A 144,179-nucleotide genomic window follows, 5' to 3' on the forward strand; every position below is an offset into this window, starting at 1 on the left:
ACCAGATGTCAACACAATACATTCATTTTTAGAATAATCTTTTTGTGTGATTATATATATATATATGTATATATATATGTGGATAATTTATGGGATCTTTTATTTCAGCTCATGAAACATGTGACCAACACTTTACATGTTGCGTTTATATTTATATTAAATATATATATACAGTTGAAGTCTGAAGTTTACATACACCTTAGCCAAATACATTTAAACTCAGTTTTTTACAATTCCTGACATTTAATCCTAGTAAAAATTCCCTGTCTTAGGTCAGTTAGGATCACCACTTTATTTTAAGAATGTGAAATGTCAGAATAATAGTAGAGAGAATTATTTATTTCAGCTTTTATTTCTTTCATCACATTCCCAGTGGGTCAGAAGTTTACATACACTCAATTAGTATTTGCCTCCTTGCTCACACACGCTTTTTCAGTTCTGCCCACACATTTTCGATGGGATTGAGGTCAGGGCTTGGTGATGGCCACTCCAATACCTTGACTTTGTTGTCCTTAAGACATTTTTCCACAACTTTGGATGTATGCCATTGTTCATTTGGAAGACCCATTTGTGACCAAGCTTTAACTTCATGACTGATGTCTTGTCAAGGCTGTAGGTAACTGGTGAAAGGAGTCAGGCGTAGGAGAACTGAGATGCATGGACAAGGTATTTAATTCAAGATAACACCAATATAAACACAATACTATGGTGCTGTAAAAATACCGGTACCACGAAATAAACGGGCGTAATAACAAAACCCGGTAACAATATACCAGCTGTCCAATACAGCCTTACAATAAAACAAACACTCACACAAACATGGGGGAAACCAGAGGGTTAAATAATGAACATGTAATGGGGGAATTGAAACGAGGTGTGTAAAAAAACAAAGACAAAACAAATGGAAAATGAAAAGTGGGTCAGTGAGGCTAGAAGGCCGGTGACGTCGACCGCCGAACGCCGCTCGAACAAGGAGAGGGAGGCGGAAGTAGTGACATGTCTTCAGATATTGCTTCAGTATATCCACAACTTTCCTGCTTCATGATGCCATCTATTTTGTAAAGTGCACCAGTCCCTCCTGCAGCAAAACACCCCCAAAACATGATGCTGCCACCCCCGTGCTTCACGGTTGGGATGGTGTTCTTCGGCTTGCAAGCGTTCCCCTTTTTCCTCCAAACATAACGATGGTCATTATGGCCAAACAGTTCTATTTTTGTTTCATCAGACCAGAGGACATTTCTCCAAAAAGTATGATCTTTGTCCCCATGTGCAGTTGCAAATCGTAGTCTGGCATTTTTATGGCGGTTTTGGAGCAGTGGCTTCTTCCTTGCTGAGCGGCCTTTCAGGTTATGTCGATATAGGACTCTTTTACTGTGGATATAGATACTTTTGTACCTGTTTCCTCCAGCATCTTCACAAGATCCTTTGCTGTTGTTCTGGGATTGATTTGCACTTTTCGCACGAAAGTACGTTCATCTCTAGGAGACAGAACGCGTCTCCTTCCTGAGTGGTATGACGGCTGTGTGGTTCCATGGTGTTTATACTTGCGTACTACTGTTTGTACAGATGAACGTGGTACCTTCAGGCATTTGGAAATTGCTCCCAAGGATGAACCAGACTTGTGGAGGTCTACAATTTTTTTTCTGAGGTCTTGGCTGATTTTTTTTGATTTTCCCATGATGTCAAGCAAAGAGGCACTGAGCTTGAAGGTAGGCCTTGAAATACTTCCACAGGTATACCTCCAATTGACTCAAATTATGTCAATTAGCCTATCATAAGCTTCTAAAGCCATGACATCATTTTCTGGAATTTTCCAAGCTGTTTAAAGGCACAGTCAACTGAGTGTATGTAAACTTCTGACCCACTGGAATTGTGATACAGTGAATTATAAGTGAAATAATCTGTCTGTAAACAATTTTTGGAAAAGTTACTTGTGTCATGCAGAAAGTAGATGTCCTGCCCGACTTGCCAAAAATGTGGAGTGGTTGAACAACGAGTTTTAATGACTCTAACCTAAGTGGATGTAAACCTCCGACTTCAACTGTACACACACACATATATATATATAGACAGAGAGAGAGAGGAGAGAGAGCGAGAGAGAGAGAGAGAGAGAGAGAGAGAGAGAGAGAGAGAGAGAGAGAGAGAGGAGAGAGAGAGGAGAGAGAGAGAGAGAGAGAGAGAGAGAGAGAGAGAGAGAGAGAGAGCGAGAGAGAGAGAGAGAGAGAGAGAGAGAGAGAGAGAGAGAGAGAGAGAGAGAGAGAGAGAGAGAGAGAGAGAGAGGGAGAGAGACAGAGAGAGAGAGAGAGAGAGAGAGAGAGAGAGAGAGAGAGAGAGAGAGAGAGAGAGAGAGAGAGAGAGAGAGATCACTGAGGCAGTGAGTTATGAATTATGTAAGCGTTTCATCTGTGTTTGGGAAAACCTCCATCTTGAGTAGCAGAAACCCGCTGGCCCTCTGTCTTTCTCAAATATTTCTCCCTTTGCTGTTCCTCTCTAAAACCATTCATTCATAATCGGGTGAACCTTTTAGAAATTACAGCTCTTTGTTTTTACGGGAGCAAAAGTGATGGGACAAATACACCTGTATGTGTATTCAAGTAGTAAAAGTGAAGTATTTGGTTCCATATTCATAGCACATGAATTATGTAAGCGTTTCTGCTGTGTTTGGGAAAACCTCCTTCCTCTCCTCTCCTCTCCTCTCCTCTCCTCTCCTCTCCTCTCCTGTCCTCTCCTCTCTACTTCATTCAGACTTTTCTCTCCTCCACTTCATTCAGCCGTTTCTCTCCTTCACTCTGCTCCTCCTCCCCCCTCCCCTCCCCCTCTCTCCTCTCCCCCTCCTCACCTCTCCTGTAACAGTCTCCAGTCCATACTCAGAGAGGAGATTCTCCTGTAACAGTCTCCAGTCCATACTCAGAGAGGAGATTCTCCTGTAACAGTCTCCAGTCCATACTCAGAGAGGAGATTCTCCTGTAACAGTCTCCAGTCCATACTCAGAGGAGATTCTCCTGTAACAGTCTCCAGTCCATACTCAGAGAGGAGATTCTCCTGTAACAGTCTCCAGTCCATACTCAGAGAGGAGATTCTCCTGTAACAGTCTCCAGTCCATACTCAGAGGAGATTCTCCTGTAACAGTCTCCAGTCCATACTCAGAGAGGAGATTCTCCTGTAACAGTCTCCAGTCCAGAGAGGAGTTTCTTCCACTGAGGAGAGACTCAGCTATAATCCATCTCAGTATTATTCTCCCCCAGGTAAACAAACCTTTATATGAAGATAATAATGATGAATGAAAAGGCTCGGGGTGCTTGGAGATTATATTGCGTACTGTGGTAATGAAGAAAATATAATTTTAAGGAAATGTCCAACAGGTGGCATATGAAACACGTTATATTTGTCTGTCTGTTTTACCATGCCATTATCTACCCATTATCTACCCATTATCTACCCGTTATCTACCCATTATCTACCCATTATCTACCCGTTATCTACCCGTTATCTACCCATTATCGTCCCATTATCGTCCCATTATCGTCCCATTATCGTCCCATTATCTACCCGTTATCTACCCGTTATCTACCCATTATCTACCCGTTATCTACCCGTTATCTACCCATTATCTACCCGTTATCTACCCATTATCTACCCGTTATCTACCCATTATCTACCCGTTATCTACCCATTATCTACCCGTTATCTACCCGTTATCTACCCGTTATCTACCCTATATCTACCCGTTATCTACCCGTTATCTACCCGTTATCTACCCGTTATCTACACGTTATCTACCCGTTATCTACCCATTATCTACCCGTTATCTACCCATTATCTACCCATTATCTACCCATTATCTACCCGTTATCTACCCATTATCTACCCATTATCTACCCGTTATCTACCCATTATCGTCCCATTTTACTACCATACTAGATCAGTACATTCTAGTTCAGTACATTCTACCATTCTAGTTCAGTACATTCTATCATTCTAGTTCAGTACATTCTACCATACTACATTCTACTATTGCAGTTCAGTACATTCTACCATTCTAGTTCAGTACATTCTACCATTCTAGTTCAGTCCATTCTATCATTCTAGTTCAGTCCATTCTACTGTTGTAGTTCAGTCCATTCTATCATTCTAGTTCAGTCCATTCTACTGTTGTAGTTCAGTACATTCTATCATTCTAGTTCAGTCCATTCTACTGTTGTAGTTCAGTACATTCTATCATTCTAGTTCAGTCCATTCTACTGTTGTAGTTCAGTACATTCTATCATTCTAGTTCAGTCCATTCTACTGTTGTAGTTCAGTACATTCTAATATTCTAGTTCAGTACGTTCTACTATTGTAGTTCAGTACATTCTACCATTCTAGTTCAGTACATTCTACCATTCTAGTTCAGTCCATTCTACTGTTGTAGTTCAGTATATTCTACCATTCTAGTTCAGTACATTCAACCATTCTAGTTCAGTACATTCTACCATTCTAGTTCAGTACATTCTACCATTCTAGTTCAGTACATTCTACTATTGTGGTTCAGTACATTCTACCATTCTAGTTCAGTACATTCTATCATTCTAGTTCAGTACATTCAACCATTCTAGTTCAGTACATTCTATCATTCTAGTTCAGTACATTCTACCATTCTAGTTCAGTACATTCTCATTCTCCATTCTAGTTCAGTACATTCTACCATTCTAGTTCAGTACATTCTACTATTCTAGTTCAGTACATTCTACCATTCTACCATTCTAGTTCAGTACATTCTAGTTCAGTCCATTCTACCATTCTAGTTCAGTACATTCTACCATTCTATTTCAGTACATTCTACCATTCTAGTTCAGTATATTCTACTATTCTAGTTCAGTACATTCTACTATTCTAGTTCAGTACATTCTACCATTCTAGTTCAGTACATTCTACCATTCTAGTTCAGTACATTCTACTATTCTAGTTCAGTACATTCTACCATTCTACCATTCTAGTTCAGTACATTCTAGTTCAGTCCATTCTACCATTCTAGTTCAGTACATTCTACCATTCTATTTCAGTACATTCTACCATTCTAGTTCAGTATATTCTACTATTCTAGTTCAGTACATTCTACTATTCTAGTTCAGTACATTCTACCATTCTAGTTCAGTACATTCTACCATTCTAGTTCAGTACATTCTACTATTCTAGTTCAGTACATTCTACTATTCTAGTTCAGTACATTCTACTATTGTAGTTCAGTACATTCTACCATTTTTGTTCAGTACATTCTACCATTCTAGTTCAGTACATTCTAGTTCAGTACATTCTACTGTTGTAGTTTTGTCCATTCTACCATTCTAGTTCATTCTGTTCTACTATTCCAATTCACTCTGACATGTTACCATGGTAACCCCATTACCACCAGACAGGAAGGTATGACCACTCTGACATGTTACCATGGTAACCCCATTACCACCAGAAAGGAAGGTATGACCACTCTGACATGTTACCATGGTAACCCCATTACCACCAGACAGGAAGGTATGACCACTCTGACATGTTACCATGGTAACCCCATTACCACCAGACAGGAAAGTATGACCACTCTGACATGTTACCATGGTAACCCCATTACCACCAGACAGGAAAGTATGACCACTCTGACATGTTACCATGGTAACCCCATTACCACCAGACAGGAAGGTATGACCACTCTGACATGTTACCATGGTAACCCCATTACCACCGGACAAAAGGCTGATAGACACAGTATCTGTATCGTCTGGTAATGACAATGAAAGGTGAAAGGTGAACATTGTTTTATTAAAGGGTTGTTTATCCTACATGGACCTGTTACTACATTTGAAAGTTATCAAAACACTTAGTTTAGAATATCTAGATAAATTCAGTGGTTGCATTCTTCTCATGTTACTCTGTAAACTACTGACCGATTGAAAGCCTCCTTCAGCATGTCACCATACACCTGCCTGTAGTTATTTAGCTCAACCTGGAGGATGTTTGGGGGGGGGCAGCTGCTGACAGGTGGGTTTAGGGGGGGGGACAGCTGGTGACAGGGGGGTTTGGGGAGGGGGGGGCAGCTGCTGACAAAATGCTGACTGGTACTGTGTGTGTGTGTGTACACACACACACACAACATATATATATATATATGGAGGATTGTAAATGATGCAGACAGTTACATTGATGGACGCTACAGTCTATGTGCTGAACTAAAGCTGATCTACCTCATGTATGAATCTGTTATTCAATGTGTTTCTATGGGATAACAGCAGTATTAAGGCCAAATTCAGTATGTCATCAAAAAACATTTTCAGATTTGTTTATATACCTACAGGGTTCCTAAAATTCAAAATCAAATAGCTGAATTAACTTTGGTATGATGATCTTTAAACAGCTCCATATGTTAGCTTAGTTGTAATCTGAATTAACTTTGGTATGATGATCTTTAAACAGCTCCATATGTTAGCTTAGTTGTAATCTGAATTAACTTTGGTATGATGATCTTTAAACAGTTCCATATGTTAGCTTAGTTGTAATCTGAATTAACTTTGGTATGATGATCTTTAAACAGTTCCATATGTTAGCTTAGTTGTAATCTGAATTAACTTTGGTATGATGATCTTTAAACAGTTCCATATGTTAGCTTAGTTGTAATCTGAATTAACTTTGGTATGGTGATCTTTAAACAGTTCCATATGTTAGCTTAGTTGTAATCTGAATTAACTTTGGTATGATGATCTTTAAACAGTTCCATATGTTAGCTTAGTTGTAATCTGAATTAACTTTGGTATGATGATCTTTAAACAGTTCCATATGTTAGCTTAGTTGTAATCTGAATTAACTTTGGTATGATGATCTTTAAACAGTTCCATATGTTAGCTTAGTTGTAATCTGAATTAACTTTGGTATGGTGATCTTTAAACAGTTCCATATGTTAGCTTAGTTGTAATCTGAATTAACTTTGGTATGATGATCTTTAAACAGTTCCATATGTTAGCTTAGTTGTAATCTGAATTAACTTTGGTATGATGATCTTTAAACAGTTCCATATGTTAGCTTAGTTGTAATCTGAATTAACTTTGGTATGATGATCTTTAAACAGTTCCATATGTTAGCTTAGTTGTAATCTGAATTAACTTTGGTATGATGATCTTTAAACAGTTCCATATGTTAGCTTAGTTGTAATCTGAATTAACTTTGGTATGGTGATCTTTAAACAGTTCCATATGTTAGCTTAGTTGTAATCTCGCGTTGCTATACTTCCAAAACCACGTCGCTGTCACGCCTCCCTTCACGGTCTGGATACGGTCTGGCGTGTCCCGTGTGGCTCAGTTGGTAGAGCATGGTGTTTGCAACGCCAGGGTTGTGGGTTCGATTCCCACAGGGGACCAGTACGGGGGGGAAAAAAATTATGAAATGTATGCATTCACTACTGTAAGTTGCTCTGGATAAGAGCGTCTGCTAAATGATTCACTACTGTAAGTCGCTCTGGATAAGAGCGCCTGCTAAATGACTCACTACTGTAAGTCGCTCTGGATAAGAGCGCCTGCTAAATGATTCACTACTGTAGTGGCTCTGGATAAGAGCGCCTGCTAAATGACTCAGTACTGTAGTGGCTCTGGATAAGAGCTTCTGCTAAATGATTCACTACTGTAGTGGCTCTGGATAAGAGCGCCTGCTAAATGACTCAGTACTGTAGTCGCTCTGGATAAGAGCGCCTGCTAAATGACTCAGTACTGTAGTCGCTCTGGATAAGAGCGCCTGCTAAATGACTCAGTACTGTAGTCGCTCTGGATAAGAGCGCCTGCTAAATGACTCAGTACTGTAGTGGCTCTGGATAAGAGCTTCTGCTAAATTGTCAAATAATTTTTTTATTGTTAAAATGGGTTGAACGGTCCGCTGGCTCTGTGGCAAGATTTTGATTGGATGTTACATTTCAAGAACCCTCCCCCCACACGCCCATTGGTGCTCCGTGTCGTCCCCTGGTTCCACACCGGGGAAGGAGAGTTGTTCCAATGTTTGCAACATTGCAGAAAATGGAAGAAAACCTGGAGAAAAGACATAATTCTGTTTTGTCAGTGTGCTCTATATAGAAAAGCAACATGATCAACATATTTTTATGGGGTAAAAAAATATATATAATAATAATAATAAATAAATATATATATATATATATATTAAATATATATATTATTCAGGGATTCCCGGCCATCCTTACCACAAACTGTAAAAATAATCGTCACACACTGTTGCACGTACGACACTAATCTAGTGAATAAATTATATTATTACGTTTCTACTATAAAACCCATAAAATAAATGGGATGGGTGGTGGGGGGGCTCAGACTGGCCTCTGCCTGGGTCCTCCAAATCACGAAGTCCGCCCCTGGTTTTGTGAGAGCAACCATTTTGTGAGGTTTTGATGAAGTGTTTGGGGTGTGATTGGATTGTGGCTAGATGGTATACAGCCTGGGTTGTACAGTAAAGATGTAAACATGTATACCTTTGCATGCTCGAGTTGCGTCAGTCAGAATTAAAGCTAACCTTAACCTAAATCTCCTAACCTTAACCTAATTCTCCTAACCTTAACCTAATTCTCCTAACCTTAACCTAATTCTCCTAACCATAACCTAATTCTCCTAACCTTAACCCAATTCTCCTAACCTTAACCCAATTCTCCTAACCTTAACCTAATTCTCCTAACCTTAACCTAATTCTCCTAACCTTAACCTAATTCTCCTAACCTTAACCTAATTCTCCTAACCTTAACCCAATTCTCCTAACCTTAACCTAATTCTCCTAACCTTAACCCAATTCTCCTAACCTTAACCTAATTCTCCTAACCTTAACCTAATTCTCCTAACCTTAACCCAATTCTCCTAACCTTAACCCAATTCTCCTAACCTTAACCTAATTCTCCTAACCTTAACCTAATTCTCCTAACCTTAACCTAATTATCCTAACCTTAACCTAATTCTCCTAACCGGCTATGAAATGTAAATTCTGTCCGTAGCAGTTTACTGTGGGCGTATCACTGTCAGACATGATGGGTGGAGTAAACACCTACTATTAAGTGTTGATACATGGCTCAGTAAGTAAGCCACTGGGCCCTATTGGCTATGCTAAAGAATGTGTAAGCAGGAAATACTGTTTCGACTTAGAAAGAGAATTAGCTGGGTTCTTTGCCTGAGAGAATATTACAGAGATTGGCCCAGCACACTGCAGGATGCAATCTGTTTCCTGCTAAAACAGATGGACTTACTGTACCTAAAGGCGGTCATAGTGATTTGGAGGCCCCAGGCAGAAGCCAGTCTGAGGGTTTTATAGTAAAGATATAATTACATTATAGAAATGATTTTACCTTGTTAATGTGCTATGAACACAACCGGTTGTGATGTTTTTCATCTGATTGTCAAACAAAATCACTTCAAAAAAATAGCTTACCTTCACACAAAATAGCTTAACTTCCAGAATTATTCCAGCATTCGAACAGTGAACTGTGAACGCGACAACTTTCCTACAATTCGGAAACGATCTCTCCAGAGAAAGCATCCGAGCGACCGAAACAGCGCCCCTCTGTGTTACTATATGTAGCCCATGTATCTGATGACGTCTGGCCAAAAAGAGTAATGACACGTCAGCATCAACACAGTACGTGTCCTCTGCTTCAACGATGATGATGATGGTGACAGTAGAATCAGCAGCACCTGTCTTATTTTTATTTTTTTACTAAAGAAATGGATATTGTATCCCCCTACAGTCTAAGGGCACTGGGCTTGGTTTCTACCGAGCTAGCCTTGTGGAGAACCAGGCTTCCCTCCTAAGGGTAAGCCTGGGGAAGTTTATGGCAGAAAAAAACTGCTAAATGGGGAGGTGACTCTGTAAATCAGTGACACCTCGCTACATGTCAAACCAATCAAATGCCTCGCTTAGTGCTCTCTAGATTAGTGGCACAGGTCCCATCAAAATGTTGACATTGATTTTGTATATTGAGCACACTGACAACACAATTATATTTTTCCTTCATTTTTTTTTTCTCCTCCATTTTCTGCAATGATGCAAACATTGGAACAATTCTCTCCCAAGATATGTCCTTCCCGGTCTAAAATCAGTGAGGACCATAACACGTAGGTTTAGATCTTGAGGTAGTCATCTCATACAAGTACTTGGGAGTATGGCTAGACGATACACTGTCCTTCTCTCAGCATATATCAAAGCTGCAGGCTAAAGTTAAATCTAGACTTGGTTTCCTCTATCGTAATCGCTCCTTTTTCACCCCAGCTACCAAACTAACCCTGATTCAGATGAACATCCTACCCATGCTAGATTACGGAGACGTAATTTATAGATCGGCAGGTAAGGGTGCTCTCGAGTGGCTAGATGTTCTTTACCATTCGGCCAACAGATTTGCCACCAATGTTCCTTATAGGACACATCACTGCACTCTATACTGCTCTGTAAACTGGTCATCTCTGTATACCCGTCGCAAGACCCACTGGTTGATGCTTATTTATAAAACCCTTAGGCCTCACTCCCCCCTATCTGAGATATCTACTGCAGCCCTCATCCTCCACATACAACACCCGTTCACTCCCCCCTATCTGAGATATCTACTGCAGCCCTCATCCTCCACATACAACACCCGTTCACTCCCCCCTATCTGAGATATCTACTGCAGCCCTCATCCTCCACATACAACACCCGTTCACTCCTCCCTATCTGAGATATCTACTGCAGCCCTCATCCTCCACATACAACACCCGTTCACTCCCCCCTATCTGAGATATCTACTGCAGCCCTCATCCTCCACATACAACACCCGTTCACTCCTCCCTATCTGAGATATCTACTGCAGCCATCATCCTCCACATACAACACCCGTTCACTCCTCCCTATCTGAGATATCTACTGCAGCCCTCATCCTCCACATACAACACCCGTTCTGCCAGTCACATTCTGTTAAAGGTCCCCAAAGCACACACATCCCTGGGTCTCTCGTCTTTTCAGTTCGCTGCAGCTAGCGACTGGAACGAGCTGCAACAAACACTCAAACTGGACAGTTTTATCTCCATCTCTTCATTCAAAGACTCAATCATGGACACTCTTACTGACAGTTGTGGCTGCTTTGTGTGATGTATTGTTGTGTCTACCTTCTTGCCCTTTGTGCTGTTGTCTGTGCCCAATAATGTTTGTACCATGTTTTGTGTTGCTACCATGTTGTGTTGCTACCATGCTGTGTTGTCATGTGTTTCTGCCTTGCTATGTTGTTGTCTTAGGTCTCTCTTTATGTAGTGTTGTGATGTGTTTTTTGTCCTATATCTATATATTTTATTTATTTTTAATCCCAGGCCCCGCAGGAGGCCTATTGGTAGGCCGTCATTGTAAATAAGAATTTGTTGCCTAGTTAAAAAAATAATAATAATAATGTAACCTTTATTTAAGTAGCATCAATGAGTGTGGGGGGGAAGAGTTCTTGAAATGAAATATCCACATCGTGTCACTGGGAACCCGCCGTTTTTGCAAAAAAATTCTCCAGACCTCCAAGAGAGGCGTGACGGCAACGTGATTTCAAACGCATGGCAACAGGAGACTATTAAATTAACACATGGAATTGTTTAAAGATGGAAACTAAGGATAACAACAAGGATAATTTAACTATTTGATTTGGAATTGTAGGACCTCTGTAGGTATTTTTATTTTTTTTTATCAAAAAAAGTTTGATGAATGAATGAGTCCTTACTGCTATTAGCCCATAGAAACACATTGAATAACAGATTACTGCTATTAGCCCATAGAAACACATTGAATAACAGAGTTCTTTCTGAAGGCACCGTATGTTTTGAGGTGTCTGTCCTATATTGGAGAGATACATAATAAATAAATATTTTACAATGTAATTACCAGTACAGCTTTTTTACACTTACATCCATTTTTCAGCCCGGTACCGGGTTACCTTCAGATGAGTCTCATATAGCAAAAACAGAGAAGACAATCGTGTTGGTGAGAATCAACATTCCATGGGGTTATATTCATTTTGTAGGCCAAATCGTTCGTAGGATACAGATGTTTTCTCAAGACAGATTTTAGAGATGCCTCCTGGTCTGAGAAATAATTGTTATATTTTTATATATATATTATTATTATTTGTTATACGCAGGTCATGAGGCCCCCTGATGTGAGGTCTAAGGTCATTTTCTAATCTGCCTGAAGGTAAGTCCGCCAGTGCACACAGCACAGACCTCTCACCGAGACAAGACTAAGTCTACATTCCAAACACTTAAAAGGACACACCCTCTCCCCTCAGCCCTCAAATTAAGTGGACGCTTCTGATGACGTATCATGATGTCTGACGAGTGTACACTTGCAGGGCGAGGGGGCGAGGGAGGAAGGAATGAATTTTAAATGGACCGCCCTTGGCCGGAAATTCATCACTCGTTCATCCCGCGATGACTGTGTTTTCAGTGCTTTCTATGCGTTAAGTCAATTATGATTGCATGTCTACTTAAATTAACTATATAATTATTATTTTTTTATTTCACCTTTATTTAACCAGGTAGGCTAGTTGAGAAAAAGTTCTCATTTACAACTGCGACCTGGCCAAGATAAATCATAGCAATTCGACACATACAACAACACAGAGTTACACATGGAATAAACAAAACATACAGTCAATAATACAGTAGAACAAAAGAAAAACAAAAAGTCTATATACAGTGAGTGCAAATGAGGTAAGTTAAGGCAATAAATAGGCCATGGTAGCGAAGTAATTACAATATAGCAATTAAACACTGGAATGGTAGATGTGCAGAAGATGAATGTGCAAGTAGAGCAGGGGCGAAAATCTGATATCAACTTTGGGGGGGACAATTACATGAAATTTTCTCAAGAGCAATTCCTGAGGGGGACACCAAAAGTAGTGCTGTAACACATAGCCTACATTGTAATATGGTAAATGTATATTGAGGAACCAAAGAAATAAGGTGTTTGCCGTACTCCTAACTACCGGTACCCAAAACTACACAACTACTCACAACAGCAATACCATTGCCTTTAACAAATCTTAGTTCAGTCACCAGTTTAAGTTGAGAGTGGGGGTATCCATGGCATTTTCCAATTATGTTCCTATTTTACAAGTAAAAAAAATGGAGAACCTTTCATAATGTTGCCAAACAAAGACTCAACAAACTTACCTGAGACTCCCTGTCTCTGGCAGTCTGTCCCTGCATATCTGTCCCCAACTCTGCTGTCTGTGTGCCATCTGTTGCCTGCTCTGCGTAATGACATCATTGTGAAACATTTCCATTAGAATTTCATTTCTTTCTTATGAACATTTCTTATGAACAGTCTTTGAGATGTTAGGCTACTAGGGTTCTTACTTTGCGTTTTGGTGTATTGAAAAATACTCTGATGTCCGTCTTTTATTTTTCTGCCATTTTTCTACCTGGCTGGCTGGCTACACACACAGTGTGTAGGTTATTTACAGTAGGAGATGGGCTTCTATCATCTTATCTTCTATCATTCTATTTGGGCTTCGATCTAAAAGGTAGCTAGCAAATGTGAAACGGATTAAAATGACAAGAGTTGACAGCTGTATGAGTTCACCATTTACACAACATATGCTGCAACCTTTTGTAATTGTAATAGTTTGTTTCATATTGGCTGGCTTCCAACAATAGCTGAATTTGCAAAGCTAGCGAGCACCAATTCAGTGGTGTTTGCTATAATCTTTGCTACCCGGGTTAAATAAAATAAATAAATAAAAGTTCCCTTGCGACAATTTAGCTTTTGCAACGAGACCATTAAATATATTTAAGACAATGGTAGAAGAGAGTGTAGTTCTGTTCAGTTTGGACTTCAGTTTATCGCTAACCTTATCACAGGGACTTTGAAGCACTAACTTACATCATCTGCATGCTGATCTCGGAATAAATTGACGATAGCAAAGATTCCATCTTTGACGACGCCACATAAATGGAATAGGTACTAGCTAGCTTAATAGTTCATATTTGCGCGCTAGCTCTGCATATTCAGCTAGTGTGTGTGCGCGATTGACTGGATTAACCTCACGTTAGTTACGTTCATTGAGTGCCTTTCAGACAGTGGCTACGACCCCTCTGTTACCTTGCCAGTGGATCAAACCATCGTGAGGAAAAGGGTGGGGGGGTCGCAATCTTTTGAAACTTAAAAACGCGCTATTAAGTGTCTATAATCAGCACAATTGCTTTCATTGCGTATTATTAATATTATTTAAATTACATAGTTATGTTTCAGTGATATATTGGGGGGGACAAATCATATTTTTCCCAGGATGGGGGGGTCGTGTCCCCCCCGCGATTTCCGCCCCTGAAGTAGAGATACTGGGGTGCAAAGGAGCAAGATAAATAAATACAGTAGGGGATGAGGTAGATAGATGGGCTATTTACAGATGGGCTATGTACAGGTGCAGTGATCTGTAACCTGATCTGACAGCTGGTGCTTAAAGCTAGTGAGGGAGATATGAGTCTCCAGCTTCAGTGATTTTTGCAGTTCGTTCCAGTCATTGGCAGCAGAGAACTGGAAGGAAAGGCAGCCAAAGGAGGAATTGGCTTTTGGGGGTGACCAGTGGAATATACCTGCTGGAGCGCATGCTACGAGTGGGTGCTGCTATGGTGACCAGTGAGCTGAGATAAGGGGGGACTTTACCTAGCAGGGTCTTGTAGATGACCTGGAGCCAGTGGGTTTGGCGACGAGTATTTAGCGGGGGCCAGAGTGATGGGTAGTATATGGGGCTTTGGTGACAAAACGGATGGCACTGTGATAGACTGCATCCAGTTTATTGAGTAGAGTGTTGGAGGCTATTTTGTAAATGACATCACCAAAGTCGAGGATCGGTAGGATGATCAGTTTTACGAGGGTATGTTTGGCAGCATGAATGAAGGATGCTTTGTTGCGAAATAGGAAGTCGATTCTAGATTTAATTTTGGATTGGAGATGCTTAATGTGAGTCTGGAAGGAGAGTTTACAGTCTAACCAGACACCCAGGTATTTGTAGTTGTCCACATATTCAAAGTTATTAATATACGCCTACTGTATAACTAGCAAATGAATTAGCTAACTAACGTTAGCCTGCCTAGCTACTTCTGAAGGAAAACGTCTTATTTCTACAATTTCCAAAAGTTAACCAAACAAAAACATAATTACTTTTATGAACCGTGTTTGTGCATTAGTAGCACAATTTCTAACTTATTTACACTCGTTTTTATTTACACTTCTATTTTGGCTCCATATTTACGTTGAGTTTTTAAGTTTAAGCGGACAATCATCGCGAATTGAATTATGTGTCGTTTCAGGCCCCGAAGTGAACCTAATTACACTCGCAAACTCCGTTAAAAACGGAGGCTCGCGTTACAAACGTCCCTTACTTGGCGAATCATTTGGACCGAGGACAAATATGGACGCGGGTATTCCCATAAGGGCATAGGGTTTAGGGCCGAAGGATGTCTACTTTGAGTTGAAACTCAGGCTAAGAAGAGGCAGAGACGTTGAGGGTATATATACATTCTACAGGTTCCCCATTAATAAATGTCCCACAGGAAACGTTGGTTCCTACCTTGTCACACTTTGCGGTGTCCGCCACGGCCTCATCAATAGGCATCCACTGTCACACAACCTACATAAATAGATCTTAAATAAACGTGTAAATATTGATTTGGAAATGTGTTTCTAAATGCCTCAGGAGGTAAAGGGAAGTGCACCAATGCGTTTCCAAATACCACAGGTATGCAGACAAACTTCTCAATCACATGTGTAGAATAAATAACTTGAGTAAAAGTATATCAATTACTTGGTTTTAAATAAACGTAAGTATCAAAAGTAAATGTAATTACTCAAATATACTTAAGTATTAAAAATAAAATTATAAATAATTTCAATTCTTATATTAAGCAAACCAGATGGCACGATTTATTTTATTTATGGATTGTCAGGGGCACACTCCAACACTCACAAATTAAGCATTTGGCAAGTCCGCCAGATCAGAGGCAGTAGGGATTACCAGGGATGTTCTCTTAATAAGTGCATAAATTAGACAATTTTCCTGTCCTGATAAGCATTACAAATGTAATGAGTACTTTTAGGTGACAGGGAAAATGTATGGAGTAAAAAGTACTGTAATGAAACAGTCAGGGAGCAGGCCTCGAACCCTCGACCTTCTAGCCCGAAGTCCAGCGCGCTAAACGCATGCAGTACATTATTATAACATTATAAGTTACAGTACATTATTTTCTTTAGGAATGTAGTGCAGTAAAAAAAAAATATATATATATAAAATACAGATACTTAAAATGTATTTACTTAATTGTACTTCACACCACTTTCTATATGAGAGCACATATGGAAATAAAAATACAAATATATCTCATGGAAAAATAAACATTTCATATCAGTGGGAATGTTGCGGTGGACCGGTTTGATTGACACTGACATCGTCCAATAAACATACGAAGTTTCCCCTTAGACAACCAATAGAAGTGGCGTATCGTGAACACAGTGTGAACATCTATGTCGTCCTGGAAACTACAAGGCTAAGCTAGCTATTTCCAAAAAAGGCATATGATAACAGCCAGCTAGCTAGGTTTTTGGTCCTATCTAGTCACCATCTATCTAAACCGGCGTTTCAAATCACCCCTTTTTTTTCAGTATAATATGGTGATTTCATCAAACAAAAACGGACAGTTACGGCATATCAGCTAAATTCACAGGTAAGAAGACCAGCGGGGGATCTGAGATGTTCATTATGCCAGCGTTTTAATTAGCTTCGCCAACTAGCCTGTTTTGTCGGCTAACGGTAGCTATGTTGGCTACACTTCTCTGACCTAAAATCTGGAATAGGGGCACGGCCTGACAATAAAATAACTCATATTTAACGTTGTAGTTAAACGTTGAGAAATGGTATATTGATTAGTTACACATTAACGCTTACTTCACAAGCTAACTAACTGGCTAACGTTAGATTACGGAATGTTAGTGTTAGCCACCTTAGCTAGCGGTCTAGCCAAAGTGCCAACTAACTTGGTTGGCTTTGATTGTTCTGTCTCACGGATTCCGTTTTATGTGATTCCCTCAATTAGAAGACAATTAAATTATTATTATTAGTCAGAACCGGTCATAATTGGGGCTGTTGTCTTACATTTTGTCAAGGCATTTTAAACTTGGAATGCTTATTAGTTATCTTAGTTAACCAGCCAAATTTACTGTATAACTAGTTGGCTAACTAGCTAGGCTACCTTTTTTGTAAGATTTCTATAGCCATTTGCCACTCAGTAACGGTTCACGGGTTCCTCTATCAAGAGCTATCTGACTGATCTTTAGTGCCCCTATGCTAGCTAACTGATCTTTAGTGCCCTTATCAAGAGCTATCTGACTGATCTTTAGTGCCCCTATGCTAGCTAACTGATCTTTAGTGCCCCTATGCTAGCTGACTGATCTTTAGTGCCCCTATGCTAGCTAACTGATCTTTAGTGCCCCTATGCTAGCTGACTGATCTTTAGTGCCCCTATGCTAGCTAACTGATCTTTAGTGCCCCTATGCTAGCTAACTGATCTTTAGTGCCCCTATGCTAGCTAACTGATCTTTAGTGCCCCTATGCTAGCTAACTGATCTTTAGTGCCCCTATGCTAGCTGACTGATCTTTAGTGCCCCTATGCTAGCTAACTGATCTTTAGTGCCCCTATGCTAGCTGACTGATCTTTAGTGCCCCTATGCTAGCTAACTGATCTTTAGTGCCCCTATGCTAGCTAACTGATCTTTAGTGCCCCTATGCTAGCTAACTGATCTTTAGTGCCCCTATGCTAGCTAACTGATCTTTAGTGCCCCTATGCTAGCTGACTGATCTTTCACTCACGACTGTGGTAAACCATTGATTGTCATCTAGGACCTTGCCATATTTTCCTAAACGACCTAGCTAGTTAACCCAACCAAGCTGGGTTAGTTTTACAGTCTGGTACGTTACCTGTGTTTTTAACTGTTTAAACTCTAGTCAACCATCATGTTATCAAACTTTTATCTTTTTGACAGAACAGGTTGGATCAAAGATGTTGTTTTTAAATGCAGAAGTTTTTAAAATAGTTCCTCTTTATCAAAAACAACTGACAGAATGAGATGTAGTCTGTTAATTAACATGATTGCCCATCACAATGCCATACATGGGTTATGTACCATGTTTGTCTTGTCAGAGGGAACTCCTAGACTAGAACAGAATGTATTACATGTTCATAGTGAATATGCATGGTGCCAATGCCAAGTAACTATTGTCCTTGCAACAGCAAGACAAATCAGAGCATCTGTGGATGCAATTGAACGTCACTAGCCGAAACCGCTATCATCTGAAGGGGTTTGATTAATACCGCCCGGGCCCCTGTATTGGCGTGTTCTGGTTCGGCTGAAAGTTGATTGTATTCGATTTGGTAGTGGGCTGCCTCCCGGTCGTGAGCTAAGTTCCCCGTTCAAAGCCCACGGCGAAGTCTGCTCGAAATAAAAGTTTTGTAATTAAGCACGTGTAGTAATTAGTAGCATTTGGTGTTTTCCCATGCAAAAAGGATTGCTTTAAAAAAAAAAAAAAACGCTTTTAATCAGAAAATTCAAACCATTTTATTTGATAGAAAACAGATTATGTATGTGTCTGGACGATGTACCATGCTACTATGTTGACAACATGACCAAAACGGCACACAATCGCCCTTTTCAAGTGACGCTTCGGTGCTTGGTGCCCCACGGTTCAGCATAATCGAATCCGCCCATTGTCCAGTCGTCCCACAGCGCTGTGAACCGCGGCACATTGAAGCATATGATTGGTCTAGTTATGTAAAGGGCTAAAGGGGATTTGATGCGCGTTTTAAAAGAAACGCCCCTCAACGTTAGAGTGGAGCTGAATGGAGAGGGAACGTTCTCCCGCTGAGTTTATACAACTGTAGAAAGAGTAGCACGGTTTTATGTACAATATTGTCAACAAAATTAGGTTGCTGTAACACTCGTTCCTATTGCAGAATGCAACCCTTTGACAGCATAACGTTAATTTAATTCACACATGTATTAGTCCCCTTGTTTGGTGATTTGTCATTTAGGCTTTGACAACGAAAAGGTAGCAGGCGGACCTGTAGTATGTTTTAGCAGGGAAGTTTTGTTAAGGTGGCCTGATTTTTAACTATGAAAATAATTTGGTCAAACATTGGAGATCCAGAAGTGGCATTTTTGACATTTTAGTATGGTGGAGATGGTAGGGGGACTCACAACTCATAAATGCATCAAATGTTTTATCTGTAAAGTAAGTTGGTGGCAGAGATCTTAAACTAATAGGCATAAACTACCTGAATAATGATATTCTTTAGATTTTTCTTTAAAGTTAGGTAATTTTTGAGAAATTAATTGTCATAACAAGAACATTTTCTAACACCCAGCACTTGGGAAACAGATAAAGAGGTGGCCAACCCTCCTGGGGAGCAAGCAGGATTTTCTTCCAGCCCTATTTTAAAGGGAGTTCAACCAAAATGCTAAATGTTTGTAGCCTTACCTTGAAAGCACTCTATGGACAAAGGGGACTGCAATCTATGATTTGGTTACTCACAACCATCAACCGTTAATATCATCTTTTTCTGTGCAGAGCCTTGGTGTAGTGGTAACATTGGTGTAGTGGTAACATTGGTGTAGTGGTAACATTGGTGTAGTGGTAACATTGGTGTAGTGGTAACATTGGTGTAGTGGTAACATTGGTGTAGTGGTAACATTGGTGTAGTGGTAACATTGGTGTAGTGGTAACATTGGTGTAGTGGTAACATTGGTGTAGTGGTAACATTGGTGTAGTGGTAACATTGGTGTAGTGGTAACATTGGTGTAGTGGTACATTGGTGTAGTGGTAACATTGGTGTAGTGGTAACATTGGTGTAGTGGTAACATTGGTGTAGTGGTAACATTGGTGTAGTGGTAACATTGGTGTAGTGGTAACATTGGTGTAGTGGTAACATTGGTGTAGTGGTAACATTGGTGTAGTGGTAACATTGGTGTAGTGGTAACATTACCCGGCACGTGTTGCAGAGAACTTTCCACCTGAGAACCTGGGATCAATCCCTGCTTCCAGCCTTCCCACTGTTCCCCTACTGTTCCCCTACTGTTCCCCTACTGTTCCCCCACTGTTCCCCTACTGTTCCCCCACTGTTCCCCCACTGTTCCCCTATGGGCCAAAATTCACCCAACTTATTGTGGGAAGCTTGTGGAAGGCTACCTGAACCGTTTGACCCAAGTTAAACAATTTAAAGGCAATGCTTCCAAATACTAATTGAGTGTATGTAAACTTCTGACCCACTGGGAATGTGATGAAAGAAATATAAGCTGAAATAAATCAATTCTCTCTACTATTATTCAGACATTTCACATCCTTAAAATAAAGTGGTGATCCTAACTGACCTAAGACAGGGAATTTTTACTAGGATTAAATGTCAGGAATTGTGAAAAAGTGAGTTTAAATGTATTTTGCCAAGGTGTATGTAAACTTCTGACTTCAACTGTATATATATCATGCAATGTTTTTTTATTTTTTATTCTTGAACGAAATTGTGTATATAGAATATAATTTATTTTACTTCTACCTGTTATCAACATGACGTAAAACATGAAGTAAATCCCGGTAGTTATTCTGTCACTAGCTAATCCACTTTATTTTTGCTAGCAATGGGTATCGAGTATCGTTTCGGCGTATCAGTTTTACTATCAAAATACTCCGAATATCGAAGTAAATTCTGGTATGATGACAACACTACATCGAGTCGCTGTCAGCCAGTACTAGGAAACAGTTGGTTGTATTTGACAAAAATGTTACTTCAAAGTATGGATATCACAAACAAAGGCCTTTACACAGGACTAACAAAGGTACACAGCAAGTTTTTAAAAAAGTATTTAACATTTTCCAAGTATCGACTGACAGCGACTCGATGTAGGTTCATTCTTCCCAGTCGTCGCCGGTCAACTCCATCGAGATATCGTGGCGTAGAGAAACGGCGCTATGCAAACTACTGCCATTTCGCTGTCTTGGTCTGAAAGTAGTTCTTACTCTCCTTTTTGAAACCTTTTTTCTTGAACAGTCATCAGTCCAAAATATAGGCCTGTGAGTTTTTAGTGTTGCGAAGATTAGCTGCCTGCAGGGTCATCTTATCTTGTTCCAGACAGTTTCCCTGGATGAGTGTCTGCTAGATGTCATGGATGGAATGGAAATGTGAACGGCTTCACTGCAGGTAGATTGTAAATAAAATCCTGTTTTTCATAGTGGGATAGGCAACCCCATGTCTGTAGTCTGCTCCGCTGCAACCCCAATTGTCTCCAGTCTGCTGCTGCAACCCAATGTCTCCAGTCTGCTCTACTGGTCAACCCATGTCCTCCAGTCTGCTCTACTGGCAACCCAATGTCCTCCAGTCTGCTCTACTGGCAACCCAATGTCTCCAGTCTGCTCTACTGGCAAACCCACATGTCTCCAGTCTGCTCTACTGGCAACCCAATGTCTCCAGTCTGCTCTACTGGCAACCCAATGTCTCCAGTCTGCTCTACTGGCAACCCAATGTCTCCAGTCTGCTCTACTGGCAACCCAATGTCTCCAGTCTGCTCTACTGGCAACCCAATGTCTCCAGTCTGCTCTATGGCAACCCAATGTCTCCAGTCTGCCTCTACTGGCAACCCCAATGTCTCCAGTCCTGCTCTACTGGCAACCCAATGTCTCCAGTCTGCTCTACTGGCAACCCAATGGTCTCCCTGCTCTACTGGCAACCCAATGTCTCCAGTCTGCTACTGGCAACCCAATGTCCTCCAGTCTGCTCTACTGGCAACCAGTGTCTCCAGTCTGCTCTACTGGCAACCCAGTGTCTCCAGTCTGCTCTACTGGCAACCCAATGTCTCCAGTCTGCTCTACTGGCATATTTCCCTTTCTGGTCCTCACTGGAAAACATTGTGTGTGTGTGTGTGTGTGGGGCAGGGGGCCTGTTGCAGCTGGTGAATATTGTACTTTCCCTCTTCAGTCTCAAATGAAGGTTCCATGGCTGGGAAGAGGGAGACTGTATCCCAGTGTGCTGAGGGAGGGGTGGGAAGCTATAGCTCACTAGGGGAAGGGGGTGGCTGGGAAGAGGGAGACTGTATCCCAGTGTGCTGAGGGAGGGGTGGGAAGCTATAGCTCACTAGGGGAAGGGGGTTGCTGGGAAGAGGGAGACTGTATCCCAGTGTGCTGAGGGAGGGGTGGGAAGCTATAGCTCACTAGGGGAAGGGGGTTGCTGGGAAGAGGGAGACTGTATCCCAGTGTGCGGAGGGAGGGGTGGGAAGCTATAGCTCACTAGGGGAAGGGGGTGGCTGGGAAGAGGGAGACTATCCCAGTGTGCCGAGGGAGGGGTGGGAAGCTATAGCTCACTAGGGGAAGGGGGTTGAGGTCAGCTAGGCTATTTATAAAGGCCCGTTTCCTTTAAGGCTAAAAGTCACCCAGTCCATTGAGTGAGAGATTTCCGAGACTGGCAAATAACTGGCCATTGGGAGCCTCTAGCCCCGTGGAGAAGTCCCCCCCTCCCGCTATGTGTCGCTCTCTCCCAGGCCTCAGCCCCTTGTCCAGGCCCTTGCCTGCTCCCTGAGGTCTACAGTGTGCAGCAATAGTTAGCAAGGGGCCCCCCTGCTCCACTTCCCAGCCCTCTTTCCAGAGCCATGCAGTGATGTGGCTTTATTTCCTGCCTCACGCTGTGCTGCACAGCTCTGCCTAGAGGGCTAGGCTAGCTAGCATTAGCCACATTGTACAGACTAGTTTTAAACTGAAATGGTATCAAGAAACAGACCCTACAAAAGTGGTGACTAGCCTAATAGGTGACAGGTAGAGTCCTGGAGCCGACAATGGGAAAAATATGTCACTGTGCCCTTGAACAAGGAACTTAACCCCAGCAGCGAAGGTGTATAAAGATGGCGGCCCCCATGCACAATCGCTTCATTGGCTAAGTTCGGCGTATCGCTATTTTTTGTTGTTGTTGGCATTAGTGCAGTATACATCTCAATTTTAGCTCCAAGATGACGGCAATTTATAAAAGCGAAAAAGTAGATTTGTGCTGATTTGTATAGGTGCGCCATAGTTTAAGAACTCTGTCGATCATGTTCGAATGATGACGTCTTATCTGAATTCCTACATCTTTATGGTCCTGGACAATGATGACCCTGGCCTTGACCCCATTGCCTGCGTGTGTCTCGGGAGATGGGATATACAAGAAACAAATGTGATAAAATACCTAACATAAGCACCCCTAAATAATAATAATAATAATAATAATAATAATAATAATTTTGTAAGAGAATACCGGAAAGTATTAAGACCCTTACATTTTTCCCCCACATGTTGTTACGTTACAGCCTTATTCTAAAATGGATTAAATTGTTTTTTTCCCCCCTCATCAAATCTACACACACTGCCCCAAAACATGTTTTTAGAAATGTTCGTAAATGTATCAAAAATAAAAACTGAAATATCATATTTACATAAGTATTCAGTCCTTTTACTCAGTACTTTGTTGAAGGACGTTCGGCAGTGATTACAGCCTTGAGTCTTCTTGGGTATGACGCTACAAGCTCGGCACACCTGCATTTGGGGAGTTTCTCCCATTCTTCTCTGCAGATCCTCTCAAGCTCTGTCAGGTTGGATAGGGAGCATCGCTGCACAGCTATTTTCAGGTCTCTCAAGAGATGTTATATCGGGTTCAAGTCCGGGCTCTGGCTGGGCCACTCAAGGACATTCAGAGACTTGTCCTGAAGCCACTCCTGCGTTGTCTTGGCTGTGTGCTAAGGGTCGTTTTCCTCAGTCTCCCAGCACCTTCCGCTGAAAAACATCCCCACAACATGATGCTGCCACCACCATGTTTCTGCGTAGGGATAGTGCCAGGTTTCCTCCAGACATGACGGTTTGCTTTCAGTCCAAGGAGTTCAATCTTTTTTGGTTTTATCAGACCAGAGAATATTGTTTCTCATGGTCTGAGTTGTTTTTAGGTGCCTTTTGGCAAACTCCAGGCGGGCTGTCATGTAACCTTTTACTGAGTAGTGCCTTCCATCTGGCTACTCAGTGCTGCAGAGATGGTTGTCCTTCTGGAAGGTTCTCCCAGCTCCACAGAGGAACTCTGGAGCTCTGTCAGAGTGACCATCGGGTTCTTGGCCACCTCCCTGACCAAGGCCCTTCTCCCCCGATTGCTCAGTTTGGCCGGGCTGCCAGCTCTAGGGAGTGTCTTGGTGGTTCCAAACTTCTTCCATTTTTAAGGATGATGGAGGCCACTCTTAGGGACCTTCAATGCCACAGACATGTTTGTGCCTCAACACAATCCTGTCTCGGAGCGCTATGGAGAATTCCTTTGACATGGCTTGGTTTTTGCTCTGACATGCATTGTCAACTGTAGGACCTTATATAGACAGGTGTGTGCCTTTCCAAATCATGTCCAATCAATTGAATTTACCACAGGTGGACTCCAATCAAGTTGTAGAAACATCTCAAGGATGATCAATGGAAACGGGAAGCACCTGAGCTCAATTTCTAGTCTCATAGCGAAGGGTCTGCTTGCTAATGTAAATAAACTTTTTAGTTTTTAGATTAGAAAGTTTTTCAAATGTATTAAAGCCCTTTTTTCTCTTTGTCATTATGGGGTATTGTGTGTAGATTGAAAATAATTAGGGACCTATAAAATCTTATTATTAGACCTCTGTTCGGTTAGGGATGCTTCTGGAGCGTTCATGTGATGGCAGATTTCGCAAAACAAAATGGCCACTGGATTGACGCAAATAATCCTGATCTCCTTCTGCCAGGTAGACAAGCTAATTTGTAGTCTTTTTATCTCTATAAGAAGAAGGTTATCATTGGCATCATCGCCAACGGCTAAACCATGTATACACGAGGGTGGGAAAATGCCAATTACTGATTCATGTTGTTCATGTCTTGTGATTTAACTTGGGCAAATTAATTCATTTTCTAATAAGTTCAATACATTTAGTTGATTTCCTACTGAGTTCAACATTGTTGAATTCAGTTTTAATGTCTGGATTTCGTCATTGTTCTCCACAACACCGAATTAGTTTTTTTTAAATGTATTTTTGTTTCAAACTATTAGTAATTAGTCCAATTGTTTATTGTTTCTGCTTTAGCTCCCCATCCTGTAAACTCCTTGTACCAGTCTGTTTTTAAAGCTCTGGTTGCTTGTAGGCTCCAGTTCCACAACAACTGCCGTTCGAGAGAACTGTTCTCTGTCGGGTAATAAGTGTCTGAAAACCCCCTCTAGTCAAATGACAACTCTGCTGTATTAGGCAGGTTCACGTTTTAGGAGTAAATTGAGCAATGGAGGGAAAAAGACTCTCACCACCATCTTACCTCACTTCTCTAATGCTCTTGCCAGTCTCAATATGCATAAACTGAGCTTCATTTCACTTCCTCATTTCTGGTTCATGATATCTCTCTTCTGGCTGACTGGTTTTACTATGGCTGCTCATGCATGTGGACACATGTCTGAACGCTCATTAATAACCAGGGTTGGAACAAAAATTATTTTCCCAATTTTTTTGTTGTTCTGAACAGAACCCTAATTTTTGTTTTGGTTTCATGCTACTTGTTCCGACCAGAAAATAAAGTTCTGAACTGGTTCGAACCCTCAACAAAGTACTGGTTTATATTGTTCCTTTTTTTAACCTTTTGAAATCAAGTTTTTCACATTTAGGTCATTGGTGAAATAATTCAATCAGTGGGGATAGAGCAAGCTAGTTGTTTAAAGGCTACACTGTCCATCACGCATATGTCACAAGATTTGTCTGACTTTTTGCGGGCGGGGAGAGAGGGTTGAGGAGGAGGCTTGAAGCACTGGGGCATCTTGTTATGAAATGAAGTACACAGAATTATATCTAGGTGGAGCGGCTTCTACGGAAGAACTTTGAGCTAGCTAACAAGCTCGTGTTTGCGAAGCGGCACCAGAATTAAAAACACATCATGCCCTTTTTGTAGTTAAGAAATACAACATGAGATGTTATAACTAGGCCTATAGTATCCTTTAACAAGCATTGAACAAGTTAAACCCGTTCTTCTCGAGAGATTTTTTTTTTTTAAATTAGCTATCTTCTGAATCAAACGTCTAGCATCATACAGTAGCCTGTAGGCCTGGAGAGGCAGGTAGCCTAAACCCACTTCAGGTGAACATTTTCAGCTTGCAGGAAGACACTGGAATACGTTTTGAGTGAGGGCTTTGCCTAGCGCTTTGTTGCGTTTTTGTTGTTGTGGGATTAGAAAAAAAAAAAGTCTAACGTAAATCATTTTATTAACCGGTTTAAAAAGTTTCTGTTCCGGAACAGTATGGATCATTTCCTTTCAGTATTCTATGAAAGAACGGTCGTTATTTTTCATTTCTGTTTGCCTGAAACCGGTTTCCAACTCCTGTTATTAACAGAGAGGCGCGCGCCTCGTCAAGGGAAGGCGCGGGGCCTCGTCAAGGAGAGGCGCGGGGCCTCGTCAAGGAGAGGCGAGGGGCGGCTGGCCTCGTCAAGGAGAGGCGCGGGGCCTCGTCAAGGAGAGGCGCGGGGCCTCGTCAAAGGAGAGGCCTCGTCAAGGAGGGGCCTCGTCAAGGAGGGGCCTCGTCAAGGAGGGGCCTCGTCAAGGAGGGGCCTCGTCAAGGAGGGGCCTCGTCAAGGAGCGGGCCTCGTCAAGAGGGGCCTCGTCAAGGAGGGGCCTCGCAAGGAGGGGCCTCGCAAGGAGGGGCCTCGTCAAGGAGGGGCCTCGTCAAGGAGGGGCGCGGGGCCTCGTCAAGGAGAGGCGCATGTAGGAGCTGCGGTCTGAACAGCACCCTGTGAGCTCTGGTCAAAAGTAGTGCACTACCCATAAAGCTCTGGTCAAAAGTAGGGCACTACCCATAAAGCTCTGGTCAAAGGTAGTGCACTACCCATAAAGCTCTGGTCCAAAGTAGGGCACTATATACTGTTTTTAAGGTGCCATTTCAGACAGCGCCTCTGTGTGCAGCGGAATGTTCTCAACTTGTTCGTCTTGACTTGTCATGCAGAAGACCTGAAACTTCAGTGGTTGAACTTCCTGTTTCTGTGTAGGGAAGTTGTTGTCCACAGTGTCGATGTTTGGGTTTCATCTGTCTATCTAACGTGGTTTTGGGGGATTTTAATGAAGTTCCTCTTCAGTAATAAGAACGATGTGGCCACTGTTCACGTCGGTCTTTCTATGAAGAGATTTTTATCTTGCCACCGAAATAACTTGTCATATTTCATCTCGTGGTTTTCTAGAGATTTGAGACAACAGTTTTTTTTGATTTGCTACAAAGATAACAAGTGGTTTTAGTGATACAACAATACAGATTTTAAACGGTGTGGTTTAGTGATACAGATTTTAAACGGTGTGGTTTAGTGATACAACAATACAGATTTTAAACGGTGTGGGTTTAGTGATACAACAATACAGATTTTAAACGGTGTGGGTTTGGTGATACAACAATACAGATTTTAAACGGTGTGGGTTTAGTGATGCAACAATACAGATTTTAAACGGTGTGGGTTTAGTGATGCAACAATACAGATTTTAAACGGTGTGGGTTTAGTGATACAACAATACAGATTTTAAACGGTGTGGTTTAGTGATACAACATACAGATTTTAACGGTGTGGTAAGAAGCTTAAGGGCTTGTAGAAAAACTACACTACAAAAAAAAACAATATAGAAAAAATAATATAAGTACAAAATAAAGGTTTGTTAAAATAATAATGGAACCTACTAATTATGAATGTATAATGTAATTGATTATTAATCACAACATTCTGCTAGGTTAAAGATCTGACAAACAACAGCTTTCAAAATGTTTTCATTGTTTAGTGAAGGGCAATGTCTTCAAGGTGGTAACAGTTTTGAAGGGGGAAGACGAGGCTACGACATGAGGGATGTGGTCTTCAAGATGGTAACAGTTTTGAAGGGGGGAAGACGAGGCTACGACATGAGGGATGTGGTCTTCAAGGTGGTAACAGTTTTGAAGGGGGAAGACGAGGCTACGACATGAGGGATGTGGTCTTCAAGATGGTAACAGTTTTGAAGGGGAAGACGAGGCTACGACATGAGGGATGTGGTCTTCAAGATGGTAACAGTTTTGAAGGGGGAAGACGAGGCTACGACATGAGGGATGTGGTCTTCAAGATGGTAACAGTTTTGAAGGGGGAAGACGAGGCTACGACATGAGGGATGTGGTCTTCAAGATGGTAACAGTTTTGAAGGGGGAAGACTAGGCTACGACATGAGGGATGTGGTCTTCAAGATGGTAACAGTTTTGAAGGGGGAAGACTAGGCTTACGACATGAGGGATGTGGTCTTCAAGATGGTAACAGTTTTGAAGGGGGAAGACTAGGCTACGCATGAGGGATGTGGTCTTCAAGATGGTAACAGTTTTGAAGGGGGAACACGAGGCTACGACATGAGGGATGTGGTCTTCAAGATGGTAACAGTTTTGAAGGGGGAAGACTAGGCTACGACATGAGGGATGTGGTCTTCAAGATGGTAACAGTTTTGAAGGGGGAAGACTAGGCTACGACATGAGGGATGTGGTCTTCAAGATGGTAACAGTTTTGAAGGGGGAAGACTAGGCTACGACATGAGGGGATGTGGTCTTCAAGATGGTAACAGTTTTGAAGGGGGAAGACTAGGCTACGACATGAGGGATGTGGTCTTCAAGAGGTAACAGTTTTGAAGGGGGAAGACGTAGCTACGACATGAGGGATGTGGTCTTCAAGATGGTAACAGTTTTGAAGGGGGAAGACTAGGCTACGACATGAGGGATGTGGTCTTCAAGATGGTAACATTTTTGAAGGGGGAAGACGAGGCTACGACATGAGGAGTGGGGTCTTCAAGATGGTAACAGTTTTGAAGGGGGAAGACGAGGCTACGACATGAGGGATGTGGTCTTTTTTCAAGATGGTAACAGTTTTGAAGGGGGGAAGACGAGGCTACGACCATGAGGGATGTGGTCTTCAAGATGGTAACAGTTGTGAAGGGGGAAGACGAGCTACGACATGAGGGATGTGGTCTTCAAGATGGTAACCAGTTTTGAAGGGGGAAGACGAGGGCTACGACATGAGGTATGTGGTCTTCAGATGGAACAGTTTTGAAGGGGAAGACGAGGCCTACGACATGAGGGATGTGTCTTCAAGATGGTAACAGTTTTGAAGGGGGAAGACTACGGCTACGACATGAGGATGTGGTCTTCAAGATGCGGTAACAGTTTTGAAGGGGGAAGACGAGGCTACGACATGAGGGATGTGGTCTCAAGATGGTAACAGTTTTGAAGGGGGAAGACTAGGCTACGACATGAGGGATGTGGTCTTCAAGATGGTAACAGTTTTGAAGGGGGAAGACGAGGGCTACGACATGAGGGATGTGGTTCTTCAGATGGTAACAGTTTTGAAGGGGGGAAAGACGAGGCTACGACATGAGGGATGTGGTCGTCAAGATGTAACAGTTTGAAGGGGGAAGACGAGGCTACGACATGAGGGATGTGGTCTTCAAGATGGTAAACAGTTGTGAAGGGGGAAGACGAGGCTACGACATGAGGGATGTGGTCTTCAAGATGGTAACAGTTTTGAAGGGGGGAAGACGAGGCTACGACATGAGGGATGTGGTTGTACATAGCGAGAGTACGCTTCAACGGTTTCACTATCAGTGTATGTAGACTTTAATAAAAACAACCTCAACAGCACACGGGAGGAGATAGAGTGCTCCCAGAACAGGAAACATAGACCTACAGTGTGTGTGTGTGTGTGTGCACATCAACCTGATTTCTGTATGAAAGGAACTTGCCAGGTGTGGTTGTGTGTGTGGTGTGTGTGTGTGTGTGTGTGTGTGGTGTGGTGTGTGTGTGTGTGTGTGTGTGTGTGAGTGAGTGAGATATAAATACATTTAAATGTCTGTTTTCCTTCTCTCTTTCACCCGTCTTTTTTTAAACATTTCCCTAGTTGTATTCAACTAGCCTACATCTGGACCATCCCATTTATCACCATACTCCTTACTATCATGGGAAAGAAACAAAAAACAGGAAGCGGATTTAACTTCTTTAGGAAAACAGCCGTAGTGTTGGAAACACGTGTTTATTTCCCAAGCTACGGCACACGATATTTAAAACACAGCACGTTTTTTTTGAAGGACCAAATAGATTCGTGTTTTCAAAAAAAATAAAAAAAATTGCCATGAAAAAAAATAAATAAATGTGATACTTGTATCGTCCCGGCCAATCATCTGTATCGTCATGTGTTCCAGAACTCCTCCCTCTGCTTCAGAGATTGGCCGGGTCTGTGGTTTGTTTAGTCCCTGTACTGACAGCCAGACGGCTCCCCGGGCTTGTTCCTGTCAGGGTGTAGACTATGTACGAGGACAGTCACTGGATCCATTTATCTCACAACCTGCCCAGAGCATTCTCTCTCTGTCTCTCTCTCTGTCTCTCTCTCTCTCTGTCTCTCTCTCTGTCTGTCTGTCTGTCTGTCTGTCCTGTCTGTCCTGTCTGTCCTGTCTGTCCTGTCTGTCTGTCTGTCTACACATGATCTGCTATTTTCACTCAACAATGACTTCATTTTGATTTGGATGAATGATGCTAGCTAGCTACCTAGCTTTACTCCGTAGCCTGACACAACAGTTTACAGTCTCGACTGAAAATGACAGTTGATATCATGACACTCCTGTGTTTTGGCAATTTCAGGACAGTCGGTCTGTTAGGTCCGTAATCTACACACAATATCCCATAATGACAAAGATGACAGGTTTTAAGAATATGTGTGTCATATGTGTGTCATTCTTCTGAGGTGGAGCCTAATCGTGCATTTCCACTCTAAGACAGGAAATTATGTTGAAATAGTGGGGACAACTTCCTGTGTTTGGGGGGGGGGTCCTTTAAACATTTCTGAAGGTGATTTTATTTTCATGACGGGTTTCCTGCGTTGATTACGTGGTTGTACGATCATTGTGAACAGCTAACAGTGAGAGTCAGTGGACCTCTGTCTATTCTCAGTTGGTCTGATGCAGATGTTGAAACTATTTCTGTCATTCCCAACTCTGCGAATGGTTATCCCAGTGGGTGGCTGGTTAACCAACTGGTTTCACATGGTGGTGTTAGCCCTGTTCTCGCTCTACACTCTCCGCTCCCTCTCTCTTCTCTCTGGTTTCTCTCTTTGGTTTCTCTCTCTGTTCTCGCTCTACACTCTATTCTCTCTCTCTCTGTTTTCTCTCTCTGTTTTCTCTCTGTGTTTTCTCTCTCTCTACTCTCTCTCTGGTTTCTCTCTCTGTTCTCGCTCTATACTCTATTCTCTCTCTCTGTTTTCTCTCTCTGTTTTCTCTCTGTGTTTTTTCTCTCTCTACTCTCTCTCTGTTTTCTCTCTCTTCTCTCTCTCTCTGTTTTCTCTCTCTTCTCTCTCTCTCTGTTTTCTCTCTCTCTCCTCTCTACTCTCTCTCATTAATAATATGCATGTGAATCTCATGGTTTGAAGTGGAAGAGAGATTGACTTCATCACTACTTGTTTTTGTAACAAGTGTTGACAAGCTGAATGCCCCAAGCTGTCTGTTTAAACTACTGGCACACAGCTCAGACACCCATCCATACCCCACAAGACATGCCACCAGAGGTCTGTTTGAACTACTGGCACACAGCTCGGACACCCATTCATACCCCACAAGACATGCCACCAGAGGTCTCTTCACAGTCCCCAAGTCCAGAACAGACTATGGGAGGAGCACAGTACTACATAGAGCCATGACTACATGGAACTCTATTCCACATCAGGTAACTGATGCAGCAGTAGAATCAGATTTTTAAAAAAACAGGTAAAAATACACCTTATGGAACAACAGGGACTGTGAAGACACACACACACACACACACAAAGGTACAGATACATGCATACTCACACATGGTGATATTGTTGTATGGTGGTATTGAACATGTTGTGGTTTTGTTTCCTCCCTTCCTAGTATTGCGATTCTGGTACCGTGTGAACCCTACAGGGCATTAAGGGCAGTGATGCTAGGGGACGAAACGCTGAGCTTGTCTGAACTCTGACCTCATGGCTGTCTCTGTCAGAGGAGTGTTGTCACTCTCCCACCCCTATTCTCTACTGTTTCCCCCACTTCCTGTCTCTCAGCAAGGCCCGGTCGCCAAGTCTCCCATGACCACTTGCTGCTTCGATGCCGTTTTTTTTGTTTTGAGAGGATTTGGGACAGCTGTCAGGAGATGCAGAGATGAAGAAATACAGGCTTTAGTGTCAGCTACAGTTTTTGAGGTCAGATACGTTCTCTTGGGTTAGATGTAATCTGTAAAATCACACCCAATTGTAACTCTGCCTAGTCTCCTCTAACCTGGTCTATCCATTCTGGGTTCAGACTGTGTGTGTGTGTGTGTGTGTAGCCTATACTAGTGTGTGCTGTAAGGAAGTGTAGCATTGGTGCCGGAGGGGGGCCTTGCTCAGAGCTCACAGAGCATCACATTCCAACAGCCTGATTTTTAGCAACCTGTCTGAGGGGTGAGATTACTCTGCTATCTCTCTCTGTCGCTATCTCTCTCTGTCGCTATCTCTGTCTGTCTCAGATAACGCTACTGCTGTTTCACTGCTTCCGAGCACCGACCCAGATTCTACAACATCCTGGGGAGATGGAGGAGTAGATATCTGTAGTATTAATCTCCTGGGGAGGAGTAGATATCTGTAGTATTAATCTCCTGGGGAGGAGTAGATATCTGTAGTATTCATCTCCTGGGGAGGAGTAGATATCTGTAGTATTCATCTCCTGGGGAGGAGTAGATATCTGTAGTATTAATCTCCTGGGGAGGAGTAGATATCTGTAGTATTCATCTCCTGGGGAGGAGTAGATATCTGTAGTATTCATCTCCTGGGGAGGAGTAGATATCTGTAGTATTCATCTCCTGGGGAGGAGTAGATATCTGTAGTATTCATCTCCTGGGGAGCTGGAGGAGTAGATATCTGTAGTATTAATCTCCTGGGGAGATGGAGGAGTAGATATCTGTAGTATTAATCTCCTGTGTTTTATAGGGAGGAAGCTGTGATCTCTCTCACCAGCCCCTGTGTTTCACTGGCAGGAAGCTGTGCACCTTGTGATGCCCAGCCTTGTGTAACATTGTTGCGGTGGAGAGGGTTGCAACGCTGTGAGAACTGCTGTAGTTTTGGTTAGCGTTCAGTATGCACACTGCAGTGCGCTTTTCCTGCTTCCTCTAACTAACCGGCTGATTGATTGCCTCCGTACGAGAGAGAGAGAAGCATTAGGTTAACACCGTTATGGTGTGAGAGTTGGGCTGGTAATCTGCCTCAGGGGAATTATACTGAACAAATGGTATCCACAAATTAATCTGCCCCAGGGGAATTATACTGAACAAATGGTATCCACAAATTAATCTGCCTCAGGGGAATTATACTGAACAATAATATCAACTCAACAATTTCAATGATTTTACTGAATTACAGTTTATATAATGAAATCAGTCAATTGAAATAAATAAATTAAGCCCTAATCTATGGATTTCGCATGACTGGGAAGGGCCACAGCCATGAGGAGCCAGGCCCAGCCTGGGAGGGTATAGGAGCCAGGCCCAGCCTGGGAGGGTATAAGGCCCACTCACTGGGGAGCCAGGCCCAGCCTGGGAGGGTATAGGAGCCAGGCCCAGCCTGGGAGGGTATAAGGCCCACTCACTGGGGAGCCAGGCCCAGCCTGGGAGGGTATAGGAGCCAGGCCCAGCCTGGGAGGGTATAAGGCCCACTCACTGGGGAGCCATGTCCAGCCTGGGAGGGTATAGGAGCCAGGCCCAGCCATGGGTGGGCCTGGGAGGGTATAAGGCCCACTCACTGGGGAGCCATGCCCAGCCTGGGAGGGTATAGGAGCCAGGCCCAGCCTGGGAGGGTATAGGAGCCAGGCCCAGCCTGGGAGGGTATAGGAGCCAGGCCCAGCCTGGGGGGGGTATAGGCCCACTCACTGGGGAGCCTGGCCCAGCATATCAGAATAGGTTTTCCCCACAAAACGACTTTATTACAGACAGAATTACTCCTCAGTTTCGTGGCTCCCGAGTGGCGCAGCGGTCTAAGGCACTGTGTCTCAGTGCTAGAGGCGTCAATACAGACCCTGGTTTGATTCCAGGCTGTATCACAACCGGCCGTGATTGGGAGTCCCATAGGGCGGCGCACAATTGGCCAAGCGTCGTTAGGGTTTGGCCGGAGTAGGTTGGACGTACTGCCAAATTCTTTAAAACAACGTTGGAAGTGGCTTATGGTAGAGAAATGAACATTATATTATCTTGCAGCATCGCTGGTGGACATTCCTGAAGTCAGCATGCCACTCTGCCTCAACTTGAAACATCTGTGGTATTGTGTTGTGTGAGACAACTGCACATTTTAGTGACCTTTTTATTGTCCCCAGCACAAGGTGCACCTGTGTAATGGTCATGCTGTTTAATCAGTTTCTTGATATGCCACACCTGTCAGGTGGAGGGATTATCTTGACAAAGGAGAAATGCTCACTAACAGGGATGTAAACAAATGTATGTACAACAATTGAGAGAAATACATTTTTTTCATTCCTGGGATCTTTTAATTTAGCTCATGAAACAAGGGACCAACACTTTACATGTTGCGTTTTTATATGTTAGTTCAATGTAGATAATGGGCCATTGGCAAAATGCCGAAGTATTCCTTTAAACGGAACTAGTCCAGGACTAGGTTAGCTTTGTACCGGATCAAATGGGTCAGAAGTGAAACCAAAGCCTTGTTTTTTTTTCATGTAACCATGGTAACGTTACAGCTGACCCTGTTTATGACAGTAGCTTCAGAGAGTCTCAGGTTAGTTTAAGTCGTGATGAGACACTTCATCTTCTGAGATTTCATTTTGTTGGAGCGGTCCCAAATCACACTCCTCTCTCAATGTCCTTACCCCCTCTCTGCTAAAAATCCCTCAGCCCTCACAGGAAGACGAAAAACTGGCGCTCCAAATTTGCTCTTTTTATTTATTTTATTATTTTTTTTAAGAATTATCTACTTTAGTGACTATGTACCATTTGGTTTTGAAGTAGGATATTGTAAGAAGCTTCAACATTTCAACATTTTGTAGGCTATTAAACCTGATTTTTATATGTTTTTAACCTTTTTTATTTAACTAGGCAAGTCAGTTAAGAACAAATTATTATTTACAATGACGGACTACCAAAAGGCCTCCTGTGGGGACGGGGATTAAAAATAAAATACAGGACAAAACATTACATTACAACAAGAGAGACAACACAACACTACATAAAGAGAGACCTAAGACAACAACATAGCAAGGCAGCAACACATAACAGCATGGAAGCAACACATGGCAGCAGCACAACATGGCAGCAGCACAACATGGTAACAGAACAAAACATGGTACAAACATTATTGGCCACAGACAACAGCACAAAGGGCAAGAAGGTAGAGATAACAATACATCACACAAAGCAGCCACAACTGTCAGTAAGAGTGTCCATGATTGAGTCTTTGAATGAAGAGATGGAGATAAAACTGTCCAGTTTGAGTGTTTGTTGCAGCTCGTTCCAGTCGCTAGCTGCAGCGAACTGAGAAGAGGAGCGACCCAGGGATGTGTGTGTTTTGGGGACCTTTAACAGAATGTGACTGGCAGAACGGGTGTTGTATGTGGAGGATGATGGCTGCAGTAGATATCTCAGGGGGGAGTGAACGGGTGTTGTATGTGGAGGATGATGGCTGCAGTAGATATCTCAGATAGGGGGGAGTGAACGGGTGCTGTATGGGGAGGATGATGGCTGCAGTAGATATCTCAGATAGGGGGGAGTGAACGGGTGTTGTATGTGGAGGATGAGGGCTGCAGTAGATATCTCAGATAGGAGGGAGTGAACGGGTGTTGTATGTGGAGGATGATGGCTGCAGTAGATATCTCAGATAGGGTGGAGGGGGGAGTGAGGCCTAAGAGGGTTTTATAAATAAGCATCAACCAGTGGGTCTTGCGACGGGTATACAGAGAAGACCAGTTTACTGAGTATAGAGTGCAGTGATGTCCTATAAGGAGCGTTGGTGCCAAATCTGATGTCTGAATGGTAAAGAACATCTATCCGCTCGAGCGCACCCTTACCTGCCGATCTATAAATTACGTCTCCGTAATCTAGCATGGGTAGGAGGGTTATCTGATTCAGGGTTAGTTTGGTAGCTGGTATACGGCCACTGGGTTAGCATGGTTATCTGATTCAGGGTTAGTTTGGTAGCTGGTATACGGCCACTGGGTTAGCATGGGTTAGCATGGTTATCTGATTCAGGGTTAGTTTGGTAGCTGGTATACGGCCACTGGGTTAGCATGGGTTAGCATGGTCATCTGATTCAGGGGTAGTTGGTAGCTGGTATACGGCCACTGGGTTAGCATGGGTTAGCATGGTCATCTGATTCAGGGTTAGTTTGGTAGCTGGTATACGGCCACTGGGTTAGCATGGGTTAGCATGGTCATCTGATTCAGGGTTAGTTTGGTAGCTGGTATACGGCCACTGGGTTAGCATGGGTTAGCATGGTTATCTGATTCAGGGTTAGTTTGGTAGCTGGTATACGGCCACTGGGTTAGCATGGGTTAGCATGGTCATCTGATTCAGGGTTAGTTTGGTAGCTGGTATACGGCCACTGGGTTAGCATGGGTTAGCATGGTTATCTGATTCAGGGTTAGTTTGGTAGCTGGTATACGGCCACTGGGTTAGCATGGTCATCTGATTCAGGGTTAGTTTGGTAGCTGGTATACGGCCACTGGGTTAGCATGGGTTAGCATGGTCATCTGATTCAGGGTTAGTTTGGTAGCTGGTATACGGCCACTGGGTTAGCATGGTCATCTGATTCAGGGTTAGTTTGGTAGCTGGTATACGGCCACTGGGTTAGCATGGGTTAGCATGGTCATCTGATTCAGGGTTAGTTTGGTAGCTGGTATACGGCCACTGGGTTAGCATGGTTATCTGATTCAGGGTTAGTTTGGTAGCTGGTATACGGCCACTGGGTTAGCATGGGTAGCATGGTCATCTGATTCAGGGTTAGTTTGGTAGCTGGTATGTGGCCACTGGGTTAAACATTCTCTAGTCTATTGATGATCAGATATCTCAGTTGATTCTGTTCACATTTTACAGTTGATAGACAACTTTAGCACAGTTACAGACTTTGACATATTTACCGGACCCATATTCGTTGGGTGCATAACCTATTAGGGCGTCCACCCACACGGTGCTCAGAATAACAGAAATCACATTTTAGATAATGGTAAATCATATTAACAAAACATGTAAGTCAAGAATGCAACGATGTTTTGGTCTTCCTTATCGAATTCACTTTGAACAGTCCACATGTTTCCTTCCGCCAACAAGATGACAAACAAACAGTAAAATCACTAGTACCCTCCATCAAAATCTGACTTTATTGTCCCCAACTTTAACACATCAGACTGTTTAACAACAGCTAGAGTCCTCCATAGTAGATCAGCTTTTCAAGAAAGAAATCGCCTATTCCGAACAGACTGTGTGACAGTTGTGGGACGATTAATCCCAAATTCATACAACCAGTAGGTCCTAGGCTACTTAAAAAAAAAATGTTAAGTCTGATTCAACCGATCAGAACTTGAGCTTAAAATGTTGATGGACTATTATTTGGCCACTTAATAAGTGCAGCATTGTACACGAGGCAGTAGGCTACGGCTACTTGCAGCTGTTCCTTCCGTAATGCAATTAGCCGAAAACACGGTTGTCAAAAGCGCACTGCATGTGATTTGGTTTCATGAAAACACATCCGTTAGACATTTAGAGAGAGGAGAGATCTAAAGATGTAACAACTAGCATGGGATGCTAATATGACTAGGATTATCAACAACTAGCATGGCATGCTAATATGAGTAGGATTATCAACAACTAGCATGGCTTGCTAATATGACTAGGATTATCAACAACTAGCATGGGATGCTAATATAACTAGGATTATCATCAACTAGCATGGGATGCTAATATGACAAGGTTAGTGTCTTTTGGCTATTAGAATATACTTTCTTTCATTGTCCCAGTAATTGCCTCCACGGATATGGTCTGGTTTTTGGCCCGGCTATTTTGAAGCAAGATAAGACATGCCTCGTAGTAAAACGATCAGGTTTCCAACAATTTTAAGTATATGTTTTCAAAATGCATACTGCCTCCAGCTCATTGCAGAGTGGTGTGTGAGGCGCTGAGGAAGCCAGACTTCCGTTGACAATGCATTTGCTGTTGCAGATGCTGTAGCATCAGCTCTTGCACTTTGTGACAGGTTAATTCCACTAAATGTTGCGTATTAACCGTCCATCAATGAAGAGGTTAAACATTTTCTCAATGGGAATTTTTTTTCTTCTCCCTGACAATTAGCCATAAATACATTTCTTGATCTGCTTTTCAACAAAAAATATGTATTGGCCAACAGCCGGCTGTTACCGCCTAACGGACACCCTGTGTCCTTTATGAAATGACCTTTTTGTTAGTGTAAAAATGACCCAAATACAGCTACCAAAACCAATGGTGAACCTGAACAATCTTAAATACAACTACCAAAACCAATGGTGAACCTGAACAATCTTAAATACAACTACCAAAACCAATGGTGAACCTGAACAACTACCAAAACCAATGGTGAACCTGAACAATCTTAAATACAACTACCAAAACCAATGGTGAACCGGACCAACTACCAAAACCAATGGTGAACCGGAACAACTACCAAAACCAATGGTGAACCTGACCAATGAATGAATGATTTGAAAACCCTCATCAGTAGTTGCGCAAAACATACATTTATACAGCGGGTTTAGTAACAATGACCCAGCAAATTACATAGGCTTTATTAGTTGATTGACAACCTATGATTTGACATTGCGAAAGCCATTTTAGAAACATCTGAATGCTGAAGGAGCATGTGCAGATATATCTTATTAGAACAGGGATAGGCCTACCTCTCGTTGGCGCACTGTCCGCACAGTTATCTGCCAGTCACACAGGTCCCCAGGTCCAAGATGACAGAACTTAACCGTGTCTCTTCTTCTCTCTCTCCCCAGGTCCCCAGGTCCAAGGTGACAGAACTAAGCCGTGTCTCTTCTTCTCTCTCTCCCCAGGTCCCCAGGTCCAAGATGACAGAACTAAGCCGTGTCTCTTCTTCTCTCTCACCCCAGGTCCAAGATGACAGAACTTAACCGTGTATCTTCTTCTCTCTCTCCCCAGGTCCCCAGGTCCAAGATGACAGAACTTAACCGTATATCTTCTTCTCTCTCCTCAGGTCCCCAGGTCCAAGATGACAGAACTAAACCGTATATCTTCTTCTCTCTCCCCAGGTCCCCAGGTCCAAGATGACAGAACTAAACCGTATATCTTCTTCTCTCTCCCCAGGTCCCCAGGTCCAAGATGACGGAAGAGGTGATTGTCATCGCCAAGTTTGACTACCTGGCTCAGCAGGACCAGGAGTTGGACATTAAGAAGAACGAGCGTCTGTGGCTGCTGGACGACAGTAAGTCCTGGTGGAGGGTCCGTAACGCCACCAACAAGACCGGCTTCGTACCCTCCAACTACGTCGAGAGGAAGAACAGCGCCAGGAAGGCATCCATCGTCAAGAACCTCAAAGACACACTAGGTCAGGAACTGTCTTAACCTCAGTCACACTAGGTCAGAAACTGTCTTAACCTCAGTCACACTAGGTCAGAAACTGTCCTAACCTCAACCTCAGTCACACTAGGTCAGAAACTGTCCTAACCCTAACATGAGTATATTTGTATATAATAGAATGAGAATCACAATACATATAATGGGCATAAGTTGAGTGATGTAGAGAAAAGGGGAGGAGCTAGAGGTGAGTGATGTAGAGAAAAGGGGAGGTGCTAGAGGTGAGTGATGGGGAGGTGCTAGAGGTGAGTGATGGGGAGGTGCTAGAGGTGAGTGATGGGGAGGTGCTAGAGGTGAGTGATTTGGAGGTGCTAGAGGTGAGTGATGGGGAGGTGAGTGATGGGGAGGTGCTAGAGGTGAGTGATGGGGAGGTGCTAGAGGTGAGTGATGGGGAGGTGCTAGAGGTGAGTGATGGGGAGGTGCTAGAGGTGAGTGATGGGGAGGTGCTAGAGGTGAGTGATGGGGAGGTGCTAGAGGTGAGTGATGGGGAGGTGCTAGAGGTGAGTGATGGGGAGGTGCTAGAGGTGAGTGATGGGGAGGTGCTAGAGGTGAGTGATTTGGAGGTGCTAGAGGTGAGTGATGGGGAGGTGCTAGAGGTGAGTGATTTGGAGGTGCTAGAGGTGAGTGATTTGGAGGTGCTAGAGGTGAGTGATGGGGAGGTGCTAGAGGTGAGTGATGGGGAGGTGCTAGAGGTGAGTGATGGGGAGGTGCTAGAGGTGAGTGATGGGGAGGTGCTAGAGGTGAGTGATGGGGAGGTGCTAGAGGTGAGTGATGGGGAGGTGCTAGAGGTGAGTGATGGGGAGGTGCTAGAGGTGAGTGATGGGGAGGTGCTAGAGGTGAGTGATGGGGAGGTGCTAGAGGTGAGTGATGGGGAGGTGCTAGAGGTGAGGTGCTAGAGGTGAGTGATGGGGAGGTGCTAGAGGTGAGTGATGGGGAGAAAAGGGGAGGTGCTAGAGGTGAGTGACACAGAGAGAAAGTCATGGTAAATTTAGACTTTTTCTCATCAAATGCAACGATAACAAAATGTTTTAATAGACAGTTACTTTACATTATGCAGCAAGGCTATAGAATTCCCCCCCAGTGCTATGTAAGACCTGATTTATAAAGTAAGCTATTTCATGTAATATATACAGGACATGTATGGTTGATATTTTGAATTGCAACCTGTCAAAATAGGATCCAGAATGATCAGGTGGATTTTGTCTGTTCAGAGAATTTGGCAACATCTTTGTGCATATTGGCCTGTAGCCTGTTATTCACCACCTGAGGAAGTGGGAACTAGGAACAGGAAGTGGGAACTAGGAACAGGAAGTGGGAACTAGGGATGCAGATTTCAGTCCATTTTTCTGCTGACTAATCGGTCAATAAACGTTACATTTTTTTTCCCAACAACAAAATGACTCAACCACTGGAAAATACTATGCTGCATTGAGATTAATGGACCTTATGTATTGTGCTTCTCATGATACCGTATGCATTGTGATTTCCATTATATTTTTTGGGGGAAACCTGGCCCTGACCTGTGGGTTTTATTTTCCTCCCTGGTCATAGGTCTAAGCGATGTCAAAATATGTAGAATTTCAGGAAATTAGCTTTAAAACAGTATAATTTTCCTGGGGGGGACCTCCAGACCCCCTGTCTAGGGGTTGTACCGGGGGGCAATGAAATTCACATAGCAAATCTCACTCCAAGCTTTTTTGAAAAGTTGGCAGCCCCTAGATGCATAGTAATAATTTTATATTAAGCTGATTATAGCAGTAGGCAGACTACAATAGTCATGTAAACACTTTACTCTGCTTATCTTAATTGTCTTAAGGTCAAAATCAAGGTAAGCATACGTCAATTAAAAGACCAGATTTTCTCAGCAATCTTTTGAATAATTATGTTTTTTTTTTTTTTGTTATTTGCTGTGCAATGAAAGCACATGTTTTACTCCAGTACCAGCTTTTTGACGAGCTGCTCTCATGCTGTCTGACAGTTGATGGGCCATTCTGCTCCTTAAACTGGGTTCTGTTTGCTGTGTGGTTGTGATGAAGACTAACAAAAATAGACACGCGTTAATTTCATTCCACAAAATTATGCAAAATAACCTGTAGACCAATATGAATCACTGGTCAACATTTTCGGTGTCTAACCGGTTAACCATTAACATCCTTAGTGGGAACTCAAAACATCTCTAAATATAATATTGTTGCTATATAGCCATGTAGGCTAATTTATCTGCCAGGGAAATCTGACCATAACTATATTCTCCTGATTCCTGCTTACAAGCAAAAACTACTCATTGGCGGCAGCTTTGGCTTTTAGCTCAGTGTGGATGTTGCCTGTAATCCATGGCTTCTGGTTGGGAAATGTACGTACGGTCACTGTGGGGACGACGTCGTCGATGCACTTATTGACGAAGCCGGTGATGGCTTGAGGTGGTATACTCCTCAATATACTCCTCAATGACATTGGATGAATCCCGGAACATATTCCAGTCTGCGAGCGAACAGTCCTGTAGCATCCGCGTCATCTGACCACTTCCTTATTGAGCGAGTCACTGGTACTTCCTGCTTTTAGTTTTTGCTTGTAAGCAGGAATCAGGAGGATAGAATTATGGTCAGATTCGCCAAATGCAGGGCGAGGGAGATGTTTGTCTTTGTGTGTGGAGTAAAGGTGGTCTCAAGTTTTTTTTTTTTTTTTTTCCTCTGGTTGCACATGCCGGTAGAAATGAGGTCAAATGGATTTGTTTGCCTGCGTTAAAGTCGCCGGCCACTAGGAGCGCTGCTTCTGCATTAGCATTTTCTTGTTTGCTTATGGCCTTATAGAGTTGGTTGAGAGCAGTCTTAGTGCCAGCATCGGTCTATGGTGGTAAATAGACAGCTACAAATAATATAGATGAGAACTCTTGGTAGATAGTGTGGTCTACAGCTTATCATGAGGTACTCTACCTCAGGCGAGCAATACCTCGAGACTTCTTTAATATTAGACATCGCGCACCAGCAGTTATTGACAAATAGACACACACCAACTTTTCTTCACGCTGATGAAGGGGATTTGCGCCTTGTCTCGACAAAGCAGTATATCCTTTGCGCCGGACTCGTTAAATAAAAAGTCTTTGTCCAGTTAGAGGTGAGTAATCGCTGTTCTGATGTCCACAAGCACTTTTCGGGTCATAAGAGCAGGTAGCAACAACTTTATGTACAAAATGAGTTACAAACAATGCAAAAAAACAAACAAATGGCGCTGTTGGTTAGGAGCCCGTAAAACGGCAACCCCTCCAGCACCATTCTCTAATGACTCATGCCAGAAACCCTAGACCCACTCCAATTCTCAAACCGCCCCAACAGATGACACAATCTCTATTGCACTCCACACTGCCCTTTCCCACCTGGACAAAAGGAACGCCTATATGAGAATGCTATTAATTGACTACAGCTCAGCGTTCAACACCATAGTGCCCTCATCACTAAGCTAAGGACCCTGGGACTAAACACCTCCCTCTGCAACTGGATCCTGGACTTCCTGACGGGCCGCCCCCAGGTGGTAAGGGTAGGCAACAACACATCTGCCATGCTGATCCTCAACACGGGGGCCCCTCAGGGCTACGTGCTTAGTCTCCTCCTGTACTCCCTGTTCACCTACGAATGCGTGGCCAAGCACCACTCCCAACACCATCATTAAGTTTGCTGACAACACAACAGTGTTAGGCCTGATCACTGACAATGATGACACCGCCTATAGGTAGGAGGTCCAAGTGTGCAAGGACCAACAACCTCTCCCTCAATGTGAGCAAGACATAGGAGCTGATTGTGGACTACAGGAAAAGGAGGGCTGAACAGTCCCCAATTAACATCAACGGGGCTGAAATTTAGCGGGTCGAGAGTTTCAAGTTCCTTGGTGTCCACATCACCAACAAACTATCATGGTCCAAACACACCAAGACAGTCGTGAAGAGGGCACAACAAACACCTTTTCCCCCCTCAGGAAACCGCAAAGATTTGTCATGGGTCCCCAGATCCTCGAAAGGTTCTACAGCTGCACCATCGAGACATCCTGACCGGTTGCATCACCGCCTGGTATTGCAACTGCTTGGCAGTTGCAATACCATTACTAACCTTTATTTAACTAGGCAAGTCAGTTAAGAACAAATTCTAATTTTCAATGACAGCCTACCGGGGAACAGTGGGTTAAACTGCCTTGTTCAGGGGCAGAACGACAGATTTGTACCTTGTCAGCTCAGGAATTCGTTCTTGCAACCTTTCGGTTACTGGCCCAATGCTCTAACCACTTGGCTATCTGCCGCCCCAGTACATCACTGGGGCCAAGCATCCTGCCATCCAGGACCTATATGGTGGCGTCAGAGGAAGGCCCAAAAAACTGTCAAAGACTCCAGTCACCGAAGTCATAGACCACGGCAAGCGGTACCGAAGCGGTACCACGTTAAGTCTAAGTCCAAAATGCTCCTTAATGGCTTCTACCCCCAAGCCATAATACTGCTGAACAATTAATCAAATGGCCACCGGACTATTTACATTGCTGCTACTCTCTGTTTATTATCTATGCATTTATACTTTACAAATTACCTGGACTAACCTGTACCGCTGCGCATTGACTCGGTACCGGACCCGGCTGTATACAGCCTCATTACTAACCTGTACCACCGCACATTGACTCGGTACCGGACCCGGCTGTATACAGCCTCATTACTAACCTGTACCGCCGCACATTGACTCGGTCCCGGCTGTATACAGCCTCATTACTAACCTGTACCGCCGCACATTGACTCGGTACCGGGCCCGGCTGTATACAGCCTCATTACTAACCTGTACCGCTGCACATTGACTCGGTACCGGACCCGGCTGTATACAGCATCATTACTAACCTGTACCGCCGCACATTGACTCGGTACCGGGCCCGGCTGTATACAGCCTCATTACTAACCTGTACCGCCGCACATTGACTCGGTACCGGACCCGGCTGTATACAGCCTCATTACTAACCTGTACCACCGCACATTGACTCGGTACCGGACCCGGCTGTATACAGCCTCATTACTAACCTGTACCACCGCACATTGACTCGGTCCCGGCTGTATACAGCCTCATTACTAACCTGTACCGCCGCACATTGACTCGGTACCGGGCCCGGCTGTATACAGCCTCATTACTAACCTGTACCGCTGCACATTGACTCGGTACCGGACCCGGCTGTATACAGCCTCATTACTAACCTGTACCACCGCACATTGACTCGGTACCGGACCCGGCTGTATACAGCCTCATTACTAACCTGTACCACCGCACATTGACTCGGTCCCGGCTGTATACAGCCTCATTACTAACCTGTACCGCCGCACATTGACTCGGTACCGGGCCCGGCTGTATACAGCCTCATTACTAACCTGTACCGCTGCACATTGACTCGGTACCGGACCCGGCTGTATACAGCCTCATTACTAACCTGTACCACCGCACATTGACTCGGTACCGGACCCGGCTGTATACAGCCTCATTACTAACCTGTACCACCGCACATTGACTCGGTCCCGGCTGTATACAGCCTCATTACTAACCTGTACCGCTGCGCATTGACTCGGTACCGGACCCGGCTGTATACAGCCTCATTACTAACCTGTACCGCTGCACATTGACTCGGTACCGGGCCCGGCTGTATACAGCCTCATTACTAACCTGTACCACCGCACATTGACTCGGTACCGGACCCGGCTGTATACAGCCTCATTACTAACCTGTACCACCGCACATTGACTCGGTCCCGGCTGTATACAGCCTCATTATTAACCTGTACCGCTGCACATTGACTCGGTACCGGACCCGGCTGTATACAGCCTCATTACTAACCTGTACCACCGCACATTGACTCGGTACCGGACCCGGCTGTATACAGCCTCATTACTAACCTGTACCACCGCACATTGACTCGGTCCCGGCTGTATACAGCCTCATTACTAACCTGTACCGCCGCACATTGACTCGGTACCGGGCCCGGCTGTATACAGCCTCATTACTAACCTGTACCGCTGCACATTGACTCGGTACCGGACCCGGCTGTATACAGCCTCATTACTAACCTGTACCGCTGCACATTGACTCGGTACCGGGCCCGGCTGTATACAGCCTCATTACTAACCTGTACCGCCGCACATTGACTCGTTGCCGGACCCGGCTGTATACAGCCTCATTACTAACCTGTACCACCGCACATTGACTCGGTCCCGGCTGTATACAGCCTCATTACTAACCTGTACCGCCGCACATTGACTCGGTACCGGGCCCGGCTGTATACAGCCTCATTACTAACCTGTACCGCTGCACATTGACTTGGTACCGGACCCGGCTGTATACAGCCTCATTACTAACCTGTACCGCCGCACATTGACTCGGTACCGGACCCGGCTGTATACAGCCTCATTACTAACCTGTACCGCTGCACATTGACTCGGTACCGGGCCCGGCTGTATACAGCCTCATTACTAACCTGTACCGCCGCACATTGACTCGTTGCCGGACCCGGCTGTATACAGCCTCATTACTAACCTGTACCACCGCACATTGACTCGGTCCCGGCTGTATACAGCCTCATTACTAACCTGTACCGCCGCACATTGACTCGGTACCGGGCCCGGCTGTATACAGCCTCATTACTAACCTGTACCGCTGCACATTGACTCGGTACCGGACCCGGCTGTATACAGCCTCATTACTAACCTGTACCGCCGCACATTGACTCGGTACCGGACCCGGCTGTATACAGCCTCATTACTAACCTGTACCACCGCACATTGACTCGGTCCCGGCTGTATACAGCCTCATTACTAACCTGTACCGCTGCACATTGACTCGGTACCGGACCCGGCTGTATACAGCCTCATTACTAACCTGTACCGCTGCACATTGACTCGGTACCGGACCCGGCTGTATACAGCCTCATTACTAACCTGTACCGCCGCACATTGACTCGGTACCGGACCCGGCTGTATACAGCCTCATTACTAACCTGTACCACCGCACATTGACTCGGTACCGGACCCGGCTGTATACAGCCTCATTACTAACCTGTACCGCTGCACATTGACTCGGTACCCCCTCTCTCTCGCTCCCCCTCTCTCTCGCTCCCCCTCTCTCTCGCTCCCCCTCTCTCTCGCTCCCCCTCTCACCCCTCGCTCTCCTCTCTCTCCCCTCTCGCACTCTCCCCTCTCTCCCCCCTCTCTCTCTCGCTCCCCCCTCTCTCTCCTCTTTCTCCTCTCTCTCGCTCCCCTCTCTCCCTCTCTCTCCCCGCTCCCCCTCTCTCGCTCCCCCTCTCTCTCCTCTCTCTCTCGCTCCCCTCTCTCCCTCTCTCTCCCCCTGTGTGTCCTCCCTCTGAGAAGTCTGTACTGGGCTCAGCAGGCAGTTAGCTGAAGCCTCTCTCCTTGCTCTCTATTGGCTGTGTCAGGTCACATGTCCAGGGAGTGGGCTGCCTGTCCTGTTCCTCTCTCTGGTTGTTCACAGAGAATAATGCTGTAGTGGAGAGAGAGAGAGGCCGGGAGAGAGAGAGGACGCGAGAGAGGCCAGGGGCGAGAGAGAGAGGGAGAGAGAGGCCGGGGGAGAGAGAGGACGCGAGAGAGGCCAGGGGCGAGAGAGAGGGAGAGAGAGAAAGGGAGCGCCCAAAATGAACATGGCTAACCTCTTCAAGCACTTTTTCCGTGAGTTTTAGCATTTATGGTCTTACCCAGATACTCTGGCTTTCTGGACAAATGTTTTCGGTGTGATTTTTACTTAGAAAAAGCTAAAGCTGTTTTGAGAGTTTTTGAAGTTCATTATTTGTTTTCCCTCCCAGAGTTTGGTTCTCAGTTATGTCGTTCCTGTCTCTCTGATTTCTGTCTGGTTTAGGGACTTTTACACAGTGTGAGAGAGCAGCAGTGTGGTGTATTAGGTCATTCATATATAGTTAGTTGGTGCTGTCTGTTTTGTTTTTAACCGAGCTGGTAAAACGGGGCGGATATGAGTCGGAAAGCCTGATGCTAAAGCCTGGGATTGCAGCCTAACACACACACACACACGACCCTCTGTAATCCTACTTCATTTTTCTCTACTTGTACACTACACTGGAGTGGGCTGTAGTTTGTAGTCTAAAGTGGGCTGTAGTCTTGTGGGCTGTAGTTTGTAGTCTATAGTGGGCTGTAGTCTTGTGGGCTGTAGTTTGTAGTCTATAGTGGGCTGTAGTCTATAGTGGGCTGTAGTCTATAGTGGGCTGTAGTCTATAGTGGGCTGTAGTCTATAGTGGGCTGTAGTCTATAGTGGGCTGTAGTCTATAGTGGGCTGTAGTCTATAGTGGGCTGTAGTCTATAGTGGGCTGTAGTTTGTAGTCTATAGTGGGCTGTAGTCTTGTGGTCTATAGTGGGCTGTAGTCTTGTGGTCTATAGTGGGCTGTAGTCTTGTGGTCTATAGTGGGCTGTGGTCTTGTGGTCTATAGTGGGCTGTGGTCTTGTGGTCTATAGTGGGCTGTAGTCTATAGTGGGCTGTAGTCTATAGTGGGCTGTAGTCTTGTGGGCTGTAGTCTTGTGGGCTGTAGTCTATAGTGGGCTGTAGTCTATAGTGGGCTGTAGTCTTGTGGTCTGTAGTGCTGCAGTTTTACTGGATCGTTCTTATCCATGTTTTGGAACTGAACAGGAGTATTTGGGAAGATGACTAAGCAGTAAGCCAGGCTAGCGGGTTTCAGTCCGTAGAGTACATGTAATTTACGGGGGCTAGTCGTCTGACTCCCCTGTAGCCCAGGGAGGGTCCCTGCTTGGAGGGTCCCTGGTTTGTGGGACAGTCCTCCCGCTCCTCCTCTCCTCTCTTTACCCTCCCCTCTCCTCTCCTCCCCCTCTCCTCCCCTCCTCTCCCTCCCCTCCCCTCTCTTTACCCTCCCCTCTCTTTACCCTCCCCTCCTCTCTCTTTACCCTCCCCTCCTCTCTCTTTACCCTCCCCCCTCCTCTCTCTTTACCCTCCTCTCTCTTTACCCTCCCCTCCTCTCTCTTTACCCTCCTCTCTCTTTACCCTCCTCTCTCTTTACCCTCCTCTCTCTTTACCCTACCCTCCCCTCTCTTTACCCTCCCCTCCCCTCTCTTTACCCTCCCCTCCCCTCTCTTTACCCTCCCCTCCCCTCTCTTTACCCTCCCCTCCCCTCTCTTTACCCTCCCCTCCCCTCTCTTTACCCTCCCCTCCCCTCTTTACCCTCCCCTCTCTTACCCTCCCCTCCCCTCTCTTTACCCTCCCCTCTCTTTACCCTCCCCTCCTCTCTCTTTACCCTCGTCTCCTCTCCTCTCTCTCTACCCTCGTCTCCTCTCCTCTCTCTCTACCCTCGTCTCCTCTCTCTCTACCCTCGTCTCCTCTCCTCTCTCTTTACCCTCGTCTCCTCTCCTCTCTCTCTACCCTCGTCTCCTCTCCTCTCTCTCTACCCTCGTCTCCTCTCCTCTCTCTTTACCCTCGTCTCCTCTCCTCTCTCTTTACCCTCGTCTCCTCTCCTCTCTCTTTACCCTCGTCTCCTCACTGCTACAATTCTTCTTCAAAGGGCCTGGTGGTTTAGTAATCCCACACTTTACTGTAGAGCAGTAACTGCTCTACCTCCTCTCTCTGTGGTGTGTGAGAGAGAGAGCAAGCTGGTTGGGCCTAGTTGTGGTACAGATACAGGCTAGATTTTTGATGAGAGGAGCTCTTTAAAACCTTACATACCTGCTAACTAAACTATCAGAACTTTTAGGTGGTTAAACTTTACAATCATTAGGAGCCTGGTTCTCTCTCTTTCTGTTTTCCTCCCCCCACCCTCTTTCTCCCTTTCTGTTTTCCTCCCCCCCTCTCCCTACCCTCTCCTTCTCCCTTTCTGTTTTCCTCCCCCCCTCTCCCTACCCTCTCCTTCTCCCTTTCTGTTTTCCTCCCCCCCTCTCCCCACCCTCTCCTTCTCCCTTTCTGTTTTCCGCCCCCCCCTCTCCCCACCCTCTCCTTCTCCCTTTCTGTTTTCCTCCCCCCCTCTCCCTACCCTCTCCTTCTCCCTTTCTGTTTTCCTCCCCCCCTCTCCCTACCCTCTCCTTCTCCCTTTCTGTTTTCCTCCCCCCCTCTCCCTACCCTCCTCTCCCTTTCTGTTGACCCTGTCCTTTCCTCCCCCTCGTTCTCACCCTCCCTGTTTCTTGGTCTGCTGAGGAACATTCAGACGCTGCAGTTTGAAACGTCCATGATGTTTCTTCCAGTTATTGAATTATGATATATTAATTAATGTTTATTATTATATTCCAGCACCTATTAAAACTGTCTTATAACTGTTAAGGCCCTGTGGAATGATGAGGAATTTAAAAGCTGTATGGTGTAGGTTAACTTACTGTAAATTTGAGATTATGTGACTTAAACTGAACAAAAAGATAAATTACCATGTATGAATGATTTAACTCTTTCATTGAATCAGATGGCTCATTTACCACAAAACCTTTTGATGTTGTCAATTATATGAATGATTACTTCATTGGCAAAGTGGTCAAACTTAGGCAGGAAATGCCAACAACGAACAGTGAGTCATCATATTCATGCATCAAATAACTAATAATGAAAGAAAATCATTGTAATTTAGTATTTCATAAAGTTAGTGTGGGAGAGGTGGAACAATTATTGTTATCGATCAATAATGACAAACCTTCTGGCATTGACAACTTAGATGGAGAGCTACTGAGGATGGTATCTGACTCTATAGCCAATCCTATCTGTCATATCTTTAATCTGAGACTAGAGAAAAGTCTTTGTCCTCAGGCCTGGAGGGAAGCCAAAGTCATTCCGCTACCCAAGAGTGGTAAAGTGGCCTTTACTGGTTCTAACAGCCGACCCATCAGCTTTCTGACGACTCTTGGCAAACTTTTGAAAAAAATAGCCTTTACACCAAATACAATGCTCTTTCTCTGTAAACAAATGAACAACATACTTTCAGCATGCTTATAGAGAAGGGCACTCAACATGTACTGCACTGACACAAATGACTGATGATTGGTTGAAAGAATGACTGATGATTGGTTGAAAGACATTGATAAGAAGATGATTGTGGGAGCTGTACTGTTAGATTTCCGGATCAGCCTTTGATATTAATGTTGTTGTTAAAAAAACGTACGTGTAATGACTTTTCAACCTCAGCTCTGAATCCACAATATATCTATCTAATATAACTCAAAGGGTTTTCTTTAGTAGAAGCTTCTCTAATATTAAACATGTAAAGTGTGGTGTACTGCAGGGCAGCTCTCTTGGCCCTTTACATTTGTAAATTTGTATTAATGACCTGCTACTGGCATTAAACAAATTCTGTGTGTATATGTATGCTGACGAGCAACTACAGCTAGGTAAATTACTGCAACCCTAAACAAAGAGTGACTGGCTAGTCATAAACTAGTCCTGAACATTCTTAAAAGTATTGTGTTTGGTAAAAAAAAATCATTCCCTAAGTTCTAGACCTCAGCTGACTCTGAAAATGTCCACAAAGCATGTCCTGCAGGCTCTCTTCTCTTGATTACTGTCCAGTCAAAGTGCTGCAAGGAAAGACCTAGATAAGCTGCAGCTGGTCCAGAACAGAGCATCACGTCTTGCTCTTCATTGTAATCAGAGGGCTGATATAAATAGTATGCACGCCAGTCTCTCTTGGCGAGAGTTGAGGAGAGACTGACTGCATCACTTCTTCTTTTTATAAGAAACAATGTGTTAAATCCCAAATTGTTTGCATAGTCAACTTACACACACTTACCCCACCAGACATGCCACCAGGGGTCTTTTCACAGTCCCCAAATCCAGAACAAATGTAAGAAAGTGTACAGTATTATATAGAGTCATTACTGCATGGAACTTCCTTCCATCTCATATTGCTCAAATAAACAGCAAACCTGATATAAAAAAACAGATAAAGCAACACCTCACGGCACAACGCCTCTCCCCTATTGGACCCAGGTAGTTTGTGTGTATGTATTGATATGTAGGCTACATGTGCCTTTAAATGTTTTATTTTTTTTGTTCTGTCCTTGAGCTGTTCTTTTCTATTAATGTTATGTTTTGTGAGGACCCCAGGAAGAGTAGCTTCTGCTTTTTGCAACAGCTAATGGGATCCTAGTAAAAGACCAAATAACCTCATTCTCTCCCTCCCCCTCATTCTCCCTTTCTGTTTCCTGCCTTGTTCTCCCCAGCGAGGGAGCGGAAGCTCTAATTTGAGACACATTTCTCACGAGGAGCAGTAACAGGAAGTTAGGGGGAGGCAGATGGCCGGGTCTGTTGAAGAACAGCTTAGCTCCATAAACCTGATAGACACATAGTGGAAACATCCACACCACCATTTGGGGCGGCAGGTAGCCTAGTGGTTAGAGCGTTGGGCCAGTTACCGAAAGGTTGCTGGATTGAATCCCCGAGCTGACAAGGTAAAAATCTGTCGTTCTGCCCCTGAACAAGGCAGTTAACCCACTGTTCCCTGGTAGGCTGTCATTCTATATACGAATTTGTTCTTAACTGACTTGCCCTAGTTAAATAAAAAATATATAAAAATTGTCTGCTGGATAGATCACAACTACTGCATTAGTCTATAACCCTCGGATAAGTCTCTATGGGCTAACCCTAGGAGAAGTCTCTATGGGCTAACCCTTAGACAAGTTGATATAACCCTCGGAGAAGTCTCTATAGGCTAACCCTCGGATAAGTCTCTATAGGCTGACCCTAGGAGAAGTCTCTATGGGCTAACCCTTAGACAAGTTGCTATAACCCTAGGAGAAGTCTCTATGGGCTCTTAGACAAGTTGCTATAACCCTAGGAGAAGTCTCTATGGGCTAACCCTTAGACAAGTTGATATAACCCTAGGAGAAGTCTCTATGGGCTAACCCTTAGACAAGTTGATATAACCCTAGGAGAAGTCTCTATGGGCTAACCCTAGGAGAAGTCTCTATAGGCTAACCCTAGGAGAAGTCTCTATAGGCTAACCCTTAGACAAGTTGCTATAACCCTCGGAGAAGTCTCTATGGGCTAACCCTAGGATAAGTCTCTATAGGCTAACCCTTAGACAAGTTGCTATAACCCTCGGAGAAGTCTCTATGGGCTAACCCTAGGAGAAGTCTCTATGGGCTAACCCTTAGACAAGTTGCTATAACCCTAGGAGAAGTCTCTATGGGCTAACCCTAGGAGAAGTCTCTATGGGCTAACCCTAGGAGAAGTCTCTATGGGCTAACCCTAGGAGAAGTCTCTTTGGGCTAACCCTAGGAGAAGTCTCTATGGGCTAACCCTAGGAGAAGTCTCTATGGGCTAACCCTTAGACAAGTTGCTATAACCCTAGGAGAAGTCTCTATGGGCTAACCCTTAGACAAGTTGATTTATTCAAAAATTGATCACATGAATTTTTTTCCCTCGTCTATCTACTCACAATACCCCAATGACAAAGCGAAAACAGGTTTTTAGAAATGTTTGCTAATTTGTTTCTCATAGTCTTAGAGTCCTTTAGGTGGCTTTTGGCAAACTCCAAGCAGGCTGTCATGTGCCTTTTACTGAGGAGTGACTTCCGTCTGGCCTCTCTACCATAAAGGCCGGATTAGTGGAGTGGTACAGAGATGGTTGTCCTTCTGGAAGGTTCTCTCATCTCCACAGAGGAACTCTGGAGCTCTGTCAGAGTGATCATTGGGTTCTTGGTCACCTCCCTGACCAAGGCCCTTCTCCCCCGATTGCTCAGTTTGACCGGGCGGCCAGCTCTAGGAAGAGTCTTGGTGGTTCCTAACATTTTCAGTTTAAGAATTATGGAAACCACTGTGTTCTTGGGGACCTTCAATGCTGCTGAAATGTTTTGCTGCCCTTCCCCAGAACCCCACAATCCTGTCTCCGAGCTCTAAGGACAATTCCTTCGACCTCATGGTTTGGTTTTTACTCTGACATGCACTGTCAACTGTGGGACCTTATATAGACAGGTGTGTGCCTTTCCAAATCATGTCCAATCAATTGAATGTACCACAGCTGGACTCCAATCAAGTTGTAGAAACATCTCAAGGATGATCAATGGAAACAGGATGCACTTGAGCTCAATTTCTAGTCTCATAGCGAAGGGTCTGAATACTAATGTAAACAAGGTATTTTTTTATAAGTTTGTAAAAAAAAATCTAAACCTGTTTTCTCTTTGTCATTATGGGGGTATTGTGACATCATTATGGGGGTAGTGTGATGTCATTATGGGGGTAGTGTGATGTCATTATGGGGTATTGTGTGTAGATTGAGATTTCTTAAGGCTCTAACATAACAAAATGTGGAAAAAGTCAAGGGGTATGAATACTTTGCGAATGCACTGTATGTACAGCAATAGTTGAATAGGATGGTCTTGACTAGAATACAGTATATACATATGAAGTGGGTAAAATGGTATGTAAACATTATTAAAGTGACCAGTGTCCGATGTCTATGTACATAGGTCAGCAGTCTCTAAAGTTCAGGGCAGGGTACTGGGTAGAGGCCGGCTAGTGGTGACTATTTAAAGTCTGATGGCCTTGAGACAGAATGTGTTTTTCAGTCTCTCGGTCCCACCTTTGATGCACCTGTACTGACGTGGCCTTCAGAATGGTAGCAGGGTGAACAGGCCGTGGCTCGGGTGGCTGAGGACCTTGATGATCTTCTAGATGTTAGAGGGGTGAACAGGCCGTGGCTCGGGTGGCTGAGGTCCTTGATGATCTTCTAGATGGTAGAGGGGTGAACAGGCCGTGGCTCGGGTGGCTGAGGTCCTTGATGATCTTCTAGATGGTAGCAGGGTGAACAGGACATGACTCGGGTGGCTGAGGTCCTTGATGATCTTCTTGGCCTTCCTGTGACACTGGGTGCTGTAGATGTCCTGGAGGGCAGGTAATTTGGCCCCGGTGATACGTTGGGCAGACCGACCACCCTCTGGAGAGCCCTGCGGTTGCGGACGGTGCAGTTGCCCTACCAGGCGGTGATACAGGCCGACAGGATGCTCTCAATGGTGCGTCTGTAAACGTTTGAGGGTCTTAGGGGCCAAGCTGAATTTCTAAAGCCTCCTGAGGTTGAAAAAGCACTGTTGCGCCTTCACCACACTTTCTGACCATTTCAGATTGTCAGTGACGTGTACGATGAGGAACTTGAAGCAGGCCTACCACTGTTGTCGCCTGTAAACTTGATGATTGAGTTGGAGACGTGCGTGGCCACGCAGTCATGGGTGAACAGGGAGTACAGGAGGGGGCTGAGAACACACCCTTGTGGGGCCCCGGTGTTGAGGATCAGCGAAGTGGTGGTGTTGTTGCCTAGCTTCACCACCTGGGGGCGGCCTGTCAGGAAGTCCAGGACCCAGTTGCACAGGACGGGGTTCAGACCCAGGGCCCCGAAGTTAATGATGAGCATGGAGGGTACTATGGTGTTGAAGGCTGAACTGTAGGGATATTCAGTATCTTTATTTAGTTTTATTTATATATAGTGACGTATTTTTCCTCACCCTGAGCTCGTCTACTTTTGTCCACGGACTGAACATTAGCGAGTAATATACTTGGAAGCGGTGGATATTCATGCATGCCTCCTGAGTCGGAGCAGCGCCGAGGAACAGTCTCTGGGATAAGTGGAATTGTTTTGGGGGGTGCGAACAAAGGGTCCAATTGAGGAAAGTCATGTAGATGGGTAGAAGTAATTTTTTTATTTTATTTTTTAAGCTGACATTGAATATACCTTTTAAGGATGAAGTTTTTAATTAGGCTTTGGATGGTGTGTCAATACACCCAGAAACTAAAGATACAGGTGTTCTTCTTAACTCAGTTGCCAGAGAGGAAGGAAACTGCTCAGGGATTTCACCATGAAACTAATGGTGATTTTAATACTTTTAATTTTAATACCGTTTTAATGGCTGTGATAGGAGAGAACTGAGAATGTATTAACAACATTAACATTGTAGCTACTCCGTAATACTAATACTAACCTAAATTACAGTGGTGCAAATCTAACACATCACTGAGTATGGCTTTCAAGCATTGTGGTGGCTGTATCATGTCATAGGTATACTTGTCATCAGCAAGGCATGGTGAGTTTTTCAGGATAAAAGGAAACGAATAGAGCTAAGCACAGGCAAAATCCTAGAGGAAACCTTGGTTCAGTCTACTTTCCACCAGACACTGGGAGATGAATTCACCTTTCAGCAGGACAATAACCTAAAACACAAGGCCAAATATACACTGGAGTTGCTTACCAAGACGACAGTGAATGTTCCTTAGTGGCTGAGTTAGTTTTAACTGAAATCTGCTTGGAAATCTATTGAAAATAAGTTCAAACGGTGATAAACAACCAACCAGACAGAGCTCGAAGACTTTTGAAAAGAATAATGAGCAAATTGTTCACAATCCAGGTGTGGAAATCTCTGGGAGACTAACCCAGAAAGACTCACAGCTGTAATCGCTGCCAAAGGTGATTCTGGCACTTATTGACTAAGGAGTGTGAATATTTAAGTACATTAGAGGAGGGAGAGGAGGAGTTGGGAGAGGAGGTGGGGGTACAGGAGGAGGAGGAGGCAGAGGAGGAAGAGGCATTGGCTTCCTTCCTCAACGACCAGCGCTCAGTGTTTCCTCTCTCATCACTTTTCTTAGACAATAAGTCAAGGGCTGTTTCCTCATCTCCTCCCTCCGCTGCTGCCTCCGCCACATTGTTCTCAACACCAATATGCTGGTTACTTTTGCTGTTATGCACATAGCAACATGGTCACATAGCAACATGGTCTCGGAAAAGGCACCAATTCAACAGTGCACTGATGTTTCAGAACCGTGGACAGGAACTGCGCCCCAACGCCGGAGAATACGCATTTGTTATAATAATACAGTTGAAGTCGGAAGTTTACATACACCTTAGCCAAATACATTTAAACTCAGTTTTTCACAATTCCTGATATTTAATCAGAGTAAAAATTCCCTGCTTTAGGTCAGTTAGGATCACCACTTTATTTTAAGATTGTGAAATGTCAGAATAATAGTAGAGAGAACTATTTATTTTTAGTTTTATTTCTTTCATCACATTCCCGGTGGGTCAGAAGTTTACAAACACTAAATTAGTATTTAGTAGCATTGCCTTTACATTGTTTAACTTGGTAATGTTTCGGGTAGCCTTCCACAAGCTTCCCACAATAAGTTGGGTAAATTTTGGCCCATTCCTCCTGACAGAGCTGGTGTAACTGAGTCAGGTTTGTAGGCCTCCTTGCTCACACACACCTTTTCAGTTCTGCCCACAAATTGTCTATAGGACTGAGGTCAGGGCTTTGTGATGGCCACTCCAATACCTTGACTTTGTTGTCCTTAAGCCATTTTGCCACAACTTTGGAAATATGCTTGGGGTCATTGTCCATTTGGAAGACACATTTGTGACCAAGCTTTAACTTCCTGACTGAGATATTGAGATGTTGCTTCAATATATCCACATAATTTTCCTCCCTCATAATGCCATTTATTTTGTGAAGTGCACCAGTCCCTCCTGCAGCAAAGCACCCCCACAACATGATGCTGCCCCCCCGTGCTTCACGGTTGGGATGGTGTTCTTTGGCTTGCAAGCCTCCCCATTTTTCCTCCAAACACAACGATGGTCATTATGGCCAAACATTTCTATTTTTGTTTCATCAGACCAGAGGACATTTCTCCAAAATGTATTTCCCCATGTGCAGTTGCAAACCGTAGTCTGGCTTTTTTATGGTGGTTTTGGAGCAGTGGCTTCTTCCTTGCTGAGCGGCCTTTCAGGTTATGTCGATATAGCACTCGTTTTACTGTGAATATAGATACTTTTGCACCTGTTTCCTCCAGCATCTTCACAACGTTCTTAGCTGCTGTTCTGGGATTGATTTGCACTTTTCGCACCAAGGTACGTTCATCTCTAGGAGACAGAACGCGTCTCCTTCCTGAGCGGTATGGCGGCTGCGTGGTCCCATGGTGTTTATACTTGCGTACTATTGTTTGTACAGATGAACATGGTACCTTCAGGCATTTGGAAATTGCTCCCAAGGATGAACCAGACTTGTGGAGGTCTACAATTGTTTTTCTGATGTCTTGGCTGACTACTTTTGATTTTCCCATGATGTCAAGCAGAGGCACTGAGTTTGAACGTAGGCCTTGAAATACATCCACATGTACACCTCCAATGAACTCAAATTATGTCAATTAGCCTCTCAGAAGCTTATAAAGCCATGACATCATTTTCTGGAATTTTCCAAGCTGTTTAAAGGCACAGTCAAATTAGTTTATGTAAACTTCTGACCCACTGGAATTGTGATACACAAAATTATAAGTGAAATAATCTGTCTGTAAACAATTGTTGGAAAAATTACTTGTGTCATGCACAAAGTAGATGACCTAACCGACTTGCCAAAACTATAGTTTGTTAACAAGAAACTTGTGGAGTGGTTGAAAAACGAGTTTTAATGACTCCAACCTCAGTGTATGTAAACTTCTGACTTCAACTGTATGTTTATTAGTGCTACACCATTGTTCTTACATAGACATGTCCAGCTGTAATTGGTTTTACTTAGTGATGACCATCCCCACGGCCTTCACAATGGACAGGCGCCAATCAGACCGGTTTCTTGTACACCAGGAAATATAGATATTTTTGTTGCTACTGCTCGTCTAAAGAAATCTCGGTCAACCAACAGCCTATTGATCAAACAATGGACCAGTCTGCAAAATGGGGTCGGCCCTAGTGGCTGTAGAAGGTTTTAAGGTGTATATGATGGAGTGGTTTAGAGAGCTCAGTGATGGCTGATATTATGGAGGGGTTTAGAGAGCTCAGTGATGGCTGATATGATGGAGGGGTTTAGAGAGCTCAGTGATGGCTGATATGATGGAGGGGTTTAGAGAGCTCAGTGATGGCTGATATGATGGAGGGGTTTAGAGAGCTCAGTGATGGCTGATATGATGGAGGGGTTTAGAGAGCTCAGTGATGGCTGATATGATGGAGGGGTTTAGAGAGCTCAGTGATGGCTGATATGATGGAGTGGTTTAGAGAGCTCAGTGATGGCTGATATGATGGAGGGGTTTAGAGAGCTCAGTGATGGCTCTGATATGATGGAGTGGTTTAGAGAGCTCAGTGATGGCTCTGATATGATGGAGTGGTTTAGAGAGCTCAGTGATGGCTGATATGATGGAGTGGTTTAGAGAGCTCAGTGATGGCTGATATGATGGAGTGGTTTAGAGAGCTCAGTGATGGCTGATATGATGGAGTGGTTTAGAGAGCTCAGTGATGGCTGATATGATGGAGGGGTTTAGAGAGCTCAGTGATGGCTGATATGATGGAGTGGTTTAGAGAGCTCAGTGATGGCTGATATGATGGAGTGGTTTAGAGAGCTCAGTGATGGCTGATATGATGGAGTGGTTTAGAGAGCTCAGTGATGGCTCTGATATGATGGAGTGGTTTAGAGAGCTCAGTGATGGCTGATACGTTAGCTAAATTAAGTGATACTGGTAAGCACAATGTGCAAGTTTTTCCTGATCTATCGCAAGCCTTGCACAGTCCCATACATTGGTGATAATGTTGCTTCCTGAGATGAGTAGAGTACTTTGATGAATGAACCTTTTCCTTTTTAGATCAGGACAGGCGGGCCTCTCCATTTTAGACAACCAGGCTTATACATGACTACTACTATCAGGACTGGAAGAACTACCCAGCAGCACAGCCCTGAACTGACAAGCTCAGACACGTTGAAATCACGACAGACACACAAGATGCCCTAGAATACCACCTCTTATCTTAGTCCAGTGTCATCCTATCACTCCAGAGGATACAGACTACCACAGACCACCATATCTAACTGATATTACCTGGGGGGTGCGGGCGGGTGGGTGGGATGGTGGGGGATGCCAGCCAGGCAAACAAAGTGATCAGTCTCGGCCTCATGCTATTTTAATGCAAAGTGGTTGTTTTGAACAGTGGAGGAAAATAGCTAAGTCAATTCCCATGATGCGCAGTGTGATAACACTACTGTCACCTCGCTAGTAATATACAGTTGAAGTCAGAAGTTTACATACACCTTAGCCAAATGCATTTAAACTCAGTTTTTTTTTACAATTCCTGACATTTAATCCCAGTAAAAATTCCCTGTCTTAGGTCAGTTAGGATCACCACTTTATTTTACGAATGTGAAATGTCTGAATAATAGTAGAGAGAATGATTTATTTCAGCTTTTATTTCTTTCATCACATTCCCAGTGGGTCAGAAGTTTACATACACTCAATTAGTATTTGGTAGCGTTGCCCATCAGTATATCCATGTGGTCCTCCTATAGACTGGTTATCAGTATCTCCATGTGGTCCTATAGACTGGTTATCAGTATCTCCATGTGATCCTCCTATAGACTGGTTATCAGTATCTCCATGTGATCCTCCTATAGACTGGTTATCAGTATCTCCATGTGGTCCTATAGACTGGTTATCAGTATATCCATGTGGTCCTCCTATAGACTGGTTATCAGTATCTCCATGTGGTCCTCCTATAGACTGGTTATCAGTATCTCCATATGGTCCTCCTATAGACTAGTACGGCCTTATAGAGGGTTAGAGTCACAGCTAGATAGGGGCTTCAAACTTGACTTGACTTTTGACCTTTAGTTGTGAGTTAACAGGGTCTACCCTGTTCTCAGGGCCTGTACTGGCCTGCTGTTTTTTCCTTTTCTCTGTGTTGTGGCTGTCTGTCAGGTGGCTGTCTGTCAGCTGGCTGTCTCCATGTGGAGTCTAATGATGGAGTTTCCCTGCCTGGCCTTAGTTTTACTGGCTCATCAAACTACCATGGGGCTGGCTGGCTGGCTGGCTGGGTTGCTCAGCAACAGCCTGAAGGGGTAATATAGAATAGCCAGCTCAGTCTGTGGCCTAAATAACACCCTATTACCTATGGGCCCTTGTAAAAAAGTAGTGCACTATATAGTGAATAGGGTGCTATTTGAGACGTAACCTGGGAATCCATAATAAACCCCAGGAAGAGTAGCTGCTGCCTTGACAGGAACTAATGGGGATCCATAATAAACCCCAGGAAGAGTAGCTGCTGCCTTGGCAGGAACTAATGGGGATCCATAATAAACCCCAGGAAGAGTAGCTGCTGCCTTGACAGGAACTAATGGGGATCCATAATAAACCCCAGGAAGAGTAGCTGCTGCCTTGGCAGGAACTAATGGGGATCCATAATAAACCCAGGAAGAGTAGCTGCTGCCTTGGCAGGAACTAATGGGGATCCATAATAAACCCCAGGAAGAGTAGCTGCTGCCTTGGCAGGAACTAATGGGGATCCATAATAAACCCCAGGAAGAGTAGCTGCTGCCTTGGCAGGAACTAATGGGGATCCATAATAAACCCCAGGAAGAGTAGCTGCTGCCTTGGCAGGAACTAATGGGGATACATAATAAACCCCAGGAAGAGTAGCTGCTGCCTTGACAGGAACTAATGGGGATCCATAATAAACCCCAGGAAGAGTAGCTGCTGCCTTGGCAGGAACTAATGGGGATCCATAATAAACCCCAGGAAGAGTAGCTGCTGCCTTGGTAGGTACTAATGGGGATCCATAATAAACCCCAGGAAGAGTAGCTGCTGCCTTGACAGGAACTAATGGGGATCCATAATAAATACATAGAGAGGACCATTAGGACAATTCAAGATGCTTTAGCAATGACCAATATACTGAGTATACAAAACAATAAGAACACCTGCTCTTTCCATGACAGAAACTGAGAAGGTGAAAGGACTTTTAAGCCTTGAGACAATAGAGCCCCACAGTGGAGGTGTCATAATACCCATTACACCTTGCGGTCAAACAGGGAAATGGTTCCAATAGTTAAAATAAGGGCTGTGTTTGGTGTATTCTTACCCTGGCATGATAACCATGTCAATCTCTCTAGGACAAGGTGAATGTTTACTCTCAGATTTCAAAAATGTTAATTAGCATCAAAGTAGACATCATGCAAGACTACAAATCCCAGCAAGCTCCTGCAGGTCATCTCTAGCTGACACCTTTACTAACAGGTATTGTGTCAATTTAAAACTTGCCCAAGACAGTTCACAGAATTGTAAATTTAAGGAATTGTAGCCAATTTAGTCATTACACAATGTTGTTAACATTAGATAGTTAATCCAGAGATTCTTCGCCTCGATTCAGTCTCGTCCAGATCATCATGGTATTTGTAGTTCTTTATGATAGCCACATTAGCAGCTAATTAGCATTTAATTTTGTGGGCGGGGTAAATACAGGTAAATATATTGATAATTCACCTTGTCCGAGAGAGATTTACATTTATCAAAATGTCACTCCAGGGTAAGCCTACACAAGTAGCGGGGGGCAGGGAGCGAGAGGCAGGGGGGGAGCGAGAGGTGTGGGGAGCGGGGGGGCGAGAGCCAGATCTTGCTCTGGTGTCCAGCTGTGGTGAAGGGTAGCCTGAGGATGTTGGTGGTGAGTATGTGATTAGTGAAATGCATTTAGCAGCAGTGAAATGTGACTGGGGCTTTTCCCAGCAAAGAGAGTCAGAGGTAGAGGAATGGCTAGTTACCACTGGGTGTTGCTGGCACCCTGCCTCTACTGTAGTACCCTGGGAAAGGCTGGCACCTGGCCTCTACTGTTGCACCCTGGGAGAAGCAGGCACCTAGCCTCTACTGTAGAACCTACGCCCTCTGACGAACCATCAAACAGGAAAAGGGTCTGGACCAAGATTGAATCCTACTGCACTGACGCTCGTCAGATGTGGCAAGGCTTGCAAACTATCACGGATTACGAATGGAAACCCAGCCACGAGCTGCCCCGTGTTGTGAGCCTACCAGACGAGCCAAATGCCTTCTATGCTTGCTTTGAGGCAAGTAAACACTAAACCATGCATGAGAGCACCAGCTGTTCTGTATGACTGTGTGATCACGCTCCGTAGGCCATGTGAGTAAGACCTTTAAAACCTGTTATGGCTAGAGGTGCCGCTAGCGTAACGTTTCGACAACATCCGGTGAAATTGCAGAGCGCCAAATTAAAATTACATTTTTTGAAATATTTAACTTGCATAAAATCACAAGTGCAATACACCAAAATGAAGCTTAACTTCTTGTTAATCCAGCCACCGTGTCAGATTTCAAAAAGGCTTTACGGCGAAAGCAAACCATGCGATTATCTGAGGATAGCACTCCACCATACAAACGTATGAAAATCATATTTCAACCAAGCAGGTTGAAAGTCAGAAATAACGATATAATTCATGCCTTACCTTTGAAGATCTTCTTCTGTTGGCACTCCAAAATGTCCCAGAAACATCACAAATGGTCCTTTTGTTCGATAAACTCCTTTTTTTATATCTCCAAAATGTCCATTTATTTGGTGCGTTTGATTCAGAAAAACACCGGTTCCAACTCGCCCAACATGACTACAAATTATCTAATCAGTTACCTGTAAACTTTGTCCAAACATGTCAAACAACTTTCCTAATCCATCCTTAGGTATCCTAAAACGTAAATAATCGATAAAATTTAAGACGGAATATACTGTGTTCAATAGCGGATAAAATTAACGTGGAGCGCGTGACCTGGGGCGCGCGCCAAACAAAAGAGTACACTCGGCTTGACTCTCATTCTGAATAGCCGTACTTCTTCATTTCTCAAAGGAAAAACATCAACCAATTTCTAAAGACTGTTGACATCTAGTGGAAGCCATTGGAACTGCAACCAGATGCCTCATAAATCCAGTTTCCCATAGAAAACAATTAGAAAACAGTCAACTCAACAACAAAAAAATGTCCTGGATGGTTTGTCCTCGGGGTTTCGCCTGCCAAATAAGTTCTGTTATACTCACAGACATTATTTTAACCGTTTTAGAAACTTTAGAGTGTTTTCTATCCAAATCTACCAATTATATGCATATCCTAGCTTCTGGGCCTGAGTAGCAGGCAGTTTAATTTGGGCACGCCTCCCAAAGATGTTAAACAGGTTAACATTCACAAGGCCAGATTACCAGGATGCGTACTTGGAGCATGCACTGACCAGCTGGCAAGTGTCACTGACATTTTCAACCTCTCCCTGACCCAGTCTGTAATACCTACATGTTTCAAGCAGACCACCATAGTACATGTTTCAAGCAGTCTGTGTGCCACCATTGTCTCTGGCTCAAATCAACACCGTCATACCAGACACCCTTGACCCACTCCATTTCGCATTACCGCCCCAACAGATCCACAGATGACGCAATCTCTATTGCACTCCACACTGCCCTTTCCCACCTGGACAGGAGGAACACCTATGTGAGAATTTTGTTAATTGACTACAGCTCAGAATTCAACACCATAGTGCCTTCCAAGCTCATCACTAAACTAAGAAACCTGGGACGAAACACCTCCCTCTGCAACTGGATCCTGGACTTATTGACAGGCCGCCCTCGCGATGGTGATGGTAGGCAACAACACATCCTCCACTCTGTCCCTCAACATGGGGTCACCTCAGGGGCTTAGTCCCCTCCTGTACTCCCTGTTCACCCATGACTGCTTGGCCGTGCGCGACTCCAACACCATCATTAAGTTTGCTGACGACACGACGGTGGTAGGCCTGATCACCGACAACGATGAGACGGCCTATAGGGAGGAGGTCAGAGACCTGACAGTGTGGTGCCAGAACAACAACCTCTCCCTCAATGTTAGCAAGACAAAGGAGCTGATTGTGGACTACAGGGCCGAACACAACCCATTCACATCGACAAGGCTGTAGTGGAGCGGGTCGAGAACTTCAAGTTCCTCGGTGTCCACATCACTAAGGATCTATCATGGTCCACGCACACCAACACAGTCGTGAAGAGGGCACAACAATGACTCTTTCACCCGCAGAAGGCTGAAAAGATTTTTCATGGGCTCTCAGATCCTCAAAAAATTCTACAGCTGCATCATCTCTATACCAGGCGGTGTCAAAGGAAGGCCCTAAAAAAACGTCAGACTCCAGCCACCCAAGTCTTAGACTGAAAGAAAATCGTTATATAAGAAATTTGAAATAATTTAAACTTTCACTTTTTTGTTTCTTAAGTATATTTGGGCATTTACATTTACTTTTGATACTTAAGTATATTTAAAACCAAATACTTTTGGACTTTTACCTCAAGTAGTTTTTTACTGGGTGACTTTTTTGCTTTTACCTGAGTTGTTTTCTATTAATGTATCTTTACATTTACTACAGTATGACAATTGGGTACTTTTTACACCACCGCTGGTGATGCTGGTAGTTGGTACTTACTACTGTGTTCATGTGTGGCTCACTTGGTAGAGTATGGTGTTTGCAACGGCAGGATTTGTGGGTTTGTTTCCCGCTTGGGCCACCCATGACTAAGTCGCTTTGGATAAAAGTGTCTGCTTAAATGTCATATATTATTTATTAATATATTATCTATGATCACACACAAGTTTCACCCTTTTTTATAAGATCTCATGGTGCATCGCTCCCTGTCCTAACAGACCCATCATATAACTGTCTGAATACCCTCTCAGTAATCATGACAACCTCTGCTGGTTTTTCCCCAACAGGCATCGGGAAGGTGAAGAGGAAAACGGGGATGCGTGACACGGCCTCGAACGCGGACGCCGACACGTCCCCCGACAACGGCGAGCGCCTGTACGACCTCAACCTGCCGGCGCTCGTCAAGTTCAGCTACACCGCCGAGCGGGAGGACGAGCTCTCGTTGGTCAAGGGTACACGCGTCATCGTCATGGAGAAGTGTAGCGATGGCTGGTGGCGTGGGGGGTACCAGGGTTGTTCCGGATGGTTCCCTTCCAACTACGTGACGGAGGACGCAGACGGGACAGCGGGGAGAGGAGGGGGTGACAGTTTGGGGGACCCAATAGGGTCACTGACTGAGAAGCTAGCAGCAGTAGTTCACAGTGCGTCTAACGGGAACCGGGTCCTCCACTCGGTGCAGGCGCTCTACCCTTTCAGCTCGGGGAACGACGAGGAGCTGAACTTTGAGAAGGGAGAGGTGATGGAGGTGGTAGAGAAACCAGACAACGACCCTGAGTGGTGGAAGTGCCGTAAAGCAGATGGACAGCTGGGACTAGTTCCTAAGAACTACGTCACTGTGCTACCTCCCCAGCAGGACTCCACTACCCAGAATGCCTCACCGGGCCCCGCGGGGCCGCCCACGCCCGACTGCGACTACATCTCTCCGGCCACGGTGGGGCGGTTTGCGGGGAAGCAGTGGTACTATGGCAAGGTGACGCGACATCAGGCAGAGGTGGCTCTCAACCAGAGAGGAGCGGAGGGAGACTTCCTCATCAGAGACTCTGAGTCATCGGTGAGTCCTGACCTTCATATATAGCCCAGGGTTTTAGACGTTTATAAATTAGGGAGACTTCCTCATCAGAGACTAGGTCATCGGTGTGATATGGACTTCCGCAAGTCATAGAGACGTCTTTAACTGTGACTATTTGATATCTATTTCCACACTTTATTACAGCCAAAATAGCCTAGCCTGGGTGCCAGTCTGTTTTCTGCTCTCATGCCAACTCATTATAGAACTGGCATGCCAATTGGCTTGACCATGGCGTAGGCAAAAGCACAAACAGATCTGGGACCAGGCTGTCGAGATCAGATCTGAGGACTAGGCTGACAGATCTAGAGTCAGTGTTGAACCACTCAGTACTACAACGGTAGAGTCAGTGTAGAGTCAGTATTGAACCACTCAGTACTGCAACGGTAGAGTCAGTGTTTAATCACTCAGTACTACAACGGTAGAGTCAGTGTAGAGTCAGTATTGAACCACTCAGTACTGCAACGGTAGAGTCAGTGTTTAATCACTCAGTACTACAACGGTAGAGTCAGTGTAGAGTCAGTATTGAACCACTCAGTACTGCAACGGTAGAGTCAGTGTTTAATCACTCAGTACTACAACGGTAGAGTCAGTATTGAACCACTCAGTACTGCAACGGTAGAGTCAGTGTTGAACCACTCAGTACTGCAACGGTAGAGTCAGTGTAGAGTCAGTGTTGAACCACTCAGTACTACAACGGTAGAGTCAGTGTTTAATCACTCAGTACTACAACGGTAGAGTCAGTGTAGAGTCAGTGTTTATTCACTCAGTACTACAACGGTAGAGTCAGTGTAGAGTCAGTGTTGAACCACTCAGTACTACAACGGTAGAGTCAGTGTTGAACCACTCAGTACTACAACGGTAGAGTCAGTGTAGAGTCAGAGATTGGTGTGACCTGCGGAGATCTGAGGTACCGGAACCTTTTAAAAAATCACCTTTTTCGTGAAGCCAGTGTTGAAAGCCAGTGAAGCCAGTGTTAAGTTGCACACATGGGACTGTTTTTAGTAGCCTAGGGTCTGGTAAGGATAATGCCTTTTTATAAACTAATTTCATGCAATTCTACATTTTATTTCACCTTTATTTAGACAGGTAGTCAATGCTGAGACCAAGGAGTCTTTATTTAGACAGGGAGTCAATGCTGAGACCAAGGAGTCTTTATTTAGACAGGGAGTCAATGCTGAGACCAAGGAGTCTTTATTTAGACAGGGAGTCAATGCTGAGACCAGTATCTTTATTTAGACAGGGAGTCAATGCTGAGACCAAGGAGTCTTTATTTAGACAGGGAGTCAATGCTGAGACCAAGGTGTCTTTATTTAGACAGGGAGTCAATGCTGAGACCAAGGTGTCTTTATTTAGACAGGGAGTCAATGCTGAGACCAAGGTGTCTTTATTTAGACAGGGAGTCAATGCTGAGACCAAGGTGTCTTTATTTAGACAGGGAGTCAATGCTGAGACCAAGGTGTCTTTATTTAGACAGGGAGTCAATGCTGAGACCAAGGTGTCTTTATTTAGACAGGGAGTCAATGCTGAGACCAAGGTGTCTTTATTTAGACAGGGAGTCAATGCTGAGACCAAGGTGTCTTTATTTAGACAGGGAGTCAATGCTGAGACCAAGGAGTCTTTATTTAGACAGGGAGTCAATGCTGAGACCAGTATCTTTATTTAGACAGGGAGTCAATGCTGAGACCAAGGTGTCTTTATTTAGACAGGGAGTCAATGCTGAGACCAGTATCTTTATTTAGACAGGGAGTCAATGCTGAGACCAAGGAGTCTTTATTTAGACAGGGAGTCAATGCTGAGACCAGTATCTTTATTTAGACAGGGAGTCAATGCTGAGACCAAGGTGTCTTTATTTAGACAGGGAGTCAATGCTGAGACCAAGGTGTCTTTATTTAGACAGGGAGTCAATGCTGAGACCAAGGTGTCTTTATTTAGACAGGGAGTCAATGCTGAGACCAAGGTGTCTTTATTTAGACAGGGAGTCAATGCCGAGACCAAAGTGTCTTTATTTAGACAGGGAGTCAATGCCGAGACCAAGGAGTCTTTATTTAGACAGGGAGTCAATGCCGAGACCAAGGAGTCTTTATTTAGACAGGGAGTCAATGCCGAGACCAAGGAGTCTTTATTTAGACAGGGAGTCAATGCTGAGACCAAGGTGTCTTTATTTAGACAGGGAGTCAATGCTGAGACCAAGGTGTCTTTATTTAGACAGGGAGTCAATGCTGAGACCAAGGAGTCTTTATTTAGACAGGGAGTCAATGCTGAGACCAGTATCTTTATTTAGACAGGGAGTCAATGCCGAGACCAAGGTGTCTTTATTTAGACAGGGAGTCAATGCCGAGACCAAGGAGTCTTTATTTAGACAGGGAGTCAATGCCGAGACCGAGGAGTCTTTATTTAGACAGGGAGTCAATGCTGAGACCAGTATCTTTATTTAGACAGGGAGTCAATGCTGAGACCAAGGAGTCTTTATTTAGACAGGGAGTCAATGCCGAGACCGAGGAGTCTTTATTTAGACAGGGAGTCAATGCTGAGACCAGTATCTTTATTTAGACAGGGAGTCAATGCTGAGACCGAGGAGTCTTTCCCAGATGAGCCCTGTACAGCGCCACAATACACATCAACACATTAAACTACACAATATAAAAGCATGACTGTAGACTTTAGCAGTCTTTTTTTTTAAATACTTGTGAAAATGATCAAAATGACACGGACAAACTGAGATCAATAAAAACGTTGATCCATCGATAGCCAAGGCCTCGGTGTGTGTGTGTGTTGGAGACGCATATTATACCATTTATATGTGGTGAAGTTATAGTCCTAAAAAAGCATTCCGGTTTCACTGACTCAACCAATGATATGCATCTCGCCTCACTGGCGATGTCCAATGGCCTCTTGCCAAAAGCCCATCTCTTGTTTTACTCAGTGAACCAATGCTGTTCCCTCAATAGGCCTGTTTGGTAGTCGATGACATGGCGGCCTACAGGCAAACTACACTTTTCAGCGGGAACCATTTGCTTTCCAACCTGTGATTGTATTTGAAATCTTGCTAAAGGCCTGTTTTGTCTGCATGCTGTTCACGGTGACAGATTTGGCGCGCTTCCCGATTGTAGGCATGGGGTCGGCAGCGTAGCCTAGTGGTTAGAGCGTTGGACTAGTAACCGGAAGGTTGCTGGATCGAATCCCCGAGCTGACAAGGTACAAAAAAATGTCGTTCTTCCCCTGAACAAGGCAGTTAACCCACTTGTTCCCCGGTAGGCCGTCATTGTAAATAAGAATTTGTTTTATGAGGAAGTAAATAATGATGTACAACGCTGGAGAGATGAGTTACAGGCTCATGTGTATCAGAGCAGAGAGAATCTCATTCTAGTTCTGAGAGAGATGGAGGCATGTTTCTCTCTCACCACAACAATGGCCAGGGGGTGGTCTATACAGGGGGTGGTCTGTACAGGGGGTGGTCTGTACAGGGGGTGGTCTATACAGGGGGTGGTCTATACAGGCTATACAGGGGGTGGTCTATACAGTCTATACAAGGGGTGGTCTATACAGGCGGTGGTCTACACAGGCGGTGGTCTACACAGGCGGTGGTCTACACAGGCGGTGGTCTACACAGGCGGTGGTCTATACAGGGGGTGGGCTATACAGAGGGTGGTCTATACAGTCTATAGAGGCGCTGGTCTATACAGGGGGTGGTCTATACAGGCGGTGGTCTATACAGGCGGTGGTCTATACAGGGGGTGGTCTATACAGGGGGTGGTCTATACAGGGGGTGGTCTATACAGGCGGTGGTCTATACAGGCTATACAGGGGGTGGTCTATAAAGGGGGTGCTCTATACAGGCTACAGGCGGTGGTCTATACAATCTATACAGGCTATACAGGTGGTGGTCTATACAGGAGGTGGTCTATACAGGCTACAGGCGGTGGTCTATACAGGCGGTGGTCTATACAGGCGGTGGTCTATACAGGCTATACAGGCGGTGGTCTATACAGGAGGTGGTCTATACAGGCTACAGGCGGTGGTCTATACAGGCGGTGGTCTATACAGGCGGTGGTCTATACAGGCGGTGGTCTATACAGGCTATACAGGCGGTGGTCTATACAGGAGGTGGTCTATACAGGCTACAGGCGGTGGTCTATACAGGCGGTGGTCTATACAGGCGGTGGTCTATACAGGCGGTGGTCTATACAGGCTATACAGGCGGTGGTCTATACAGGCGGTGGTCTATACAGGCTATACAGGCGGTGGTCTATACAGGCGGTGGTCTATACAGTCTAGAGGCGCTGGTCTATACAGGCGGTGGGCTATACAGGGGTGGTCTATACAGGCTAATACAGGCAGTGGTCTATACAGGCGGTGGTCTATGCAGGCTATACAGGGGTGGTCTATACAGGCTAATACAGGGGGTGGTCTATACAGGCGGTGGTCTATAGTCTATACAGGGGGTGGTCTATACAGGCAGTGGTCTATACAGTCTATACAGGGGGTGGTCTATACAGGGGGTAGTCTATACAGGGGGTGGTCTATACAGTCTATACAGGCGGTGGTCTATACAGGCGGGGGTCTATACAGTCTATACAGGCGGTGGTCTATACATTCTATACAGGCGGTGGTCTATACAGGCGGGGGTCTATACAGTCTATACAGGCGGGGGTCTATACAGTCTATACAGGCGGTGGTCTATACAGTCTATACAGGCGGGGGTCTATACAGTCTATACAGGCGGTGGTCTATACAGGCGGTGGTCTATACAGGCGGTGGTCTATACAGGCGGTGGTTTATACAGGCGGTGGTTTATACAGGCGGTGGTTTATACAGGCGGTGGTCTATACATGCGGTGGTCTATACACTCTATACAGGCGGTGGTCTATACAGGGGGTGGTCTATACAGGCGGTGGTCTATATAGTCTATACAGGCGGTGGTCTATACAGGGGTTGGTCTATATAGTCTATACAGGCGGTGGGCTATACAGGGGTGGTCTATACAGGCTAATACAGGCAGTGGTCTATACAGGCGGTGGTCTATGCAGGCTATACAGGGGGTGGTCTATACAGGCTAATACAGGGGGTGGTCTATACAGGGGGTGGTCTATACAGGGGGTGGTCTATACAGGGGGTGGTCTATACAGGCAGTGGTCTATACAGGCGGTGGTCTATGCAGGCTATACAGGGGGTGGTCTATACAGGCTAATACAGGCGGTGGTCTATACAGGGGGTGGTCTATACAGGGGGTGGTCTATACAGGGGGTGGTCTATACAGGCCAGTCAAGTTCTTCCACACCGATCTCAACAAACCCTTTCTGTATGGACCTCTCTTTGTGCACGGGGTATTGTCATGCTGAAACAGGAAAGGGCCTTCCCCAAACTGTTGCCACAAAGTTGGAAGCACAGAATCGTCTAGAATGTCATTGTATGCTGTAGCGTTCAGATTTCCCTTCACTGGAACTAAGGGGCCTGAACCATGAAAAACAGCCCCAGACCATTATTCCTCCTCCACCAAACTTTACAGTTGGCACTAAGCATTTGGGCAGGTAGCGTTCTCCTGGCATCCACCAAACCCAGATTCTTCTGCCGGACTGCCAATGGCGGCGAGCTTTACACCACTCCAGCCGACGCTTGGCATTGCGCATGGCTTGTGTGCGGCTGCTCGGCCACGGAAACCCATTTCATGAAGCTCCCAACGAACAGTTATTGTGCTGACATTGTTTCCAGAGGGAGTTTGGAACTCGATAGTGAGTGTTGCTACCAAGGTCATATTATTTTTACGTGCTTCAGCACTCAGCGGTCCCGTTCTATGAGCTTGTTTGGCCTACCACTTTGCGGTTGATCCGTTGTTGCTCCTAGACGTTTCCGGGGCAGCTGTAGCAGGGCAGAAATTTTACAAACTTACGTGTTGGAAAGGTGGCATCCTGTGTCACGTTGAAAGTCACTGAGCTCGTCAGTGAGGCCGTTCTACTGCCAATGTTTGTCTATGGAGATTGCATGGCTGTTTGCTCGATTTTACATACCAGTCAGCAACAGGTGTAGTTGAAATGACTCAATCTCAACGCCAACAGTGACGCGGCGACTCCGGGATGAAGCAAAGAAAAAGCCATATCTCACACTTGCCCATCTTAATCTTTTCTTTTTATTGGCCAGTCTGAGATATGTATTTTTCTTTGCAACTCTGCCTAGAAGGCCAGCATCCCGGAGTCGCCTCTTCACTGTTGACGTTGAGATTGGTGTTTTGCGGGAACTATTTAATGAAGCTGCCAGTTGAGGACTTGTGAGGCATCTGTTTCTCAAACTAGACACTCTAATGTACTTGTCCTCTTGCTCAGTTGTGCACCGGGGCCTCCCACTCCTCTTTCTATTCTGGTTAGAGCCAGTTTGTGCTGTTCTGTGAAGGGAGTAGTACACAGCGTTGTACGAGATCTTCAGTTTCTTGGCAATTTCGCACATGGAATAGCCTTCATTTCTCATAACAAGAATAGACTGACGAGTTTCATAAGAAAGTTCTTTGTTTCTGGCCATTTTGAGCCTGTAATCGAACCCACAAATGCTGATGCTCCAGATACTCAACTAGTCTAAAGAAGGCCAGTTGTATTGTTTCTTTAATCAGTACAACAGTTTTCAGCTGTGCTAACATAATTGCAGAAGGGTTTTCTAATGATCAATTAGCCTTTTAAAATGATAAACTTGGATTAGCTAACACAATGTGCCATTGGAACACAGGAGTGATGGTTGCTGATAATGGGCCTCTGTACGCCTATGAAAGATATTCCATTAAAAATCAGCCGTTTCCAGCTACAATAGTCATTTACAACATTAACAATGTCTACACTGTATTTCCGATCAATTTGATGTTATTTTTTTGCTTTTCTTTAAAAAAAAAAAGGACATTTCTAAGTGACCCCAAACTATTGAACATGTAGTGTGTGTGTATGTATGTGTGTATATGTATATGTATGTGTGTATATATATATATATATAATAGTCTCTGCTGTAACCAATGAGCTTTATCGTGACATCTAGCAAGTTAACAAACCAAATGCTGAGCTGAACATAATTTATTTGACACATTTTCAGAGTTCTTATATTAAACTTATAAACAGTAGCGTAGCGCCCTGCCTTGTCGAGGAGGAACCTGTAAGTAAGCGTTTCATTGGACGATGTATACCATACGACTAATTCAACTTGAAACTGTTGGGGCCCATTGGTCCTTTTGGCCCTACAGTCACAAGTAGTAGAATCTGTCATGAGATAAATAGGGCTGTGTTTACTGCTCACTTTACAGCTTGTATTGACCTTTCTCCGTCTCTCTCTGTCCCTCTCTCTCTCTCTCTGTCCCTCTCTCTCTCTCTGTCCCTCTCTCTCTCTCTGTCCCTCTCTCTCTCTCTCTCTGTCCCTCTCTCTCTCTCTCTCTGTCCCTCTCTCTCTCTCTCTCTGTCCCTCTCTCTCTCTCTCTGTCCCTCTCTCTCTCTCTCTGTCCCTCTCTCTCTCTCTCTCTGTCCCTCTCTCTCTCTCTCTCTCTCTCTCTGTCCCTCTCTCTCTCTCTCTCTCTGTCCCTCTCTCTCTCTCTCTCTCTGTCCCTCTCTCTCTGTCCCTCTGTCCCTCTGTCTCTCTGTCTCTCTGTCTCTCTGTCTCTCTCTCTCTCTGTCCCTGTCTCTCTCTCTCTGTCTCTGTCCCTGTCCCTGTCTCTCTCTCCCTCTAGCCCAATGATTTCTCCATCTCTCTGAAGGCCCAGGGGAAGAACAAGCATTTTAAGGTTCAGTTGAAGGATGGTGTGTACTGCATCGGCCAAAGGCAGTTCAGTTCACTGGAGGACTTGGTGGAACACTACAAGAAGGCTCCCATCTTCACCAGCGAGCAGGGAGACAAGCTCTACTTAGTTAAGGCCCTGGCTGCCTCTTGATCACACACTCTTAAACACACACACACACACACACACACACACACAAATACACACAAACACACACACACACTGACAAACACTGACAAACACAAACACACGGAGGGAAAGAAACAGTACATACACTCAGACTGGAGACTTCACATCACTAGGACTACTTATGTGCCAGGAGCTGTGAGCAAGAAGAAAAGGGAGGAGGAGGAGAGAGAAGAAGAAGGAGTGGAGGGGGGGGGGGGAAAGGACATTCTGTCAGACCTGTTGGCGGATCATGTGTCTAGGTCATTATGCCATCTACTAAATCTACACTGAACAAAAATATAAACGCAACATGTAAAGTGTTGGTCCCATGTTTCATGAGCTGAAATAAAAGATCCCAAAAAATGTTTTCATACGCACAAAAAGCTTATTTCTCTAAATGTTTGTGCACATCCCTGTTAGTGAGCATTTCTTTGCCAAGATAATTTATCCACCTGACAGGTGTGGCATATCAAGAAGCTGATTAAACAGCATGATCATTACACAGGTGCACCTTGTGCTGGGGGACAATAAAAGGCCACTCTAAAACGTGCAGTTTTGTCAAAACAACACAATGCCACAGATGTCTCAAGTTTTAAGGGAGTTTGCAATTGGCATGCTGACTGCAGGAATGTCCACTAGAGATGTTGTAAGATAATTGCTACCATGATCCACCTCCAATGTAGTTTTAGAGTATTTGTAAGTTCGTCCAACTGGCCTCACAACTGCAGACCACGTGTAACCACACTAGCCCGGCCCGCCCTGGCCCGCCCCACACTAGCCCGGCCCGGCCCTGCCCAATCATGTGAAATCTATAGATTAGGGCCTCATGAATTTTTTTTCCAATTGACTTATTTCCTCATTAACTGTAACTCAGTAACATCTTTGAAATTGTTGCATGTTGCGTTTTATATTTTTTTCCAGTATACGTTTAGTTGTGAATAATATATATATATATATAAAGTTTATTTTTTAAAATGTGATGTTTTTTTATTCTACCCAAACATACCCAATAACGACCAGTTACCAGTGAGCATGTTTTGGATTGGGGGTGCAGTCAACGAGGTTTGCTGCCAAGTGATTAGTAATAAAGGCCTAGTTCAATAAATATAAATATTTTTTAGATTTATCAGCGGATGCTGCAAGCTCCTTCATCGCCCCTTCTTCCCGCGGCTATGAGGCCTTTCGTCGAGGATCCAGAATCTAGCCTTGCTAAACATTTCATTGTATTTTTGTCTGTCTTAACTCTCTCAACGTCGTACAACATATGTTGTGGACAATAATCCACAGTCCTGCTAATTTACTGCTCAACCTGAATAAAAATGATTAAATGACCAGGGTTTCATTTCATCCTCGACCATTTAGGATATTGTACTGTGTAAAATGTTACCATTGACTGAGGTCAGGAGAGATACTGTATGGATCTCTGCTCTCCTATCTGTCTGTAGTTGAGGTTACAGGTCCGAGGACCGGTTCTGTTCTGAACAGCTTTTCTGCACCAACAGTATAGAGTCGGGTGGATGGTGTTACCTGAATGTGTCTTACCTGTAGCAGTGATGCCACTGGGTTAAGCACCAGTACATGATGTGATGCTTCCACCTCCCCTGGACGTTTCCTCCCCTAGACGTTTCCTCCCCTGGACGTCTCCTCCCCTGGACGTTTCCTCTCCTGGACGTTTCCTCCCCTGGACGTTTCCTCTCCTGGACGTTTCCTCTCCTATACGTTTCCTCCCCTGGACGTTTCCTCCCCTGGACGTTTCCTCCCCTGGACGTTTCCTCCCCTGGACGTTTCCTCCCCTGGACGTTTCCTCCCCTGGACGTTTCCTCTCCTGGACGTTTCCTCCCCTGGATGTTTCCTCCCCTATTCCTCTCCTATACGTTTCCTCCCCTAGACGTCTCCTCTCCTGGACGTCTCCTCTCCTGGACGTCTCCTCTCCTGGACGTCTCCTCCCCTATACGTTTCCTCCCCTATACGTTTCCTCCCCTATACGTTTCCTCCCCTGGACGTTTCCTCCCCTGGACGTCTCCTCCCCTGGATGTTTCCTCCCCTATTCCTCTCCTATACGTTTCCTCCCCTAGACGTCTCCTCTCCTGGACGTCTCCTCTCCTGGACGTCTCCTCCCCTGGACGTTTCCTCCCCTAGACGTCTCCTCTCCTGGACGTCTCCTCTCCTGGACGTCTCCTCTCCTGGACGTCTCCTCCCCTGGACGTTTCCTCCCCTGGACGTTTCCTCCCCTATACGTCTCCTCTCCTAGACGTCTCCTCCCCTATTCCTCTCCTATACGTTTCCTCCCCTAGACGTCTCCTCCCCTGGACGTTTCCTCCCCTGGACGTTTCCTCCCCTGGACGTTTCCTCCCCTATACGTCTCCTCCCCTATTCCTCTCCTATACGTTTCCTCCCCTGGACGTTTCCTCCCCTGGACGTTTCCTCCCCTGGACGTCTCCTCCCCTGGACGTCTCCTCCCCTGGACGTCTCCTCCCCTGGACGTCTCCTCCCCTGGACGTCTCCTCCCCTGGACGTCTCCTCCCCTGGACGTCTCCTCCCCTGGACGTCTCCTCTCCTGGACGTTTCCTCCCCTGGACGTTTCCTCCCCTGGACGTTTCCTCCCCTGGACGTTTCCTCCCCTGGACGTTTCCTCCCCTGGACGTTTCCTCCCCTGGACGTTTCCTCCCCTGGACGTTTCCTCCCCTGGACGTTTCCTCTCCTATACGTTTCCTCCCCTGGACGTTTCCTCTCCTGGACGTTTCCTCTCCTGGACGTTTCCTCCCCTGGACGTTTCCTCCCCTATTCCTCTCCTATACGTCTCCTCTCCTATACGTCTCCTCTCCTGGACGTCTCCTCCCCTATACGTCTCCTCTCCTGGACGTCTCCTCTCCTGGACGTCTCCTCTCCTGGACGTCTCCTCTCCTGGACGTTTCCTCCCCTATACGTTTCCTCTCCTGGACGTTTCCTCCCCTATACGTTTCCTCTCCTGGACGTTTCCTCCCCTATACGTTTCCTCTCCTGGACGTTTCCTCCCCTGGATGTTTCGTCCCCTATTCCTCTCCTATACGTTTCCTCCCCTAGACGTCTCCTCTCCTGGACGTCTCCTCCCCTGGACGTTTCCTCCCCTGGACGTTTCCTCCCCTATACGTCTCCTATACGTTTCCTCCCCTATACGTCTCCTCCCCTATTCCTCTCCTATACGTTTCCTCCCCTGGACGTTTCCTCCCCTGGACGTCTCCTCCCCTGGGACGTCTCCTCCCCTGGGACGTCTCCTCCCCTGGACGTCTCCTCCCCTGGACGTTTTTTGAGGGTCTTTTATTAGGATCCCATTAGCTGTTCCTAAAGCAGCAGCTGCTCTTCCTGGGTTCCACACAAAACATGACATAATACAGCTCAAGGACAGAACTACATACATTTAAAACATCACACGTAGCCTACATATCAATACATTAACACAGTATCTGGTCAAATAGCCTACATATCAATACATTAACACAGTATCTGGTCAAATAGCCTGCATATCAATACATTAACACAGTATCTGGTCAAATAGCCTACATATCAATACATTAACACAGTATCTGGTCAAATAGCCTACATATCAATACATTAACACAGTATCCAGGTCAAATAGGGGAGTGGCGTTGATTTATCTGTTTTAATCCAGGTTTGCTGTTTTTCTGAGCAATGGAACAGAGCAACATTTAGTAATGACTATATAATACTGTATTCTTTCTTACATTCGTTCTGGATTTGGGGACTGTGAAAAGACCCCTGGTGGGGTAAGTGTGTGTAAGTTGACTATGCAAACAATTTGGGATTTTCAACACATTGTTTCTTATAAAAAGAAGAAGTGATGCAGTCAGTCTCTCTTCAACTCTTAACCAAGAGAGACTGGCATGCATAGTATTTATATCAGCCCTCTGATTACAATGAAGAGCAAGACGTGATGCTCTGTTCTGGACCAGCTGCAGCTTAACTAGGTCTTTACTTGCAGCACTGGACCACACGACTGGACAATAATCAAGATTAGACTAAACTAGAGCCTGCAGAACTTGCTTTGTGGAGTGTGGCGTCAAAAAAGCAGAGCATCTCTTTATTACGGACAGACCTCTCCCCATCTTTACAACCATTGAATCTATATGTTTTGACCTTGTTGACAGTTTACACTATCGTAATGCCAAGTAATTTAGTCTCCTCAACTTGTTCAACAGCCACTTCATTCATTACCAGATTCAGCTGAGGTCTAGAACTTAGGGAATGATTTGTACCAAACACAATGCTCTCATTAAAACCAGTAGAGAGTGGTAGCGCTGACGTAGTCCACGTTTTCCTACGGAAAACTCCTGATGGAGCATGAAGACGGAAGCATTTCAGTTTGAAGCGTGTCACACTGTATTGATGAACGGAGCAGAAAGGCTCCAAGAAATAGCAAAGGATCATGGGGGAAGAGGCCGTAACTAGCAAAGGATCATGGGGACAGTGGCCGTAACTAGCAAAGGATCATGGGGAAAGAGGCCGTAAGTAGCAAAGGATCATGGGGAAAGTGGCCGTAACTAGCAAAGGATCATGGGGAAAGTGGCCGTAACTAGCAAAGGATCATGGGGAAAGAGGCCGTAACTAGCAAAGGATCATGGGGAAAGAGGTCGTAACTAGCAAAGGATCATGGGGAAAGAGGCCGTAAGTAGCAAAGGATCATGGGGAATGAGGCCGTAACTAGCAAAGGATCATGGGGAATGAGGCCGTAACTAGTAAAGGATCATAGGACAGTGGCCGTAACTAGCAAAGGATCATGGGGAAAGAGGCCGTAACTAGCAAAGGATCATGGGGAATGAGGCCGTAACTAGCAAAGGATCATGGGGAATGAGGCCGTAACTAGCAAAGGATCATGGGGAATGAGGCCGTAACTAGCAAAGGATCATGGGACAGTGGCCGTAACTAGCAAAGGATCATGGGGAAAGAGGCCGTAACTAGCAAAGGATCATGGGGAAAGAGGCCGTAACTAGCAAAGGATCATGGGGAAAGAGGCCGTAAGTAGCAAAGGATCATGGGAAATGACGCCGTAAATAGCAAAGGATCATGGGGAATGACGCCGTAAATAGCAAAGGATCATGGGGAAAGTGGCCGTAACTAGCAAAGGATCATGGGGAATGAGGCCGTAACTAGCAAAGGATCATGGGGAATGAGGCCGTAACTAGCAAAGGATCATGGGGAATGAGGCCGTAACTAGCAAAGGATCATGGGGAATGAGGCCGTAACATGCAAAGGATCATGGGGAAAGTGGCCGTAAACACCTACTGTCTTAGTGCCACCCCATCAGACAGCACTAACAGATCTGGTACCAGGCTATTCAACACCTACTGTCTTAGTGCCACCCCATCAGACAGCACTAACAGATCTGGTACCAGGCTATTCAACACCTACTGTCTTAGTGCCACCCCATCAGACAGCACTAACAGATCTGGTACCAGGCTATTCAACACCTACTGTCTTAGTGCCACCCCATCAGACAGCACTAACAGATCTGAGACCAGGCTATTCACCACCTACTGTCTTAGTGCCACCCCATCAGACAGCACTAACAGATCTGGTACCAGGCTATTCAACACCTACTGTCTTAGTGCCGCCCCATCAGACAGCACTAATAGATCTGGTACCAGGCTATTCAACACCTACTGTCTTAGTGCCGCCCCATCAGACAGCACTAACAGATCTGAGACCAGGCTATTCAACACCTACTGTCTTAGTGCCACCCCATCAGACAGCACTAATAGATCTGGTACCAGGCTATTCAACACCTACTGTCTTAGTGCCACCCCATCAGACAGCACTAACAGATCTGGTACCAGGCTATTCAACACCTACTGTCTTAGTGCCACCCCATCAGACAGCACTAACAGATCTGGTACCAGGCTATTCAACACCTACTGTCTTAGTGCCGTCTGTCCCCCTACGTCCCTTGTGCTTCCCTCTAGCCTGTCATAGCAGTGTGTTATCTGATTACAGATTTGCATGTACGTATGTTACTGATCCGGTAGAGATGTTGAACTGATTTATGTTCCAACTCATCTCTTCTCAAAACTTCCTCTTCCATCCAAACAGATCACTCTTCCTATCAAGACTTGAGTAACATTTTGATGTGTATCTCTGTCAATGGAAAATATTTAATGCTAAATAATCAAGTGACCTTAAACTCTAGCTCAAATCAAATCAAATTGTTATTGGGTCACATACACGTGTTTAGCAGATGTTATTACAGGTGTAGCGAAACACTTGTGTTTCTGTCTCCGACAGAGCAGTAATATCTAACAAGTAATCTAACAATTCCCCAACAACTATCTAATACACACACATCTAAGTAAAGTAATTGAATTAAGAATATATAATATATGGACGAGCGATGTCAGAGCGGCATAGACTAAGATACAGTAGAATAGTATAGAATACAGTATATACATATGAGATGAGTTATGCAAAATATGTAAACATTATTAAAGTGGCCAATGGTATCAAGTCTATATACAGCTATAGCCAAAAATATTGGCACACTTGCACTTTTTTTCAAATAATGCACCATGTCTTCCAGAAAACTGTTGAAATTAAAACATGTTTTGGTATCCACATATGTATGTCTTCGGTGTGCAGGTGAACCCCCCCCCCCCCCCCCCAAAAAAAACGTTATAATTTACTAAATCTTAGCTAATTCCAAGAAGAAATCCTAAAAGGGCCCGGACAATAATATTGGCACCTTCTAGAAGTAGTTGGAAATAATTAGATTTCAAGCAGGTGATTCTCATTTACTTTGGAATTGAAGGTTATATGGTAGGAGATCCAGGAAGACCTGCTGAGTGAAAGATATAAGAAAGCCTGACTGCAATTTGCCAAAACACACCTGAACCAAAATCCTTCTGGGTGAATGTTCAGATGAAACCAAATTAGAGATGTTTGGTAAAGAACCTCAATGTTTGCAGAAAACAAAATGAAGCTTTCACAGAAAATAACACCTTCCCTACAGTCAAACATGGAGGAGGTTCAGTGATGTTTTGGGGTTGATTTCCTACCTCTGGTAACTGGGTGCCTTGAATGTGTGCATGGCATTTTTAATGTTTTACTTTTTTTATTTCACCTTTATTTAACCAGGTAGGCAAGTTGAGAACAAGTTCTCATTTACAACTGCGACCTGGCCAAGATAAAGCAAAGCAGTTCGACACATATAACAACACAGATCTACATATGGAGTAAAACAAACATACAGTCAATAATACAGTAGAAAAATAAGTCTATATTACAATGTGAGCAAATGAGGTGAGATAAGGGAGGTAAAGGCAAAAAAGGCCATGGTGGCAAAGTAAATACAATATAGCAAGTAAAACACTGGAATGGTAGATTTGTAGTGGAAGAAAGTGCCAAGTAGAAATAGAAATAATGGGGTGCAAAGGAGCAAAATAAATAAATACAGTAGGGGAAGAGGTAGTTGTTTGGGCTAAATTATAGATGGGCTATGTACAGGTGCAGTGATCTGTGAGCTGCTCTGACAGCTGGTGCTTAAAGCTAGTGAGGGAGATAAGTGTTTCCAGTTTCAGAGATTTTTGCAGTTCGTTCCAGTCATTGGCAGCAGAGAACTGGAAGGAGAGGCGGCCAAAGGAGGAGTTGGCTTTAGGGGTGACCAGAGAGATATACCTGCGTGCGTGCTACAGGTGGGTGTTGCTATGGTGACCAGTGAGCGGAGATAAGGGGGGACTTTACCTAGCAGGGTCTTGTAGATGACCTGGAGCCAGTGGGTTTGGCGACGAGTATGAAGAGAGGGCCAGCCAACGAGAGCGTACAGGTCGCAGTGGTGGGTAGTATATGGGGCTTTGGTGACAAAACGGATGGCACTGTGATAAACTGCATCCAGTTTATTGAGTAGAGTGTTGGAGGCTATTTTGTAAATGAAATCGCCGAAGTCGAGGATTGGTAGGATGGTCAGTTTTACGAGAGTATGTTTGGCAGCATGAGTGAAGGATGCTTTGTTGCGAAATAGGCATCATGAAATAAGGTGAATACCAAAGTATTTTGGAGCGCAATGTGGGACCCAGTGTCAGAAATCTGGGTCTCCGTCGAAGGTCATGGGTCTTCCAGCAGGACAATGACCCCAAAACACACTTCAAAAAGCACCCAAGAATGGTTCAAGACAAAACGCTGGACTGTTCTGAAGTAGCCAGCAATGAATCCAGATCCAAATCTCATTGAAAACTTGTGGAGAGATCTGAAAACAGCAGATAGGAGAAGGCACCCTTCTAATCTGGGAGAACTGGAGCAGTTTGCACAAGAGGAGTGGGCCAAACTGCCAGTACAGTGGGGCAGGAAGCTCATCGATGGTTACAGGAAGCGCTTGATTGCAGTTATTTTGACCAAAGGCTGTGCTACCAAATATTAAGTATAGGGTGTCAATAATTTTGTCAATGCTATTTGTTTATTTTCTAATTTAAATGGATATATTAAGTTCTGAATCAAAAACAAAGGTTCTGTAACATTAACATTGAAATAAAGAATTGTGGAATTTCAACTTATTTTTTAGGGAAAATTGTGAGTTACTTGAAAAAAGTGCAAGGTTGCCAACATTTTTGGCCACTACTGTATATATAGGCAGCAGCCTCTCTGTGTTAGTGATGGCTGTTTAACAGTCTGATGGCCTTGAGATAGAAGCTGTTTTTCAGTCTCTCGGTCCCAGCTTTGATGCACCTGTACTGACCTCGCCTTCTGGATGATAGCGGGGTGAACAGGCAGTGGCTCGGGTGGTTGTTGTCCTTGATGATCTTTTTGGCCTTCCTGTGACATCGGGTGGTGTAGGTGTCCTGGGGGGCAGGTAGTTTGCCCCCGGTGATGCGTTGTGCAGACCACACCACCCTCTGGAGAGCCTTGCGGTTATGGGCAGAGCAGCTGCCGTACCAGGCGGTGATATAGCCCGACAGGATGCTCTCAATTGTACATCTGTAAAAGTTTGGGAGGATTTTAGGTGCCAAGCCAAATTTCTTTCAGCCTCCTGAGGTTGAAGAGGCGCTGCTGCGCATTCTTCACCACGCTGTCTGTGTGGATGGACCATTTCAGTTTGTCCTTGATGTGTACTCCGAGGAACTTGAATCTTTCCACCTTCTCCACTACTGTCCCGTCGATGTGGATAGGGGGGGTGCTCCCTCTGCTGTTTCCTGAAGTTCCCAATCATCTCCTTTGTTTTGTTGACGTTGAGTGAGAGGTTATTTTCCTGACACCACACTCTGAGGGCCCTCACCTCCTCCCTGTAGGCCGTCTCATCGTTGTTGGTAATCAAGCCTACCACTGTAGTGTCATCTGCAAACGTGATGATTGAGTTGGAGGCGTGCTGGGCCATGCAGTCATGGGTGAACAGGGAGTACAGGAGAGGGCTGAGAACGCACCCCTGTAGAGCCCCAGTGTTGAGGATCAGCAGGGTGGAGATGTTGTTTCCTACCTTCACCACCTGGGGGCGGCCTGTCAGGAAGTCCAGGACCCAGTTGCACAGGGCGGGGTTCAGACCCAGGGTCTACAGCTTAATGATGAGTTTGGAGGGTACTATGGTGTTGAATGCTGAGCTATAGTCAATGAACAGCATTCTTACATAGGTATTCCTCTTGTCCAGATGGGTTAGGGCAGTGTGCAGTGTGATGGCGATTGCGTCGTCTGTGGATCTATTGGGGCGATAAGCAAACTGAAGTGGGTCTAGGGTGTTGGGTAAGGTGGAGGTGATATGATCCTTGACTAGTCTCTCAAAGCACTTCATGATGACAGAATTGAGTGCTACGGGGCGATAGTCATTTAGTTCAGTTACCTTTGCTTTCTTGGGAACAGGAACAATGGTGGCCATCTTGAAGCATGTGGGAACGGCAGACTTGAGATAAGGAGAGATTGAATATGTCCGTAAACACACCAGCTAGCTGGTCTGCTCATGCTCTTAGGACGCGTCTAGGGATGCCGTCTTGGCCGGCAGCCTTACGAGGGTTAACACACTTAAATGTCTTACTCGTGGCCACGCTCTGTCGTATCAGGTCACCCATTAACTACAATATAAACTGCTAAAATGATCCCAGATCAGCCACTGAGACGCTCTGTCTTATCAGGTCACCCATTAACTACAATATACACGGTTAAAATGATCCCAGATCAGCCCTGAGACGCTCTGTCGTATCAGTATTTCTTTGGTTACTACATGATTCCATATGTGTTATTTCATAGTTTTGATGTCTTCACTATTATTCTACAACGTAGAAAATAAATAAAAATAAAGAAAAACCCTTGAATGAGTAGGTGTTCTAAAACTTTTGTGTATATTTTTGACAATTAACATTTTTACTTCACTACATTCTTAATGAAAATAATGTACTTTACTCCATACATTTTCCCTGACATCCAAAAGTACTCGTTACATTTTTAGCAGGACAGGAAAATGGTCCAATTCACGCAATTATACCTGGTCATCCTGACTGCCTGTGATCTGGCAGACTCACTAAACACACATGCTTCATGTTTGAATGATGTCTGAGTTTGTGCCCCTGGCCATCTTTAAATAAATAAAAAACAAGAAAATGGTTCCATTTTAGACGGTTGATGCGCTACAAGTCCTGCCTCTCCCATCTCCTCATTGGTTGTTAGGAGCATAGACCCACGTGCCGTCTCCTCATTGGTTGTTAGGAGCATAGACCCACGTGCCGTCTCCTCATTGGTTGTTAGGAGCATAGACCCACGTGCAGTCTCCTCATTGGTTGCTAGGAGCATAGACCCACATGGGTTATTGAAAGATGAACTGAGGTCCACACTCCAGTCCAGTTGGTGGTGGTAAAGCACCTTAAAGTTGGTTGCCAACCGCCAGATAAAGTCCACAGAAGAAGAAAGTGAACGGATAAATGAATGATGAGAGATTAATCAAAGAAAACTAACAACACTGAACAAAAATATAAACGCAACATGTAAAGTGTTGGTCCCATGTTTCATGAGCTGAAATAAAAGATCCCAGAAATGTTCCATATGCACACAAACTTTATTTCTCTCAAATGTTGTGCACGAATTTGTTTACATTCTGTTGGTGAGCATTTCTCCTTTGTCAAGATAATCCATCCACCTGACAGGTGTAGCATATCAAGAAACTGATTAAACAGCAGGATCATTACACAGGTGCACCTTGTGCTGGGGACAATAAAAGGCCACTCTAAAATGTGCAGTTTTGTCACACAACACAATGCCACAGATGTTTCAAGTTTTGAAGGAGTGTGCAATTGGCATGCTGACTGCAGGAATGCCCACCAAAGCTGTTGCAAGATAATATAATGTTCATTTCTCTACCATAAGCCGCCTCCAACGTTGTTTTAAAGAATTTGGCAGTACGTCCAACCAAAGAATTTCTGCACAAACTGTCAGAAACCGTTTCAAGGAAGCTCATCTGCTTGCTTGTCGTCCTCACCAGGGTCTTGACCTGACTGCAGTTCAGCGTCGTAACTGACTTCAGTGGGGAAATGCTCACGTTCGATGGCCACTGGCACGCTGGAGAAGTGTGCTCTTCACGCATGAATCCCAGTTTCATTTGTACCAGGAAAATGGCACACAGCGTGTATGGCATTGTGTGGGCTAGCGGTTTGCTGACGTCAGTGTTGTGACCAGAGTGCCCCATGGTGGCGGTGGGGTTATGGTATATGCATAAGCTACGGACAATGAACACAATCGCATTTTATCAATAGCAATTTGAATTCACAGAAATACCGAGACGAGATCCTGAATCCCATTGTCATGCCATTCATCCACCACCATCACCTCATGTTTCAGCATGATAATGCACGACCCCATGTCGCATGGATCTGTACACAATTCCTAGAAGCTGAAAATGTCCTATCATGAACTGCATACTCACCAGACATTGAGCATGTTTGGGATGCTCTGGATCGACGTGTACCACAGGGTGTTCCAGTTCCCACCAATATCTAGCAACTTTTACGTGTTTCCTACGTCATCACGTTACTGCTGTATTTAGGGCTGGGCATCACGTTACTGCTGTATTTAGGGTTGGGCATCATGTTACTGCTGTATTTAGGGTTGGGCATCATGTTACTGCTGTATTTAGGGTTGGGCATCACGTTACTGCTGTATTTACGTTACTGCTGTATTTAGGGTTGGGCATCACGTTACTGCTGTATAGGTTTGCGAAATTACGGTAACTTTCCCCATATTCCCTGCTTATTCCCTTGTATTTCCAGGAATTCTTCAACCAGAATTTCTGTGGAATTTTGGGAAACTTGCTGGAATTTTGCAACCCTAATAAATGGAGGATGTATAGATAGATCCTGAAACACACAGCCTTACGGATGTATAGATCGATCCTGAAACACACAGCCGTACGGATGTATAGATCGATCCTGAAACACACAGCTTTACCGATGTATAGATCGATCCTGAAACACACAGATTTACGGATGTTTCGATCGATCCTGAAACACACAGGATTGTTCAATATCACCTCCAACTTTCTGTTTGTTCTTCAGAGTTAAATATTTGTCAAAGCTGCCTCTGAATATATTTTACTTTGTATCTGCTAGGAAGGTTTACTAAAACTGCAAATGAATTGTACTTAGTTTACTGTATAAACTGCATGAGGTGGACTTGGACAGATATGTCTGGGCTGAAGCCAGATGTAATAACAATTCTGATGTTGATAGCAGATGATCTGTGATAGCTTGGTGCTGCTTCCATGTTGTTTTGCCCTACTCTAACCTCATCGCCAGGCACAATGCATATAATCCTGGGTTAACAACCATTCAAAATTGGCCTTAGTGGGAGTGACCACAGAATTCTATTAGAGTGACCTAATGAGTAAAGTATTTTGTCATTTAATTTTAGCGAATCACCTGATTGTTATGCGTGGGAAGGGTTAGGGGGAAGGTATTGTGGGAGAGGATTGGTTGGTAGATTAAACTGATTAATCCAAAAGCCTATGAGCAGGGAGATCGTCCGGGTTTTTCTGTATTGGCTAACGAAGGCCACGTTATCCATTGTGATATGTCAGTTCCCATGGAGGGTTTGGGGGCTGACATCTGGAGAGCTGTGTGTGACTCCTCTGTTATGACTCAGATAGATAATGCATCATGATTCCAACATAGACAGTATGTTCCTGAGAAGACTAGGCCTGTATATAGTATGCAGGCAGTGGAAGATTACATTTGTGATTATGAGGCACTATTAAATGCATGGCAATTCATTTACTTGTTTTTGTGGCAAAAAAATTATGGTCTATATACTGTATATGGGCTAGAAAGATCATGGAACACTGACCTGGAACACTGAACTGGAACACTGACCTGGAACACTGACCTGGAACACTGCTGTTAATACAGAACATCATGATAGCTGAACTGGAACACTGAACTGGAACACTGCTGTTAATACAGAACATCATGATAACTGAACTGGAACACTGAACTGGAACACTGAACTGGAACACTGCTGTTGAATACAGAACATCATGATAACTGAACTGGAACACTGAACTGGAACACTGCTGTTGAATACAGAACATCATGATAACTGACCTGGAACACTGAACTGGAACACTGCTGTTGAATACAGGACATCCCCATTTATCTTTCTAACATGTTGTGCTGTGCAATTGCATCATCTGGTGGTCAGCTATAATAGTGCACCTTTCCTCTGGTGGTTTGGTTACAAGTCAAGGAGATGAACCCCCCACCAAATGGGAATGAAGGAAATGGAGAATTGTTATCATATAGTTGTTTATTCCAGATCATCTTTGAAAGGAAATCTGATTGCAACAATATTTTTACTGTTAACTTTAAATCTACAAAAATATTCCAATCCACAGATTACAAAACCAAAAGGTTTTCATCAATTACAAAATCTTAACTGTTTAAATATAAAATGCTTGTTTACATACGTTTGCAAGGCCAAAGTCCTCCGATTATTAAAACCAACCATGCGGATGATTATAATCTCTCAAAGCCAGTCTGTTGTTATTTCATAGCCTGGAATGAGTCTAGCCGAGTCTCACAGGGCCATACAGTAGGCAGCATGGCCTGTTCCGGACTGGGCAACAAACAGAACAGCAAGAACCCAACAGTTCTTCTCTAGCTCAGGGCCCGTATCCACAAAACATCTCAGAGTAGGAGAGCTGATCGAGGATCAGTTTAGCCTTATAGATCATAATAAATACGATCGTATGGACAGATCCTAGACCAGTACTTCTACTCTAAGTCGGTTTGTGGATACGGGCCCTGGTCCCTAAGACAGGCTGACAGCCCAGACGGGGTCCTGGCCAGGCAGAACAAAGGGCCTCCGTCTGCCGAGACAACAGTTAAAATTGAAAGTCTCTTTTTGACGATTTGACTTTTTGTGGTTAAATAAATGGATATGATGGATATGAATGTCAAAGGGACTGCAGTGCATCACTTATAACCCATAAAACAGTAACGGTTCACCCAGCAGGTCATTAAGACCGTAACGGTATAACCAGCAGGTCATTAAGAGAGTAACGGTTCACCCAGCAGGTCATTAAGACAGTAACGGTTCACCCATCTGCTCTACACAATACTACATAACTGATACTCTACCCTACACAATACTACATAACTATAATACTCTGCTCTACACAATACTATATAACTATAATACTCTGCTCTACACAATACTATATAACTATAATACTCTGCTCTACACAATACTACATAACTGATCCTCTGCCCTACGAAATATTACATAACTAAAATACTCTGCCCTACACAATACTACAAACCTATACTACTATGCTCTGCACAATACTACATAACTGATACTCTGCTCTACACAATACTACATAACTATAATACTCTGCCCTACACAATACTACATATCTATAATACTCTGCCCTACACAATACTACATAACTATAATACTCTGCCCTACACAATACTGAATACCTATAATACTCTGCCCTACACAATACTACATAACTATAATACTCTGCCCTACACAATACTACATAACTATAATACTCTGCCCTACACAATACTACATAACTATAATACTCTACCCTACACAATACTACATAACTATAATACTCTGCCCTGCCCTACACAATACTACATAACTGATACTCTGCCCTACACAATACTATATAACTATACTACTCTACCCTACACAATACTACATAACTAATACTATGCCCTACACAATACTATAACTATAATACTCTACCCTACACAATACTATATAACTATAATACTCTGCTCTACACAATACTACATAACTGATACTCTGCCCTACACAATACTATAACTATAATACTCTACCCTACACAATACTATATAACTATAATACTCTGCTCTACACAATACTACATAACTGATACTCTGCCCTACACAATACTATATAACTATGATTCTCTGCAATGCTCTACACAATACTACATAGCCAGAATACCCTGCCCTACACATTACTATGATACTCTGCCCTACACAATACTACGCCCTTCACTATACAATACTATATAAGTATGTGCTCACCTTATTTCCTATGAACTCAATCCAACCCTCAAGATAATATACAGTGGGAAAGAACAAATACATCAGGATACGAGTACATATCAGATCAGAGATATGGGGTGTAATGACATGTAGTCATGTAATGTATTTATATCTATTTATGAACCTACCTGAATGAACCCTGTCTGTCTGTCAGTCTGTTTTATGGTAAGATGTGCCAAATAAAGACCCAGCACAACTCACTATTTATTCTACAAGTACTTTATTTAGCATGTGACAGCATCTGTGGTACAGGCACCATTTGGGTCAAGTAAAACAGCAGTGAGCTCAAAACAAAGGTGAACAAAGAGAGATCAACATCTAGATCAACACGTACCGGCATTAGGAGCCAGTACCTAGACAAGAGTACAGGTGGGAGTAACAGGTACTCAAAAGGCCCAACTGTGAGGGTTAAGGCCAACTGGACACCTACCCTGAACTGGAAACCTACCCTGGGTTAAGGCCAACTGGAAACTTACCCTGGGTTAAGGCCAACAACAACAAATCTACCCTGGGTAAAGGCCAACTGGAAACCTACCCTGGGTTAAGGCCAACTGGAAACCTACCCTGGGTTAAGGCCAACTGGAAACCTACCCTGGGTTAAGGCCAACTGGAAACCTACCCTGGGTTAAGGCCAACTAAAAACCTACCCTGGGTTAAGGCCAACTAAAAAACCTACCCTGGGTTAAGGCCAACTAAAAAACCTACCCTGGGTTAAGGCCAACTAAAAAAACCTACCCTGGGTTAAGGCCAACTAAAAAACCTACCCTGGGTTAAGGCCCCAAAAAAACTACCTTGGGTTAAGGCCAACTAAAAAAAAAAATACCCTGGATAAAACTAGCCGGAGAGGAGATCACTCACAGCGCCTGAAGAAGTGAAGTGCAAACGGTATAAAAACTAAGGGAGCAGAACAGTATCTTTCCACAAGAACATAAGCAGAACACGTACAGGTCCTTCAGAAAGTATTCACTTGCCTTATTCCACATGAAAAATTAAACACAAATATACAGCATCTTGATTGGGTAAGTATTTAACCCCGAGTCAATACACGTTAGAATTACCTTTGGCAGTGATTACATCTGTCTTTCTGGGTAAGTCTAAAAGATTTGCACACCTGGATTGTACAATATTTGCCCATTATTCTGTAAAAAAAAAGAAAAAAAAGCTTCAAGCTCTCAACTTGGTTGCTGATCATTGCTAGACATTTTCAAGCTGCTTTAAGTTAAACTGTAACTGGGCCACTCAGGAAAATTCAACGTCATCTTGGTAAGCGACTCGTGTATAATTGGCCTTGTGTTTTAGGTTATTGTCCTGCTGAAAGGTGAATTCATCTCCCAGTGTCTGGTGGAAAGCAGACTGAACCAGGTTTTCCTCTAGGATTTCACCTGTGCTTATCTTTATTTGTTTCCTAAAAAACTCCCTAGTCCTTGCCGATGCCAAGCAGACCCAGAAACTGAAGCCACCACGTTTGAAAATATGGCGAGTGGTACTCAGTGATGTGTTGCATTTGTCCCAAACATAACGCTTTATTCAGGACAAAGTACAGTTCTTTAAATTTTTTTGTAGTTTTACTTTAGTGCCTTATTGCAAACAGGATGCATATTCTGTACAGGGTTCCTTCTTTTCACTGTCAATTCAGTTCATATTGGTGGAGTAACTACAATGTTGTGGAGCCATCCTCAGTGTTCTATCACAGCTATTAAACTCGGTTTTAAAAAGTCACCATTGGTCGCATGGTGAAATCCCTGAGAGGTTTCCTTCCTCTCAGGCAACTGAGTTAAGAAGGACGCCTGTTTCCTTGTAGTGACTGGGTGTATTGATACACCATCCCAAGTTTAGTAACTTCACCACGCTCAAATGGATATTCAATGTCTGCTTTTTCAAAAGGTTTACCCCTCTACCAATAGGCGCCCTTCTTTGCGAGGCGTCGGAAAACCTCCGATCTTTGTGGTTGAATCTGTTACATTCACTGCACAATCTTAAAAGATGTATGGGGTTGGGTGGGTGGTACAGAGATGAGGTAGTCATTCAAAAATCACGTTAGGCAACTTCAGGCAACTTCAGCACTTATTTAGGCTTGCCATAAGGGGTCGAACACTTGACTCAAAGGACATTTCAGTTAAATTTAAATGTGTCAACAAAAAAACCCCCCAAAAAATACATAATCCACACGGACAAAAATGGGATATTGTGACAAAATCTGTTAAAAATCAATTTTAAATTCAAGCTGTAACAACTAAATGTGGAATAAGTCAAGGGGTGTGAATACTTTGAAGGCCCAGGTTGTGCAGACATGGCAGGACAAAACATTAAATTCTCTTAATTATACAGTATATGGCCATGCCAGCATCTATGAAACTACAAGGCATACTGTATTGATCATCTTTCATTTGTTAAAGTGTCCACACGTGGAAAAAAGGCTCATGTCCATATACCAAGGCCATATTTATTTATTTATTATATTTTATTGCGGTTTTAAATTCTAAACATTTCTTCACAAATAGAAAAAAAATATATGTCTTGTAAAAGCTTGTCAATAAATTGGTGCTTCAGTGTCATAATCCTCACAGTACAGATGACAGGATAAACATACTGTACAAGTATTACAGTTGGATGCCCTCTGCCAACAATGTCAGAATGTTTCCCATCGTAACAGAATTGTGTTGTCGTCTTCGGAGCTGAGCTGGGTAATGGCTCACTAATATGGAGAACCAACTATTGGTAAGATGGAGAGTTGAGAGGAGTGGGTGAAACTAACTAAACTGAAATCAGTTTCCCCTCTACTTGAGAAAAGCATCAAGCTTTTTCTGGATATTATCAAAACAGTCCATTCCCATGTAGTCCGCCTGGCCCTGCTCCCATTTCTGCTTGCGTTCCTCCGATGTCTCGGGTGACATGTATGGCTCGTTGTGATGGGAGTCATGTGACGTGCTGCTTCCCTGGAAGAGAAGGAAAAAAACAAGAATATTAGAAGGGAGCGATTTGATAAATAATGGAACAAGCCATAAGACTAAGAGCTCTGGAGAAAAACACGGGTTCCTTTGCAGTCAGTGCACCTACAGAACAGTAGCACAGAACTAAAACCTGGCATTTATACAGCAAGACATTTCCGCTACTTTCAAACCATCCATCTACTCGATCGTCAGAGAACACACAGCTATAGTATTAGCAAAGCCACGTTTTTGTTGTACAAACAGATTGTCCACAAGAAGCAGCGATAGTTAGGTGTTGTCCGTTAAGCCCAGCATCACAACCAACTAGTCTTCGTCATACCTTCCATCCACCTTCCTTGTGACTATTGATCTGTGACCATGACCCAGGCCAGTGACCATGGCGGTAACAACTTTCTTTGACAGAGGACTGGAACTTTAGACGGACGAATGAGAGGGTTAAACATCAATAGCCTTCAGGGCTGAAGTAGCACTACATTTTAGAAACACTAATCATAATAAATATATTTATATTTTAATTCATTCAGGAGGTGGGTCCAACATTACTTTTACTAACAATAAGCAGCCAAGTAGTCACTTAATTCAAATTGTTCTAGCTGTTTGATAACGGTTTCTGTAAAGGAAGGACAAGAGGCTCATACTTCTAGACGGACTTCCACACAGCCAGAGTTGAAGGGCTGGTCTCCGTATCCCTCCGTCATCATCGGCACCACAGAGGAAGAGTAGAGGCTCCACCAGTCCAGGAGGAAGCTGGGGTGTGTGGAGGTCTCCTGGATGTCCCCGCTGATCCTCTTGGTCTTGGGGTCGTACGTGTAGCTCCACGGTTTGGTCTGACCCAGGAAGTGGACCACCTTGGCGTTGCCACCGTATCTGGAACAGAATACATGTTCATTTACTTAGCTCTTGTTGTGAATGTAACTCATATCTGGCAGTTAAAGATTGTTGTAAATGTTTTGGTTTGACAAGTTTGAACACGCACAGAGACAGAGAGAGAGACAGAGAGAGAGACAGAGAGAGAGACAGAGAGAGAGACAGAGAGAGAGACAGAGAGAGAGACAGAGAGAGAGACAGAGAGAGAGACAGAGAGAGAGACAGAGAGAGACAGAGAGAGAGACAGAGAGAGAGACAGAGAGAGACAGAGAGAGAGACAGAGAGAGAGACAGAGAGAGAAGTGAAGATGTGAAGGGAGCGAGAGCTTGACAGGTGAAAAAGCGAGAGCCAGGGGAGAGAATAGCCACTGTGAGCAGCAGAGGCATAAAAAGTAGTTAAAACAGACGGCCTCTATTTCGTCCTCTGGTCTCGGCTCTGTGGAGCTCCGGCTGAATATCTAACCCCATGAGGCTGCCCCTCCTATAACCTGACGTTATGGCATCAGCACACTCATGTGACTGTATCGCCTTACGCCTACCCGTTCTCTCGCAGCCCAAGAACCACTTTCCCTGCCAGGCGGTTCACAGGTAGTCAACTATTGAGTCACTGTTGCTGGCTGATCTTCTTCCCTCCTAAGGTCAATGGCTGCACTCTGATGCAATCTAGTTAGCATAATAAATAAAAATCCCATCTAAAATCTGTCAGTTTAAAACGACAGATGTTTTGTTGCATTGGATGCTTCTTAAATTCACCACATCCGCCTGTCACAGCTGCAGTGAGAGAGAGAATCAGAGAGGAGCTTAAAGTCGTCTAACGTCCCAACGGTTTGGCCTACAAAACTATTATGACCCCTCTATGGAAAGAGGAGACTCAAGAACACGATGGTGTTCTCCATTTTGCTCTCTAAAAGCAGTGAGGACTGTGTTATTCAATGTGTTTCTATGGGCTAATAGCAGTAATCTGTTATTCAGTGTGTTTCTATGGGCTAATAGCAGTAATCTGTTATTCAATGTGTTTCTATGGGCTAATAGCAGTAATCTGTTATTCAATGTGTTTCTATGGGCTAATAGCAGTAATCTGTTATTCAATGTGTTTCTATGGGCTAATAGCAGTAATCTGTTATTCAATGTGTTTCTATGGGCTAATAGCAGTGAGGACTGTGTTATTCAATGTGTTTCTATGGGCTAATAGCAGTGAGGACTGTTATTCAATGTGTTTCTATGGGCTAATAGCAGTAAGGACTGTTATTCAATGTGTTTCTATGGGCTAATAGCAGTAAGGACTGTTATTCAATGTGTTTCTATGGGCTAATAGCAGTAATCTGTTATTCAATGTGTTTCTATGGGCTAATAGCAGTAATCTGTTATTCAATGTGTTTCTATGGGCTAATAGCAGTAATCTGTTATTCAATGTGTTTCTATGGGCTAATAGCAGTAATCTGTTATTCAGTGTGTTTCTGTTGGCTAATAGCAGTAAAAAAATAAAAAAATCATATTATTTTTTTGTTGCTCGATCAAGGAGTCTTGAAATTAAAAAATCTAAATAGCTAAAATGATCCTTGGTATGACCTTAAAACAATTCCTTATAGTTTAGTAGAACCCCTCCCTGCTTCGACAGGGCTTCGACTCGTATGAGTTCATGTTTTGGCAGGGAATTATAGACAACCCCTCAAATATTTAGTTTGGGATTTAGCAGAATGTTTCTCAACGTAAGAAATAGAGATATATCTAGATAATAGTTACTGCCTAAACCAGCAACTACAGTTACACACCATTTATCACATGATTACATACGGTTTGAATGCTGGAAGGGAGGTGTAGGCTGAGTACATAGGGTTTGAATGCTGGAAGGTAGGTGTAGATTGAGTACTTACTGTTTGAATGCTGGAAGGTAGGTGTAGATTGCTATGCTGCTGAGGTTGTAGATGAAGGGGAGGTGTTTTGATATATCTGCTGTTGCCCAGTTACTGAAGTAGCCATTCAAAACCCCCTGGTCTCCTCCTAGAGAAAATAAAAAAAACAGCAGTTAGCAACAAGAGTGGAAAATAGGGAGCACAATATATTTTGCCCCAACATTATATATATATATGTGTACACACCAAAGTTATTTTAAACAGGCGTTGTGAAACGGAAATTATTCTTGATAATATTCTCTTCACTATGGTTGCAAAAAGGGAGATATTTTTATATATAAAAAAATATATATATAAAAAAAAGAAACGTCCTCTCACTGTCAACTGTGTTTATTTTCAGCAAACTTAACGTGTAAATATTTGTATGAACATAAGATTCAACAACTGAGACATAAACTGAACAAGTTCCACAGACATGTGACTAATAGAAATGGAATAATGTGTCCCTGAACAAAGGGGGGGGGGGGGGGTCAAAATCAAAGTAAGTCAGTATCTGCTGTGGCCACCAGCTGCATTAAGTACTGCAGTGCATCTCCTCCTCATGGACTGCACCAGATTTGCCAGTTCTTGCTGTGAGATGTTACCCCTCTTCCACCAAGGCACCTGCAAGTTCCCAGACATTTCTGGGGGGAATGGCCCTAGCCCTCACCCTCCTATCCAACAGGTCCCAGACGTGCTCAATGGGATTGAGATCCGGGCTCTTCGCGGCCATGGCAGAACACTGACATTCCTGTCTTGCAGGAAATCACACACAGAACGAGCAGTATGGCTGGTGGCATTGTCATGCTGGAGGGTCATGTCAGGATGAGCCTGCAGGAAGGGTACCACATGAGGGAGGAGGATGTCTTCCCTGTAACGCACAGCGTTGAGATTGCCTGCAATGACAACAAGCTCAGTCCGATGATGCTGTGACACACCGCCCCAGACCATGACGGACCCTCCACCTCCAAATCGATCCCGCTCCAGAGTACAGGCATTGGTGTAACGCTCATTCCTTTGACGATTAACACGAATCCAACCATCACCCCTGGTGAGACAAAACCGCGACTTGTCAGTGAAGAGCACTTTTTGCCAGTCCTGTCTGGTCCAGTGACGGTGGGTTTGTGCCCATAGGCGACGTTGTTGCCAGTGATTTCTGATGAGGACCTGCCTTACAACAGGCCTACAAGCCCTCAGTCCAGCCTCTCTCAGCCTATTGAAGACAGTCTGAGCACTGATGGAGGGATTGTGCGTTCCTGGTGTAAACCCTTTCCAATGAAGCTCTGTGAAGTTATTTGAATTTTTACAAATGAACTTTGAAAGACAGGGTCCTGAAAAAGGAACATTTCTTTTTTGCTGATATAGATATCTAAAACTTTGGTAGTAGACCAGTAAACTACCATAATTTTGGCATCTTTCAAAGGACAATTCTCTTGGACCAAATGGTCTATCTACTAGAAACAGGGAGACACACACACACACACACACACACACACGAAAAAATATTGACCAAGTTATTCAAGTATAGATTACAATAGATTGCCATACATTTTCTGTTAATTACAAAAATTCCTGAAGATTCCAGTAACTGGTGTAAATTAGCGGTAGCTTTGCTACTCTTCACCAAAGCAATACAGTCTCACCTAGCTACCTTCAAAATGGATGCTAAGTCGCTCTGTAGTGTCTGCTAAATAAATAAAATATAATCTAACGAGGGGAGAGATAATGATTTATGGTTGTCTGAATAGATCTACTTCAAAACGGGATGGCGCACAAAGCCTAATCGCTGTCGATTTAACCGGTAACAGGTGCATGACGTATGGTTCAGCTGGCTGTCAGTCTCATTCAGCCGTCTATCCAACTGATCCACACACACACACACACACACACACGTAACTCCTAAAGCCATGAGGCTTTCTGCAAACACAACCTCTAAAACATAGTTCACACTGCAGGCCTTCATGCACAAATCAGTTTGCTTTTTTTCAAATCCGACTGACAGCAAGACAAAAAAAAAAAAAAAAAAAAAAAGTGACCAAATCGGATGTACTGTTGCCGGCGAGGCTGCGCTAGTCGTCATAGTAACGCCAGGTGTAAAATGTAAAAAACAATTAACAAGTCTGTTAGCCACCACATGTTCTTCTCAAACTATCAGAGTAGCTAACAAGCAAGAAGAATAAATAAAAAGTTTTAAAAAAAACACGAGGGCAAAAATAAAAATCAGATTCGACTGTTGGCCAAATCTGACGGCCAGGAATCACCTACGAAGGCTTGAAGTATCAGATTTCATGTGCTTTTTGGCTGTTCAGACTGCAGGAAAAACAGACTAGAGATCGGATAAGCAACAACAACAACAAAAAAGAAATTGGGTTTGAAACTGCCAACAACGTGAACAAGGCTCCGTCCTGACAGGATAAAAACGGGATGTTCACAATCACACAACGTCTACATAAAGGGCATTCGGAAAGTATTCAGACCCATCGACTTTTTCCACTTTGTTACATTACAGCCAAATTCAAAATTGCTTAAATTGTATTGGTCTCAATCTAGACATGGACCCCATAATGACAAACCAAAAACATGTTTGGAAATTTTTGCAAAAGTATTAAAAACAGAAATGTCACAATTACATAAGTAGTCAGACCCATTACTCCGTACTTTCTGTTGAAGCACCTTTGGCAGCGATTACAGCCTCGAGTCTTCTTGGGCATGACGCTACAAGCTTGGCACACCTGTATTTGGGGAGTTTCTCCCACTCTTCTCTGCAGATCATCTCAAGCTCTGTCAGGTTGGATGGGGAGCGTCGCTGCACAGCTATTTTCAGGTCTCTCCAGAGGCGTTGGCTCAGGTTCAAGTCCGGGCCACTCAAGGACATTCAAAGACTTGACCCGAAGCCACTCCTGTGTTGTCTTGGCTGTGTGCTTTGGGTCGTTCGCCCCAGTCTGAGGTCCCTGAGTGCTCTGGATTGCTGCACTTTGCTTAGTTCATCTTTCCCTTAATCCTGACTAGTTTCCCAGTCCCTGCCGCTGAAAAAGATCCCCACAGCATGCTACTACCACCACTGCTATGCTTCACCATAGGGATGATACCAGGTTTCCTCCAGACGACACGCTTGGCATTCAGGCCAAAGAGTTGAAGCTTGGTTTCATCAGACCAGAGAAACTTGTTTCTAATGGTCAGAATCCTTATTGGCAAACTCCAAGTGGGCTGTCATGTACCTTTTACTGAGTGGCGGCTTCCGTCTGGCCATTACCGTGAAGGCCTTATTGGTGGAGTGCTGCAGAGATGGTTGTCCTTCTGGAAGGTTCTCCCATCTCCACAGAGGAACTATGGAGCTCTGTCAGAGTGACCATCGGGTTCTTGGTCACCTCCCTGACCCAGGCCCTTCTCCCCCGATTGCTCAGTTTGGCCGGGCGGCCAGCTCTAGGAAGTCTTGGTGGTTCCAAACTTCTTCCATTTAAGAACGGAGGCCACTGTGTTCTTGGGGACCTTCAGTGCTGCAAAATGTTTATGGTACCCTACCCCAGATCTGTGCCTCGACACAATCCTGTCTCAGAGCTCTACGGACAATTCCTTTGACCTCATGGCTTGGTTTTTGCTCCAACTTGCACCCTGTCAATTGTCGGACCTTTATAGACAGGTGTGTGCCTTTCCAAATCATGTCCAATCAATTGAAATCACCACAGGTGGACTCCAATCAAGTTGTAGAAACATCTCAAGGATGATCAATGGAAACAGGACGCACCAGAGCTCAAATTCAATTCTCATAGAAGGGTTTGATAAATTAGCAAAAATGTCTAAAAAGCTGTTGTCGCTTTGTCATTACAGGAAGTGTTGAGATTAAAAAAAAGGTAGATTTTTTAAAAATTTAATACAGTTTAGAATAAGGCTGCAACATAAAATGCGGATAAAGTCAAGGGGTCTAAATACTTTCCGAATGCACTGTACACTGAATAGACAGACTAAAAAGTTCCCTGTGTGTACACTACTGACTGCTCTCTGATATTGATGGGGTTGTCTTTCAGTAAACACAGCACTCTGTGCTCTCCAAACAGCACAGCCTTGCATTCGTTTATGTCCCAAAACAGCGCGCCGGGCCGTCCCAAAACAGCGCGCCGGGCCGTCAAAGTTGTGTTCTTGTAGGTCTGTCCGTTTAATTTAAAGATGCCATCCGCTACTTTGTGCAGGTCTCCCTCCAAGACCTGGCCGGTGACCACTATATACACATTACCCACGATCGACTAGCCGTAAGTACCAGACACTGTACCTTTAAGAGACGGCCATGGCCATGCTCTGACATGTGAAAAGGCAAGAAGGCGGCAGGAGGAAAGATGACTAGAGTCCGGTGGATTTAAACCCCACCGACAAGATTAGCACGAGTCACAGCCTAAAACATCAACTGTAACTACTATCCCAGCAGGAAATACATCCAGCCACTACACATGCGAGCACATTCACTCGTTGGGTTCAGCTAGGCGCCAGCTGAAGCATGCGGATGCGTTGCACCATCCAGAGATATAAATAGGAAAAGGAGTGTGGCTGTCACTATAGGACTAAGTCACTATGCATTAGCTGTACATGCAGTCACCATCCAGAGATGTATTTCTGGGTCTGGGCAGCCTGGCAGTGTGGCTGGTAGTACCAGCATGTAGCGTGGAAAAGATCACGTACAGGACAGAGTACAGCCTCCAGAGAGACCCCTGCATTCCTCTGGTAACTCCCTGTCATGGGGGGGGGGGGAAATCTGGTAGCTAGATGGCCCTGGAAGGTGTTGAAGCAGGGTCGGGTGTTGAAGCAGGGTCGGGTGTTGAAGCAGGGTCGGGTGTTGAAGCAGTTCTCTTTAGGCTTCTATAGTAGTATTACCCATATATATACACACACTGAACAAAAATATAAAAAATGCAACAATAAATTTTTACTGAGTTACAGTTCATAAGGAAATCAGTCAATTGAACTAAATTAATTAGGCCCTAATCTATGGATGTCACATGACTGGGCAGTAGAGCAGCCATGGGTGGGCCAATCAGAGTGAGTCCCCCCCCCCCCAAAAAAAGGGCTTTATGACAGAAATACTCCTCAGTTTCGTCAGCTGTCTGGTCTCGGATAATACCGCAGATGAAGCCGGATGTGGAGGTCCTGGGCTGGCGTGGTTAAACGTGTTCTGCGGTTGGACATACTGCCAAATACTCTGTTTTGCACTAATGACCATCGTTATGTTTGGAGGAAAAAGGGGGAGGCTTGCAAACCGAAGAACACCATCCCAACCGTGAAGCACGGGGGTGGCAGCATCATGTTGTGGGGTGCTTTGCTGCAGGAGGGACTGGTGCACTTCAAAATAGATGGCATCATGATGACAGAAATGACAGAAAATTATGTGGATATATTGAAGCAACATCTCAAGACATCAGTCAGGAAGTTAAAGCTTGGTCACAAATGGGTCTTCCAAATGGACAATGACCCCAAGCATACTTCCAAAGTTGTGGCAAAATGGCTTAAGGACAACAAAGAAAAGGTATTGGAGTGGCCATCAAAGCCCTGACCTCAATCCTATAGAAAATTTGTGAACAGAACAGAAAAAAAATGTGTGCGAGCAAGGAGGCCTACAAACCTGACTCAGTTACACCAGCTCTGTCAGGAGGAATGGGCCAAAATTCACCCAACTTATTGTGGGAAGCTTGTGGAAGGCTACCCGAAATATTTGACCCAAGTTACCGTAATTTCCGGACTATTAAGCGCACCTGAATATAAGCCGCACCCACTGAATTAAAAAAAAAAAAAATATATATATATATATATATATATATATATATATATATATATATATATATATATATATATATATATATATATATATATATATATATATATATATATATATATTTTGAACATAAATAAGCCGCACATGTCTATAAGCCGCAGGTACATTGAAACAAATGAACTTTACACAGACTAACGAAAAACGGCTTGTAACAAAAAATAAAAAATTAGCAGTAAGCTTTAGTTGTCTTTTTGCACTGAGTCAATTCCTCAGGCTGCTGTTTCCAACGTCTTATCATCGACTCATTAAGACCAAGCTCCCGTGCAGCAGCTCTATTTCCAACAGCCAGATCAATCACCTTCAACTTGAAAGCTGCATCATATGCATTTCTCCGTGTCTTTGCCATGATGAGGGTGACAAAATGACTACCGTAATCAGAATGATGGGAAGTTTGAGAGCGCTCGATTTAATCTAAACAGTAAACAAAAAAGTTGTTTGACCTTAACCCGTTGGGCAATTTCATTGGTCTAATGAAAGCTTCATGCCGCAAAAAAACTGAGCAAGTCACAGAATGTGTTTTTTTTAAGAAAAATGTGAAAGCGGGAAAAATCCATATATTAGCCACGTCATTGTTTAAGCCGCGAGGTTCAAAGCCTGGGAAAAAAGGTGCGGCTTATAGTCTGGAAATTACGGTAAACAATTTAAAGGCAATGCTACCAAATACTAATTGAGTGTTTGTAAACTTCTGACCCACTGGGAATGTGATGAATGAAACAAAAGCTGAAATAAATAATTCTTTACAATTATTCTGACATTTCACATTCTTAAAATAAAGTGGTGATCCTAACTGACCTAAGACAGGGAACTTTTACTAGGATTAAATGTCAGGAATTGTGAAAAACTGAGTTTAAATGTATTTGGCTAAGGTGCTGTCACGTCCTGGCCAGTATAAGGGTTATTTGTTATTGTAGTTTGTTCAGGACGTGGCAGGGGGTGTTTGTTTTATGTGGTTCGGGGTTTGTTGGGCTATGTACTTATGTAAGAGGGGTGTTTGTTTTATGTGTTCCGGTTTTTTTTGGTCTATGTTAGTGTATTTCTAAGTTCAGTCTAGTCTATCTCTATGTTTAGTTCATTGGATTGACCTTCAATTGGAGGCAGCTGTTCCTCGTTGCCTCTGATTGAAGGTCCTATGTATAGGGGTGTTTTGCTATGGGGATTTGTGGGTAGTTGTCTCCTGTTTTGTGTCTGTGCACCTGACAGGACTGTTTAGTGGCGGTCGTTGTTTTGTATACGTGATTTGTTTGTTTTTCCTTCTTTTAAATGAATAAAGAAGATGAGTATACACGTGTTTCCCGCTGCACCTTGGTCCAATCATTACGACAACCATTACAGGTGCATGTAAACTTCCGACTTTTTATTATGGATCCCAATTAGTTCCTGCCAAGGCAGCAGCTACTCTTCCTGGGGTTTATTATGGATCCCCATTAGTTCCTGTCAAGGCAGCAGCTACTCTTCCTGGGGTTTATTATGGATCCCCATTAGTTCCTGTCAAGGCAGCAGCTACTCTTCCTGGGGTTTATTATGGATCCCCATTAGTTCCTGTCAAGGCAGCAGCTACTCTTCCTGGGGTTTATTATGGATCCCAATTAGTTCCTGTCAAGGCAGCAGCTACTCTTCCTGGGGTTTATTATGCATCCCCCGTTAGTTCCTGCCAAGGCAGCAGCTACTCTTCCTGGGGTCCAGCAAAATTAAGGCAGTTTATACAATTTTAAAGACATTACATTCACCGATTTCACAACACTGTGTCCTCAAGCCCTTACTCCACATCTACAGTACTAAATATAGTGTATGTGTAGTGTTATCGTGTGTGTGTCAATTTGTGTTGCTTCAGTCCCCGCTGTTCCATAAGGTGTTATGTTTTTTTAAATCATATTTTACTGCTGCGTCAGTTACTTGATGTGGAATAGAGTTCCATATAGCATCATAGCTCTATGTAGTACTGTGCGCCTCCCATAGTCTGTTCTGCTGGCTGGAGTGTTTCCGGACATATTCAATCTCTCCTTATTCTCAAGTCTGCTGTCCCCACATGCTTCAAGATGTCCACCATTGTTCCTGTACCCAAGAAAGCAAAGGTAACTGAACTAAATGACTATCGCCCCGTAGCACTCACTTCTGTCATCATGAAGTGCTTTGAGAGGCTAGTTAATAACTTCTTGGGGCTATGTGGGACGTTAGCGTGCCACCCGTGGCGCACCCTATCAACAGCAGGTGCATTTCAAGAGCGGCAAATTTGAAACCAAATAAATGTCAAAATTCAAATTTCTCAAACATACAACTAACTTACAGCCTTTGAAAGATAAACATCTCCTTAATCTAACCACGTTTTCCGATTTCAAAAAGGTTTTACGGGGAAAGCATAAAGTTAGGTTATGTTAGGAGAGTACATTGACAATAGCTGTGTGTAGTGTATTGTCGATTCAAAGACAGGCGTCACCAAAACCATAAAATCAGCTAAAATTATGCACTAACCTTTTACAATCTCCATCAGATGACACTCCTAGGACATTATGTTAGACAATGCATGCATTTTTAGTTCTATCAAGTTCATATTTATATCTAAAAACAGCGTTTTACTATGGCGTTGATGTTCAGGAAATCGTTTCCCTGTCAAGTCATGACAACAAAATAATTATTTAATATTAGAAAACATTGGTAAAATATTATATTGTCATTCAAAGAATTTTAGATATACATCTCTTGAACGCAATGGACTTGCCAGATTTAAAATTAACCTTACTGGGAAATCACACTTTGCAATAATCTGAGCACTGCGCCAGAAAAATACGCTTTGCGATACAGACTAACCGCCATGTTGGAGAGATCTAAAATCGAAAATACTATGTAAATAATCCATTACCTTTGATTCTCTTCATCAGATGTCACTTCCAAAGAATCCCAGGTCCATAACGAATGTAGTTTTGTTCAAAAAAGCTCATCTATGTCCAAAAACCTCCGTGTTGTAGCGCATGATCTAAGCCAGCCGGACTTCACATCACGAACGGAAAAAATATATTTACGTTCGTTCAAACATGTCAAACGTTGTATCGCATAAATCATTAGGGCCTTTTTTAACCAGAACATGAATAAAATTCAAGGCGGACCATTGGGTTCTCTTTTAAAACGTATTGGAATGAGACTACCCACCATCAACTCGCGCGCCAGGTGTCTAATGGGCCATCACGTTCCATGGCTCTTCTTCGGTCAGATCTCACTGTAGAAGACTCAAAACACTTTGTAAAGGCTGGGGACATCTTGTGGAAGCAATAGGAAGTGCCAAAACATTCCTCACCCCCTTTGTTTTTCAATGGTATAGGCTTAAAGTCAATTCAACACATCAGGTATCCACTTCCTGTCAGAATCTGTCTCAGGGTTTTGCCTGCCAAATGAGTTCTGTTATACTCAGACACCATTCAAACAGTTTTGGAAACTTTAGGGTGTTTTCTATCCATATATAATAAGTATATGCATATTGTAGTTACTGGGTAGGATTAGTAACCAGATTAAATCGGGTACATTTTTTTTATCCAGCCGTGAAAATACTGCCCCCTATACCCTAACAGGTTAAGGATCATTTCACCTCTACCTTACCCAACACCCTAGACCCACTTCAGTTTGCTTACCGCCCCAATAGGTCATTCACCATCACACTGCACACTACCCTCTCCCATCTGGACAAGAGGAATACCTATGTAAGAATGCTGTTCATTGACTACAGCTCAGCATTCAACACCATAGTACCCTCCAAGCTCATCATTAACCTCAGGGCCCTGGGTCCTGAACCCCGCCAGGTGGTGAATGTAGGAAACAACATCTCCACTTCGTTGATCCTCAACACTGGGGCCCCACAAGGGTGCATATGCTCAGCCCCCCTCCTGTACTCCCTGTTCACCCATGACTGCGTGGCCATGCACACCTCCAACTCAATCATCAGGTTTGCAGACGACACTACAGTAGTAGGCTTGATTACCAACAATGACGACAGCCTACAGGGAGGAGGTGAGGGCCCTCGGAGTGTGGTGTCAGGAAAATAACCTCTCACTCAACGTCAACAAAACAAAGGAGATGATCGTGGACTTCAGGAAACAGCAGAGGGAGCACCCCCCATCCACATCGAAAGGCCAGCAGTGGAGAAGGTGGAGAGTTAAGTTCCTCAGCGTACACATCACAGACAAACTGAAATGGTCCACCCACACAGACAGCGTGGTGAAGAAGGCGCAGCAGCGCCTCTTCAACCTCAGGAGGCTGAAGAAATTTGGCTTGTCACCAAAAACAAACTTTTACAGATGCAGAATCGAGAGCATCCTGTCGGGCTGTATCACCGCCTGGTACGGCAACTGCACCTACAGCACCTGATGTCACAGGAAGGACAAAAAGATCATCAAGGACAACAACCACCCGAGCCACTTCCTGTTCACCCCGCTATCATCCAGAAGGCGAGGTCAGTACAGGTGCATCAAAGCTGGGACCAAGAGACTGAAAAACAGCTTCTATCTCAAGGCCATCAGACTGTTAAACAATAATCCAGGCACTTGTCATCTCCAGTCTGGATTACTGCAACTAGCTGTTGGCTGGTCTCCCTGCCTGTGCCATTAAACCCCTACAACTCATCCAGAACGCCGCAGCCCGTCTGGTGTTCAACCTTCCCAAGTTCTCTCACGTCACCCCGCTCCTCCGCACACTCCACTGGCTTCCAGTTGAAGCTCGCATCCGCTACAAGACAATGGTGCTTGCCTACGGAGCTGTGAGGGGAACGGCACCTCCGTACCTTCAGGCTCTGATCAGGCCCTACACCCAAACAAGGGCACTGCGTTCATCCACCTCTGGCCTGCTGGCCCCCCTACCTCTGAGGAAGCACAGCTCCCGCTCAGCCCAGTCAAAACTGTTCGCTGCTCTGGCACCCCAATGGTGGAACAAGCTCCCTCACGACGCCAGGACAGCGGAGTCAATCACCACCTTCCGGAGACACCTGAAACCCCACCTCTTTAAGGAATACCTGGGATAGGATAAAGTAATCCTTCTAACCCCCCCAAAAAAAGATATAGATGCACTATTGTAAAGTGGTTGTTCCACTGGATATCTTAAGGTGAATGCACCAATTTGTAAGTCGCTCTGGATAAGAGCGTCTGCTAAATTACGTAAATGTGAACAGCCATCACTAACACAGAGAGGTGGCTGCCTAACTACAGACATGAAATCACAAGTCACTTTAATAATGTTCACATATCTTGCATTACTCATGTATATACTGTATTCTATACTATTTCTTAGTCTATGCTGCTCTGACATTGCTCATCCAAGTATTTTTATATTCTTAATTTCATTCCTTTATAATTGTGTGAATTGTTAGACATTACTGCACTGACCGAGCTACAAACACAAGCATTTCTGTGTCTGTGACAAACAAATTGATTTGACTACGCCCTACAGTCCACCAAACCACAACATGAGAAAGTCCTAAAAATGGCACACCAACAGCTGAGCGACCTTTCTCTCAGAAGAGGCTCCACACACACCGTGGAAAATAAATAAAATCTACATTTGAGGTGTAACAGTCCACCAGTCAAACCGTTACAGACACAAGGATGTATTGATTGTGCGCTAGGTGGAGGAGATGGACCTGTAACATGTGGCTAGTCCATTTATTGTACAGAACAGGAACAAGAGGACCTTTATATAGGCTACGTGTTCTACAGCACAGCGCTCTCCCAGCCCCCCTATTCCCCCCCAGCCCAGCCCCCTATTCCCTCCCCAGCCCCCTATTCCCCCCTCCCAGCCCCCCTATTCCCCCCCAGATACTAGATACTCCCCTTGAGGTTTTCCCTCTAGCAGAGCAGCTCCATAGAGTTAACATTGGGCCATCTTCATTTAGAGGGGATGAACAGAGCTCAGCAGGAATGTAGCTCTCCCCCCCCCCAGTATACCTGAACACAAAACCACAGGTCTACAGATACCTGAGGGAAGTTAGAGATCTGACCTGGACCGCATGCAGTAGAAAGAGGAAATTGAATAGAGGCGCTTAAACCCATGACAGGAAGAGTATTGTAATCTCTCCTGAACCATTTCATCACTCAGATATGCCAATGCCTAACCGGTTAGCCAGCACTATACAGCCAGTTTAAAGACGAGGCATAATAATGTTAGACCTGACTATGTAAGCATGAGTAAAATCATGTTTTACTCAGTCGTAGAGAAGGACTGGAACACAAGAAAAGGTCAGAAGAACTGCAAGTCACGGCTACAGCGCAACATGAAAAGACCGTCGCTGGCTAAAAATACTGCAGCTTTAACCAATTAGCATACCCCACAACCTGCTAGCATATCGCTAGGCCATTAATGTGACATTCAACAGCACAGGGAATCCAGGGGGTTTAGAAACCAGTCTGAGGAGCAAGTCACACACACACACACACACACACACACACACACACACACACACACACACACACCTTCAAATAACAAGATAGCCTGACATTAACTAATGAAGCAACAGGCTCCTCCCACACAGCTAGGGTGGTCTACAGAGAGACTGCCATTAACTAGTGAAGCAACAGGCTCCTCCCACACAGCTAGGGTGGTCTACAGAGAGACTGCATTAACTAGTGAAGCAACAGGCTCCTCCCACACAGCTAGGGTGGTCTACAGAGAGACTGCATTAACTAGTGAAGCAACAGGCTCCTCCCACACAGCTAGGGTGGTCTACAGAGAGACTGCCATTAACTAGTGAAGCAACAGGCTCCTCCCACACAGCTAGGGTGGTCTACAGAGAGACTGCCATTAACTAGTGAAGCAACAGGCTCCTCCCACACAGCTAGGGTGGTCTACAGAGAGACTGCCATTAACTAGTGAAGCAACAGGCTCCTCCCACACAGCTAGGGTGGTCTACAGAGAGACTGCCATTAACTAGTGAAGCAACAGGCTCCTCCCACACAGCTAGGGTGGTCTACAGAGAGACTGCATTAACTAGTGAAGCAACAGGCTCCTCCCACACAGCTAGGGTGGTCTACAGAGAGACTGCCATTAACTAGTGAAGCAACAGGCTCCTCCCACACAGCTAGGGTGGTCTACAGAGAGACTGCATTAACTAGTGAAGCAACAGGCTCCTCCCACACAGCTAGGGTGGTCTACAGAGAGACTGCATTAACTAGTGAAGCAACAGGCTCCTCCCACACAGCTAGGGTGGTCTACAGAGAGACTGCATTAACTAGTGAAGCAACAGGCTCCTCCCACACAGCTAGGGTGGTCTACAGAGAGACTGCCATTAACTAGTGAAGCAACAGGCTCCTCCCACACAGCTAGGGTGGTCTACAGAGAGACTGCATTAACTAGTGAAGCAACAGGCTTGTTGCTGGGCTGTAGTCCATAGTGGGCTGTAGTCCATAGTGGGCTGTAGTCCATAGTGGGCTGTAGTCCATAGTGGGCTGTAGTCCATAGTGGGCTGTAGTCCATAGTGGGCTGTAGTCCATAGTGGGCTGTAGTCCATAGTGGGCTGTAGTCCATAGTCTATGATGCCCTACCAAGCAAAAAGGTAGTAACTGCTCATAGCTTGGAACTGAGAAAAATGTATTTTATTTACCTTGGTTTCACAGAAGCTTTATGCAGTTACTGCTAACATGACCCCAATTTTCTCCTGAACACAATACGAGGCAGGATACTTGTTCACATGATTAAGCATGTATTTAATGTAGCCAAAATTACATTCTCATTTTTCAGCCAAATGAGTTAGTTCCTGCCTTTTTGCTTGGTAGGGCAGAATGGAGAGACGGCATTCTTGGTAGACATACAAATTAAATGGGTAGTTGTTTTTTTCTTCTTCTTCCCAGAGGTCCAGGTTTCTCCTGTGATACCAGCCCAGACAGAGAGACTAGATTCCTGCCAACAGTCACTTCAGTCGGCCAGAATGAGTCTGCTCTTGAAAGCACGTGACACTATTAAGCAAACTAATTGGTGTCCCGAACCATAGATGGAATATTTTAGCCATATTAGAGACAGAGCTGCTTCACTGATTAATTGTTCTGATGAGGGTGGATAGCTGCTAGCGTTACTGAGCTAGCCAGACTATCTGCAATACGTTCCTGTTTAAAAAAAAATGTATTTATAAAGCCCTTCTTACATCAGCTGATATCTCAAAGTGCTGTACAGAAAGTACATGCACGAAGCAGTGTGTTTTGTTTGCAATGGGGCCCAAGTTAAAACCTGTAGCATATTCAAACATGCGTTAAGATATTCAGTTTAAGTCTTCCTATTGTGGATGAGGACACGTCAGTACCAACAGGATTGGTAAAATACACGATTTTACCTGATGACTGATCAGTACAAACCAGAACCAGTCCAAACCAGAACCACCTCAAATAGTTACATGTAGCTCCACCCCAAACTGGGTCTCTGTGCTTATAAAACACTATCAAAACCATGTCCGCCATGAAAGAGAACATCGTTCTCAGTCTAAACCTGTTCAATTCACCATGATGTTCTCCGAATGCTCTGAAGTGCCATTAGACAGAGAGAGAGATACTGCTAGGATCCTGGCTCCATTTATATAATGGCCTGCCAACTGGTTACCTGAAGACCCACATTGAATTGCATAGAATTTTACTTTGGGTAGAAGTAAGGTCTACACCTGACTACAACAGGTGAAGTAAGGTCTACACCTGACTACAACAGGTGAAGTAAGGTCTACACCTGACTACAACAGGTGAAGTAAGGTCTACACCTGACTACAACAGGTGAAGTAAGGTCTACACCTGACTACAACAGGTGAAGTAAGGTCTACACCTGACTACAACAGGTGAAGTAAGGTCTACACCTGACTACAACAGGTGAAGTAAGGTCTACACCTGACTACAACAGGTGAAGTAAGGTCTACACCTGACTACAACAGGTGAAGTAAGGTCTACACCTGACTACAACAGGTGAAGTAAGGTCTACACCTGACTACAACAGGTGTAGTAAGGTCTACACCTGACTACAACAGGTGAAGTAAGGTCTACACCTGACTACAACAGGTGTAGTAAGGTCTACACCTGACTACAACAGGTGAAGTAAGGTCTACACCTGACTACAACAGGTGAAGTAAGGTCTACACCTGACTAATACTTACAAGCCCATAATCAACAATGCAGTTCCAGAAATATTTACTAAATAAACTAAAGTAAAAAAAATAAAAACCAACAGGTGGGGGCGTTTGGAAACAAAGTCAAAACCAACAGGTGGGGGCGTTTGGAAACAAAGTCAAAACCAACAGGTGGGGGCGTTTGGAAACAAAGTCAAAAGGTGGGGGCGTTTGGAAACAAAGTCAAAACCAACAGGTGGGGCCGTTTGGAAACAAAATCAAAACCAAAAGGTGGGGGCGTTTGGAAACAAAGTCAAAACCAACAGGTGGGGGCGTTTGGAAACAAAGTCAAAACCAAAAGGTGGGGGCGTTTGGAAAGTTCTCACAACGCTACAAACCAGAAAGCTGAATAAAATGATACATTACCAGCTGGCTGTGTGGTTGGTCCTCCTGCAGGTAGGAAGGAGAGAAAAGATCCACAACTAGTGTCGTCAACCCCACCTTCAGTATGCTGGTCTGTGTAGAGTTTCGATTTCTGGCTTTTATTTATTTTCAATTCGCACGTGACAAACGCCTCCACGTTACGGCCGAGCCCAACCAAACGCCTCCACGTTACGGCCGAGCCCAACCGAACGGCAAACGCCTCCACGTTACGGCCGAGCCAACCGAACGGCAAACGCCTCCACGTTACGGCCGAGCCCAACCGAACGGCAAACGCCTCCACGTTACGGCCGAGCCCAACCGAACGGCAAACGCCTCCACGTTACGGCCGAGCCCAACCGAACGGCAAACGCCTCCACGTTACGGCCGAGCCCAACCGAACGGCAAACGCCTCCACGTTACGGCCGAGCCCAACCGAACGGCAAACGCCTCCACGTTACAGCCGAGCCCAACGACAAACACCTCCACATTACGGCCGAGCCCAACGACAAACACCTCCACATTACGGCCGAGCCCAACGACAAACACCTCCACATTACGGCCGAGCCCAACGGCAAACACTTCCAGTTGATTGCAAGGAAACCTGCATCGGTCGACTACATTTGGCAATTTTTTTTACTTTTTAAAATGTATTTAGCTAGGCAAGTCAGTTAAGAACAAATTCTTATTTACAATGACGGCCTGGGCCAATTATACGCGGCCCTATGGGACTCCCAATAACAGCTGGTTGTGATACAGCCTGGAATCGAACCAGGGTCTGTAATGATGCCTCTTGCACTGAGATGCAGTGCCTTAGACCGCTGCGCCACTCGGGAGTCAGAGTGCATCACTTGCAATGAGATTGGATTTTTCAAATCAACAGCCTACTGGAGCAACAGAAGGCCACCACATCCCTGTGGATCCCATCTCCATCAGAACAGCAACCAGTAAAGTGTCAATATAAATTGTACTCGACATTCTGCCCCTGTAGAGACTGTTCACAGCGACTTCTTTCAGACTGATGTCCATGGTAACAGTGATGTTTAGGCAAGCCGACAGACAGCGAGCAGACCACTGACGTACGTGCACAGGGGCCATTTCCAGTAGTAGTAGTAAGGCTGAGACTTAAAATGGGCCTGGACATAAGTAGTGTGGTCTGTAAAGAACAAGGTAGCATTTCAGCCCAGGGCTGTAGCCAAGACAGAGGTTACTATTCACCAGGGGTCTCACGGGATGTGCAGGGTTAATGTCAGCCAGTGCCCCATCTGAAATTCAGCCCCACCCTGTAGAGCACCTCAGAATAACTCCCAGGGTTAGAGAGGGGCGGTGTCGTGACAGGAGGACCCTGTGTTCACACTTTAAGCTTGATAAAGACCTTACTTAGAGGGAAAGTCACCCCTCCTTCTCTCCCGTACCCTGTAAAACACCTCAGAATAACTCCCAGGGTTAGAGAGGGGCGGTGTCGTGACAGGAGGACCCTGTGTTCACACTTTAAGCTTGACATCCAGCCTACAGAACAGCAGACTGCTAGAGGCCAGCCACTACCCAATAGGAAATACCACAGATATTTGGAATGCTGCACATATTGCCTCTACATAGTTGGAAAAGCACCACATTTAATACCAACAGACCATGGAAACGCTACTCCGATATGCTGCAAGACCTACCAGCAGACCATGGAAACGCTACTCCAATATGCTGCAAGACCTACCAGCAGACCATGGAAACGCTACTCCAATATGCTGCAAGACCTACCAGCAGACCATGGAAACACTACTCCAATATGCTGCAAGACCTACCAACAGACCATGGAAACACTACTCCAAGACCTACCAGCAGACCATGGAAACACTACTCCAAGACCTACCAGCAGACCATGGAAACACTACTCCAAGACCTACCAGCAGACCATGGAAACACTACTCCAATATGCTCCAAGACCTACCAGCAGACCATGGAAACACTGCTCCAAGACCTACCAGCAGACCATGGAAACACTACTCCAAGACCTACCAGCAGACCATGGAAACACTACTCCAATATGCTGCAAGACCTACCAGCAGACCATGGAAACGCTACTCCAATATGCTGCAAGACCTACCAACAAACATGGAAACACTACTCCAATATGCTCCAAGACCTACCAGCAGACCATGGAACCACTACTCCAATATGCTGCAAGACCTACCAGCAGACCATGGAAACACTACTCCAATATGCTCCAAGACCTACCAGCAGACCATGGAAACACTACTCCAATATGCTGCAAGACCTACCAGCAGACCATGGAACCACTACTCCAATATGCTCCAAGACCTACCAGCAGACCATGGAACCACTACTCCAATATGCTGCAAGACCTACCAGCAGACCATGGAACCACTACTCCAATATGCTGCAAGACCTACCAGCAGACCATGGAACCACTACTCCAATATGCTGCAAGACCTACCAGCAGACCATGGAAACACTACTCCAATATGCTCCAAGACCTACCAGCAGACCATGGAAACACTGCTCCAAGACCTACCAGCAGACCATGGAAACACTACTCCAAGACCTACCAGCAGACCATGGAAACACTACTCCAATATGCTGCAAGACCTACCAGCAGACCATGGAAACACTAATCAGTTCCGATGAACTTCACAGGGCGGTGAAAGGTCACGATGAGCTTGATGCTCCTTTCCAATAAAAATCAAGGGTCTTATTGTGGTGATCGATGGTTGGCTGCCGTTCGACCAATAAAAATAAACATGTCCAGGCGGGGTTAGCCAGAGAACACGGGCCACGTCAGTAAATAGACCACCATTTTGGTTTTCCAGGAAATTCTATGCCCGACCATTTTGTTTCCAGTATATGAGGGTGAAGGAAATGTCCTTCAATCACAGACATTCTCAAACGAAAGTAAATCACAAAAAAAAAAAAAACGTACCATCGAAGCTTCCGTGTTCTGTGCAGTACTGGAGCAGTTTCCCGTACGTCTCGTTGGAGGGTCGGAACACGAACACGCCAGAGTTAAAACAGTCTGGCCAGCCGGGGTCCGGGGCCGCAGACAGCTCCTCTCTGTCAAACAACTCATCTATGTTCTGTACCACCTGCAACAAACACATACAGGTGACCCCCTCCCTCATACCAGTGTGTGTGGGTCCTTGAAGGCCAGAGTATTGTGTATATCTCACCAGTGTGTCTGCGTCCATGAACACACATTTAGAGTAGTGTGTAAGGGTCCAGCAGTGAAGCTTGGTGAAGGTCACTCCCAGGTCAGGTCTCTTCATCAGGGCCAGGTGAGCTGCGTCTCCGCTGTCCAACACATCCACCAACAATACCTCGTCAAAGATCTTGTGAAGAACTCCTCTGGTGGTAGGAAGAAGAGAAGGAGTGAGAGGAGGAGGGTGGGAAGGAGAGAGGAGTGAGAGGAGGAGGGCGGGAAGGAGTGAGAGGAGGAGGAGGGCGTGAAGGAGAGAGAGAGAGAAGGCGGCACAGGACAGTTTAGTAAACCCTGGATCAGAATATGTTGGTGAGAGGGCATATCATGTATGTGGGAGATCAAGAGCATGTTTGATCAAGCCCCAGAACATCTTCAACAGGTCTAGGATCAGATCTTCGACATCAATGTACAAAAAGGTCATAGGTTACACTAAGCAGTTGAGGGCATCGTAATGATCCAGCGTCACTCCAGGACATTGGTAATAACAGTCGTCACAGGGAAGTGAAAAAAAAAAAAAAAAGGTTCTTACTTGCAGGGGTCAGAGACGTGGGGTCCAATCATCACCACCAGCTTCCTGGTTGTCTGGTGGTTTCTCAGGGACTTGCCCAGGACCATGGCTCCTCTGGCATAGTTGTCATTGGTGGCCAAAGTCACAAAAGCCTGGTCTGGGTGGGGACAAAACTTATTAATAAAAACCTGGAAATAAACATTTTGTTAGGTTAGAAAAAAATGGTGTGAATCCATCAGAGTTAAATTGACTTCATTGCTATAACCAACAGGGTAGACAACCCTGTTCCTGGAGTGCCGCGGGTACGGCAGGATTTTGTTCCAACTAGGCACCACGCCTGACCAACTGAGCTAATTGATGAGTTCAGTGATTGACTAAAGTCAACACACCTGGTCTTCCAGGTTGATTAAATCAAAACCATTAGGTGCCTGAGGCACTCCATGACCAGGGTTGTCTAAACCTGCCCTACTCAAACCTTCCCCCAAAAACAGCTTTGTAAAGCCTGACTCAATCCACCAACTCATAACTGGTGTGTCAAAACAAAGGCCTTAGTGTTCGTATGTATGAAGACCGTAACATTACTTCAGTGAGGGAGTCCAACTGTCGTTTTAACGTCACCACGTCACACAGAATGGCCAAGGGTTCCACATCAACTTTGCCAAACAGGAAAGTCTATAAGTCTATAGAATCATGTTATTAAAATGGCAAAATCTAAACCTGGAAGTTAATATCAGCAGCCTTAATACCAGTAAATCAACAGTAAACACTAATTGGTCCTGAACAATCCCCTGGGTGCAGTAGTCACTACAGTCGTTCCTGAACAATCCCCTGGGTGCAGTAGTCACTACAGTCGTTCCTGAACAATCCCCTGGGTGCAGTAGTCACTACAGTCGTTCCTGAACAATCCCCTGGGTGCAGCAGTCACTACAGTCGTTCCTGAACAATCCCCTGGGTGCAGTAGTCACTACAGTCGTTCCTGAACAATCCCCTGGGTGCAGTAGTCACTACAGTCGTTCCTGAACAATCCCCTGGGTGCAGTAGTCACTACAGTCGTTCCTGAACAATCCCCTGGGTGCAGTAGTCACTACAGTTGGGCTTGGAGGACAACTGGATAACGGATGGTAAAAAGAAGCCATTGGATGCAAAACCTTTAACAGGTCTTCAGATCCCAAACCAGGAAACACAGTGACGGCTAGATGAAGAAAAGTAATTGTAATGTTTTCCAACTGTACCTCGCTCCCAAGAAAATATCAGATAAATTATAAGCAAAATAAAACGTGGCCATCAAAAGTAGTCAGACGCCTGTTCCTCTGAGTCACTGTTATTCGCCACATTTAATTCACACTTGAAGTGAAGAACTGCCATTTGATCAGCAACATAACACTGTACATCTCCCTTCTATACAAACTCAGCTTTAGAAAGACTAGTTCAGTAATGGACTAGTATAGTCCAAGGTCCTTACATGTCCGGTTTAGAGGGAAATTGGCTCTGGCAGCCAAAAAACACCATCTAAAACACAAATCAATTCTTAATTGCGGTATCGTTCTAAAAAAAAAAAAAACGTAAAAGAAACAAAACAAAGCACACTCCTTTCAAATCACATCAAAATAACTCCACTAAACCTAAATATAGCCTGTTGTAACCGGTTTTAACGGTTTCAGCCAACAGTATTTGTCAATGACGTGGCATCTGTCTTCCGTATACACACACAGGTAGGCATTAGGAGGCCCGCCGCGTTAGGAGGAGGAGGCCCGCCGCGTTAGGAGGAGGAGGCCCGCCGCGTTAGGAGGAGGAGGCCCGCCGCGTTAGGAGGAGGAGGCCCGCCGCGTTAGGAGGAGGAGGCCCGCCGCGTTAGGAGGAGGAGGCCCGCCGCGTTAGGAGATGCAGATCTCAGTCTTCTGTTAGTTGTCCATAAACAAGCAATATAACATGGAGATGTGGGGGAACACTAACCCTGGAAGAGGTGTCTAGTGATATAACATGGAGATGTGGGGGGACACTAACCCTGGAAGAGGTGTCTAGTGATATAACATGGAGATGTGGGGGACACTAACCCTGGAAGAGGTGTCTAGTGATATAACATGGAGATGTGGCTGTGGGGGAACACTAACCCTGGAAGAGGTGTCTAGTGATATAACATGGAGATGTGGGGGGACACTAACCCTGGAAGAGGTGTCTAGTGATATAACATGGAGATGTGGGGGACACTAACCCTGGAAGAGGTGTCTAGTGATATAACATGGAGATGTGGGGGAACACTAACCCTGGAAGAGGTGTCTAGTGATATAACATGGAGATGTGGGGGGACACTAACCCTGGAAGAGGTGTCTAGTGATATAACATGGAGATGTGGGGGACACTAACCCTGGAAGAGGTGTCTAGTGATATAACATGGAGATGTGGGGAACACTAACCCTGGAAGAGGTGTCTAGTGATATAACATGGAGATGTGGGGGGACACTAACCCTGGAAGAGGTGTCTAGTGATATAACATGGAGATGTGGCTGTGGGGGAACACTAACCCTGGAAGAGGTGTCTAGTGATATAACATGGAGATGTGGGGACACTAACCCTGGAAGAGGTGTCTAGTGATATAACATGGAGATGTGGGGGACACTAACCCTGGAAGAGGTGTCTAGTGATATAACATGGAGATGTGGCTGTGGGGGACACTAACCCTGGAAGAGGTGTCTAGTGATATAACATGGAGATGTGGGGGACACTAACCCTGGAAGAGGTGTCTAGTGATATAACATGGAGATGTGGGGGACACTAACCCTGGAAGAGGTGTCTAGTGATATAACATGGAGATGTGGCTGTGGGGGAACACTAACCCTGGAAGAGGTGTCTAGTGATATAACATGGAGATGTGGGAACACTAACCCTGGAAGAGGTGTCTAGTGATATAACATGGAGATGTGGGGGACACTAACCCTGGAAGAGGTGTCTAGTGATATAACATGGAGATGTGGGGGGACACTAACCCTGGAAGAGGTGTCTAGTGATATAACATGGAGATGTGGGGGGACACTAACCCTGGAAGAGGTGTCTAGTGATATAACATGGAGATGTGGGGGGACACTAACCCTGGAAGAGGTGTCTAGTGATATAACATGGAGATGTGGGGGGACACTAACCCTGGAAGAGGTGTCTAGTGATATAACATGGAGATGTGGGGAACACTAACCCTGGAAGAGGTGTCTAGTGATATAACATGGAGATGTGGGGGGACACTAACCCTGGAAGAGGTGTCTAGTGATATAACATGGAGATGTGGGGGGACACTAACCCTGGAAGAGGTGTCTAGTGATATAACATGGAGATGTGGGAACACTAACCCTGGAAGAGGTGTCTAGTGATATAACATGGAGATGTGGGGGGACACTAACCCTGGAAGAGGTGTCTAGTGATATAACATGGAGATGTGGGGGGACACTAACCCTGGAAGAGGTGTCTAGTGATATAACATGGAGATGTGGCTGTGGGGGACACTAACCCTGGAAGAGGTGTCTAGTGATATAACATGGAGATGTGGGGACACTAACCCTGGAAGAGGTGTCTAGTGATATAACATGGAGATGTGGCTGTGGGGGAACACTAACCCTGGAAGAGGTGTCTAGTGATATAACATGGAGATGTGGGGGAACACTAACCCTGGAAGAGGTGTCTAGTGATATAACATGGAGATGTGGCTGTGGGGGACACTAACCCTGGAAGAGGTGTCTAGTGATATAACATGGAGATGTGGGGGACACTAACCCTGGAAGAGGTGTCTAGTGATATAACATGGAGATGTGGCTGTGGGGGAACACTAACCCTGGAAGAGGTGTCTAGTGATATAACATGGAGATGTGGGGGACACTAACCCTGGAAGAGGTGTCTAGTGATATAACATGGAGATGTGGGGGACACTAACCCTGGAAGAGGTGTCTAGTGATATAACATGGAGATGTGGCTGTGGGGGGACACTAACCCTGGAAGAGGTGTCTAGTGATATAACATGGAGATGTGGGGGGACACTAACCCTGGAAGAGGTGTCTAGTGATATAACATGGAGATGTGGGGGACACTAACCCTGGAAGAGGTGTCTAGTGATATAACATGGAGATGTGGGGGAACACTAACCCTGGAAGAGGTGTCTAGTGATATAACATGGAGATGTGGGGGACACTAACCCTGGAAGAGGTGTCTAGTGATATAACATGGAGATGTGGGGGGACACTAACCCTGGAAGAGGTGTCTAGTGATATAACATGGAGATGTGGCTGTGGGGGAACACTAACCCTGGAAGAGGTGTCTAGTGATATAACATGGAGATGTGGGGGGACACTAACCCTGGAAGAGGTGTCTAGTGATATAACATGGAGATGTGGGGGGACACTAACCCTGGAAGAGGTGTCTAGTGATATAACATGGAGATGTGGGGGGACACTAACCCTGGAAGAGGTGTCTAGTGATATAACATGGAGATGTGGGGGGACACTAACCCTGGAAGAGGTGTCGAGTGATATAACATGGAGATGTGGGGGGGACACTAACCCTGGAAGAGGTGTCTAGTGATATAACATGGAGATGTGGGGGGGACACTAACCCTGGAAGAGGTGTCTAGTGATATAACATGGAGATGTGGGGGGACACTAACCCTGGAAGAGGTGTCTAGTGATATAACATGGAGATGTGGGGGGACACTAACCCTGGAAGAGGTGTCTAGTGATATAACATGGAGATGTGGGGGGACACTAACCCTGGAAGAGGTGTCTAGTGATATAACATGGAGATGTGGCTGTGGGGGGACACTAACCCTGGAAGAGGTGTCTAGTGATATAACATGGAGATGTGGGGGAACACTAACCCTGGAAGAGGTGTCTAGTGATATAACATGGAGATGTGGGGGGACACTAACCCTGGAAGAGGTGTCTAGTGATATAACATGGAGATGTGGGGGGACACTAACCCTGGAAGAGGTGTCTAGTGATTCAACTTTTTGTTTTTAGAAAACCATTTCTCGCTGATATGAAAGATACTGTCGTTAAGGTTTGGAAACCTAAGGTGATGTGTTTTAATGTTCATAACGAGCATCGGGGGAACTTAAAAAAAACGCCACCGGCCAGAAGATATTATCGTCAATAGGCACTAAAATTAGCTTCTATGAATGTTTCACATAAAGACATCCTGCTGGCCTTTAGGCCTCAGAAACTACACTGAACAAAAATAAAGACGTAACACCTAGTGTTGGTCCAATTTGTCATGAGCTGAAATTGTTAAAAATCAACACAAAAAGCATGTTTCTCAAAAATTCTGGCCACAAATTTGTTTACATCCCTGTTAGTGAGCATTTCTCATTTGCCAAGATAATCCATCCACCTGACAGGTGTGGCATATCAAGAAGCTGATTAAACAGCATGATCATTACACAGGTGCACCTTGTGCTGGGGATAATAAAAAGCCACTCTAAAATGTGCAGTTGTCACAACACAATGCTATAGACGTCTCAAGTTCTGAGGGAGCGTTCAATTGGCATGTTGGCTGCAGGAATGTCCACTAGAGCTGTTGCCAGAGAATATATTTTTCATTTCTCTAACAATGTAATTTTAAAGAATTTGGCAGTACGCCCAAATGGCCTCAACCGCAGACCACGTGTATGGCGTAGTGTGAGCGAGCATTTTGCGGATGTCAACGTTGTGAACCGAGTGCCCCATGGTGGCATTGGGGTTATGGTATGGACAGGCATAAACTACAGACAACTCAATTGTATTCTATCAATGGCCATTTGAATGCACAGAGATACCTTGACGAGATCCTAAGACCCGTTGTCATGCCATTTATCCGCCGCCATCACCTCATGTTTCAGCATGATAATGCACGGCCCCATGTCACAAGGATCTGTACACAATCCTGGAAGCTTAAAATGTCCCAGTTCTTCCATTGCCTGTATACTCAGACATGTCACCCATTGAGCATGTTCGGGATGCTCCGGATTGACGTGTACGACAGCGTGTTCCAGTTCCTGCCAATATCCAGCAACTTCACACAGCCATTGAGGAGTGAGAGAACATTCCACAGGCCACAATCAACAGCCTGTTCAACTCTGTGAAGGAGAAGTGGCAATGCTGCATGAGGCAAATTGTGGTCACACCAGATACTGACTGGTTTTCTGATCCACGCCCATTGGTAAAAAATAAAATAAAATGTATGTGACCAATGCATATCTGTATTCGCAGTCAAGTGAAATCCATAGATTGGGGCATAATGAACGAATTTCAATTGACTGATTTCCTTATTTGAACTGTAACTCAGTAAAATCTTCGAAATTGTTGCTTTCGTATTTGTGTCGAGTACAAATGAAGATTTAATATCACCGCCACTCTTAGAAAGGCAGATGACTTGCAACTTTCGGGAAATCACGGGGACAGACAGGACATCGGGTTTCACTATTGACATGTTGCCAGATACATTTATAACCTGTCACATTGAGAGGGTACTGTGTCTTTAGGAATATAATACCACAAAACACTGCTCTACTTTAACTTCACACCGCCACCAAGTTAGGACATGGAGTTTAACGCGGAGTTTAACGCGGTGTTTAACGTGGAGGAACAGTAATACCGTGCATAAATAACGCGTAGTAGTAGTCTACAGAGAAGTGTACACTAGGAACAGAGCGCAGTCTACGTACTAACATAGTCCGATAGGACCAGACTGATGAGGCTGGCAACACAACTAAATCATCATCATCACCTAACATCTTCAGCTAGGAAAGTGGGAACTAGTAAAACGACTGAATTCACCTTATGTTACAAAACATGCGCCGATAGGAAGTGGAAAAAGGAGACTCCATTTTAAAATGTCAGCATTGCCACTTTCATGTTCATGATTCCACTTCCTTGATATGGTAGAAGAAACCAAGCTGTAGGTTGGTCATCATGTAGACCTACATTGTTGTAGTGGGGAAACTTACCAACACACTGACAGTCTGAACTATAACGAACAGTTACTCTGTTTCCCCCGTGGCTGCCACAGTCCAACTTCAGCCACAACACTGATAATAACACTGGAACAAAATGTCAACGTACCTTGTGCCATGATTCCACTAGAAGTCGTAGCTACTCTGTTGACGGACACGGCGACGGACTTGGAGAAAGGACCAACTTAATATCACAAGGAGAATTTATAGACGCATGAACCAGAACACTAGCTAGACAGCTGCCCATGTGACCAGGGCTAGGAGCACACCCACTCCTGTACTACATGCACCACTGCACTCTCTATCTATCTATCTATCTATCTATCTATCTATCTATCTATCTATCTATCTATCTATCTATCTATCTATCTATCTATCTATCTATCTATCTATCTATCTATCTATCTATCTATCTATCTATCTCTCTCTCTCTCTCTCTCTCTCTCTCTATCTCTCTCTCTCTCTATCTCTCTATCTATCTATCTATCTATCTATCTATCTATCTATCTATCTATCTATCTCTCTCTCTATCTCTCTCTCTCTCTCTCTCTCACACACCCACCCCTGTACTACATGCACCACTGCACTCTCTATATCTATCTATCTATCTATCTATCTATCTATCTATCTATCTATCTATCTATCTATCTATCTATCTATCTATCTATCTATCTATCTATATCTATCTATCTATCTATCTATCTATCTATCTATCTATCTATCTATCTCTCTCTCTCTCTCTCTCTCTCTCACACACACACACACCCCTAAAGTAAACAGATTCTACTGGTTATGCTTACATCACTGGGTAGGTTGGTTCCTCCATGTTTTGATCTTAGGCCTTTAACTTCCTAATGCCAGAACATCCATAAGATGTGTTTTACTGCAGTACCTAGTGCATTATGGTAACATGGTGTCCCCTCCCTCGCCGTCACTTGCATGTACCTGATATATTGCCCACTGCTACTCTCTTAAAGGTCACTTACTCCACAATAAGCACTGCAGCCTCTACTTACAAAGCCCTTAACCAACAATGCAGTTTTATGAAAAATAAGACTTAAGAAAATATTTACTAATTAAACTAAATTAAAAAATGAAAGAGCAACAATAAAATAACAATAACAAGGCTTGATATAGGGTATTACGGTACAGAGTCAATGTGGAGGCTATATACAGGGTATTACGGTACAGAGTAAATGTGGAGGTTATATACAGGGGGTACCGGTACTGCGTCAATGTGGAGGCTATATACAGGGTGTTACGGTACAGAGTCAATGTGGAGGCTATATACAGGGGGTGCCGGTACAGAGTCCATGTGGAGGCTATATACAGGGTGTTACGGTACCGAGTCAATGTGGAGGCTATATACAGGGTGTTACGGTACAGAGTCAATGTGGAGTCTATATACAGGGTGTTACGGTACAGAGTCAATGTGGAGGCTATATACAGGGTGTTACGGTACAGAGTCAATGTGGAGGCTATATACAGGGTGTACCGGTACAGAGTCAATGTGGAGGCTATATACAGGGTGTTACGGTACAGAGTCAATGTGGAGGCTATATACAGGGTCTTACGGTACAGAGTCAATGTGGAGGCTATATACAGGGTGTTACGGTACAGAGTCAATGTGGAGGCTATATACAGGGGGTACCGGTACAGAGTCAATGTGGAGGCTATACACAGGGTGTTACAGTACAGAGTCAATGTGGAGGCTATATACAGGGTGTACCGGTACAGAGTCAATGTGGAGGCTATATACAGGGTGTTACGGTACAGAGTCAATGTGGAGGCTATACACAGGGTGTTACGGTACAGAGTCAATGTGGAGACTATATACAGGGTATTACGGTACAGAGTCAATGTGGAGGCTATATACAGGGTGTTACGGTACAGAGTCAATGTGGAGGCTATATACAGGGTGTTACGGTACAGAGTCAATGTGGAGGCTATATACAGGGTGTTACGGTACCGAGTCAATGTGGAGGCTATATACAGGGTGTTACGGTACAGAGTCAATGTGGAGGCTATATACAGGGTGTTACGGTACAGAGTCAATGTGGAGGCTATATACAGGGTGTTACGGTACAGAGTCAATGTGGAGGCTATATACAGGGTGTTACGGTACCGAGTCAATGTGGAGGCTATATACAGGGTGTTACGGTACAGAGTCAAGGTGGAGGCTATATACAGGGTGTTACGGTACAGAGTCAATGTGGAGGCTATATACAGGGTGTTACGGTACAGAGTCAAGGTGGAGGCTATATACAGGGTGTTACGGTACAGAGTCAATGTGGAGGCTATATACAGGGTGTTACGGTACAGAGTCAATGTGGAGGCTATATACAGGGTGTTACGGTACAGAGTCAAGGTGGAGGCTATATACAGGGTGTTACGGTACAGAGTCAATGTGGAGACTATATACAGGGTGTTACGGTACAGAGTCAATGTGGAGGCTATATACAGGGGGTACCGGCACAGAGTCAATGTGGAGGCTATATACAGGGGGGTACCGGTACAGAGTCAATGTGGAGGCTATATACAGGGTGTTACGGTACAGAGTCAATGTGGAGACTATATACAGGGGGTACCGGTACAGAGTCAATGTGGAGGCTATATACAGGGTGTTACGGTACACAATGTCTCGTGTTTAAGACAGTGTCTACTGGCTAAGACAGGGGGTAATGGATAAGACAGGGTCTAGTGGCTAAGATAGAGTCTAGTGGTTAAGACAGGGTCTAGTGGATAAGATAGGGTATAGTGGGTAGGGCAGGGTGTAGTGGATAAGACAGGATCTAGTGGATTAGACAGGATCTAGTGGATAAGACTGGATCTAGTGGGTAAGGCAAGGTCTATTGGATAAGACAGGGTGTAGTACGTAAGACAAGGCCTAGTAGATAAGACAGGGTCTAGTGGATAAGGCAGGTTCTAGTGGATAAGACAGGGTCTAGTGGTTATGACAGGGTGTAGTGAAGTGGTTAAGACATGGTAAAATGGTTAAGACAGGGGGGTCTAGTTGAGTAGACAGGGTCTAGTGGATAGGTCAGGGTGTAGTGGTTAATACAGGGCCTAGTGGATAAGACAGAGCGTAGTGGTTAAGACAGGGAGCAGTGGATAAGCCCAGGCTAGCGAATAATACAGGGTCTAATAAGACAGGGTCTAGTAGATAAGACACGGTGTAGTGGTTAAGACAGGATCTAGCGGATAAGACAGTTTCTAGCGAATAAGACAGGGTCTAGTGGTTAAGACAGGATCTAGTGGATAATACAGGATCTAGTGGATAATACAGGATCTAGTGGATAAGACAGGGTTTAGTGGTTATGACAAGGTGTTGTAGGTAAGACAGGGCCTAGTAGATAAGACAGGGCTTAGTGGTTAAGACAGGGACTAACCGATAAGATAGGGTGTAGTGGAAAAGACATGGGCTAACGGATAAGACAGAGTCTAGTAGATAAGACAGGGTGTATGGTTTTAGACAGGGTCTAGTAGTTAAGATAGAGTCTTGTAGATAAGACAGGGTGTAGTGGTTAAGATAGGGCATTGTAGATAAGACAGGGTGTAGTGGTTAAGATAGGGTCTTGTAGATAAGACAGGGTGTAGTGGTTAAGACAGGGTCTTGTGGCTAAGATAGGGTGTAATGGATTAGACAGGGCCTAGTGGATAAGACAGGGCCTAGTGGATAAGACAGGGCCTAGTGGATAAGACAGAGCGTAGAGTGGATAATACAGGGTCTAGTGGATAATACAGGGTCTAGTGGCTAAGATAGGGTGTAATGGATTAGACAGGGCCTAGTGGATAAGACAGGGCCTAGTGGATAAGACAGGGCCTAGTGGATAAGACAGAGCGTAGTGGTTAAGACAGGGAGCAGTGGATAAGCCCAGGCTAGCGAATAATACAGGGTCTAATAAGACAGGGTCTAGTAGATAAGACACGGTGTAGTGGTTAAGACAGGATCTAGCGGATAAGACAGTTTCTAGCGAATAAGACAGGGTCTAGTGGTTAAGACAGGATCTAGTGGATAATACAGGATCTAGTGGATAATACAGGATCTAGTGGATAAGACAGGGTTTAGTGGTTATGACAAGGTGTTGTAGGTAAGACAGGGCCTAGTAGATAAGACAGGGCTTAGTGGTTAAGACAGGGACTAACCGATAAGATAGGGTGTAGTGGAAAAGACATGGGCTAACGGATAAGACAGAGTCTAGTAGATAAGACAGGGTGTATGGTTTTAGACAGGGTCTAGTAGTTAAGATAGAGTCTTGTAGATAAGACAGGGTGTAGTGGTTAAGATAGGGCATTGTAGATAAGACAGGGTGTAGTGGTTAAGATAGGGTCTTGTAGATAAGACAGGGTGTAGTGGTTAAGACAGGGTCTTGTAGATAAGACAGGGTGTATGGTTTTAGACAGGGTCTAGTAGATAAGACAGGGTGTAGTGGATAAGACAGGGTGTAGTGGATAAGACAGGGTGTATGGTTTTAGACAGGGTCTAGTAGATAAGACAGGGTGTAGTGGTTAAGACAGGGTCTTGTAGATAAGACAGGGTGTAGTGGTTAAGATAGGGTCTTGTAGATAAGACAGGGTGTAGTGGTTAAGACAGGGTGTATGGTTTTAGACAGGGTCTAGTAGATAAGACAGGGTGTAGCGGATAAGACAGGGTGTAGTGGTTAAGACAGGGTCTTGTAGATAAGACAGGGTGTAGTGGTTAAGATAGGGTCTTGTAGATAAGACAGGGTGTAGTGGTTCAGACAGGGTCTTGTAGATAAGACAGGGTGTAGTGGTTAAGATAGGGTCTTGTAGATAAGACAGGGTGTAGTGGTTAAGACAGGGTGTATGGTTTTAGACAGGGTCTAGTAGATAAGACAGGGTGTATGGTTTTAGACAGGGTCAAGTAGATAAGACTGGGTGTAGTGGTCAAGACAGTGTCTTGTCGATAAGACAGGGTGTAGTGGTTAAGACGGGGTCTAGTAGATAAGACAGGGTGTAGTGGATAAGACAGGGTGTATGGTTTTAGACAGGGTCTAGTAGATAAGACAGGGTGTAGCGGATAAGACAGGGTGTAGTGGTTAAGACAGGGTCTTGTAGATAAGACAGGGTGTAGTGGTTAAGATAGGGTCTTGTAGATAAGACAGGGTGTAGTGGTTAAGACAGGGTCTTGTAGATAAGACAGGGTGTAGTGGTTAAGATAGGGTCTTGTAGATAAGACAGGGTGTAGTGGTTAAGACAGGGTGTATGGTTTTAGACAGGGTCTAGTAGATAAGACAGGGTGTATGGTTTTAGACAGGGTCAAGTAGATAAGACAGGGTGTAGTGGTCAAGACAGTGTCTTGTCGATAAGACAGGGTGTAGTGGTTAAGACGGGGTCTAGTAGATAAGACAGGGTGTAGTGGATAAGACAGGGTGTATGGTTTTAGACAGGGTCTAGTAGATAAGACAGGGTGTAGTGGTTAAGACAGGGTCTTGTGGATAAGACAGGGTGTAGTGGATAAGACAGGGTGTAGTGGATAAGACAGGGTGTAGTGGATAAGACAGGGTGTAGTGGTTAAGACAGGGTCTAGTAGATAAGACAGGGTGTAGTGGATAAAACAGGGTGTAGTGGATAAGACAGGGTGTAGTGGATAAGACAGGGTTCTTGTGGATAAGACAGGGTGTAGCGGATAAGACAGGGTGTAGCGGATAAGACAGGGTGTAGTGGATAAGACAGGGTGTCGTGGTTAAGATGGGGTCTAGTAGATAAGACAGGATATAGTGAATAAGACAGGGTGCAGTGGATAACACAGGGTGTAGTGGATAAGACAGGGTCTTGTGGATAAGACAGGGTGTAGTGGATAAGACATGTTCTTGTGGATAAGACAGGGTGTAGTGGATAAGACAGGATGTAGTGGTTAAGACAGGGTGTAGTGGATAAGACAAGGTGTAGTGGATAAGACAGGGTGTAGTGGATAAGACATGTTCTTGTGCAGTGGTTCCCAAACGTTTTATAGTCCCTTACCCCTTCAAACATTCAACCTCCAGCTGCGTACCCCCTCTAGCACCAGGGTCAGCAAACTCTCAAATGTGGTTTTTTAACATCATTGTAAGCCTGCCACACACTATACAATACATTTATTAAACATAAGAATGAGTGGGAGTTTTTGTCACGACCCGGCTCGTGGGAAGTGTCACAGAGCTCTTATAGGACCAGAGCACAAATAATAACAGAATAATAATCAATAATTTTGCTCCTTATTTCGCCATCTCACATATAAAACCTTATTTGTTCATCAAAAATTGTGAATAACTCACCACAGGTTAATGAGAAGGGTGTGCTTGAAAGGATGCACATAACTCTGCAATGTTGGGTTGTATTGGAGAGAGTCTCAGTCTTAAATCATTTTCCACACACGGTCTGTGCCTGTATTTAGTTTTCATGCTAGTGAGGGCCGAGAATCCATTCTCACATAGAGACGTGGTTGCAAAGGGCATCAGTGTCTTAACAGCGCGATTTACCAAGGCAGAAACTCTGAGCGCAGCCCAATCCAGAAATCTGGCAGTGGCTTCTGATTAAATTACATTTTCACAGAACCGCTTGTTGCAATTTCAATGAGGATCTCTTGTTCAGATATCGGTAAGTGGACTGGAGGCAGGGCATGAAAGGGATAACGAATCCAGTTGTTTGTGTCGTCCTTTTCCGGAAAGTACCTGCGTAATTGCGCACCCAGCTCACTCAGGTGCTTCGCTATATCACATTTGACATTGTCTGTAAGCTTGAGTTCATTTGAACACAAAAAAGCATACAATGATGGAAAGACCTGTGTGTTGTTCTTGTTAATGCAGACAGAGAAGAGCTCCAACTTCTTAAACATAGCCTCAATTTTGTCCCGCACATTTAATATAGTTACATTTACATTTACATTTAAGTCATTTAGCAGACGCTCTTATCCAGAGCGACTTACAAATTGGTGCATTCACCTATAATATCCAGTTGAACAAACACTTTACAATAGTGCATCTAAATCCTTTAAAGGGGGGGGTTAGAAGGATTACTTTATCCTATCCCAGGTATTCCTTAAAGAGGTGGGGTTTCAGGTGTCTCCGGAAGGTGGTGATTGACTCCGCTGTCCTGGCATCGTGAGGGAGATTGTTCCACCATTGGGGTGCCAGAGCGGCGAACAGTTTTGACTGGGCTGAGCGGGAACTGTGCTTCCTCAGAGGTAGGGAGGCGAGCAGGCCAGAGGTGGATGAACGCAGTGCCCTTGTTTGGGTGTAGGGCCTGATCAGAGCCTGAAGGTACGGAGGTGCCGTTCCCCTCACAGCTCCGTAGGCAAGCACCATGGTCTTGTAGCGGATGCGAGCTTCAACTGGAAGCCAGTGGAGAGAGCGGAGGAGCGGGGTGACGTGAGAGAACTTGGGAAGGTTGAACACCAGACGGGCTGCGGCGTTCTGGATGAGTTGTAGGGGTTTGATGGCACAGGCAGGGAGCCCAGCCAACAGCGAGTTGCAGTAATCCAGACGGGAGATGACAAGTGCCTGGATTAGGACCTGCGCCGCTTCCTGTGTGAGGCAGGGTCGTACTCTGCGAATGTTGTAGAGCATGAACCTACAGGATCGGGTCACCGCCTTGATGTTAGTGGAGAACGACAGGGTGTTGTCCAGGATCACGCCAAGGTTCTTAGCACTCTGGGAGGAGGACACAAGGGAGTTGTCAACCGTGATGGCGAGATCATGGAACGGGCAGTCCTTCCCCGGGGGGAAGAGCAGCTCCGTCTTGCCGAGGTTCAGCTTGAGGTGGTGATCCGTCATCCACACTGATATGTCTGCCAGACATGCAGAGATGCGATTCGCCACCTGGTTGTCAGAAGGGGGAAAGGAGAAGATTAATTGTGTGTCGTCTGCATAGCAATGATAGGAGAGACCGTGTGAGGATATGACAGAGCCAAGTGACTTGGTGTATAGCGAGAATAGGAGAGGGCCTAGAACAGAGCCCTGGGGGACACCAGTGGTGAGAGCACGTGGTGCGGAGACAGCTTCTCGCCACGCCACCTGGTAGGAGCGACCTGTCAGGTAGGACGCAATCCAAGCGTGGGCCGCGCCGGAGATGCCCAGCTCGGAGAGGGTGGAGAGGAGGATCTGATGGTTCACAGTATCAAAGGCAGCAGATAGGTCTAGAAGGATGAGAGCAGAGGAGAGAGAGTTAGCTTTAGCAGTGCGGAGAGCCTCCGTGACACAGAGAAGAGCAGTCTCAGTTGAATGCCCAGTCTTGAAACCTGACTGATTAGGATCAAGAAGGTCGTTCTGAGAGAGATAGCAGGAGAGCTGGCCAAGGACGGCACGTTCAAGAGTTTTGGAGAGAAAAGAAAGAAGGGATACTGGTCTGTAGTTGTTGACATCGGAGGGATCGAGTGTAGGTTTTTTCAGAAGGGGTGCAACTCTCGCTCTCTTGAAGACGGAAGGGACGTAGCCAGCGGTCAAGGATGAGTTGATGAGCGAGGTGAGGTAGGGGAGAAGGTCTCCGGAAATGGTCTGGAGAAGAGAGGAGGGGATAGGGTCAAGTGGGCAGGTTGTTGGGCGGCCGGCCATCACAAGACGCGAGATTTCATCTGGAGAGAGAGGGGAGAAAGAGGTCAAAGCACAGGGTAGGGCAGTGTGAGCAGGACCAGCGGTGTCGCTTGACTTAGCAAACGAGGATCGGATGTCGTCAACCTTCTTTTCAAAATGGTTGACGAAGTCATCCGCAGTGAGGGAGGAGGGGGGGGGAGGGGGAGGAGGATTCAGGAGGGAGGAGAAGGTAGCAAAGAGTTTCCTAGGGTTAGAGGCAGATGCTTGGAATTTAGAGTGGTAGAAAGTGGCTTTAGCAGCAGAGACAGAAGAGGAAAATGTAGAGAGGAGGGAGTGAAAGGATGCGAGGTCCGCAGGGAGGCGAGTTTTCCTCCATTTCCGCTCGGCTGCCCGGAGCCCTGTTCTGTGAGCTCGCAGTGAGTCGTCGAGCCACGGAGCAGGAGGGGAGGACCGAGCCGGCCTGGAGGATAGGGGACAGAGAAAATCAAAGGATGCAGAGAGGGAGGAGAGGAGGGTTGAGGAGGCAAAATCAGGAGATAGGTTGGAGAAGGTTTGAGCAGAGGGAAGAGATGATAGGATGGAAGAGGAGAGAGTAGCAGGAGAGAGAGAGCGAAGGTTGGGACGGCGCAATACCATCCGAGTAGGGGCAGAGTGAGAAGTTTTTGATGAGAGCGAGAGGGAAAAGGATACAAGGTAGTGGTCGGAGACTTGGAGAGGAGTTGCAATGAGATTAGTGGAAGAACAGCATCTAGTGAAGATGAGGTCAAGCGTATTGCCTGCCTTGTGAGTAGGGGGGGAAGGTGAGAGGGTGAGGTCAAAAGAGGAGAGGAGTGGAAAGAAGGAGGCAGAGAGGAATGAGTCGAAGGTAGACGTGGGGAGGTTAAAGTCACCCAGAACTGTGAGAGGTGAGCCATCCTCAGGGAAGGAACTTATCAAGGCGTCAAGCTCATTGATGAACTCTCCAAGGGAACCTGGAGGGCGATAAATTATGAGGATGTTAAGCTTGAAAGGGCTGGTAACTGTGACAGCATGGAATTCAAATGAGGAGATAGACAGATGGGTCAGGGGAGAAAGAGAGAATGTCCACTTGGGAGAGATGAGGATTCCAGTGCCACCACCCCGCTGGCTCGATGCTCTAGGGGTATGCGAGAACACGTGGCCAGACGAGGAGAGAGCAGTAGGAGTAGCAGTGTTATCTGTGGTGATCCATGTTTCCGTCAGCGCCAGGAAGTCTAGGGACTGGAGGGTAGCATAGGCTGAGATGAACTCTGCCTTGTTGGCCGCAGACCGGCAGTTCCAGAGGCTGCCGGAGACCTGGAACTCCACGTGGGTCGTGCGCGCTGGGACCACCAGGTTAGAGTGGCAGCGGCCACGCGGTGTGAAGCGTTTGTATGGCCTGTGCAGAGTGGAGAGAACCGGGATCGACAGACACATAGTTGACAAGCTACAGAAGAGGCTACGCTAATGCAAAGGAGATTGGAATGACAAGTGGACTACACGTCTCGAATGTTCAGAAAGTTAAGCTTACGTTGCAGAAAATCTATTGACTAAAATGACGAAAATGATACAGTACTGCTGGCTGGTGGAGTAGGCTAGCTAGCAGTGGCTGCGTTGTTGACTTTGTTTGACCGTGTAGCTGGCTAGGTGTAGCTGGCTAGGTGACCTCGATAGTTTCAGTACTACACCTTGTCATGATACAAAAGCAACTTTGTAGCTAGCTAACATAACACTAATCAAGACGTTCCTTTGTAATGTATTTTAGTTTCTACAGTGTTACTAGTTGGCTGGGTTAGGAAAAATGGCGTCGCGGGGGACGGCAATAGCTGGCTAGCTAACCTCGGTAATTACTAAACTACACAATTATCAGGCTATGACAAAGACAACTATGTAGCTAGCTAGCCAACACTGCACTAGTCAAATCGTTCCGTTGTAAAGTATTGGTATCTACAGCGCTGCTAGTCGGTAACGGTTGGCTAGCTGTTGGCTAGCTAGCTAGCAGTGGATTAGTGATGACTAGGTGTGTTGACTACGTCTGGCGTCGCGGCTGGCTACTTACTAATAATTACTCTAAACTACACAATTATCTTAGATGCAAAGACAACTAAGTAGCTGGCTCACTAACACTACTAACACTACACTAGTCAAGTCGTTCCGTTGTAATGTAATAGATAGTGCAGCTAGTCGGTGGAAGTTGGCTGGTTGGCTAGCTAGCAGTGTTGGGGAGAGTCCCTGTAATCCTAGATTCAGATCATTCAGGCGAGAAAAAACATCACCCAGATAGGCCAGTCGTGTGAGAAACTCGTCATCATGCAAGCGGTCAGACAAGTGAAAATTATGGTCAGTAAAGAAAACTTTAAGCTTGTCTCTCAATAAAAAAAAATATGTGTCAATACTTTGCCCCTTGAGAACCAGCGCACTTCTGAATGTTGTAAAAGCGTTACGTGGTTCGTGCCCATATCATTGCATAGTGCAGAAAATACACGAGAGTTCAGGGGCTTTAACAGTTAACCATTTTCACTGTAGTGTCCAAAACGTCTTTCAAGCTGTCAGGCATTCCCTTGGCAGCAAGAGCCTCTCGGTGGATGCTGCAGTGTACCCAAGTGGCGTCAGGAGCAACTGCTTGCACGCACGTTACCACTCCACTATGTCTCCCTGTCATGGCTTTTGCACCATCAGTACGGATACCAACACATCTTGACCACCAAAGTCCATTTGATGTCACAAAGCTGTCCAGTACTTTAAAAATATCCTCTCATGTTGTCCTGGTTTCCAGAAGAGGATGTCTTCCTTAATTGACCCCCATAAACGTAACGGACAAATACCAGGAGCTGTGCCAGGCCCGCCACGCCTGTTGACTCATCCAGCTGTAACGCATAGAATTCACTGGCTTGTATTCAAAGCAGTAATTGTTTCAAAACATCTCCTGCCATATCACTGATGCATTGTGAAACAGCATAGTTTGATGGAGGCATTGTCTGTATAGTTGTTTTGGGGCCTTTTCCCCCAGCGTTGTCCCAGCCATATCCGCGGCAGCAGGAAGAATTAAGTCCTCCACAATAGTATGGGGCTTGCCTGTCCTAGCCACTCGGTAGCTCACCATATAAGACGCTTCTAGCCCCTTCATATTAATGGTATCTGTTGCTTTTATACATGTCTTACTACTCAAATGTCATCTTCATTCTCGCTCAAAAATCTTCCGGTGCTTATTTTTCAAATTGGCATGTTTCGTTTCTAAATGTCGGCGCAAGAGTGAATGTTTCCCGCGAGAGACTAACGGTTAATGTGATTGGATGTTAATTATTTGACTCGGCTGCCTGTATTTGACACTGTGTTGTTATTTCGCTGAACACTAGATGGTTTGATTGTATTTTTGTCAGAGGGACTCCAAGACTACGCTATACACGTGGCCTGCGGTTGTGAGGCCTTTTGGCCTTGTACTGCCAAACTCTCTAAAAGGACATTGGAGGCGGCTTATGGTAGAAAAATTAACACAAAATTCTCTGGTAACGGCTCTGGTGGACATTCCTGCAGTCTGCATGCCAATAACACGCTCCCTTAAAACTTGAGACATCTGTGACATTGTGTTGTGTGCCAAATCTGCACATTTTAGAGTGGCCTTTCATTGCCCCCAGCACAAAGTGCACCTGTGTAATGATCATGCTGTTTAATCAGCTTCTTGATATGCCACACCTGTCAGGTGGATGTATTATGTTTGCAATGGAGAAATTCTCACAAACAAGGATGTAAAAAATGTGCGCACAAAATTTGAGAGAAATAAGCTTTTTGTGAGTATGGAACATTTCGGGGATATTTTATTTAAACTCATAAAACATGGGACCAACACACGTTTATATTTTTGTTCAGTGTAAAAAAAAAGTGATGTAATCAACGGACAATGTTTACTTTTTTTAACTGAGGCTACGACAGACAGTCTAACAAATCAGTATTTAGATCTGGAGGAAGTGTGGTTTGAAGTGACTGAAATTCATCGCTAAGGAATTGGGTTCAGTTCAGAAGATCAGCCAATAATGTTATCATCTTCACTGTAGAAAACACCATCATCATCATGGAACATGTTAAGTTCCCCGGCAAGAAAACCCAATTCTGACACTCAAACAGAAGGGGGAACTAACAAAGAGTCACTGACAACAACCAAAATGAAACAGGTGGGGTTCTAGAAGGGGTTCGGACAGAAACTCATGGGGGTGTCCCCTGTTCTGAAAGACACTATGGGGGTGTCCCCTGTTCTGAAAGACACTATGGGGGTGTCCCCTGTTCTGAAAGACACTATGGGGGTGTCCCCTGTTCTGAAAGACACTATGGGGGGGGTGTCCCCTGTTCTGATAGACACTATGGGGGTGTCCCCTGTTCTGAAAGACACTATGAGGGTGTCCCCTGTTCTGAAAGACACTATGGGGGTGTCCCCTGTTCTGAAAGACACTATGGGGGTGTCCCCTGTTCTGAAAGACACTATGGGGGTGTCCCTTGTTCTGAAAGACACTATGGGGGTGTCCCCTGTTCTGAAAGACACTCATGGGGGTGTCCCCTGTTCTGAAAGACACTATGGGGGTGTCCCTTGTTCTGAAAGACACTATGGGGGTGTCCCCTGTTCTGAAAGACACTATGGGGGTGTCCCCTGTTCTGAAAGACACTATGGGGGTGTCCCCTGTTCTGAAAGACACTCATGGGGGTGTCCCCTGTTCTGAAAGACACTATGGGGGTGTCCCCTGTTCTGAAAGACACTATGGGGGGGTGTCCCCTGTTCTGATAGACACTATGGGGGTGTCCCCTGATAGTTGACTAGCAACAACAAATGGAACCTAAAAGACACCCACCATGAGACCCACTAAATCTGTCCAAGAAGAGACAAACAAACAAAAACCCACACAAACGTAAAGACAGGAAGCAAACCCAAAAGGAGGAGCAAAATGAGATGAGATAAAGGATTGTTTGCTAAAGATCTAAACAGGGAACGTCAACTAAAGGTCTAGACCCTCCACATCTATCAAGACAACTAAAGGAGTTAACCCTCCACATCTATCAAGACAACTAAAGGAGTTAAACCCTCCTCATCTATCAAGACAACTAAAGGAGTTAAACCCTCCACATCTATCAAGACAACTAAAGGAGTTTTAAACCCTCCTCATCTATCAAGACAACTAAAGGAGTTAACCCTCCACATCTATCAAGACAACTAAAGGTCTAGACCCTCCACATCTATCAAGACAACTAAAGGAGTTAACCCTCCACATCTATCAAGACATCTAAAGGTCTAGACCCTCCACATCTATCAAGACAACTAAAGGAGTTAAACCCTCCTCATCTATCAAGACAACTAAAGGAGTTAAACCCTCCACATCTATCAAGACAACTAAAGGAGTTAACCCTCCACATCTATCCAGACAACTAAAGGAGTTAACCCTCCACATCTATCCAGACAACTAAAGGAGTTAAACCCTCCACATCTATCAAGACAACTAAAGGAGTTAACCCTCCACATCTATCAAGACAACTAAAGGAGTTAACCCTCCACATCTATCAAGACAACTAAAGGAGTTAACCCTCCACATCTATCAAGACAACTAAAGGAGTTAACCCTCCACATCTATCCAGACAACTAAAGGAGTTAAACCCTCCACATCTATCAAGACAACTAAAGGAGTTGACCCTCCACATCTATCAAGACAACTAAAGGAGTTAACCCTCCACATCTATCAAGACAACTAAAGGTGTTGACCTCCACATCTATCAAGACAACTAAAGGAGTTAAACCCTCCACATCTATCAAGACAACTAAAGGAGTTAACCCTCCACATCTATCAAGACAACTAAAGGTCTAGACCCTCCACATCTATCAAGACAACTAAAGGTGTTGACCTCCACATCTATCAAGACAACTAAAGGTGTTGACCTCCACATCTATCAAGACAACTAAAGGTCTAGACCCTCCACATCTATCAAGACAACTAAAGGAGTTAACCCTCCACATCTATCCAGACAACTAAAGGAGTTAACCCTCCACATCTATCAAGACAACTAAAGGTGTTAACCTCCACATCCATCAAGACAACTTAAGGAGTTAACCCTCCACATCTATCCAGACAATCTATCACTGGGCCAGCCACTCTTAAATACACTACATGACCAAAAGTATGTGGACACCTGCTCGTCGAACATCTCATTCCAAAATCATGGCCATTAATATGGAGTTGGTCCCCCTTTGCTGCTATAACAGCCTCCACTATTCTGGGAAGGCTTTCCACTAGATGTTGGAACATTGCTGCAGGGACTTGCCTCCATTCAGCCACAAGAGCATAAGTGAAGTCGGCCATTGATGTTGGGCGATTAGGCCTGGCTCGCAGTCAGCGTTCCAATTCATCCCAAAGGTGTTTGATAGGGTTGAGGTCAGGGCTCTGTGCAAGCCAGTCAAGTTCTTCCACACCGATCTCAACAAGCCATTTCTGCATTGTCATGACGTTGCCCCTTTGAGTACAGGGAGGACAGTTGACCCCCTCCCCCTTGCACCATCCCCCAACCTACCTCCCCCCACCCAGGCCCTGTGTGAATGGGTGGTAAAATTCTAAAGGAGAATGTCCTGCCGCCTGGCCCAGTTGAGACACAGAGGGGTTTCATAGAGAGACAAAGGAAATTCTTCCAACTCACAGAATTGGGGAACCGAACGACATTTATGTTCTGGAGAAGGTATAAAAGATCGGTGAAGAATCCAGCTACGAACTGGTCCGCTTGGTACAATTTTGTGATACTCAGAAGAGACAATAGTGCCATATTACCATAATACTGTTTATATAATAGCCTCAGCTATGGGACTTGCATCTAAATGGTTGTATAAAATGTATTAATAAGGATAAAGCTATTTGGAATACGTTGAGATGCTATGTACTGATGTTAATGTGATAGAATGTATTTCTGTTCAAAGCTTAAATCAGTCATCGGCACGCCCCCCAGGGACACAGACAGAACAGGCTTGTCACATGACGCCTGGTCCTATGTTCACGTATAAAAACCCCACCCTGATTTACTTTCTTCAGACCAGGCCTCCCCCATTACGAGTTGGCCAATAGGTTTGACCATCCAATTCCTCTACTGAAAGTTAACTACACCACGTGGTTAACTTTTAGACTATCGATAGTCTAAAGAATAAGAACAAGTCTTTGATATTAATTATTAGTCTGCAGCTAAGTACTCGATATCATCGAACGCGAAGACCGACGAAACATCCATTCTATAACGACATTAATGAATGTCGCTTTGAAAGACCCATTCTAACCGAGAGAGAGAGAGCGAGAACAAAACTCTCCAACAGAACAGAACTCTCCAACAAGGATCCCGACGACACACTGAGCGTAAATATTGCAATTGTTCCTGAATGAGTGAGCGTTCATGTGCAAAGTATTAGCATACCAATTGTTAATATTAATGAACTCTGTGTGCCTCCTCAGCTGCCCTTTATGACCCTTTGTTTAACAAGACACCAGCCATGCCTGTTTAGCCCACTAGGGCACATTACTCTACCAATCCTTTGTGACGATAATTACTGTTTGTATGCTTTCTGTGAATTACTTAGTGTAGTAAATAAATGATTTTAAGACAATTGATGTATGGATGATTTTTAGTAAAGGCTGGATTCGTGCAGATACAACAATTCACGACGTTTGCAATGAGACTGGACGCGAAGTAAAATACACCATTTAAACCAGAAGATAATCGGCCTATACTATAATATAATATATAATGTTATAATATAGGAAAGTTATATTAGGAAAATTATAACTTTGTAATCTGAATATTTTCCTTGGTGCCCCGATCTCCTAGTTAATTACAATTAAACGATTAATCAGTTTAATAGTGTAATAATAATTACAGGGAGTTATTTGATAAACATGTCTTCAAGTTAATGGTGCCCAAAGACACGACAGCATGGACCTCACTTTGTTGACGGGAGCATTGTCATGCTGAAACAGGAAAGGGCCTTCCCCAGAATGTTACCACAAAGGAAGCACAGAATCATCTAGAATGTAATTGTATGCTGTACTGTTAAGATTTCCCTTCACTGGAACTAAGAGGCCCGAACCATTATTCCTTCTCCACCAAACTTTACAGTTGGCACTATGCATTGGGACAGGCAGTGTTCTCCTGGCATCGACCAAACCCAGATTTGTCATTCGGACTGCCAGATGGTGAAGCGTGATTCATCACTCCAGAGAACGTGTTTCCACTGCTCCAGAGTCCAATGGCAGAGAGCTTTACACCGCTCCAGCCGACTCTTGGCATTGCACATGGTGATCTCAGGCTTGTGTGCAGCTGCTCGGCCATGGAAACCCATTTCATGAAGCTCCCAATGAACCATTATTGTGCTGAAGTTACTTCCAGAGGGAGTTTGGAACTCGGTAGTGAGTGTTGCAACTTAGGTCAGATTATTTTTAAGCGCTGCGCACTTCAGCCCTCGGCGGTCCCGTTCTGTGTACTTCTTTGGCCTACCACTTCGCAGCTGAGCCGTTGTTGCTCTCTACGTGATGTCAAAAGCATTTGTTACAGACTTTGTTTTTTTCCGTTTATGTTCTGAGGTTGGGACTTTAGCACGTAGGGCGCACCTATTGGTGTCACCTCGTTAGTCAGAATGTGTTACACCTGTGCTGGTTGTCACCTCGTTAGTCAGTATGTGTTCCACCTGTGCTGGTTGTCACCTCGTTAGTCAGTATGTGTTACACCTGTGCTGGTTGTCACCTCGTTAGTCAGTATGTGTTACACCTGTGCTGGTTGGTCACCTCGTTAGTCAGTAGGTGTTACACCTGTGCTGGTTGGTCACCTCGTTAGTCAGTAGGTGTTACACCTGTGCTGGTTGGTCACCTCGTTAGTCAGTAGGTGTTACACCTGTGCTGGTTGTCACCTCGTTAGTCAGTATGTGTTACACCTGTGCTGGTTGTCACCTCGTTAGTCAGTAGGTGTTACACCTGTGCTGGTTGGTCACCTCGTTAGTCAGTAGGTGTTACACCTGTGCTGGTTGGTCACCTCGTTAGTCAGTAGGTGTTACACCTGTGCTGGTTGGTCACCTCGTTAGTCAGTAGGTGTTACACCTGTGCTGGTTGGTCACCTCGTTAGTCAGTAGGTGTTACACCTGTGCTGGTTGTCACCTCGTTAGTCAGTAGGTGTTACACCTGTGCTGGTTGTCACCTCGTTAGTCAGTATGTGTTACACCTGTGCTGGTTGTCACCTCGTTAGTCAGTAGGTGTTACACCTGTGCTGGTTGTCACCTCGTTAGTCAATATGTGTTACACCTGTGCTGGTTGTCACCTCGTTAGTCAGTATGTGTTACACCTGTGCTGGTTGTCACCTCGTTAGTCAGTATGTGTTACACCTGTGCTGGTTGTCACCTCGTTAGTCAGTAGGTGTTACACCTGTGCTGGTTGCCACCTCGTTAGTCAGTCTGTGTTACACCTGTGCTGGTTGTCACCTCGTTAGTCAGTATGTGTTACACCTGTGCTGGTTGGTCACCTCGTTAGTCAGTATGTGTTACACCTGTGCTGGTTGCCATCTTGTTATTGAGAAGGTGTTTCACCTGTGCTGGCCCAGGTGCTACGCTATATATTCAAAACTATGTGGACACCCCTTCAAACACAGGGGGTTGGTGACACCTTAATTGGGGAGAATGGTCTCCTGGTAATGGTCTCCTGGTAATGGTCTCCTGGTAATGGTCTCCTGGTAATGGTCTCCTGGTAATGGCTGTAAGTGCTGTTATGCGTTTTGTTCTATCATTTTGTTTTTTAATCCCAGCCCCTTATCCCCGCAGTAGGCCGTCATTGTAAAAAATATTTTTTTCTTAACTGACTTGCCTAGTTAAATAAAACAATACAAAAATGGATCTGTGATTGGTTCCCATGCAATAGATAGACAGTAGATCTGTGATTGGTTCCCATGCAATAGATAGACAGTAGATCTGTGATTGGTTCCCATGCAATAGATAGATAGACAGTAGATCTGTGATTGGTTCCCATGCAATAGATAGATAGACAGTAGATCTGTGATTGGTTCCCATGCAATAGATAGATAGACAGTAGATCTGTGATTGGTTCCCATGCAATAGATAGATAGACAGTAGATCTGTGATTGGTTCCCATGCAATAGATAGATAGACAGTAGATCTGTGATTAGTTCCCATGCAATAGATAGACAGACAGTAGATCTGTGATTGGTTCCCATGCAATAGATAGACAGACAGTAGATCTGTGATTGGTTCCCATGCAATAGATAGACAGACAGTAGATCTGTGATTGGTTCCCATGCAATAGATAGACAGTAGATCTGTGATTGGTTCCCATGCAATAGATAGACAGTAGATCTGTGATTGGTTCCCATGCAATAGATAGACAGACAGTAGATCTGTGATTGGTTCCCATGCAATAGATAGATAGACAGTAGATCTGTGATTGGTTCCCATGCAATAGATAGACAGACAGTAGATCTGTGATTGGTTCCCATGCAATAGATAGACAGTAGATCTGTGATTGCTTCCCATGCAATAGATAGACAGTAGATCTGTGATTGGTTCCCATGCAATAGATAGACAGACAGTAGATCTGTGATTGGTTCCCATGCAATAGATAGATAGACAGTAGATCTGTGATTGGTTCCCATGCAATAGATAGACAGTAGATATGTGATTGGTTCCCATGCAATAGATAGACAGTAGATATGTGATTGGTTCCCATGCAATAGATAGACAGTAGATATGTGATTGGTTCCCATGCAATAGATAGACAGTAGATATGTGATTGGTTCCCATGCAATAGATAGATAGACAGTAGATCTGTGATTGGTTCCCATGCAATAGATAGATAGACAGTAGATCTGTGATTGGTTCCCATGCAATAGATAGATAGACAGTAGATCTGTGATTGGTTCCCATGCAATAGATAGATAGACAGTAGATCTGTGATTGGTTCCCATGCAATAGATAGATAGACAGTAGATCTGTGATTAGTTCCCATGCAATAGATAGACAGACAGTAGATCTGTGATTGGTTCCCATGCAATAGATAGACAGACAGTAGATCTGTGATTGGTTCCCATGCAATAGATAGACAGACAGTAGATCTGTGATTGGTTCCCATGCAATAGATAGACAGTAGATCTGTGATTGGTTCCCATGCAATAGATAGACAGTAGATCTGTGATTGGTTCCCATGCAATAGATAGACAGACAGTAGATCTGTGATTGGTTCCCATGCAATAGATAGATAGACAGTAGATCTGTGATTGGTTCCCATGCAATAGATAGACAGACAGTAGATCTGTGATTGGTTCCCATGCAATAGATAGACAGTAGATCTGTGATTGCTTCCCATGCAATAGATAGACAGTAGATCTGTGATTGGTTCCCATGCAATAGATAGACAGACAGTAGATCTGTGATTGGTTCCCATGCAATAGATAGATAGACAGTAGATCTGTGATTGGTTCCCATGCAATAGATAGACAGTAGATATGTGATTGGTTCCCATGCAATAGATAGACAGTAGATATGTGATTGGTTCCCATGCAATAGATAGACAGTAGATATGTGATTGGTTCCCATGCAATAGATAGACAGTAGATATGTGATTGGTTCCCATGCAATAGATAGATAGACAGTAGATCTGTGATTGGTTCCCATGCAATAGATAGATAGACAGTAGATCTGTGATTGGTTCCCATGCAATAGATAGATAGACAGTAGATCTGTGATTGGTTCCCATGCAATAGATAGATAGACAGTAGATCTGTGATTGGTTCCCATGCAATAGATAGACAGACAGTAGATATGTGATTGGTTCCCATGCAATAGATAGACAGTAGATCTGTGATTGGTTCCCATGCAATAGATAGACAGACAGTAGATCTGTGATTGGTTCCCATGCAATAGATAGACAGTAGATCTGTGATTGGTTCCCATGCAATAGATAGACAGTAGATCTGTGATTGGTTCCCATGCAATAGATAGACAGTAGATCTGTGATTGGTTCCCATGCAATAGATAGACAGACAGTAGATCTGTGATTGGTTCCCATGCAATAGATAGATAGACAGTAGATCTGTGATTGGTTCCCATGCAATAGATAGACAGTAGATCTGTGATTGGTTCCCATGCAATAGATAGATAGACAGTAGATCTGTGATTGGTTCCCATGCAATAGATAAACAGTAGATCTGTGATTGGTTCCCATGCAATAGATAAACAGTAGATCTGTGATTGGTTCCCATGCAATAGATAGACAGTAGATCTGTGATTGGTTCCCATGCAATAGATAGATAGACAGTAGATCTGTGATTGGTTCCCATGCAATAGATAGACAGTAGATATGTGATTGGTTCCCATGCAATAGATAGACAGTAGATATGTGATTGGTTCCCATGCAATAGATAGACAGTAGATCTGTGATTGGTTCCCATGCAATAGATAGACAGTAGATATGTGATTGGTTCCCATGCAATAGATAGACAGTAGATATGTGATTGGTTCCCATGCAATAGATAGACAGTAGATATGTGATTGGTTCCCATGCAATAGATAGACAGTAGATATGTGATTGGTTCCCATGCAATAGATAGATAGACAGTAGATCTGTGATTGGTTCCCATGCAATAGATAGACAGTAGATCTGTGATTGGTTCCCATGCAATAGATAGACAGACAGTAGATCTGTGATTGGTTCCCATGCAATAGATAGACAGTAGATATGTGATTGGTTCCCATGCAATAGATAGACAGTAGATCTGTGATTGGTTCCCATGCAATAGATAGACAGTAGATATGTGATTGGTTCCCATGCAATAGATAGACAGTAGATCTGTGATTGGTTCCCATGCAATAGATAGACAGTAGATATGTGATTGGTTCCCATGCAATAGATAGACAGTAGATATGTGATTGGTTCCCATGCAATAGATAGACAGTAGATATGTGATTGGTTCCCATGCAATAGATAGACAGTAGATATGTGATTGGTTCCCATGCAATAGATAGATAGACAGTAGATCTGTGATTGGTTCCCATGCAATAGATAGACAGTAGATCTGTGATTGGTTCCCATGCAATAGATAGACAGTAGATCTGTGATTGGTTCCCATGCAATAGATAGACAGTAGATCTGTGATTGGTTCCCATGCAATAGATAGAAAGTAGATCTGTGATTGGTTCCCATGCAATAGATAGACAGTAGATATGTGATTGGTTCCCATGCAATAGATAGATAGACAGTAGATCTGTGATTGGTTCCCATGCAATAGATAGACAGTAGATCTGTGATTGGTTCCCATGCAATAGATAGACAGTAGATCTGTGATTGGTTCCCATGCAATAGATAGATAGACAGTAGATATGTGATTGGTTCCCATGCAATAGATAGACAGACAGTAGATCTGTGATTGGTTCCCATGCAATAGATAGATAGACAGTAGATCTGTGATTGGTTCCCATGCAATAGATAGACAGACAGTAGATCTGTGATTGGTTCCCATGCAATAGATAGATAGACAGTAGATCTGTGATTGGTTCCCATGCAATAGATAGACAGTAGATCTGTGATTGGTTCCCATGCAATAGATAGACAGTAGATCTGTGATTGGTTCCCATGCAATAGATAGATAGACAGTAGATCTGTGATTGGTTCCCATGCAATAGATAGATAGACAGTAGATCTGTGATTGCTTCCCATGCAATAGATAGACAGTAGATCTGTGATTGGTTCCCATGCAATAGATAGACAGACAGTAGATCTGTGATTGGTTCCCATGCAATAGATAGATAGACAGTAGATCTGTGATTGGTTCCCATGCAATAGATAGACAGTAGATATGTGATTGGTTCCCATGCAATAGATAGACAGTAGATATGTGATTGGTTCCCATGCAATAGATAGACAGTAGATATGTGATTGGTTCCCATGCAATAGATAGACAGTAGATATGTGATTGGTTCCCATGCAATAGATAGATAGACAGTAGATCTGTGATTGGTTCCCATGCAATAGATAGATAGACAGTAGATCTGTGATTGGTTCCCATGCAATAGATAGATAGACAGTAGATCTGTGATTGGTTCCCATGCAATAGATAGATAGACAGTAGATCTGTGATTGGTTCCCATGCAATAGATAGATAGACAGTAGATCTGTGATTGGTTCCCATGCAATAGATAGATAGACAGTAGATCTGTGATTGGTTCCCATGCAATAGATAGACAGACAGTAGATCTGTGATTGGTTCCCATGCAATAGATAGACAGACAGTAGATCTGTGATTGGTTCCCATGCAATAGATAGACAGACAGTAGATCTGTGATTGGTTCCCATGCAATAGATAGACAGTAGATCTGTGATTGGTTCCCATGCAATAGATAGACAGTAGATCTGTGATTGGTTCCCATGCAATAGATAGACAGACAGTAGATCTGTGATTGGTTCCCATGCAATAGATAGATAGACAGTAGATCTGTGATTGGTTCCCATGCAATAGATAGACAGACAGTAGATCTGTGATTGGTTCCCATGCAATAGATAGACAGTAGATCTGTGATTGCTT

The 144,179-nt window shown here is 44.5% G+C and overlaps 2 protein-coding genes and 1 long non-coding RNA gene across 7 annotated transcripts; 1 reads left to right on the forward strand and 2 right to left on the reverse strand.

Moving 5' to 3' along the window:
- Window positions 1–7,839: 7,839 nt before the first annotated feature.
- Window positions 7,840–10,197, reverse strand: LOC115195184 (uncharacterized). Its single transcript, XR_003878605.1, has 2 exons — window positions 9,433–10,197; window positions 7,840–8,036 (listed from the first exon to the last, which is right to left on the reverse strand). It is a non-coding gene; the product is annotated as an uncharacterized LOC115195184 (long non-coding RNA).
- Window positions 10,198–16,523: 6,326 nt separating this feature from the next.
- Window positions 16,524–74,219, forward strand: LOC115195312 (cytoplasmic protein NCK1). Of its 2 annotated transcripts, XM_029755084.1 has the most exons (4): window positions 16,524–16,727; window positions 39,420–39,660; window positions 65,169–65,932; window positions 73,641–74,219. In XM_029755084.1, the coding sequence occupies exons 2-4, from the start codon at window positions 39,435–39,437 to the stop codon at window positions 73,839–73,841; spliced, it is 1,191 nt and encodes a 396-aa protein (XP_029610944.1). In that variant the 5' UTR covers window positions 16,524–16,727; window positions 39,420–39,434; the 3' UTR covers window positions 73,842–74,219. The 2 variants fall into 2 exon arrangements, with proteins under 2 accessions (XP_029610944.1, XP_029610945.1); XM_029755085.1 differs by lacking the exons at window positions 16,524–16,727; window positions 39,420–39,660 and adding an exon at window positions 47,232–47,376.
- Window positions 74,220–91,821: 17,602 nt separating this feature from the next.
- On the reverse strand, window positions 91,822–121,338 carry LOC115195313 (glycogenin-1). 4 transcript variants are annotated; one of them, XM_029755087.1, is made up of 9 exons: window positions 121,181–121,338; window positions 114,129–114,264; window positions 113,571–113,745; window positions 113,324–113,486; window positions 110,395–110,418; window positions 95,084–95,210; window positions 92,982–93,210; window positions 92,663–92,755; window positions 91,822–92,328 (listed from the first exon to the last, which is right to left on the reverse strand). In XM_029755087.1, the coding sequence occupies exons 1-9, from the start codon at window positions 121,188–121,190 to the stop codon at window positions 92,170–92,172; spliced, it is 1,116 nt and encodes a 371-aa protein (XP_029610947.1). In that variant the 5' UTR covers window positions 121,191–121,338; the 3' UTR covers window positions 91,822–92,169. The 4 variants fall into 4 exon arrangements, with proteins under 4 accessions (XP_029610947.1, XP_029610948.1, XP_029610949.1 ...); XM_029755088.1 differs by lacking the exon at window positions 110,395–110,418 and having other exon boundaries at window positions 121,181–121,336; XM_029755089.1 differs by lacking the exon at window positions 92,663–92,755 and having other exon boundaries at window positions 121,181–121,335.
- Window positions 121,339–144,179: the final 22,841 nt, after the last annotated feature.

The sequence above is a fragment of the Salmo trutta genome, chromosome 6 (genome assembly GCF_901001165.1).
Source record: "Salmo trutta chromosome 6, fSalTru1.1, whole genome shotgun sequence".
NCBI lineage: Eukaryota > Metazoa > Chordata > Actinopteri > Salmoniformes > Salmonidae > Salmo > Salmo trutta.

Bases quoted from the DNA above. Each gene is read 5' to 3' on its own strand.
- LOC115195313 (XM_029755087.1), bottom strand. The intron at 95,211-110,394 runs GTAATGTATCAT...TATTTTCTCTAG, and splicing joins ACCAACCACACAGCCAGCTG to GAGGAGACCAGGGGGTTTTG. The intron at 92,756-92,981 runs GTATGAGCCTCT...GTCCGTCTAAAG, and splicing joins GTGTGGAAGTCCGTCTAGAA to TTCCAGTCCTCTGTCAAAGA.
- LOC115195312 (XM_029755084.1), top strand. From the start codon at position 39,435: ATGACGGAAGAGGTGATTGTCATCGCCAAGTTTGACTACCTGGCTCAG. The intron at 39,661-65,168 runs GTCAGGAACTGT...TTTCCCCAACAG, and splicing joins GAACCTCAAAGACACACTAG to GCATCGGGAAGGTGAAGAGG. The intron at 65,933-73,640 runs GTGAGTCCTGAC...CTCTCCCTCTAG, and splicing joins TCAGAGACTCTGAGTCATCG to CCCAATGATTTCTCCATCTC.